This window comes from Oncorhynchus gorbuscha, linkage group LG04 (genome assembly GCF_021184085.1).
Source record: "Oncorhynchus gorbuscha isolate QuinsamMale2020 ecotype Even-year linkage group LG04, OgorEven_v1.0, whole genome shotgun sequence".
Taxonomy (NCBI): Eukaryota; Metazoa; Chordata; class Actinopteri; order Salmoniformes; family Salmonidae; genus Oncorhynchus; species Oncorhynchus gorbuscha.
Window position 1 is genome coordinate 72,905,372 of NC_060176.1, and position 117,500 is coordinate 73,022,871.

The following is a 117,500-nucleotide window of genomic DNA, read 5'->3' on the forward strand; positions in this document are numbered from 1 at the left end:
ACATTAGATAGTTAATCCAGAGATTATTATTCTTAACTGACTTGCATAGCAAAATAAAGGTGAAAACATATTTTTTTAATTGTTCAACTTTATTTGCCACTAGTCTGTGAATCTGTCCGTGACATATCAAAAATGAGGGTTTAAGGTCATGAAAAGTCATGGAAACTTGTTTCATAATTTGTATCAATTTAATTAAATGGAGGCACACATATCAATCATTTCAAAATCTACATATTCATGTCGAGTTATATACCTTGATTTGAAGTAGCTCACTTTATCCATTTGATCTCTTAATCATTGAATAATGTAAAATTATGTATTTTTAAAAGTTTTTGGTTGTAATGGTGCAATATTTTATATCAAGGGTGGCAATCATCCTCCAGGAGAGCTACTGGGTGTGCAGGCTTTTGTTCAAGCCCTAGTCTAACCACACTGTAGCCTAAACATCAGTTGCTCAACAGTTCCTTGATAAGCGGACTTGGATGTTTCAGGGTTGGATCAAAAGCCAAGCCTGAATACCCAGGAGGTCTCCAGATGGAGGGTTGACAACATGTTGACAATATGTGACTAACAGTGCAGTTCTACTTTGTGGGGTTAGGTTTCGATACACCCACTTGTGTTGATCCTCCCACTTGTTTCGCAACATCCACTATCAGACACACTCCATATACGCAGTTACCTCTATAACTCATGAGAAAAGCATTGCGGTGGTGGTGCACATAATGGTCTCCATTGTGTTTATGTAGTTTGTGTTTATCTTGTTGTGACACGTCAGGTGTCATTCAGACTTTTTGAAAGACAAATATTACATAACAGCGTGAGACAAGCCCATTTCAGTATTATTGTCTATGACATTGTTGAATTAGGTGAGGCTTATTTGATCAAATGGACGTTTTATAATGTTTAGGTTGTTACAAATGTTCTGATATAAATATATACCCTTGGCATTCTGGAAACTTTGAGAAAAACAACTTTGTGCTGTTGTGCACACGCGTATCTGCCCTCTCATTGGCTAGAATGGTCCCGCCTGATCTGACCTGCCAGAAAATCCTGTCCTGGATGGCCAGATTGCTAACAAGACTGACAAGAAACTGCCATGTGGGGAATCTTAAGGGGCCTGTTTGTTCTTCATACCATGTTTTGTTTTAAGTGATTTAATGTTAATACTAATATAGATCAAATGTGCTAGCTAGCTAACCAACAATTGTATTGATGTACAGTATTTGAGAGAAACTTTTCTCTCAAATACTGTACATCAATACAATTGTTGGTTAGCTAGCTAGCACATTGTGCAAATGTATTTATGCTTTCAATAAACATTGGAGACGAAATATTGCTTACATGTTGTCACCAATCTAAGTCAACCCTGTCAGTTTTTCCCCATTGTTGCGCACGAGTCCAGTTTGTTGCTAAAAAAACATGATTATATGGAAGCTGATTAAATTTCCACAATGGGGCTTGATTAGGGATAACATATTGCCTCTCCTTAGAATTTCCTCAGTATGTAAACATCTTTTGTGAACATTCATGTTCTCTATATTTTTTTTTCAGAACTTTTTTTCTCCCCAATTTCATGGTATCCATTTGGTAGTGGTTACAGTCCTGTCTCATCGCTGCAACTCTCGTACGGACTTGGGAGAGGCGAAGGTCAAGAGCCACGCGTCCATGCGTCCTTGAAACATTACCCAACCAAGCTGCATTGCTTCTTGACACAATACACATCCAACCCAGAAGCCAGCCAATGTGTCGGCGGAAACACTGTACACCTGGCGACCTGGTCAGCGTGCACTGCACCCGGCCCGCCACAGGAGTCGCTAGTGCGCGATGAGACAAGGATACCCCTGCCAGTCAAACCCTTCCTAACCCGGACGACTCTGGGCCAATTGTGCGCCGCCCCATGGGCCTCCCGGTCGCGGCCGGCTGCGACAGAGCCTGGGCTCGAACCCAGAATCTCTGGTGACACAGCTAGCACTGCGATGCAGCTTGCACTGTGATGCTAACACCAATTGCACAAAATTTAGTGGTATTCTTGAGCATGACAGACTACCCAGCAAACCTAAATTTGGTTCTGTGAAGTTCCCACAACATTCGTAAGGTCGCGGCAAATGTTCTCAAAACACAATGTAGAGTTTGGGTTTCGCCAGGCATAATGGGACTCATGTCATCCAAAAAGATGACTGAAGTTTGCCAAAAAGCACCTGGATGATCATCAAGTCTTGGAAGAATGTTCTATAGACAGATTATTCAAAATTATAACTTTTTGGGCAACATGGTCCCATTATGCCTGGTGAAAACCAAACACTGCATTCCACAGTATGAACCTCATAAAAACGGACCTGGACAACTTGCCTTAATAGAAGGAATCATGAATTCTGCTCTGTATCAGATAAATGTACAGGATACTGTCAGGCCATCCATCTGTGAGTTAAAGCTGAAGCACAGCTGGGTCATGCAGAAGGATAATGATCCAAAACGCACAATCAAGTCTACATGAAAATTGCTGATAAGCAACCAATTTGAGGTTTTGGAATGGCCTAATCAAAGTCCAGACCTAATCCCAATGTAGATGTTGTGTCAGGACTTGAAACGAGCAGTTCAAGCTTGAAAACCCACAAATGTCACGGAGTTACAGCAGTTCTGCATGGAAGAGTGGGCCAGAATCCCCCCAGACTGATCAACAACTACAGGAAGATTTTGGATGGAGTGATTACAGCTAAAAAGGTGGCACAACCAGTTATTGAGAGTGGGGGCAATTACGTTTTCACACAAGGGCATTGGGTACTGCATAACTTTGTTTATGAAATAAGTACAGTATGTAATTGTTGTGCTATGTGTTCACTCAGGCTCCCTTTATTGAATATCAGGTTTTGGTTGAACATTCAGTATCAAAAATATGCAAAAGTAGAGAACATTTTAAAAGAGGCAAATACTTTTTCACGGCACTGTAGGTTACAATGATCATTTCCACATTTTCCAAATATGACAGTTTTTCTGACGTTCATAGAGTATTTGTTTTAGGTTTAACCTCTACGGGATCTGTGTCCCTAAACTGGGAAGGTTGTTGCTAACGTGCGCTATTGTGACTAGAATGACGTATTATACAACAGCCAACTTTCCGGGACATAGACATGTCTTATATGGGCAGAAAGCATAGATTCTTGTTAATCTAACTGCCGTGTCCGATTAACAGTTCCAATTACATTGAAAAAATACCAACAAAAAACTTTTATCACGGCAACTGGTTTGATACATTCACCTCTGAAGGTATATGATGTACTTACATTCAGTAATCTTGTTCTGAATTGTCATCCTGAGTGTCCCAGAGATCAAATGTAGCATCGTTTTGTTTGATAGAATCAATTCTTATGATCAAATGTAGGAACTGGGGTCTACAGTTCAACCCCACTGCTGTCTCTGGCTCCACACCCACCCCGCCCGGCCATCTAATTGTATGAAAGTAAGTGTATAAGCTAATGATCAATCATGTATGACATTCCTTTTATTACCATAGTATTTAAAATAAAATAGTATTTGTCACATGCGCTGAATACTACTTACAAGTAAAATAAGTGTTGAGTAAAAAATAGATAAGTTAAAATAACAAATAATTAAAGAGCAGCAGTAAAAAAAACAATAGCGAAGCTATATACAGGGGCTACCGGTACAAAGTCAATGTGTGGGGCACCGGTTAGTCAAGGTAATTGAGGTAATATGTACATGTAGATAGAGTTAAAGTGACTATGCATAGATAATAAACAGAGAGTAGCAGCAGTGTAAAAGAGGGGGGTAGGGGGCAATTTTCTCTATAGTTATGTACTTGAAAATGTATCAATTGGCCAATTCAGCACATTTTGGGCAAACTCCTGGCAGACTTGATAAAAAAATATTGTGCAGTAATGTAATTCTTCACTGGATCAGTCTAAAACTTTGCACACACACTGCTGTCATCTGGTGGCCAAAATCTAAATTACACCTAGACTCCGATCTGAAGGTATGGCATTTTGGCATTAATACGTCATATATCAGGTAGCCTAGAGGTTAGAGTGTTGTTGTAACCAAAAGGGTGCAAGATTGAATCCCTGAGCTCCTGCTCCTGAACAAGGCAGTTAACCCACTGTTCCTAGGCCATCATTGAAAATAAGCATTTGTTCTTAACTGCCTTGCCTAGTAAAATAAAGGTAGAAAATAAAATATCAGTTTGCAAAAAATGTTTAACAAAAAGATATCATTGATCTTTATTTTTGTTAAGGAATCTCCAAAATGAAGGTGTTTCAGCCTAGATCGATGCTTTCTGTGGTGGTGGGGCAAGTCAGCCGAATATAGGGAGCATTTCGCCGTGACTGGCTCAGTGTTCTGTCACTCATGGGGACACTACGTCACTGCCAAGTGTAAAGGTGGACATCGAAAATTCAAGCCCTTTGGGTGCTGCCATAGAGTTACATTAGAAGTGCCCTTCCAAGAAGGCTTAAGGTCATTGGCCACAGATAAAATTGCATCAAATCACAGTATATGTAAAGTAGCTTTGATTGGACTGATCATGTCAACACCATACTTTCAAAATCTTAGCTAGCAGTCATCATCATGAATCAAGTCGACAAATCTACTGGCAAATCCTTTTTAATCCTCGTCATATGAAGAGAAATAATGAAGAGAAATTATACGTAAAACGAGAATACTGTGCTCATCGGCCATTGCACATAAAAATTACACAACAAGTTGGAAATGGAAAATTCCACAATGAGTCGTTTGGAAGGAATCGTGACTGTGGCTAACTGCAAGCAAAGCATCTGGGAAGTCGGGAATAAAGGAGCTCCGACTGGGAAAATACGTTTTGAACGGTCATCTAACTCGTAATTGTAAATCCGGCCTCTCTCTTTCTTTGACAACAAAATGTGCCCATAAAGGACTGCCTGTTCAAGTAAGCATAGCACAACAATGAGTCCAAAAATGTATTGTATAAAGCTGCATAAATTATGTAATATGCCAAGGAGATATGTATACTGTAGCTAAGAAAGTAATACTAAGTTTGTTGTGTAGTAAGATGTTAGTAGTGCCTCACCCTAATAATTTGGTATTTTTACCACTCTTAATTTCACCTACTGTTCTGACTTGGTGGTGCGCATGTAACCTGTTTTAGGGAAATGTAATCTTTGAATATTGTCTGCTTATATGCTTCCTTTATTTATCCTACGGTTCTGACTTGGTGTATAGGGAAATACTGTAAGAACATCCCATGTTGAATTCTGTTGCTGTACATGTCAAGTGCTGAACAAATATTTATATTGACTATGTCTATTCTAGCTCGCTCATCGAAATTACGGATTGCCTCATCCACTCGTTGTCCTCTTATGTCATAGTTCGTACATCTCAATTGTCAGTAGAAACCACATTTGTTTAAGCAAGTCAGCCATATCAGCTATGTTTTTTTAAAAGGCAGTTAACGAGACTGAATGACCTGTTTCGCTGCCAGACAAGGCTCTGTTGATTGCCAGGTGTAGTAGTGGTAAGATGTTGGGACTGATTTTGGGACAGTTTTATGTCGGCCTAATAGTTTGTGGGAACCGTTTGTCACCGTTGTAGTGCAATTCATCTATTGTAGCTTTGCTGGTATACATCAAAAACATTTTTTTAAATTAGATTTACATGTTCAAATCACCACTGATCTGGGCCCATATTTAGGTATCCAAGACTATGAGACCTGATCTGATTTAATCTGCGGTGAAAAGTGACGGAGATAGAGCAGTGTTTGTCAGACCATGAGACATCCCGAAAATCAGGCTTCTCACAAAATCGTCTGAAGCGTCGTAATGCCTCGATCACAATAACAGTGTCATTGCATTTTGGTGTAGCATAGCATTACATTAACATAGCATAACATTCATTTCCAATTAAACACTGTGTTTGCGTCACACAGGCAGTTGCAGTGTTCCGTGTGGTGCATATTTAAGTGACAATGCCATAGAAGCCGGTGTTTGGAGGATATATTGGCACAGGCAATATCAAATCAAATTTTATTGGTCACATACACATGGTGTTATTGTGAGTGTAGTGAAGTGTAGTGAAATGCTTGTGCTTCTAGTTCCGACAGTGCAGCAATATCTAGCAATTCCACAACAGATACCTAATACACACATATCTAAGTAAAGGAATGGAATAAGCATATATAAATATGTGGATGAGCAATGACAGAGCGGCATAGGCTAAGATTCTATAGATAGTATAGAACACAATATATCCTCCAAACACCGGCTTTGAGGGCATTATCACTTTTACACAACGGGTAACCAACATATTCAAGTAACGATTGACATATTTTCATAAAAAACGTTATTTTGATTAATTTATTTCAACCATTTCATCCGCCCACAAGATATAGTCACGACACAAATCTAGGGTTTGCTACCCAAGGTCGTTTACTCATGGTCTTTGTTCTGTATCTATAGACGTTGTTCGTCCTAAATGTTCCACAGCCATACTGGCTGGCCAAGTTCTTATCCCTTGTTTGCTATCTAGCCAACTACGGCTAATATACAGTAAAGACAAACAGGATGGGATGGATTTCAGAGATATGGCCGCCAACATCAAATGGAAGTATACATGACCAGTCAAAAGTTTTAGAACATCTACTCATTCCAGAATTTTTCTTTATTTTTTACTATTTTCTACATTGTAGAATAATAGTGAAGACATCAACTATGAAATAACACTTATTGAATCATGTAGTAACCAAAAAGGTGTTAAACATTTTCAAAATATATGTTATTTTGTTATTATTCAAAATAGCCACCCTTTGCCTTGATGACAGCTTTGCACACTCTTGGCATTCTCTCAACTAGCTTCACCTGGAATGCTTTTCCAACAATCTTGAATGAGTTCCCACATATACAGTGGGGCAAAAAAGTATTTAGTCAGCCACCAATTGTGCAAGTTCTCCCACTTAAAAACATGATAGAGAAATATCTTACATCTATAGACTCGTTTCTGAGAAAGGAGGCTCCTCCTTTACTCCTTTGAAAATAATTTGGGAAAAGGACCTTGGTCTGACTATCAGTGATGAGTTATGGGCGGAGGTTTGCAACAGGGTATACTGCACCTCTACTAATGTAAAAATGAAAGAATCTAACTACACATTTTTGTACAAATTTTATTATACTCCTTTGAGACTCCATAGAAAGAAAACAGATATGTCTCCTAACTGTAAAAGATGTACCTCTGAAAGTGGAACCTATATGCATGTATTTTGGAGCTGTAGAGAGATTGCCAGATTCTGCACAGAAAATGCTAGAGGTACAGTTTGATATGACCCCGTGTATCTATCTTCTTAATGCCCAGCAGGACTTTGTTCTTGATCCTGACAGAGAAAATTTGCTTATGACTATTACATACTTTGCTAAGAAATGTATTCTTCTATTGTGGGCCTCTAATACCCCTCCTACATTTAAAATGTGGATTGACTTTCTCCCTCTTGAAAAGCTCACTAATGACCTCCACAAGAGACAACCCAAGTTTGATAGACTCTGGTCTCCACTATTCAACGGGGTGACTAGGGAAATGTGCAGATACATGTGGAAGGTGCTGTAAAACCTAAAAATGAATTATTGGCCCGTCGTCTCAGTGAAGGATAGAAATAGCTCATGAGAAACTTGATAGTGCCGCTGCAAGTGTTATGTTTTTTTGTGTGTTTTTATTTAAATTATATTTTTGAGTACGCGTGCGTGCATATGTATGTATGTATATATATATATATATGCACCAAGGAAAATAAATAAATAAAATAAAAACACTTTATTTTTCTTAATCTTTCATTTTAATTGTATTTTTTTTCCAAATGTATTATATTTTTTTAAACTTTTTTTTTAAGCCTGTCACATCTGTGAATGTGGAATGTGTTTTGTTGGTTGATTGAAAAACAAGAAAACTTTAAACTTTAAACTGCCATAGTTGAAGTGTACCTATGATGAAAATTACAGGCCTCTCTCATCTTTTTAAGTGCGAGAACATGCACAATTGGTGGCTGACTAAATACTTTTTTGCCCCACTGTACTTGCGTACTATTGTTTGTACAGATGAACGTGGTACATTCAGACATTTGGAAATTACTCCCAAGGATGAACCAGACTTGTGGAGGTCTACAATTATTTTTCTGAGGTCTTGGCTGATGTCTTCTGATTTTCCCATGATTTCAAGCAAAGAGGCACTGAGATTGAACGTAGGTCTTGAAATACATCCACAGGTACACCTCCAATTGACTCAAATGATGTCAATTAGCCCATCAGAAGCTTCTAAAGCCATGACATCTTTTTCTGGAATTTTCCAAGTTGTTTAAAAGGCACAGTCAACTTAGTGTACGTAAACTTTCGACCCACTGGAATTGTGATACAGTGAATTATAAGTGAAATAATCTGTCTGTAAACAATTGTTGGAAAAATTACTTGTCATGCACAAAGTAGATGGCCTAACTGACTTGCCAAAACTGTAGTTTGTTAACAAGACATTTGTGGAGTGGTTGAAAAACTAGTTGTAATGACTTCAACCTAAGTGTACGTAAACCTCCGACTTCAACTGTAGGTCCAGAAAGATACATCAGTTGTTTTGTCATTATTTTACTCTGCCTGCAAACACGCTGGATGATTCAGAATCCATGGTAGAGCTTGAATGATTCACTGACGAAAGGTACTGACAATCTCAAAGAAATATGTCACTGGTTTCAAGCACTGTTAAGGACAACAAACCCATTCAACAACACAAACCAAATCCAAGTTGGCAAAGCCGTATCAACAATGGCATCAAACCATCCCCAAACAAGCGGGTGTGCGTGGAGAGTGGTTTACGGATATGGATGTTGACTTGTTGAAATCTATCAATGAAAGACTTGCCAACCTTGATATCTTGGATATACTACAAGACGACATCTAGAATTCAGCCAATGTCCGATTGTCGATCTAAGGAAAGAGAACACAGTGTTGAAAGGTACTGTAGACTCTATTGCTGGCAAGGTGGAGATGATGCAAAGGGAGAGAAACTACTTAAAGAAACCATGGGGACAATCAATGCGGGACAATCTAATGTTTTCAGGGATACCAGAGAATGACAACAGCAGAAGCTGTGAGGACACTTTCCACGACTATGTCACCTCAACTGAAACTGCCCACAGATGGGCGTAAATGTCACTTTCTCCAGTCCATAGAATGGGTAAGGCCTCTGGGAATAGTCCACAGGCTATTATTACATGTTTTGAACATTTTAAGCAGAAGGAAATGGCAAAGAGCAGGGGCAGAGAACTCAAACACTGATTTTGGAATGAATGATCACTTCCCCACAGAGATCAATGAAAGGAGAAAAAAAACTATCCCATTATGAAAGAAAAGCGTTGCCTGAAACAACAAATATCCTTGGTGATGAATAAACTTTACATCAACGGGCAACTGTATCGGGACTCTAGAGTACCTCCCTGGCTATTTTAATCCAACTGTATCGGGACTCTAGAGTACCTCCCTGGCTATTTTAATCCAACTGTATCGGGACTCTAGAGTAACTCCCTGGCTATTTTAATCCAACTGTATCGGGACTCTAGAGTACCTCCCTGGCTATTTTAATCCAACTGTATCGGGACTCTAGAGTACCTCCCTGGCTATTTTAATCCAACTGTATCGGGACTCTAGAGTAACTCTCTGGCTATTTTAATCCAACTGTATCGGGACTCTAGAGTACCTCCCTGGCTATTTTAATCCAACTGTATCGGGACTCTAGAGTAACTCTCTGGCTATTTTAATCCAACTCGGGACTCTAGAGTACCTCCTGGCTATTTTAATCCAACTGTATCGGGACTCTAGAGACTCTGGCTATTTTAATCCAACTGTATCGGGACTCTAGAGTACCTCCTGGCTATTTTAATCCAACTGCTATTTTAATCGGGACTCTAGAGTACCTCCTGGCTATTTTAATCCAACTGTATCGGGACTCTAGAGTAACTCTCTGGCTATTTTAATCCAACTGTATCGGGACTCTAGAGTACCTCCCTGGCTATTTTAATCCAACTGTATCGGGACTCTAGAGTAACTCTCTGGCTATTTTAATCCAACTGTATCGCGACTCTAGAGTACCTCCCTGGCTATTTTAATCCAACTGTATCGGGACTCTAGAGTAACTCCCTGGCTATTTTAATCCAACTGTATCGCGACTCTAGAGTACCTCCCTGGCTATTTTAATCCAACTGTATCGGGACTCTAGAGTAACTCCCTGGCTATTTTAATCCAACTGTATCGGGACTTGTGGTGGCATATTTCTGCTTTACCAAATGAGGAGAGTTAAACTTCACACACCAGTCAGAGTTATACTTAAACAACATCTTTAATAATAAGAGCTTTGCAATAGCCTTTGACTTTCAATGATGCACTCTCTCTAATGAACCATTGAAAGTGACTACAGAATATTACAAATATCTTTTATAGCCAAGATACACCGCTCTCAACCTACATGACGAACCACAGATCTCAGGAACAGTTCACAAAGAAAGACTTTTACTTGAGAGGATTATCCCATAGCCAGATAGCATTCGCTATAAATTACCGTTCAGTTTGGTCCCTAAAACGAGGTTCTAATCTCATTCCTGGTACTTCACAGCACAGAACCATTACCTCGTCCAATGACATAACTCAATTGTCAACTCTAGATACTCCCATCTAAAGTAAAACCCCTTCTTGACCCCTCTCCTGGACAAACTCACTGAGGGGAGTGACTTGCGCACAGACATTGTGGAGAAAGTAATTGGTTCCCCCTTAATCACGCCATCCCTTCACATGGTTAAACAGATACATTCACATATGAAGACAATGTTCCATCCTGTCCTCTTCCCTTTCTGATATTCTGCATAGAGCGTCTGCTAAATGACTTAAATGTAAATGTAATAGCACCAGAGACATGTAAAAGACAAGCCTGACCTCAAGTGACTGAGCCCCAGCTGAGGGAAGAAATTACTTTAGTGTTGGCAGTTGCAATTAGAATTACATTCTAATAAAAAGTATATCACATAAGAATATTATGCAGATATTACATCTTAATTACTTAAATTACCCAACTAATTCTGATTCATCCACCACACTCTAGAGTAACTCCCTGGCTATTTTAATCCAATGTTCAAATCTGAGTTTGTGTTGTAGTGTATCATGACAACTTCAACTATACATGAATACATGCTCTATTGATCTCCACTATAATGAATACATGCTCTATTGATCTCCACTTGACAAGGAAAGAGTTGCACATAGCTAAGGTTAATGTATATAGCCTTCCTAACAAAATACACAAGGTTAACTTAGTAAACATCAGTAATATTCATATTTTAGCTTTGACCGAAAGACATTTAGATGCATCTGTAAATGATGAGTCTACATCGAAGGGACAGAAATCATTGATAGTCTACATCGAAGGGACAGGAATAGGAATGGTGGGGGTGTAGCTCTGTACATTCAGAATCATATACCTTTTAAGAGAAGGGGTGACCTTAATGTATGTCAAGTAGAGGCACTATGGGCTCAGGTACATCTGCCTCACCAGGCACCTATATTGGTAGGATGTGTGTATAGACCTAGCTCTAAGGTGTCCTATCTGGATGATTTATGCACTGGGTTTGACAAGGTCACAGACAGTAACAGATGTATTGAACTTGGGTGATTTTAATATAAATTGGAATTCAAATATAACTAAATGAATAAGATATGCTGAGAGCTGTGGTTAGAAAAAATATGGTTAATGATAGAACTAGATCATCAACTAAGTTAGGTCACCGATCAGACACGTGCATTGAACTGATCTTCTGTAATGTACAATTGCTTTGCTTACAAACCAGATCAATGCCAGTGGGCTGGATAGACCATAATCATGAACACCAAGGTTCCAAAGAAACCCCCAAGGATTGTGGTCAAGAGAAATGTTTACACATTTAAGCTATTTCTAAATGATTTGGCTGCTGTACCCTGGGAGCTGATTTATCTAGAGGATGATTTAAATCACGCTACAGAATGTTTTATTGATTTGCTCACTGAGGTAATGGCCAGTCATGCCCCAGTCAGAAAGAGGACAGTTGGGGATCATCCATCTCCAAATATGGTAAAAGTCTTAGCAGCCAAATCTGAACTAGAAAATGATGAACAGAATTATAGAACATTATGTAATTATGCAGTTAAATTAAATGCTTAAAAAAAAACATTTGACAAAAATGCTTTTATTGATTGTAAAATTGATTTAAAAAAAGAAGCTATGGAATACAGTTCAGGGCTGACTTGGTACATCTATTTCATCATACCCATCTAGTGTGGAGGTTGACGGGAGAACAATAAAACCAGCTGATATTTCCAATCATTCTGCAGATTGTTTTACAAAGAAAATTGATTTACTGAGCGATAATGTAATCACCCATTCTTCCAAACAAGCTATAGTCCGATGAATTGATGATCATATTATGAGCAACAACAAAACAAATGCTCTTTTAATCTACAAATAGTGTCAGTTGAGGTGTTAAACCTGTTGAAGTCACTATCTAATGGTAAATCTACAGGTCATGATCTTATGGACAATTTTTCACTTCGCTATGCTGCTCCCCAGAATGCAACTCCACTGAAATACATATTTATTTGGTCACTGGAAAAGGGGATATAGCCAAATGTATGGAAGCTAAACTGTGTCCAATCCCAAAAGACAGCAAAGAACCCATTACTCCTGCCAGTAGCGGACCAATTAGTCTACCCCCTTCACTCAGTAAGACATTGGAGGGTATTGTGAGTAGACAAATATGGGAGTATATGGAAAAGAATGATCTGATCACAGCCAATCAGCCTTCTTACAGCAAAAACCATTCCACTGCCAGTGCATTGGTTGACATGACTGACCACAGGCTCAATACTATGGATAATGGCAGGTTGTGGTGGTACTATTTTTAGATTTTAGTGCAGTATTTGATTTAGTGGATCATTAAATAATTGACAAAATTATTGCATTATGGGCTTGAGGCGGCAGCATTGTATTGCATACAGTCATATCTAACTGACAGGAAACAGTCCACCTATATCAATGGGTAGTTTTCTTCCCCTCATGCTTTAAACAGTGGAATACCGCATGGCAGCTGCCTTGGGCCACATCTTTATTTAATATATACTGTAATAGGAATTTTAATGTTTGTGCTTATAACTCATTGCTGTCTTCAATTAATGTGCTGTTCTAATAAACAATCGGTGTTCATTCAAGTGGCTGACTGTACAAATCTTCACTCACTATCAGTAGCTGCAATTCGGCAGTACACCCAGACCGCATTTTGAGAACTAATTATCAATCTCAGTTTCAAGGTCTCCGCTTAGAAAGAAAGAAGCCTCATGAGATATTGGTCTGGAACCTCTCCAGAGCGCTAACAATAAACAAGGATTCATGTAAGATTGACTGAGTGTCCCTGTGTAAGAATTTCCACGACAAAACCAACGGCCTTCTTTTAGCCTTATCTGAAACTCAAGCTACTATATCTGCAGATGAAACTACAATTTATACAGCAAGACAAATCGGTTCAATGGGTACAGCAAGCTCTACAAATAGATGTAGTGGGTTTGCCGGAACAACCTGGTTTTGGACACTTAGAAAACCAAAGTTATGTTGGTCTGTTCCACCAGGAAAAGGCCAACACAACATGGGATAAAATTAATTATTAAATTATTAAAAACAGCATGCATGATCAGGATAGCTAAATATTTACAAGGAAAGATTAAGCAAACAACTCAAGCATTAAATTGGGAGTCAGGTGAAATAGTGTTCTGTGGCCTGGGGAAATGCGTCAGCAGGCTGCAGATTGAACAGAACAAAGCAGCAAGGATTGATTTAAGGTGGAGATATGGTTCTTCTGTTGTAGTCATGCACAATGCTCTTGGTTGGTCATCAATCAACAAGAAAATTGAGAAAAAAAACATGCTTATTTAATTTCGCAATGTACACCATTTAAAGAGGACTAACTCCATTCATAATAGTATTCAGTTGGTAAGAGACAAACATTCAGTAAGTACTAGGAATAGATTGGATAACACAGATGGTGGACAGACAGAAAAGAGAAATAGGCAAAATAAAATTTCAATTTAGAGCAATAAAGAAATGGAAAAATGTATCTGAGCAATCTAGAAACCGTTCAATATATACATTCAAACAATACTTCAGGACCATTTAAATATAATCAATTGGAAGGTTGTGCAGGAATATGGTAGATGAAGGAATCAATCTATAATTTCAGACTGTTAGAGTATTTATCTGGTCCATATGTCAGTGTATTATGTCTGTAATAGTGTGTTAAATGTCAAAATGTGATCGTATTATAAATTGTATTTTAATGTTGAAGGACTCTTGGAAGATTACTCCAAATGGAGTAAAAGAGATCCTAAAACTCATCTGCAGCAGAGATAACTCTGGGTCATCCTTTCCTGTGGCCGTCCTCATGAGAGCCAGTTTCATCATAGCACTCGATAGACACAATAGATTACCTCAAACGCATCAATTCCACAAATTAACTTTAAACATGGCACACCTGTTGAAATTGAAATGCATTCCACATGACTACCTCATGAAGCTGGTTGAGTGTATGCCAAGTGTGCAAAGCTATCTTCAAGGTGGCTACTTTGAAGAAACTCAAAATAAAATAAATTGATTTGTTTAACACTTTTTTGGTAACTACATGATTCCATGTGTGTATTTCACGTTTTGATGTCTTCACTATTATTCTACAATGTAGAAAATAGTAAAAATACATTTAAATCCTGAATGAGTAGGTGTGTCCAAACTTTGGACTGGTATTGGACTGGTACTGTACACAGACTGTTTAGGGACAAAAATAAGTGGTTAAATACATGAAAGAAAAACAATTGTGTTTCCTGATATTTCTTATATATCTCTCAGATATAAGACACTTCAGAACAAACTTCCTTTTAAAAAAAATTGGTGGGAGGGGGCTATCTGTTGTTCCGTAGTTTTCATCAAATTATTTTGTAATTTAAAAACATATATACATCAAGGGGTCTTAAAATCCAAACAGCAAAATTATCCTTGGTACGACTTTCTTAAAACAATTTAATATAGATTAATAGACCCCGACCCCACCGCATACACATTTCACAGTTGTGAAAGTAGCGCTCAAATTTGATTCTATGATTCTGAAACCAGTGAGAACTTACTTCTACGGTATTCGTTACACCCAAGCAGCCACAGTCATGACACTTCATGATACTGCTGCGTCCCCAGGTTTCTTACATTTACATTGACATTTAAGTCATTTAGCAGACGCTCTTATCCAGAGCGACTTACAAATTGGTGCATTCACCTTGACATCCAGTGGAACAGTCACTTTACAATGGTGCATCTAAATCTTAAAGGGGGGGGGGGGTGAGAGGGATTACTTATCCTATCCTAGGTATTCCTTAAAGAGGTGGGGTTTCAGGTGTCTCCGGAAGGTGGTGATTGACTCCGCTGTCCTGGCGTCGTGAGGGAGTTTGTTCCACCATTGGGGGGCCAGAGCAGCGAACAGTTTTGACTGGGCTGAGCGGGAGCTGTACTTCCTCAGTGGTAGGGAGGCGAGCAGGCCAGAGGTGGATGAACGCAGTGCCCTTGTTTGGGTGTAGGGCCTGATCAGAGCCTAGGAGCAGGGGAGGATGTAGCCTAGTCTGTCATGCTGAGGCATGCCTGCCTGTACTCTTAAGAGCCAACTTCTGCTTGATCTGAAAATGTGGCCGGAGTTGCCTGGATGTTGTGATGCATTTGCCGCCATAGGGGTCATTGAAGAACAGAGCCAGGTCTCCAAATGCATCCTGGGAAAGATGGGCAGACACAGGTTCAAAACAGATGGCCATTAACCCAAGAACCAACGTGACAAGAACTACAGTGGCTTGCGAAATTATTCACCCCCTTGGCATTTTTCCTATTTTGCCTTACAACCTGGAATTAAAATGGATTTTGGGGGATTTGTATCCTTTGATTTACACAACACGCCTACCACTTTGAAGATGCATTTTTTTTATCGTGAAACAAACAAGACAAAAAAAAATTGAACTTGAGTGCAAAGCTATTCACCCCCCAAATCAATACTTTGTAGAGACACCTTTTACAGCAATTACAGGTGCAAGTCTCTTGGGGTATGTCTCTATAAGATCGGCACATCTAGCCACTGGGATTTTTGCCCATTCTTCAAGGCAAAACTGCTCCAGCTCCTTCAAGTTGGATGGGTTCCACTGGTGTACAGCAGGTGTACAGCAGTTGGTGCACATAGCATTTTCTTTGAAGGCCAAAAAGCTCAATTTTAGTCTCATCTGACCAGAGTACCTTTTTCCATATGTTTGGAGACTCCCACATGCCTTTTGGTGAACACCAAACATGTTTTATTTTTTTATTTTCTTTAAGCAGTGGTTTTTTTCTGGCCACTCTTCCGTAAAGCCCAGCTCTGTAGTGTACGGTTTAAAGTGGTCCTATGGACAGGTACACCAATCTCCTCTGTGGATCTTTGCAGCTCCTTCAGGGTTATCTTTGGTCTCTTTGTTGCCTCTGATTAATGCCCTCCTTGCCTGGTCTGTGAGTCTAGGTGGGCAGCCCTCTCTTGGCAGGTTTGTTGTGGTGCAATATTCGTTCCATTTTTTAATAATGGATTTAATGGTACTCTGTGGGATGTCCTAAGTTTCTGATATGTTTTTATAACCCAACCCTGATCTGTATTTCTCCACAACTTTGTCCCCGACCTGTTTGGAGAGCTCCGTTTGTTGTTATGGTGCCACTTGCTTGGTGGTGCCCCTTGCTTAGTGGTGTTGCAGACTCTGGGGCCTTTCACAACTGGTGTAGATATTATGAGATCATGTGACACTTAAAATCTACCTGTGTGCAATCAGATCTGATTTAGGGGCTTCAAGGCATTTGGGGGTGAATACATACGCACGTACCACTTTCCTGGTTTTATTCTTTGAAACAAGTCATTTTTTCATTTCACTTCACAAATTGGGATTGTTTTGTGTAAATCCAATAAAAATCCATTTAAATCAAATCAAATTTTATTTGTCACATACACATGGTTAGCAGATGTTAATGCGAGTGTAGCGAAATGCTTGTGCTTCTAGTTCCGACAATGCAGTGATAACCAACAAGTAATCTAACTAACAATTCCAAAACTACCGTCTTATACACAGTGTAAGGGGATAAGGAACATGTACATAAGGATATATGAATGAGTGACGGTACAGAGCAGCATACAGTAGATGGTATCGAGTACAGTATATACATATGAGATGAGTGTGTAGACAAAGTAAACAAAGTGGCATAGTTAAAGTGGCTAGTGATACATGTGTTACATAAGGATGCAGTCGATGATGTAGAGTACAGTATGTACATATGCATATGAGATGAATAATGTAGGGTAAGTAACATTATATAAGGTAGCATTGTTTAAAGTGGCTAGTGATATATTTACATCATTTCCCATCAATTCCCATTATTAAAATGGCTGGAGTTGGGTCAGTGTCAATGACAGTATGTTGGCAGCAGCCACTCAGTGTTAGTGGTGGCTGTTTAACAGTCTGATGGCCTTGAGATAGAAGCTGTTTTTCAGTCTCTCGGTCCCAGCTTTGATGCACCTGTACTGACCTCGCCTTCTGGATGATAGCGGGGTGAACAGGCAGTGGTTCGGGTGGTTGATGTCCTTGATGATCTTTATGGCCTTCCTGTAACAACGGGTGGTGTAGGTGTCCTGGAGGGCAGGTAGTTTGCCCCGGTGATGCGTTGTGCAGTCCTCACTACCCTCTGGAGAGCCTTACGGTTGAGGGCGGAGCAGTTGCCGTACCAGGCGGTGATACAGCCCGCCAGGATGCTCTCGATTGTGCATCTTAGAAGTTTGTGAGTGCTTTTGGTGACAAGCCGAATTTCTTCAGCCTCCTGAGGTTGAATAGGCGCTGCTGCGCTTACGCTGTCAGTGTGAGTGGACCAATTCAGTTTGTCTGTGATGTGTATGCCGAGGAACTTAAAATAGCTACCCTCTCCACTACTGTTCCATCGATGTGGATATGCTGTTTCCTGAAGTCCACAATCATCTCCTTAGTTTTGTTGACGTTGAGTGTGAGGTTATTTTCCTGACACCACACTCAGAGGGCCCTCACCTCCTCCCTTAGGCCGTCTCGTCGTTGTTGGTAATCAAGCCTACCACTGTTGTGTCATCCGCAAACTTGATGATTGAGTTTTGTGGCCACGCAGTCGTGGGTGAACAGGGAGTACAGGAGAGGGCTCAGAACGCACCTTGTGGGGCCCCCGTGTTGAGGATCAGCGGGGAGGAGATGTTGTTGCCTACCCTCACCACCTGGGGGCGGCCCATCAGGAAGTCCAGTACCCAGTTGCACAGGGGCGGGGTCGAGACCCAGGGTCTCGAGCTTGATTGAGCTTGGAGGGTACTATGGTGTTGAATGCCGAGCTGTAGTCGATGAACAGCATTCTCACATAGGTATTCCTCTTGTCCAGGTGGGTTAGGGCAGTGTGCAGTGTGGTTGAGATTGCATCGTCTGTGGACCTATTTGGGTGGTAAGCAAATTGGAGTGGGTCTAGGGTGTCAGGTAGGGTGGAGGTGATATGGTCCTTGACTAGTCTCTCAAAGCACTTCATGATGACGGAAGTGAGTGCTACGGGCGGTAGTCGTTTAGCTCAGTTACCTTAGCTTTCTTGGGAACAGGAACAATGGTGGCCCTCTTGAAGCATGTGGGAACAGCAGACTGGTATAGGGATTGATTGAATATGTCCGTAAACACACCGGCCAGCTGGTCTGCGCATGCTCTGAGGGCGCGGCTGGGGATGCCGTCTGGGCCTGCAGCCTTGCGAGGGTTAACACGTTTAAATGTCTTACTTCGGCTGCAGTGAAGGAGAGACCGCATGTTTCCGTTGCAGGCCGTGTCAATTGTCCTCAAAGCGGGCAAAAAAGTTATTTAGTCTGCCTGGGAGCAAGACATCCTGGTCCGTGACTGGGCTGGATTTCATCTTGTAGTCCGTGATTGACTGTAGACCCTGCCACATGCCTCTTGTGTCTGAGCCATTGAATTGAGATTCCACTTTGTCTCTGTACTGACGCTTAGCTTGTTTAATAGCCTTACGGAGGAATAGCTGCACTGTTGTATTCAGTCATGTTGCCAGACACCTTGCCCTGATTAAAAGCAGTGGTTCGTCGCTTTCAGTTTCACGCGAAATCAATCCACGGTTTCTGGTTAGGGAATGTTTTTATCGTTGCTATGGGAACGACATCTTCGACGCACGTTCTAATGAACTCGCACACCGAATCAGCGTATTCGTCAAATTCCCAACGCAAGAAACATGTCCCAGGCGTGATGGAAGCAGTCTTGGAGTGTAGAGTCAGCTTGGTCTGACCAGCGTTGGACAGACCTCAGCGTGGGAGCCTCTTGTTTTAATTTCTGCCTGTAGGCAGGGATCAGCAAAATGGAGTCGTGGTCAGCTTTTCCGAAAGGGGGCGGGGCAGGGCCACGCGGAAGTTAGAGTAACAATGATCCAAGGTTTTACCACCCCTGGTTGCGCAATCGATATGCTGATAAAATTTAGGGAGTCTTGTTTTCAGATTGGCTTTGTTAAAATCCCCAGCTACAATGAATGCAGCCTCCGGATAAATGTTTTCCAGTTTGCAAAGAGTTAAATAAAGTTCGTTCAGAGCCATCGATGTGTCTGCTTGGGGGGGGGATATATACGGCTGTGATTATAATCGAAGACGGTCTACATTTGATTGTGAGGAATTCTAAATCAGGTGAACAGAAGGATTTGAGTTCCTGTATGTTTCCTTCATCACACCATGTCCCGTTAGTCATGAGGCATACGCCCGCCACTCTTCTTACCAGATAGATGTTTGTTTCTGTCGGCGCGATGCGTGGAGAAACCCGTTGGCTGCACCGCCCTGGATAGCGTTTTCCCAGTAAGCCATGTCTCCGTAAAGCAAAGAACGTTGCAGTCTCTGATGTCCCTCTGGAATGCCACCCTTGCTCGGATTTCATCAACCTTGTTGTCGAGAGACTGGACATTGGCAAGAAGAATACTGGGAAGTGGTGCGCGATGTGCCCTTTTTCGGAGTCTGACCAGAACACCGCCGCGTTTCCCTCTTTTTCGGAGTCGTTTCCTTGGGTCGCTGCATGCGATCCATTCCGTTGTCCTGTTTGTAAGGCAGAACACAGGATCCGCGTCGCGGAAAACATATTCTTGGTCGTACTGATGGTGAGTTGACGCTGATCTTATATTCAGTAGTTCTTCTCGACTGTATGTAATGAAACCTAAGATGACCTGGGGTACTAATGTAAGAAATAACACGTAAAAAAAACAAAAAACTGCATAGTTTCCTAGGAACTCGAAGCGAGGCGGCCATCTCAGTCGGCGCCGGAAGTTTCTTCTTAAATTACAGGCTGTAATGAAACAAAATAGGAAAAACAGAAAGGGGGATAAAAACTTGTGCAAGGCACTGGCAATAGCCCTGGCTGCACGAGGCCACGAGAAATAAATGGCAAACTGCAGGTCAGGAAAAACCCAGACGGTGTCTTTTTGCTTCTATAGAATATTGCGTATTATTTTGCAACTGTAAAATAGGTAAGAGGTTCATAAAAATAAACAAACACTTGTGTTATTTATGCTTTATTTACACTCACTATGATGTGTAAATAAGGTAAAGCAAGCAGGGCGTTCAATTTTTGGAATTATTTGATTTTTAACTCGTACCCATTTTGCAGTTGTGAAAGAATATGCAAGCCCTTTGGAATTTAACGCCGAGGCGATATTGGGCAGCTCTGCAATTATGAAACCAGTGAGAACGTACTTCTACGCTACATCAAATGGTAATCGTTACACCCAAACGGCCAGAGTAATGACACTTCATGTTACTTATGAGTCCCCAGGTTTCTTCCCAGGAGCAGGGGAGGGTGTAGCCTAGTCAGTCATGCTCAGGCATGCCTGGCTGTACTCTAAGAGAAAACGTATGCTTAATACGAAAATGTGGCCCAAGGTGCATGAACGGTGTGAGCATTTGCGGAGCCGCCGTAGGCACACAGAGGCCAAATTGAGCTCCATACCGCACTTCCACGGAGCCTCTCAAATTTTTTATAACAACTCATAGGGCTCCATAAAGCTCTGCATTGACATGACTAGTTGACAGTAGGTCCTATATGAGCACAAACTCACTTCCTTCACAACAGCTCTGCAAAGCACACGTATGAATGCCCTGACCTCTGCAAACATCGTATCACCGTAAATGCTGCATGGCGGATGCAGATGCGGATTGACCATGCCGAGCCTTTAAGTTTATGTTCTACTTTCATAGATAGGGTGAAGCACCCCCTGTTGGTCAGGATACATCATCTCAACTAGACTGCTTTTACACTATGGGGAATACCATAGGGACAGTTCACTGCTACTGCATCATGCTGTCAGTATTTACCCTCCCAGATGAAACAGTAACACAGACCAGCTTGAGAATACTCGTTTTTTTTATAAGACTGGGTGAAGAACCAGCAAAAACAAAGACATGGTTAGTTTCTTACAACATTTCTCCTACCCAATAAATCTCCTAGACTTGTTTTGATAACAGACTTCGATAGAAAATTAAATGTGTTCAAGCTGTACTCAGGGGTAAACATAGCATAGTAAAAGTAAATTCACTTTTCATATGGTATTATTCATTTGTTGAAGTCCATCCATTTCATGTTACGAATTATGATTCCTACAATATGTTACAAATTTGCAATACGTATGATATGTGACCAATTCCAATTTGTTACGGCTAACGTTAGCTAGATTGCTAGGTGGCTAATGTTAGCTAGGTTAGGAGTTAGGTTAAACGGTTAAGGTTAGCTAACATACCAAGTAGTTGCAAAGTTAGCTAAAATGCTAAAGTTGTCCGTGATGAGATCTGAACATGCAACCTTTGCACTAAGAAAGTTGCTGGCTATGGCGAATTAATTTAAAGTCAAACTTGATTGTGCAAGTTAAAATATGATCATGGTACATGTATGAGTGGGGGTGTGTGTGACCTCATTCTACACTACACCACCCATCTCTCCGTCCTTGGCTCCACCGACTTCACCAGGCCCTGGCCCATGACCCTGAAATCCTCCAGGATGGCCTCCACGTTGGGGACAGTGTGAGCCTCCTCCCCACTCACCTCCACACGACGAGCCACCATCTGGGAGGTCTGTTCCAGAGGGACACACATAAAGAAATGAATAAGAAAATAGAGAGGGAAAATAAGACACGTTCTGTGACTTCCGGTCTTTACCTTGAACGGCAGTGTGGTGAAGGCTTTGGGTTTCCATAACACCGCGATCACAGTGCCGCCATAGGGGTCATAGAAGAACAGAGCCAGGTCTCCAAATGCATCCTGGGAAAGATAAGCAGACAGGTTTAAAATGGAAGGCCTTTAGCCCACTTGAGTAAATATGACAAGAACTACATGGTCTGAAACCTACATACACAAGGCAGTAGATCTGGCTGCACGAGGCCACTAGAAATAAATGGCAAACTGCATGTCAGGAAAAACCTAGACGTTGTCTTTCTGCTTCTAAAGAAAACCAGCAAGCCAGAGCCCATTGAGCACCACACAGGTACTTACCCTGAGCTCTGCCAGGTAGTGGGTGACGGGGTTGAAGTCGATGACGGGTAGTGCCCCTCCACTGTTGGCCACTTTGCCAGCCAGGATGCCCCTGCTGAAGGTGGCATGAGGCGGGTCCACTGCCTGGCTCAGTAAGGGCACCTGCTTGGGGCTCAGGTGGATCAGGACATCATAGGGATCCAATGGAGGCCGCATGACCACCTGCGTGTGTACAGAAACACAGAGAGAAGGAATGGTAATGATGGAATGTACATTACAGTAGGTTTGACAATGGAATAATTTTGGGGAAATGAAGAAAAACATTATACAATTATGCATGAGAGTGGTAGTTTTAAGAGCGACTGAATGACTGACCCTGACGTCCTGTATCTGGCTGGTGTCCATCAGCTGAGGTTCTAGGATCTTCAGGCTCTCTGCAGCCACCATCACCACACGCTGCAACATCTGAGCACACAGAGACAAACCCCTCAATAACCCACACCTGATACTGGCCAGCATAGTGAGAGTGATCCTACCAAACCATTGTCAGTTGTCCGTAAAGAGATATGTTTGAAACTCCTCATTCAGAAATATCCTCACCTGTGGTTTAAACAGCTCTAGGGTCAATACTGTGAATGAGTCAGCTAAGGACAGTTTGAGTTCTATCGAATAGCTAGGTTTACTCTGTCGAAACACCAGACTCCATCACACAGATCTGGTACATTGTCAAGGATGGGCATCTTAGTGAGAACATCGGGCTGTAAAAACATGTGCACAGAGCTCCATTATAAGCTGTTCTGTCAAAAAGTGCTCAGCCTCTCGATCAATCGTTTGATTACGCAAGTGAAAAGTGCAGTGTCCTTGGGCATATTCCAATCATTCCACCAGCTACCCCGCAGCCTTTGTACATTCACAGTTGGAACACTGCAGACATTCAAAATGAAGTGGACCTTTGCCATCATTGAGAAAGTGACCTGACAGATGCCGCAAACACACAGGTTAGTTGGTCTGCACATCGTGCATTAGGCCTATTGAATTCAATATTATCTGACAGACACAAAAACATGGCAGGTCTAGAGAGCAGCTACTTGGAGCATTGGAATCCAGTGGGTTAGGTGGAGCAGGAAAGCAACATGAAAAGGATGGGAAGCTGCCAGCTCCATCTCCTCCCCATGTTGCTGTGTGCTGCTATATTTCTCAGCACACTCGGTCAAACAGAGGACATGAAAACAAGATCTTCAACTGCTTTCCTACTGGAAGTGGACAGTGAAAAACAACTGGTGAGCATTACATGCACATCTTGATCATGTTGTCCCTGATAATATTGAAGCCATATCCATTGTATTCGTCTAGATAGAACACCATGAATGAAAACGGAAGCATTCAGGTAAATATTTTGCCATTTTGAATTCATGTAATATAATTATTGTATTAATTTCATAACATGACAAACTGAATGTGTATGGCATTACATGAGTGATTTACAAGGTGCTTGAAAGGTTAAAAAGCAAGAGGTCTTGCTTTCTAGGGAGTTTTTCCTAGCCACCGTGCTTCTACACCTGCATTGCTTGCTGTTTGGGGTTTTAGGCTGGGTTTCTGTACAGCACTTTGAGACATCAGCTGATGTACGAAGGGCTCAAGGAAAGAAACAGTCAGCTGCCTATGGTGAGAGATCCGACACAAGTCATTTCAACAGGCATTTAGACTTTTAAAAAAGTTTGACTAATCAGTAATATTGATAACGGTATGAGAGTATCTGTCACCAGTGTGATGTAGGACAGCAGTATGCTCTGAGGATGAGTCCAAGGATTGGGACACTGTGTGACTGCCGACTAACAAGAACGTGCAATTCATTTCTACTCCGCTGTTTATGATGTCACATCTACCATCTACCATTATATTCTGTTAGGTTCTAATTCTGAGTAAAAACTTGGACACTATGAAAGCTTAAACCAAGTTTATTCTTCCCAGAGGGTCAATACGACTGCATGAGACATCACACACCAGCACTGATATGTAACCCTTTCTCCTAGGCCGAGTCTCCTCCTACACTGAACAAATCAAATCAAATTTTATTTGTCACATACACATGGTTAGCAGATGTTAATGCGAGTGTAGCGAAATGCTTGTGCTTCTAGTTCCGACAATGCAGTGATAACCAAAAAGTAATCTAACTAACAATTCCAGAACTACTGTCTTATACACAGTGTAAGGGGATAAAGAATATGTACATAAAGATATATGAATGAGTGATGGTACAGAGCAGCATAGGCAAGATACAGTAGATGGTATCGAGTACAGTATATACATATGAGTTAAGTATGTAAACAAAGTGGCATAGTTAAAGTGGCTAGTGATACATGTGTTACGTAAGGATGCAGTAGATGATAGAGTACAGTATATACATATGCATATGAGATGAATAATGTAGGGTATGTAACATTATATTAGGTAGCATTGTTTAAAGTGGCTAGTGATATATTTCACATAATTTCCCATCAATTCCCATTATTAAAGTGGCTGGAGTTGAGTCAGTGTCAGTGTGTTGGCAGCAGCCACTCAATGTTATTGGTGGCTGTTTAACAGTCTGATGGCCTTGAGATAGAAGCTGTTTTTCAGTCTCTCGGTCCCAGCTTTGATGCACCTGTACTGACCTCTCCTTCTGGATGATAGAGGGGTGAACAGGCAGTGGCTCGGGTGGTTGATGTCCTTGATGATCTTTATGGCCTTCCTGTGACATCGGGTGGTCTAGGTGTCCTGGAGGGCAGGTAGTTTGCCCCCGGTGATGCGTTGTGCAGACCTCACTACCCTCTGGAGAGCCTTACGGTTGTGTGCGGAGCAGTTGCCGTACCAGGCGGTGATACAGCCCGCCAGGATGCTCTCGATTGTGCATCTGTAGAAGTTTGTGTGTGCTTTTGGTTACAAGCCGAATTTCTTCAGCCTCCTGAGGTTGAAGAGGCGCTGCTGCGCCTTCTTCACGATGCTGACTGTGTGAGTGGACCAATTCAGTTTGTCTGTGATGTGTATGCCGAGGAACTTAAAACTTACTACCCTCTCCACTACTGTTCCATAGGGGGGTGTTCCCTCTGCTGTTTCCTGAAGTCCACAATCATCTCCTTAGTTTTGTTGACGTTGAGTGTGAGGTTATTTTCCTGACACCACACTCCGAGGGCCCTCACCTCCTCCCTGTAGGCCGTCTCGTCGTTGTTGGTAATCAAGCCTACACTGTTGTGTCGTCCGCAAACTTGATGATTGAGTTGGAGGCGTGCGTGGCCACGCAGTCGTGGGTGAACAGGGAGTACAGGAGAGGGCTCAGAACGCACCCTTGTGGGGCCCCAGTGTTGAGGATCAGCGGGGTGGAGATGTTGTTGCCTACCCTCACCACCTGGGGGCGGCCCGTCAGGAAGTCCAGTTCCCAGTTGCACAGGGCGGGGTCGAGACCCAGGATCTCGAGCTTGATGACGAGCTTGGAGGGTACTATGGTGTTAAATGTAATGTAAGCTCGGCATTCAAGTCATTTAGCAGACGCTCTTATCCAGAGCGACTTACAAATTGGTGCATTCACCTTATGTTGTCGATGAACAGCATTCTCACATAGGTATTCACATAGCTATTCCTCTTGTCCAGATGGGTTAGGGCAGTGTGCAGTGTGGTTGAGATTGCATCGTCTGTGGACCTATTGGGGTGGTAAGCAAATTGGAGTGGGTCTAGGGTGTCAGGTAGGGTGGAGGTGATATGGTCCTTGACTCGTCTCTCAAAGCACTTCATGATGACGGAAGTGAGTGCTACGGGCGGTAGTCGTTTAGCTCAGTTACCTTAGCTTTCTTGGGAACAGGAACAATGGTGGCCCTCTTGAAGCATGTGGGGACAGCAGACTGGTATAGGGATTGACTGAATATGTCCGTAAACACACCGGCCAGCTGGTCTGCGCATGCTCTGAGGACACGGCTGGGGATGCCGTCTGGCCTGCAGCCTTGCGAGGGTTAACACGTTTAAATGGCTTACTCACCTCGGCTGCAGTGAAGGAGAGTCCGCATGTTTTCGTTGCAGGCTGTGTCAGTGGCAATGTATTGTCCTCAAAGCGGGCAAAAAAGTTATTTCGTCTGCCTCGGAGCAAGACATCCTGGTCCGTGACTGGGCTGGTTTTCTTCTTGTAGTCCGTGATTGACTGTAGACCCTGCCACATACCTCTTGTGTCTGAGCCGTTGAATTGAGATTCTACTTTGTCTCTATAGTGACGCTTAGCTTGTTTGATAGCCTTGCAGAGGGAATAGTTACACTGTTTGTATACGGTCATGTTACCAGTCACCTTGCCCTGATTAAAAGCAGTGGTTCGCACTTTCAGTTTCACACGAATGCTGCCATCAATCCACGGTTTCTGGTTAGGGTATGTTTTAATCGTTGCTATGGGAACGACATCTTCAACGCACGTTCTAATGAATTCGCACACCGAATCAGCGTATTCGGCAATGTTGTTATCTGACGCAATACGAAACATATCCCAGTACACGTGATGGAAGCAGTCTTGGAGTGTGGAGTCAGCTTGGTCGGACCAGCGGTGGACAGACCTCAGCGTGTGAGCCTCTTGTTTTAGTTTCTGTCTGTAGGCAGGGATCAACAAAATAGAGTCGTGGTCAGCTTTTCCGAAAGGAGGGCGGGGCAGGGCCTTATATGCGTCGCGGAAGTTAAGAGTAACAATGATCCAAGGTTTTTCCACCCCTGGTTGCGCAATCGATATGCTGATAAAATTTAAGGAGTCTTGTTTTCAGATTAGCCTTGTTAAAATCCCCAGCTACAATGAATGCAGCCTCTGGATAAATGGATTCCAGTTTGCAAAGAGTCAAATAAAGTTTGTTCAGAGCCATCGATGTGTCTGCTTGGGGGGGAATATATACGGCTGTGATTATAATCGAAGAGAATTCTCTTGGTAGATAATGCGGTCGACATTTGATTGTGAGGAATTCTATAATCAGGTGAACAGAAGGATTTGAGTTCCTGTATGTTTCTTTCATCACACCATGTCTCATTAGCCATAAGGCATACGCCCCCGCCAATGCATCTCTGTTGCTAGACAGACATTTTGTGATATCTGTTCTTCCTCACTTCATCTGACCTCTACCCCAAAGTGCTCACTCCTCCCCAACTCAAGGCTGTCATGGTGATTGGTACTAGACTGTGTCTCTTCTCCTCCCAGAGGATCCCTCCCATAAGATCCCTGATGGCTAACAATAACATATTCTGCCATATTGTAAATGTTATACATTACCCTCTCTCCGTCAGTGACGTAAGTATATTTCATACTCTCAGAAGCCAACAATTGACTATGCTGTTTAATATAGAGACTGGCAAGAACATGGCCTGTCCTAGACAGTGTGAGAGTCAATTGAAAAGTTTGAATTCCTTTTTCTTATTTTTCCCTCCGTTTCTGTGTATGCCTCTTCTGTTACTATGCTGTGTACAATGTGCTGCACAAATAAGATATTGGAAGTGACATACTGGTGAATGTACTGCATGTGTGTGTTCTGACCTGCACAGTGGGAGCCTGCTTGGTCCAAATGGAGACCTTCTTGTCGTTGGGTGTGGCCATGAACATAACAGGCAGAGACTCTCTGGAGGCTATGAAGTCATTCTTGATCTCAGTGTAGTCAGCAGCTACAGCAAAGAACAGGACAGAGCGGAGGAGAGAGCGTGGACAAGACAGAGGGAAGGACAAAGAGGGGTAGGATAAGGGAGAACAGGACAGAGTGGACAGGACAGACGGGAGGAGAGAGCGTGGACAAGACAGAGGGAAGGAGAAAGAGGGGTAGGATAAGGGAGAACAGGACAGAGTGGACAGGACAGACGGGAGGAGAGAGCATGGACAAGACAGAGGGAAGGACAAAGAGGGGTAGGACAGGGAGAACAGGACAGAGTGGAAGGACAGACGGGAGGAGGGTAGGATAAGAGTGGGTAGGATAAGGGAGGACAGGACAGAGTGGACAAGACAGAGGGAAGGACAAAGAGGGGTAGGATAAGGGAGGACAGGACAGAGTGGACAAGACAGAGGGAAGGACAAAGAGGGGTAGGATAAGGGAGGACAGGACAGAGTGGAGACAGAGGGAAGGACAGAGGGGTGGACAGGACAGACGGGAGGAGAAAGAGGGGTAGGATAAGGGAGAACAGGACAGAGTGGACAGGACAGAGGGAAGGAGAAAGAGGGGTAGGATAAGGGAGAACAGGACAGAGTGGACAGGACAGAGGGAAGGAGAAAGAGGGGTAGGATAAGGGAGGACAGGACAGAGTGGACAGGACAGTAGGAAGGAGAACGAGGGGTAGGATAAGGGAGGACAGGACAGAAGGAAGGAGAAAGAGGGGTAGGATAAGGGAGGACAGGACAGTAGGAAGGAGAAAGAGGGGTAGGATAAGGGAGGACAGGACAGTAGGAAGGAGAAAGAGGGGTAGGATAAGGGAGGACAGGACAGAAGGAAGGAGAAAGAGGGGTAGGATAAGGGAGAACAGGACAGAGTGGACAGGACAGACGGGAGGAGAAAGAGGGGTAGGATAAGGGAGAACAGGACAGAGTGGACAGGACATTAGGAAGGAGAAAGAGGGGTAGGATAAGGGAGAACAGGACAGAGTGGACAGGACAGACGGGAGGAGAACGAGGGGTAGGATAAGGGAGGACAGGACAGAAGGAAGGAGAAAGAGGGGTAGGATAAGGGAGGACAGGACAGTAGGAAGGAGAAAGAGGGGTAGGATAAGGGAGGACAGGACAGTAGGAAGGAGAAAGAGGGGTAGGATAAGGGAGGACAGGACAGTAGGAAGGAGAAAGAGGGGTAGGATAAGGGAGGACAGGACAGTAGGAAGGAGAAAGAGGGGTAGGATAAGGGAGGACAGGACAGTAGGAAGGAGAAAGAGGGGTAGGATAAGGGAGGACAGGACAGTAGGAAGGAGAAAGAGGGGTAGGATAAGGGAGGACAGGACAGAAGGAAGGAGAAAGAGGGGTAGGATAAGGGAGAACAGGACAGAGTGGACAGGACAGACGGGAGGAGAAAGAGGGGTAGGATAAGGGAGGACAGGACAGAAGGAAGGAGAAAGAGGGGTAGGATAAGGGAGAACAGGACAGAGTGGACAGGACAGACGGGAGGAGAAAGAGGGGTAGGATAAGGGAGGACAGGACAGAAGGAAGGAGAAAGAGGGGTAGGATAAGGGAGAACAGGACAGAGTGGACAGGACAGTAGGAAGGAGAAAGAGGGGTAGGATAAGGGAGAACAGGACAGAGTGGACAGGACAGTAGGAAGGAGAAAGAGGGGTAGGATAAGGGAGAACAGGACAGAGTGGACAGGACAGAAGGAAGGAGAGAGATGTTATGGGGTCTTTATATACTGCTGCATGAGTATGATTTGATGCACATTGTTGTGTAAGATACATTATAATCCACATTGTGTGTGTGCTCACCGGTGAGCTGGCTGTTGAGGTTGACAACCAGGGGGTTATTTCTCCAATCGAAGGAGGAGAGTAGGTGGAGAAACCGAAGGAAACCGACCTGAGGAGACCTGAGAGAGGGGAGAGAAAGTGAGAGGAAGAGAGAGAGACAGAGGAGAGCGAGCACAAGAAACAGATGGATAAACCACTTCTCCAATTTTTTAAATCAAAGAACAAACAGCAAAAACATATGACCAATTACAAACGTTAGAATATGCTATTAGAAGTCCTATTGGCATGGGACTAGTGTTACGTTGGTTATGTATTTACTACCCCAGAGGACGATTCAGACAGGATACGTTTTTTCCAAAATATCCTCGGTGTCTTTTTTTAAATAAAAAAAGCCTGGATGGTTTTTTTTCAAGGCGTGAAGATATTTCAACAAGTCCAGGCAGAAACAGGCTACACTGATATATTGAGCTTGGTTCCAAGTTTCTGAACCATACCAAACCATCTTTTAGGTCTTGTGTCGATATATTTGAATTAAGGAAGAGTAATCATTAGGATACTTTAGCGATCTACAGTAGAAGGCAAACTAAATGCACCCAGCCTTCAGATGGGAGCTGAACAGTATGCTGCTTGTGATCTTTCTTTTTTTGATGTTGCAACAACAACAATCTACAAATCTGTCATTATGGGGTATTGTGTGTAGAACAATTGTTTTTCATTTAATCCATTTTAGAATAAGGCTGTAACTGAATGAAAGATGGAAAAAGTCAAGGGGTCACTGGCCTACACACAATACCCTATAATGTCAAAGTGAAATTGTTTAGACATTTTTACAAATTTATCAAAATTGAAAAGCTGAAATGTTGCATGAATAAGTGTTCAACATGGTTTCTAAAATGCCTACCTCATCTTGGTACCCCACACATACAGATAAATGTAAAATCCCTCAGTCGAGCAATGAATTTCAAACACAAAGACCAGAGAGGTTTTCCAATGCCTCGCAAAAGGCACCTATTGGTAGATGTGTAAAATAAAAACACTGACATTGAATATCCCTTTGAGCATGGTGAAGTTATTAAATTACACTTTGGATGGTGTATCAATACACCCAGTCACGACAAAGATACTGGCGGAAAACTGTTCAGGAATTTCACAATGAGGCTAATGGTGACGAAAACAGTTAGAGTTTAATGGCTGTGATAGACAAGACGAGTATCATAACATATGGGCAATTATCTTGACACGATTATGATCAGAGTACTTTTTGTAATTATCCGTGATTTTTTAAAAAATATACATTTTCAGGTGCCAGGAAAAATCTCTCATGTAAGTCAGTCAGACTTTATAAACCTTCTCCCCAGTCAGAGGTCCTGAGCGCTCGGAAGCAGGTTTTCATCAAGGATCTCTCTATAACTTTGCTCAGTTCATCCTGACTGGTCTCCTAGTCCCTGCAAAACATCGCAACAGGATGATGCTGCAGCCACCACACTTCACCGTAGGGATGGTGGTAAGTTTCCTCCAGACAAACTCCAAGCAGGCTGTCATGTGAGGAGAGATCCTTGATGAACAGAGGCTTCCGTCTAGCCACTACCATAAAGGCCTGATTGGTGGAGTGCTGCAGAGATGGTTGTACTTCTGGAAGGTTCTCCCATCTCCACAGAGGAACTCTAGAGCTCTGTCAGAGTGACCATCGGGTTCTTGGTCACCTCCCTGACCAAGGCCCTTCTCCTCTGATTGCTCAGTTTGGCCGGGCGGCCAGCTCTAGGAAGAGTCTTGGTGGTTCCAAACTTCTTCCATTGAAGAATGATGGAGGCCACTGTGTTCTTGGGGACCTTAAATGCTGCAGACAATTTTTGGTACCCTTCCTCAGATCTGTGCCTCAACACAATCCTGTCTCGGAGGTCTACAATTCCTTCAACTTCATGGCTTGGTTTTTGCTCTGACATGCACTGTCAACTGTAGGACCTGATATAGACAGGTGTGTGCTTTTCCAAATCATGTCAATACAATTTAAATATCCACAGGTGGACTCCAATCAAGTTGTAGTAATATCAAGGATGATCTACAGAAACAGGATGCACCTGAGCTCAATTTACAAGTCTCACAGCAAAGGGTCTGAATACTTTGATACTTTACGTTTCACTTTTATAAACCAGGTGAAACATCTGGCTCATTGTTCATTGTGTTCCTGCTCACAAAATAAAAAATAAAGCTATTTTACCTGTAATACCCTTGTTAAAACCAAGTAGAGTCTACTTGTTATAATTAATTGGTATTAGATTTAAAATATGATCGAGTTTCTCCTGTATTTGTATTTATCATGGATTCCCATGAAAAATACATATTTTCCACCATAATTTGCAAATAAATTCATAAAAAATCCTACAATGTGATTTTCTGGATTTTTTTCTCTCATTTTGTCTGTCTAGTTGAAGTGTACCTATGATGACAATTACAGGCCTCTCATCTTTTTAAGTGGGAGAACTTACACAATTGGTGGCTGACTAAATACTTTTTTGCCCCACTGTGTACATGTGTCTATGCCTATGTTTGTGTTGCTTCACAGTCCCCGCAGTTCCATAAGGTGTTTTTTAAATCTACATTTTACTGCTTGCGTCAGTTACTTGATGAGAGTTCCATGTAGTACTGTGTGCCTCCCATAGTCTGTTCTGGAAGAGACCTCTTGTGGCATGTCTTGTGGGGTATGCATGGGTGTCTGAGCTGTGTGCCTCCCATAGTCTGTTCTGGACTTGGGGACTGTGAGAAGACCTCTTGTGGAATGTCTTGTGGGGTATGCATGGGTGTCTGAGCTGTGTGCCTCCCATAGTCTGTTCTGGACTTGGGGACTGTGAGAAGACCTCTTGTGGAATGTCTTGTGGGGTATGCATGGGTGTCTGAGCTGTGTGCCTCCTATAGTCTGTTCTGGACTGGGGACTGTGAGAAGACCTCTTGTGGCATGCCTTGTGGGGTATGCATGGGTGTCTGAGCTGTGTGCCTCCCATAGTCTGTTCTGGAAGAGACCTCTTGTGGCATGTCTTGTGGGGTATGCATGGGTGTCTGAGCTGTGTGCCTCCCATAGTCTGTTCTGGAAGAGACCTCTTGTGGCATGTCTTGTGGGGTATGCATGGGTGTCTGAGCTGTGTGCCTCCCATAGTCTGTTCTGGAAGAGACCTCTTGTGGCATGTCTTGTGGGGTATGCATGGGTGTCTGAGCTGTGTGCCTCCCATAGTCTGTTCTGGAAGAGACCTCTTGTGGAATGTCTTGTGGGGTATGCGTGGGTGTCTGAGCTGTGTGCCAGTAGTTTAAACAGACAGCTCGTGCATTCAACATGTCAATACCTCTCATAAATAAAAGTAGTGAAGAAGCCAATCTCTCCTCTACTTTCAGCCAGGAGAGATTAACATGTATATTATTAATATTAGCTCTGTGTACATCCATGGGCCAGCCGTGCTGCCCTGTTCTGAGCCAATTTCAATTTTCCTAAGTCCTTTTTTGTGGCACCTGACCACACGACTGAACAGTAGTCCAGGTGTGACAAAACTAGGGCCTGTAGGACCTGCCTTGTTGATAGTGTTGTTAAGAAGGTAGAAACTAGGGCCTGTAGGACCTGCCTTGTTGATAGTGTTGTTAAGAAGGTAGAAACTAGGGCCTGTAGGACCTGCCTTGTTGATAGTGTTGTTAAGAAGGTAGAAACTACGGCCTGTAGGACCTGCCTTGTTGATAGTGTTGTTAAGAAGGTAGAAACTAGGGCCTGTAGGACCTGCCTTGTTGATAGTGTTGTTAAGAAGGTAGAGCAGCGCTTTATTATGGACAGACTTCTCCCCATCTTCGCTACTGTTCTATCAATATGTTTTGACCATGACAGTTTATAATCCAGGGTTACTCCAGTTCTTAACTTGCTCAATTTCCACATTATTATTTACAATATTTAGTTGAGGTTTAGTGAGTGTTTTGTTCCAAATACAATATTTAGGACTAACTTATTCCTTGACACCCACTCTGAAACTAACTGCAGCTCTTTGTTGAGTGTTGCAAACATTTCAGTCGCTGTAGTAGCTGACGTGTTGAGTGTTGAGTCATCTGCATACATAGACACACTGGCTTTACTCAGTCAGTGGTATGTCGTTAGTTAAAAATTAAAAAAGCTACCCCGGAGAACTCCTGTATTATAATGTCGTTAATGCATTTGTTTTGAAGAAATATTTAATGTACAAGTGAATAGGTTGGTTTACTTTTAAGTTTAAGTTTTGACCAATAAGGTAGCTTTTGTTAAGCTGTGGCCAATGGGAGAATTGACCTGGTAAACAGGAGGAGGCCTGAGGGAGAAAGACGTTGAAAAAAGGAAGGAGAGACATTATCGGTGTTGGTGAAGAAAACCGATAAAAGACGATAAAAGTAGAACAAAACCAAAACCGACTGAGTTTTTAATTTCATCTTATAACGGAGTTATTATTTTGTTAACAAAGACTTCGTAGAGACTGAAGCTACCGTCTCATCGTGGAGGTATTTGACAGCCTAGAAGTTAGCCTGGCATCGTGCAAATTAGGGAGCAAAATGAACAGCGCTCTCACCGACGCAATTTGGTAGGCTACACTGACTGATGAGACCAGAGTCAGTGGCCTATGCGCCCAGGACAGGAAACCTGGGAACCTTGTCCCGGGACAGGAAACCTGGGAACCTTGTCCCGGGACACGAAACCTGGGAACCTTGTCCCGGGACACGAAACCTGGGAACCTTGTCCCGGGACACGAAACCTGGGAACCTTGTCCCGGGACACGAAACCTGGGAACCTTGTCCCGGGACACGAAACCTGGGAACCTTGTCCCGGGACACGAAACCTGGGAACCTTGTCCCGGGACACGAAACCTGGGAACCTTGTCCCGGGACACGAAACCTGGGAACCTTGTCCCGGGACACGAAACCTGGGAACCTTGTCCCGGGACACGAAACCTGGGAACCTTGTCCCGGGACAGGAAACCTGGGAACCTTGTCCCGGGACAGGAAACCTGGGAACCTTGTCCCGGGACAGGAAACCTAGGAACCTTGTCCCGGGACAGGAAACCTGGAAACCTTGTCCCGGGACAGGAAACCTGGGAACCTTGTCCCGGGACAGGAAACCTGGGAACCTTGTCCCGGGACAGGAAACCTGGGAACCTTGTCCCGGGACAGGAAACCTGGGAACCTTGTCCCGGGACAGGAAACCTGGGAACCTTGTCCCGGGACAGGAAACCTGGGAACCTTGTCCCGGGACAGGAAACCTGGGAACCTTGTCCCGGGACAGGAAACCTGGGAACCTTGTCCCGGGACAGGAAACCTGGGAACCTTGTCCCGGGACAGGAAACCTGGGAACCTTGTCCCGGGACAGGAAACCTGGGAACCTTGTCCCGGGACAGGAAACCTGGGAACCTTGTCCCGGGACAGGAAACCTGGGAACCTTGTCCCGGGATAGGAAACCTGGGAACCTTGTCCCGGGATAGGAAACCTGGGAACCTTGTCCCGGGATAGGAAACCTGGGAACCTTGTCCCGGGATAGGAAACCTGGGAACCTTGTCCCGGGATAGGAAACCTGGGAACCTTGTCCCGGGATAGGAAACCTTGTCCCAGGATAGGAAACCTAGGAACCTTGTCCCGGGATAGGAAACCTGGGAACCTTGTCCCAGGATAGGAAACCTGGGAACCTTGTCCCAGGATAGGAAACCTGGGAACCTTGTCCCAGGATAGGAAACCTGGGAACCTTGTCCCAGGATAGGAAACCTGGGAACCTTGTCCCAGGATAGGAAACCTGGGAACCTTGTCCCAGGATAGGAAACCTGGGAACCTTGTCCCAGGATAGGAAACCTGGGAACCTTGTCCCAGGATAGGAAACCTGGGAACCTTGTCCCAGGATAGGAAACCTGGGAACCTTGTCCCAGGATAGGAAACCTGGGAACCTTGGACATACAGTAGAACCACGCTGCATTATTTATGAATGGCAAAGGGATATAGGAGGTTACTTTATTCAGTCAGTTCTACACCTTTTATAAACTAGTCAACACTTGCTGTTCAGTTGTCAAAGCACAATAAGTGGCCTATATAGCACCACAACTCTGCGTGGCTGGCTATAGGAAAGATGTGAAAAACAATAAATGACTGTGGCAGAGAACAATAATTTGACTCATCGTTACCACTTACATTACATGTGACGTGCAAATTCACAAGCATCGTACTCTCCCTTCTTGAAAAACAAATTTGACAGCAACCAATCACAGAGCACACAAACTGTACCAGGAGGCCGGACAGACAGACCGCGTTTCCCCGTCATCGCTCGATTTGACTGTCAGGCACCTGTCCTATCAATAGATCACTAGAAGATGCATATCAAATTAAAACTTCTAAATGAAAAGTAGCCAAGATAATATGAAGTATTAATCTGTGACCGGATGATTCGCCGACGACTGCAAAACACTAATGGAAAACACTGGCAAAAAAATACTGGAATCAGTTATAAAAACCCATAACCCTTTATGGTTGTGAGGTCTGGGGTCCGTTCACCAAACAAGAATTCACAAATTCTGCTAAAATATCCTTGTGTACAAAAACACAAATAATGCATGCAGAGCAGAATTAGGCCGATATCCCCTAATTATCCAAATCCAGAAAATAGCCATTAAATTCTTCAACCACCTAAAAGGAAGTGATTCCCAAACCTTAACCATAACCTACAGAGAGATGAACCTGGAGAAGAGTCCCCTCAGCAACACAATTAGACCCAACCAACTCATGAGAAAAACAAAAGATAATTACTTGACACATTGAAAATAATTAAACGATTTGGCCCTAAACCAAGAGTACACAGTGGCAGAACACCTGACCACTGTGACTGACACAAAATTAAAGGAATGCTTTGACTATGTAAAGACTCAGTGAGCATAGCCTTTGTATTGGGAAAGGCCGCCATAGCCGGTCTTCTCTTGAGAGCCAGATCTGTCTATGCGCCCACCGCATACACAATTGAACTGCACTTCCTAACCTCCTGACAAAATGTATGACCATATTAGAGACACATACATCCCTCAGATTACACAGACCAACAAAGAATTTGAGAGAAAGAGTTTGTGGTACAGGAAGGTGACGATAGAACAAGTGAGAGAAAAATTAGCAGAGAGGGATTGATACTTCAAGTAGGTAACTAGTTACCCTGGAGGAGTGAAGGGGGCCGGCTGCAGGAAGAGGGACGCCACCAGCAGGTCAGCAGTGTCCTCTGTGATGTCATCGCTAAAGAGCTGTGCTCCCAGCCAGCGCTTGGCCAGGCGACACACCGCACCGAAGCACGGGTGGAGCTGCTGGAGCCTAGAACACACAACCACAGAGACATTAGATATGTGTGTCTGTTTGAGAGAAAAGGTGTAAAGTTATAGTGTTAGCTGACAGAGAGAGCCTGACCCGTGCAGGGTGCTGGTAAGTAGGGGCCGCTGCATGGTGGCCATCTCCAGGGCCTGAGCCTCCGCATTGTCCCTGACGATGAGCAGGCCCTCTGGACTAACACTCTCCCTCAGGACCTGAGGCTCCCGGTGGTACGCTACCTGGATCCTGAACACCAAGCCATCCTGGACACACACACAGTTAGTCAAGATGTCTGAGAACAGTGCTTCCCTATATCAGTCAAATTAAAATCAAATCTATGTTACAAAGCTCAATTGTGCCAACTGTAGATGTCAGTGTGTGTCATTAATAATCATAATCACTACCTTCCTAACCGCACAGAGAGAGAGAGAGAGAGAGAGCGGTGCCCATACCTTCCACACATCCAGGTGTGTGGGACTGGGCTGGCAGGTGTAGTGGTGGTGTTGGGTTAACAGTTCTCCCAGGCTGATGTGGAAGGCTGCTTTAATGTGGCGGATGGCCACTCTGTCATGAGGCCACTTCCCACTGCCCTCCATGTGGCAGATCACTACAACAGGAGAAGGCAAGCGAGAAGGGTTCATAGTAGAACACAAATAGCATACCTTCTCTGGCTCCACAACAAAACACTTCAATTAGGTCTGTACAGTAACCACTAGGCTTGGGCAGTATGCCGTATAGATCATAAACCGGGATATTTGACGGCACCATTGGTCAGATTTTTCAGTTAGTTGGTACTCTTAACGTTCTAAAAGTTGTTTTTTGCGCTGTTTGCTAAATCACATCAATGTGAGTGAGGTGAGGGGATAAAATTACACCTCTCGACAGAGTGGAAGGGGTCATAGAGCCTACTAACGTTTGGGGTCACGTGACCTCGTCTACCTTTAGTAGGATAAGAGAGAGGAAGAGTGAAAATGGCAGATCTGGTGTCAGTGAAAATGGCAGATCTGGTGTGTGAAAATGGCAGATCTGGTGTCTGAAAAAAACGCCACCACCCCTTTTGGGATATATTTTCGCTTTAGAACCAACGAGAAAGAATTTAACAGAGTTCATTTGCTAGATTTCCCAGAGGCAATAACAGCAAAAGGCAATACATACAATGTGCCCTCCTACCTCAGGGTACACCAGGCTCTGAACTACGCAGGCCTCAGGGACCACAGCGCTGGGGACAACCCAGTCTCCATCACAGCTGACAATTATTAGGTCTTTTTCAAAACTATCCAAACACAAAAAGCAAAGCACCCAGTGGCACAGACGGCGGTAGAGGTGCACAGACGGCGGTAGAGGTGCGCAGACGGCGGTAGAGGTGCACAGACGGCGGTAGGTAGAGGTGCGCAGACGGCGGTAGGTAGAGGTGCGCAGACGGTAGGTAGAGGTGCGCAGACGGCGGTAGAGGTGCACAGACGGCGGTAGAGGTGCACAGACGCTTTTACCAAATACATAGCGGAATAAATGGTTTCCTTCCACAGGGTGGAAAAGAAGAAATCAAGGACATGATTAACAGACTCCCAGTAGACTACGAGCTGCCTGGGAGGAAATACTCTTCAAACCTCAGAATCAAGCCTCCCAGGTGGCGCAGTGGTTAAGGGCTCTGTACTGTAGTGCAAGGTGTGCCATCAGAGACTCTGGGTTCGCGTCCGTGAGGTCCGGGGGCGACGCACAATTGGCCTAGCGTCGTCTGGGTTAGGGAGGGCTTGGCCGGTAGGGATGTCCTTGTCTCATCACGCACCAGCGACTCCTGTGGCGGGCCGGGCGCGCGCTAACCTAGGTTGCCAGGTGCACAGTGTTTCCTCCGACACATTGGTGCGGCTGGCTTCCGGGTTGGATGTGCACTGTGTTAAGAAGCAGTGCGGCTTGGTTGGGTTGTGTATCAGACGCATGACTTTCAACCTTCGTCTCTCCCGAGCCCATACGGGAGTTGTAGCGATGAGACAAGATAGTAGCTACTAAAACAATTGGATACCACTAAATTGGGGAGAAAAGGGGGCAAAACAAAAACTCAGAGTCCGCATCTAATATCTAATTAGATGCTAAACAATTCATTGTTGTCATTAAGTATTTTCATTATTTTGATGGTGTTTTGTTGCTATTGTTACTGTCCTATTTTGATATGGCAGCTACTGGCCATTTCAAAAGGCTGCTTATATATTGTGTTGCTCAATTATGCGCAATATTCTATGCTTAACAAATCTTGTTGTAATTTACAGTGAGCTACAAAAGTATTGGGCCAGTGACAATTATACACTACCGTTCAAAAGTTTGGGGTCACTTTGAAATGTCCTTGTTTTTAAAAGAAAAGCACATTTAACATCAAAATTGGTCAGAAATACAGGGTAGACATTGAGAAACAGACGCCTCCAAGTCCTCAACTGGCAGCTTCATTAAATAGTACCCACAAAACACCAGTCTCAACATCAACAGTGAAGAGGCAACTCTGGGATGCTGGCCCTCTAGGCAGAGTTGCAAAGAAAAAGCCATATCTCAGACTGGCCAATAAAAAGAAAAGACTAAGATGGACAAAAGAACACAGACACTGGACAGAGGAACTCTGCCTAGAAGGCCAGCATCCCGGAGTCACTTCTTCACGGTTGATGTTGAGACTGGTGTTCTGCGGATACTATTTAATGAAGCTGCCAGTTGTGAGGCGTCTGTTTCTCACACTAGACACTAATGTACGGGTCTTCTTGCGCAGTTGTGCACTGGGGCCTCCCACTCCTCTTTCTATTCTGGTTAGAGACAGTTTGCTCTGTTCTGTGAAGGGAGTAGTACACAGTGCTGTACGAGATCTTCAGTTTCTTGGCAATTTCTCGCATGGAATAGCCTTAGTTTCTCAAAACAAGAATAGACTGACGAGTTTCAGGAGAGCTCTTTGTTTCTGGCCATTTTGAGCCTGTAATCACACCCACAAATGCTGACGCTCCAGACAGAACTAGTCTAAAGAAGGCCAGTTTAATTTGCTTCTTTAATTAGCACAACAGTTTTCAGCTGTGCTAACATATTTACAAAAGGGTTTTCTAGTGATCAATTAGCCTTTTAAAATTATAAACTTGGATGAGCTAACACAACGTGCCATTGGAACACAGGAGTGATGGTTGCTGATAATGGGCCTCTGTACACCTAGGTAGATATTCCATAAAATAAATCTGCCGTCTCCAGCTACAATAGACATTTACAACATTAACGATGTCTACACTGTATTTCTGATCAATTTGGACAAAAAATGTGCTCGACTTTCAAAAACAAGGACATTTCTAAGTGACCCCAAACTTTAGAACGTTAGTGTATATTTTTGTCTCCGTACTCCAGCACTTTGGATTTTAAACGATACAATGACTATGAGGTTAAAGTGCAGACCGGGGGTATTTTCATCCATACCATTTAGAAATGACAGCACTACATGTCCCCCCCTATTTTAGGGGACCAAAAGTGTTGGGCCAAATTCACTTGTGTATTGTAGCAGTCAAAAGTATTTGGTCCCATATTAACAGCACAATGTCTTCATCAAGCTTGTGAATACACATTTGTTTGGATGCATTTGCTGTTTGTTTTGGTTGTGTTCCAGATACATTTGTGCCAATAGAAACACTAAATACTTCTCCATTAATGTGGATGCTACCATGATTACAGATAGTCCTGAATGAATTGTGAATAATGCACTGGAGTGCAGAGCCAAAGTAAAGCACTGGAGTACTGAGCCAAAACAATAAAAGTGTGTCAGTATGTCAATTCACTGTGTGTTCTTATAAACTGGATGGTTCGAGCACTGAATGCTGATGGGCTGAAAGCCAATACTACGGGTATGACAAAACAAGTATTTTTACTGCTCTAATTACGTTGGTAACCAGTTTATAATAGCAATAAGGCACCTCAGGAGCCTAAATGGTAGGCTACAAGCAACAGGCATATTGAGTTGGATTATAAGCCTAAATGGTAGGCGACAACCAACAGGCATATTGAGTTGGATTATAAGCCTAAATGGTAGGCTACAAGCAACAGGCATATTGAGTTGGATTATAAGCCTAAATGGTAGGCTACAAGTAACAGGCATTGATGTGGTTGATGAGAAAGTGAACCATAATAGAATAATTAGTATTCTATCCAAATTACAAATACATTGCTGCCTCACTGTGGCGAGATTGTTGTTGCACATTGTGTTGAAGAGAATGTATGAACCCTAATTTACCTAACAACTAGGCCTAGAAAATTTCAGTCCCGCCACAGTTTTGGCACGTACATGAAGGCAGGCAGCATTGTAAGCGCAATACATGAACGCAAGGCACTGATGAACACATGCACCCCCCATACACACACGTAAGAAACGGTGTGCCGTACCTTGGATAGGGGTGATGTACACAGGGCAAGGTTTGACCTCATGGGGTACCAGTGACCGGGACAACTTCTCTCTGTCAAAGAATGAGTAGTCCAGCTTCAGGGGCACTGGGGGAACACCTGTGTGATGGAGGAAGCACAAATCAAACATTGAAATTATGAACCATCTCCAACTCGCTAGTTAACGTCTGCTGCATGGAGGAGCTGGAGTGGATTAGGAGCCAAATTGAAATAAACAGGCCTTAACGGGAAGTGACCTAACTGAAACTCATGTTGCCAAACCCTTTTGTTAGGTTTTGCACCAATGAATACACTCCTGTTGAGATGTGTCAATGGGGAAGGGGGGGGGGGGGTCTAGGTAGGGTACAGTAGCTAGGGGGGTTACCTGGGTGTAGCGGAGGGCTGGGTGGGCCCCCTGCACTGACGTTATGGACAAGGGAAGCCCCTCCAGCGTCCACAGCTTCCTGCTTAGATCATCATATGACTGAACCACCTTCAGACTCTCCTCCTCACCAGTACTGCACACCTGGCGAACACACACACACAGCTTTAACAGGTTTCAGATGTCAAAGTTTGTATGGAGGGGATCATCAACCCAGAGTAAGATGCACTACTACAGAAAACTCAGAACTACCTCACGTCCCACTTTGATGACATCATCCAGCATCCCTCCAATGTATCTCACACAGGATTCTGGTATATCTGCATGACTGAGGAGAAGAGAAGACACACAATTAATCTTCTCCTTTCCCCCTTCTGATGACCAGGTGGCGAATCGCATCTCTGCATGTCTGGCAGACATATCCGGATCACCACCTCAAGCTGAACTCGGCAAGACGGAGCTGCTCTTCCTCCCGGGGAAGGACTGCCCGTTCCATGATCTCGCCATCACGGTTGACAACTCCATTGTGTCCTCCTCCCAGAGCGCTAAGAACCTTGGCGTGATCCTGGACAACAAACTGTCGTTCTCAACTAACATCAAGGCGGTGGCCCGTTCCTGTAGGTTCATGCTCTACAACATCCGCAGAGACGACCCTGCCTCGGCGCAGGTCCTAATCCAGGCACTTGTCATCTCCCGTCTGGATTACTGCAACTCGCTGTTGGCTGGGCTCCCTGCCTGTGCCATTAAACCCTACAACTCATCCAGAACGCCGAGCCCGTCTAGTGTTCAACCTTCCCAAGTTCTCTCACGTCACCCCGCTCCTCCGCTCTCTCCACTGGCTTCCAGTTGAAGCTCGCATCCGCTACAAGACCATGGTGCTTGCCTACGGAGCTGTGAGGGGAACGGCACCTCAGTACCTCCAGGCTCTGATCAGGCCCTACACCCAAATAAGGGCACTGCGTTCATCCACCTCTGGCCTGCTCGCCTCCCTACCACAGTTCCCGCTCAGCTCAGTCAAAACTGTTCGCTGCTCTGGCTCCCCAATGGTGGAACAAACTCCCTCATGACGCCAGGACAGCGGAGTCAATCACCACCTTCCGGAGACACCTGAAACCCCACCTCTTTAAGGAATACCTAGGATAGGATAAAGTAATCCTTCTCACCCCCCTCCCCCCTTAAAATATTTAGATGCACTATTGTAAAGTGGTTGTTCCACTGGATGTCATAAGGTGAATGCACCAATTTGTAAGTCGCTCTGGATAAGAGCGTCTGCTAAATGACTTAAATGTAAATGTAAATGTAAGAGAAAGGAGCCTCTCTTAAACCCGCTTCTAACAGAACTTCCCATACAACCAACACAACATCATACAAGGAAAAGATGGTGGAGAGTTGTCAAAGAGGCTTTGTGTGGATGCAAGAGCATGTTGATGAACAGCTCAGCCTACTCCTTCCTTCTAGTATAGGAGAGGGTTTATTTATTTCACCTTCATTTAACCAGGTAGGCCAGCTGAGAACAAGTTCTCATTTGCAACCGCGACTTGATCAAGATAAAGCAAACCAGTGCGACAAAAACAACACAGAGTTATACATGGGATAAACAAACGTACAGTCAATGACACAATAGAAAAATCTATATATAGTGTCTGCAAATATAGTAAGATTGAGGAGGTAAGGCAATAAATAGGCCAGAGGCAAAATAATTGCTAAATTGTAATTAAACACTGGAGTGATTGATGTGCAAGTAGAGATACTGGGGTGCAAAGGAGCAAAAAAAAAAATAACAATATGGGGATGAGGTAGTTGGGTGCGCTATTTATAGATGGGCTGTGTAGAGGTGCAATGATCGGTAAGCTGCTCTGACAGCTGATGCTTAAGGTTAGTGAGGGAGAAGTAAATCTCCAGCTTCAGTGATTCTTGCAATTTGTTCCAGTCATTGGCAGCAGAGAACTGGAAGAAAAGGCGGCCAAAGGGGGGGGGGGGGGCTTTTGAGCGCGTACTATGGGTGAGTGCTGCTATGGTGACCAGTGAGCTGAGACAAGGCGTCGCTTTACCATGCAAAGACTTGTATATGACCTGGAGCCAGTGGATTTGGCAACGAATATGAAGCAAGGGCCAGCCAACGAGCGCATACAGGTAGCAGTGGTGGGTTGTATATGGGGCTTTGGTGACAAAACGGATGGCACTGTGATAGACTGCATCCAATTTGCTGAGTGTTGCAGGCTATTTTGTAAATGACATTGCCGAAGTCAAGGATCGGTAGGATAGTCACTTTTACGAGGGTGTTAGGCAGCATGAGTGAAGGATGCTTTGTTGCGAAATAGGAAGCTGATTCTAGATTTAACTTTGGATTGGAGATGCTTAATGTGAGTCTGGAAGGAGAGTTTACAGTCTAACCAGACACCTAGGTATTTGTAGTTGTCCACATATTCTAAGTCAGAACCGTCCAGGGTAGTGATTCTAGATGGGCGGGCAGGGGCAGCGATAGGTTGAAGAGCATGAATTTAGTTTTACTTGTATTTAAGAGCAATTGGAGGCCACGGAAGGAGAGCTGTATGGCATTAAAGCTTGTCTGGAGGTTTCTAAACACAGTCTCCAAAGAAGGGCCAGATGTATACAGAACGGTGTCGTCTGCGTAGAGGTGGATTAAAGAATCACCCGCAGCAAGAGCGACATCAAAGTTTACAGAGAAAAGAGCCGGCCCGAGAACTGAACCCTGTGGCACCCCAATGGAGACTGCCAAAGGTCCGGACAACAGGCCCTCCGATTTGACACACTGAACTCCGAGAAGTAGTTGGTGAACCAGGCGAGGCAGTCATTTGAGAAACCAAGGATGTCGAGTCTGCCGATCAGAATGGGGTGATTGACAGAGTCGAAAGCCTTGGCCAGGTCAATGAAGACGGCTGCACAGTACTGTCTTTTATCGATGGCGGTTAATGATATCGTTTAGGACCTTGAGCGTGGCAGAGGTGCAGCCATGACCAGCTCGGAAACCAGATTGCATAGCAGAGAAGGTATGGTGGGATTCAAAATGGTTGGTGATCTGTTTGTTAACTTGGCTTTCGAAGAAAGATGGATATAAGTCTGTAACAGTTTGGGTCTAGAGTGTCTCCCCCTTTGAAGAGGGGGATGACCGCAGCAGCTTTCCAATCTTTAGAGATCTCAGAAAGAGAGATTGAACAGACTCATAATAAGGGTTGCAACAATTGTGGTGAATAATTTTAGAAAGAGGGTCCAGATTGTCTAACGCAGCTGATTTGTAGGGATCCAGATTTTGCAGCTCTTTCAGAACATCAGCTATCTGGACTTGGGTGAAGGAGAAATGGAGGAGGCTTGGGCAAGTTGCTGTGGGGGGTGCAGAGCTGTTTACTGGGGTAGGGGTAGCCAGGTGGAAGAATGGCCAGCCGTACAAAAATGCGTATCGAAATTCTCGATTATTGTAGATTTATCGGTGGTGACAGTGTTTCCTAGCCTCAGTGCAGTGGGCAGCTGGGAGGAGGTGCTCTTATTCTCCATGGACTTTAGTGTCCCAGAACTTTTGTAGTTTGTGCTAGGATGCCAATTTCTTTTTGAAAAAGCTAGCCTTTGCTTTCCTAACTGTCTGTGTATATTGGTTCCTAACTTCCCTGAAAATGTGCATATCGCGGGGGCTATTTGATGCTAATGCAGTACGCCACAGGATGTTTTTAAGCTGGTCAAGGGCAGTCAGGCCTGGAGTGAACCAAGGGCTATATCTGTTCTTAGTTCTAAATTTTTTGAAAGGGACATGCTTATTTACGATGGTGAGGAAAGCACTTTTAAAGAATAACCAGGCATCCTCTACTGACGGAATGAGGTCATTATCCTTCCAGGATACCCGTTCCAGGCGGATTAGAAAGGCCTACTCACTGAAGTGTTTTAGGGAGCATTTGACAGTGATGAAGGGTGGTCGTTTGACCACGGACCCATAACGCACACAGGCAATGAGTCAGTGGTCGCTGAGATCCTGGTTGAAGACAGCGGAGGTGTATTTAGAGGGCAGGTTGGTCAGGATGATATCTATGAGGTTGCCCATGTTTACGGATTTAGGGCTGTACCTGGTAAATTCCTTGATAATTTGTGTGAGATTGAGGGCATCTAGCTTAGATTGTAGAACGGCTGGGGTGTTAAGCATATCCCAGTTTAGGTCACCTAACAGTACAAACTCTGAAGATGGATGGGGGGGGCAATTATTCACATATGGTGTCCAGGGCACAGCTGGGGGAGGTCTATAAAAAGCGGCAACAGTGAGAGACTTGTTTCTGGAAAGGTGGATTTTTAAAAGTAGATGCTCGAACTGTTTGGGCACAGACCTGGATAGCATCACAGAACTCTGCAGGCTAACTCCACCCCCTTTGGCAGTTCCACCTTGACAGAAATGTTGTAGTTGGTGATAGAAATTTCAGAATTTTTTATCTTCTTTAAGCCAGGATTCAGGCATGGCTAGGACATCAGGGTTGGCAGAGTGTGCTAAAGCAGTGAATAAAACTTAGGGAGGAGGCTTCTAATGTTAACATGCATGAAACCAAGGCTTTTACGGTTACAGAAATCAACAAATGATAGCACCTGGGGAATAGGAGTGGAACTGGAGGCTCCCGGGCCTGGTTTAACCTCTACATCACCAGAGGAGGAGTAGGATAAGGGTATGGCTAAAGGCTAGAATAACTGGTTGTCTAGTGTGTTTGGAACAGAGAATAAAAGGAGTAGATTTCTGGGCGTGGTAGAACAGATTCAGGGCATAATGTACAGACATTGGTATGGTAGGATGTAAGTACAGTGGAGGTAAAACCTAGGCATTGAGTGACGATGAGGTTTCATTTCTGGAGGCAGCAATTAAGCCAGGTGAGGTCTCCGGATGTGTGTAGGGTGGGACAAAAGAGCTATCTAAGGCATTTTGAGTGGGACTGAGGACTCTACAGTGAAATAAAACAATAAGAACTAGATGAGACGGCAGCAGGCAAGGCATATTGACATTGGAGAGGCATAAACCAATCGCAGGTGTTGATCAGGAGACCTAAGACAATAACGGGTAAATGGCGATTAAATGGGTAGAGCGGGTCAGTTAGGTACATACAGGACCTGTGTTCGGGGCTGGGGCCGACAGGTAAACAAAAGGGTAGTGATCCCAAACTGGATGCAGTCTATCACAGTGCCATCCGCTTTGTCACCAAAGACCCATATACTACCCACACTGCAACCTGTACGCTCTCGTCGGCTGGCCCTCACTACATATTCGACGCCAGACCCACTGGCTCCAGGTCATATATAAGTCTTTGCTAGGTAAAGCGACGCCTTGTCTCAACTCACTGGTCACCATAATTACCAACCCGTAGCACGCGCTCCAGCAGGTGTATCTCACTGGTCATCCCCAAAGCCACCACCTACTTTGGCCGCCTTTCCTTCCAGTTCTTTGCTTCCAATGACTGGAACGAATTGCAAGTTGGAGACTTATAGCTCCCTCACTAACTTTAAGCATCAGCTGTCTGAGCAGCTAACTGATCGCTGCAGCTGTACACAGAACACTTGTAAAAAGCCCATCCAATATACCTACTTAATCCCCATATTGTTTTTATTTACTTTTTTGCACACCAGTATTTCTACTTGCATATCATCCTCTGCACATCTATCACTCCAATGTTAATTTGCTAAGTTGTAAATACTTCGCTACCGTGGTCTATTTATTGCCTTACCTCCTCACACCATTTGCACACACTGTATATATACTTTATATTGTGTTATTGACTGTATGTTTGTTTATTCCATGTGTAACTCTGTGTTTGTGTCGCACTGCTTTGCTTTATCTTGGCCAGGTTGCAGTTGTAAATGAGAACTTGTTCTCAACTGGTCAACCTGGTTAAATAAAAGGTGGAATAAAATAAAAATTATTAATTAAACCGACTGATACAGGGTCAGATCTTCATCCATCCCCAAAATGGTTATGGTTAGGATTGGAGGTAGGATGATCTGATTCTAGATCTGTGCTTAGGAGTGGTGAGGTACGTACAGCTGCAGCAGGTGGGTGATGAGCTGGCGTGGGACCAGTCTCTTCTGACAGGTGGTCTCTCCTTCCCACACCACAGCCTCCGTGATGTCACCGTCCTGGAACCGACGCAGCTCAGAGCGAGAACCCCACAGCTGCCTGAACTCCTCAGCCTGCACAAACACACACAGCAGTACAAATGACACACACAACTGGATGACACATTTGAAAGCATGGTATTAATTGTTAACACAGAAACACAAAGAGAGAAATAGACACAGACCTTGGGACTATCAGCTGGGGGTCCTCTCTCCAGTACAGAGGCCGCCTGTTCTGGGTTGAGCAGCAGGCCAAAGGACAGGGGTGGCTGGGCGTTGTGCTTCGGAGCATCACGCTCCACCGGCCACTGCCATAGCAAACACACACCAACCAGACTACCCATTAGGAACGTTATCAAGTAAACAGTTCTCTCTAAAACGTACTGGACCAGTCCGTCCCTGTCAACAGACCTGAATTACACACACATTTTACAAAGTGAAACACAGGAACACAAACCATTCAGTACTATTTAACATACGGAAATCAAAGAAAGCAGGAGAATGCTCACCTCGGGGTCAGGGGTCAGTGAGTGGGTGAGGAGGCGGACTCTTTGGCCCAGTCCTCGTTGCAGGAGGGAGAGGATGAAGGGGAGTGCGGTGAGGACGTAGTTTCCACTGTGGTCCATGAGTTCACTGAGGAGGTTGAGTTTCTTACAGCAGCACTGTAGCTTGACCAGCTCACACAGCCTGATGACAGAGACACACAGGAGAGGAGAACAAACAGAATATGGGGGAGGGAGGGGTCAAAGTTAACACAAGAGGAGAGAACAATAAGTGTGTGTGTGCTAGCGTGTGTTCCTAACAAGGCCTTACTGGAAGACATGGTCACTGGTCCTGATCATGGGCTTGGGGGTCATGAGTAGGGCATGGAATCCATCCACGGTGGGGTCGTCCCAAAACTGCAGCGACAGAGAAGCCTCGTGCTGCACCTGAGAGCCAAACAAGCTACAGTCAACCAATCAGAGGGCATGTTACTGCCATCCAGCCAATCTCAAGGCACCTTGCCACGGGGCACTCACCTGTTTGTAGGTGCAGGCTGTCATGTCAGCACACATGTTGAGGTGTCCAGAGGGGTCGACAAAAACAACCTGGAAAGCAGTGTGGAACTCTGCGAGAGAGGGCTGAGGGAGGAAACGAAAGAAAACAAGGGGGAGAAGAACATGTGATTTTGATCCATAATGGAGAAAATAGAAAAGCACTCCTATTAGTAAAGAAAAATTCCCCCCAAAAAACTATCTTCTTGTATTTGTTTCATTAGTCCATTGTTGATATTGTCCCAAAATGTTTTGCATGTCAGAAATCGAGTTTAAGAGATACAATTCAAAATACAGAAATACAGAAATACAGCCGGTATGATGCATTTTGCATCACATGATGATCATACCAGCTGTACTTCGAAAGTTATTCAACTTGAAAACTTGATTGCTGACAGGAAAAACATTTTAGGGACTATATCAACAAAGGACTAATGGAAAACAAATGCCAAAAGACAGTTTTTGGGTGGCATTTGGACTAGTCCTGCCTCACCGCTGTTGAATCTGGGCCTTTGGCTAGGGTAATTCCATTCTCGGTCAGGTCGTTGAAAGCTGAGATTGAGAAGAAAGCGATGACAATGAGACCGGCTCTAAACAGAGTAGTGATGAGATCAACACCAAACACTTTGCAATAACACCAGGTATGGTATTTATGGTACATGCAATGTTACTCCAACAGTAGGAGTAGACAGACAGGTAGGAGATGAGACCTCATGCATCTTACCCAGAAAATGCAGGCTGTTGCGGAGCAGCTGGTAGGCTGTCATGGTGTTGCTGACTCTGTGGCAGGAGAGGAGGTATGCCAGCAGCATGGAGCCCAGGAATCCACTGAAACACCCTACGCCCTGGGGGAAGAAAGAGATTAGTTTAAGCACTGGGTTCATTCAGCCCAGTACAACTCTTGATAGAGAGGGAACAGGTGGTGGTGCAGGGGCCCATACCTGGTCCAGCTCCCTCTGTCTGAGCCACACTTTGAGCAGTGCCACTCCCTCTGCAAAGGCGGCACACTGGGAGCTCACAGCAGTCAGGAACTGCAGGTGGGCCCTGGGTAGCATGTCCCCAAGAACAGAGCTGTTGTAGTGGGGAGTGGGCGGCTCACTTGTCGCTGCCCAAAAATACAGACAGAAAAGGAATGGATGAGAACGTGGACTTAAGTCTGATTTAAAGGTGAAGAATCTATCCAATGCACAGCTGTAATTCGGGTTAGTGTACCATCTCCCTCAACAAGGAACACTCATCTCATGTAACAATCAGTTTCCATTAACATCCTAAATCAGAAGAGACCTGTATTTTTGGAAACAATATATCGAAGCTGCTTGGTTTGAGTTGAGGACCTCACCTGGCTGAGAGCTCCCCAGGCCAGTATACCAGTCGGTGCGGATGTTGTTCCTCTGGGGGTGGAAGCGGCTGGGCTTGAAGAAGCCCGGTGGAGGGCAGGCGTGGAGTCGCAAGGTGAAACTGGAGGAGTCTTTGCCTGGAAAACGGGCCATTTCATTTAATCATTACTGACACACACAAACCAACATTGTGAATAGGTACATGAACAGGTAGTGAATAGGTGCTTGCCGACAACCATATGAATTGCATGCTAAATCAAACCAAGCTAGGCTTTGAGTTAAGGAACACTGTGAAAAAAGGTTTAAGCTCTACAAGACTTGGCCTTAGAGTGAACCAACTGTTCAATCAAGAAATGTATTCATGAAGCCCTTTGAACATCAGCCGATGTCACACAGTGCTATACAGAAACCCAGCCTAAAACCCCAAGCTATGCAGATGTAGAAGCACTGTTGCTATCCCACCCCTCTGTGACAGATGCTAGGTACCTGGAGGGGAAAGCAACAGGATAGGACGGAGGCGGTTGCCATGGAGACATGAGTACCGCATGGCACCGATGGCGGGAGAGGCAGCCAGATGTTGTGCCAGTCCTGCCAGGTAAATCGCCCTCTTTCGTGGGTACCTCTGGTTTAAGGCATCTTTAGGGTGCAGGACATCCTGAAGATAAAACATGAATAGACGTATGTTGTTATTTCTGTTGTACGACCAAACGTTGCCTCTTATTGTTCAGAGTGAACAGTGTGGCGTTACGTACAGCAGGAATAGCGACTGCCAGATCAACTGAGATGCCTGGTTTGGTGCAGGTGCCCAGTGGGTAGCTGCCTATGATGGTAACAGATATGGGCGGTGCCATGTGAAACTTGCCCTTGGCTGCCTTTGGCACCAAGACAAAGGGGACCTTCACCCCTCCTGACAACCATGACAAGTCACTTAGCTGGGGAAAAAGCAAGAGAGAGATCAATGGCAAACATTTTGGAGATCATTGAGGTCAGACCAAATACAACAAGTACCCACTATTTCTAATCCCCTGGAACCACCGTATCACTGACATACCTCCATGTCAGAAGTCTGTGGTACAGTCTGGAGCTGCTCAGTGACACTCTGGACAAAAGAGTCAATCAGCTGCTTCCTGCGCTCACTCAGGGAAACCTCCTTCAGCAGCTCCTCCATCTGTTGGCATTGGCAGGGAGACAGAGGGAGATTAACAAATATATATGTATATGCAGGCATGGGACCATTGAGACTGCTGTCATGTTGCTAAGTGACCGTGTGGTCCCCACTTCATCAGAAATACTGGAATGTAGGCATGTGTGTACACACACACACACACACACACACAAACAAACAATGTCAATGTTCTTGAAAACGATTAATTTGTGAATGAACCACCGACCTCCACCCATACCTAACCCCTGTCTCACCTGCATCTTGAGCAGGCTGCAGTGGAACAGGCTCTCGGCCTCCTTGAGCTGGTTTAGTTCATCTGCGGTGGGAGGTTTGTAGAGGTCACCGCGCGACATCTTCACGGGACGGAGGAGCCCGTTCTGGACTACCTCGGGCTTACCCCTTTTGGCCCTGGTCGGGCCCTCATCTTCCTCATCGTGCGAAGACTCTGATTGCTCCATCTTTGAAACGTGAGAATCATGTGTAACGTTATATCATATCAGAATATATATATATATATATATATATCATAATATGGTGTAGTGCGAGATCTAGCTAGTAAACTAACTAGCATCAAATTGGCTGCATGGTGGATATAAAGGCATGGGCTAGATAAATTGGACTAGCTACAGAAACTAGTCATAACTCAAATTCCGACAACCTTTCAAATACTAACGTTATCTGTAATACTAAGCGAATAGATATAGTCTCCGCTAGCTAATGTTACCGTTACGTTAGCCACACATGAAGAGTTACAGTACACTGTAATGTGCGATGCTAACGTTAGCTGGCAGCTAATTACTAGTACTAGTCGTCATTGCCTCATGCTAAAATGAAAAAGTTCACACTATATAATGTAAGTTACCTGCTCCTTGGCTGTTGCTTTCATCTTTTATTTATTCACTGGTTGTTCAATAGGCAATCGTTTTATTTTCCATGCATATGAAAACTTTTAGTTCTCGGCACAATTCTCACGTGTGGACAGGATCAGTCAGACCCTAGTGCATTACGACACACAACTGTGTGTTACGATTGGGTAATTTCCGTTTAACTCCGCCCATCTAACTCAAGATGCGTTGCATGAGCATACACGGAAGGATGCAGAGGAAGAGAGGCCCAATTTGGGTGGTAAAACCTTTCTCCCTCCAGCAGGTGGCGTTTTTTCCCCGTTGTTTCGCCAACCAAGCAGGGAGTTTTTGTATGGAGGTTGATGAGGGTCAAATTTGGTCAACAAAAAATGTATGGCGTATCTGCTACGTGAGGTTTATTTAATCGAAAATAAGTTTCGTAATGCTTAAATTATGAGTGTACTGATATAAGTAATTACAAGTGACATCCCTGCAACTTTGAGAAAAAAAACACTATATTGTAGTTGTCTCTAGATCAAATTGTATTTGTCACATGCGCCGAATACAACAGGTTAAATGCTTACTTTTACAAGCCCTCAACCAACAATGCAGTTAAGAAAAATAACTACAAAAATAAGAGATAAAAGTAACAAATAATTAAAGAGCAACAGTAAAATAACAAAAGCGAGGCTATATACAGGGTGTACCGATACAGTCTTATGGCTTGGGGGTAGAAGCTGTTTAGAAGCCTCTTGGACCCAGACTTGGCGCTCCGGTACCGCTTGCGTGCGTTAGCAGTGAGAACAGTCTTTTGACTAGGGTGGCTGGAGTCTTTGAATTTTTTTAGGGCTTTCCTCAGACAACGCCTGGTATAGAGGTCCTGGATGGCAGGAAACTTGGCCCCGGTGATGTACTGGGCTGTACGCACTACCCTCTGTAATGCCTTGCGGTCAGAGGCCGAGCAATTGCCATACCAGGCAGTGATGCAATGCTCTCAATGGTGCAGCTGTAGAACCTTTTGAAGATCAGATGGCGATGTATATTCATGTCATGAGGCTAGTGGCATAGCATCTCTCTCCATTGAACATAGGAATTTGATGTCAATAACCCTCATTGAATATTCAAAAGGGGATTACAATAACAAGATGTATCCAATCCAAAGAAAGGATAGGCGGGAGCAAGACAGCCCGCCTTGCCTGTGTGGACAAGGACTCCCATTGTTAGGGCGGAGAAACGTATCTTGTCAGTATATCCATAATCTTTGGTTGATGCGGCCCAATATTTACAAGAGCTTTACTGCTGGGCTGTAACAAAAGCCAACAACTCTCCAGGACCAGAAGTGAATTTAATATAGAACAATAAAATCTACCAGACATACAATATATTTATTTTATGTTTCATTGTCACATACACCCTGGATAGGTGCAGTGAAATGTATTGTTTTACAGGGTCATCCAATAGTAGTATCGTGCCACTGGAGCACTGACATAAGTAAGTTAAGTATCTTGCTTAAGGGCATATCGAAGGATTTGTCACCACGTCACCTCGGGTATTCAAACCAGCGACCTTTCGGTTCCTTGCCCAACACGACTATACCTGCCGCCCACAATCTTACCAGAGTAAAAAAACAAAGAAACAAGTGAATTATAATTACGCTTTAACTACAGGGGTGTGTGTTCTCACATTTTGACCAGAATTATCATTTCAATTTGCAGCACTGTTGTGGATTGTGCAGTTATTGGTAGTCATGTTTGGCATGACATCTTTATTTTGGTGCTTTTCTAATACAGCAGGCCAGTTAAAACATAGATACTTTGAGCTTTTCAGAAGAGAACCCAGATGTCATGAGCCACTCATCGATGGCTTTCTCATTGTTCTCCACATCCTCTTGCCAGTCCACATGCCAACGCAGGTTTGCAATGACTTGGGTATAATTGTCACCAAGACTCTTTCGCCATGCAGCAAAATGTTGCTTATTGTAGAGACAGATTGCCTGAGAGACTTGGGGGTAGTCTACTGCGCTGCGCAGCAGCTTGTCCAGGTGACGACACACATCAGGGAATTTGGACGCCACATTGTGAAGCTCCTCTTTGTCCACCGTTAGGTCTGTCAGGGGAGAGAGATTTTACATTTACATTACATTAGATTTTAAGTGTTACAAGAGGAAAGGTTGCAGAGATTTGATCTACGTAGACCCTGCGGCTGAGGGAGGGCTGCACTGAGGGAACATTCTGACAAAGGTTTTAGTGGGGAATGACATGACATATTTATTTAACCTTTATTTAACTAGGGAAGTCAGTTGACAGATAAATAATGCCAAAAGATATGTGGTTATGCTTAAAAATCACATACCAAGTACACACAGTAGTGGTACTGTTCCAAATCATCTTTATCCACTAAATACAAGGATTAGATATATTGGACCATGTGTAATTTACATGCTGATAAGTAATGATGGGGGATAAAAACAAACCCTAAACCCTCTTTCCTCCAGTGGGGGGGGGGGCACTCACCGAATAGCTGCGGGGGGACACTCACACCATCTGCGTAGGTAATGTACTTCCACCGGCCCTCCCTCAACATATAGGTGGAGGCGTTGGCATTGCAACCGTGGTATTCACTCAATACCCAGTCTGGGCGAGGCCGTGCGGGCCGGGCAGCAGACTGAGACAGCAAAGGCAGGAGTGAATGACCACTAAGGCCACCTGGCACTGCTACGCCTGCCATCTCTGCAAACATGTATGTGGAATGGAATCAGTTTACTGACCAGGATGTGTAACAACCCTTTGAATCCCTCCACATCATCGAGCCCTGTGCTTCTGACCCACATATACTCCTGTACTTACCCAGCACAGTGGGATAGATGTCCACCAAGGACACTAGCTGACTCAGCCGCAGGCCAGACTTCACCCCAGGCCCCATGATGAGCAGGGGGACATGGGAGCTGCCCTCAAACATGGACATCTTGTAGAACTGTCGGTGCTCCATGGCCAGGTCGCCGTGGTCAGACGTGAAGAGCAGCACTGTGGTGTCCAGCAAGCCTGTGTCCCGCAAAGCTGAGATCACCTGGCCTAGAAGGACCACAGAGAGTAGCGCAGCCACAGAATGGTTAGTACTCTCCGGATCCTTCGAACATCCCTACCCTGAACCCTTACCTAACTTTAACTATTTTAAAATATCAACATTAAATGGAGTAGGGACATTGCAAGGATCCCAGATAGCACGGACCGCCACAGAATGAGTGTCTGTTGGGATTACATTCAAGGGGTAGTAGAAGTGTGTAATGTAAGGGACTACTTATTCAACTTCCAAACTACATTTGAAAACAGTTTTTTTTTGCCAAGAATGTTTTAGACCTAATCAATGTATGACCGAATACAAACAGTGTAGATATTCCCTCCGCAAGGCAATCAAACAAGCTAAGCGTCAGTATAGAGACAAAGTAGTCGCAATTCAACTGCTCAGACACAAGAGGTATGTGGCAGGGTCTACAGTCAATCACAGATTACAAAAAGAAAACCAGCCCCGTCGCGGACCAGGATGTCTTGCTCCCAGACAGACTAATTCACTTTTTTGCCCGCTTTGAGGACAATACAGTGCCACTGACAAGGCCCGCAACCAAAACCTGCGGACTCTCCTTCACTGCAGCCGACGTGAGTAAAAGATTTAAACGTGTAAACCCTCACAAGGCTGCAGGCCAGACGGCATCCCCAGCCGTGTCCTCAGAGCATGCGCAGACCAGCTAGCTGGTGTGTTTACGGACATATTCAATCCATCCCAGTCTGCTGTTCCCACATGCTTCAAGAGGGCCACCATTGTTCCTGTTCCCAAGAAAGCTAAAGTAACTGAGCTAAACGACTACCGCCACGTAGCACTCACTTCCGTCATCATGAAGTGCTTTGAGAGACGAGTCAAGGACCATATCACCTCCACCCTACCTGACACCCTAGACCCACTCCAATTTGCTTACCGCCCCAATAGATCCACAGGTGACGCAATCGCAACCACACTGCAAACTGCCCTAACCCATCTGAACAAGAGGAATACCTATGTGAGAATGCTGTTCATCGACTACAGCTCAGCATTTGACACCATAGTACCCTCCAAACTCGTCATCAAGCTCGAGACCCTGGGTCTCGACCCCACCCTGTGCAACTGGGTACTGGACTTCCTGACGGGCCGCCCCCAGGTGGTGAGGGTAGGTAACAACATCTCCACCCCGCTGATCCTCAACACTGGGGCCCCACAAGGGTGCGTTCTGAGCCCTCTCCTGTACTCCCTGTTCACCCACGACTGCGTGGCCACGCACGCCTCCAACTCAATCATCAAGTCTGCAGATGACACTACAGTGGTAGGCTTGATTACCAACGACGAGACGGCCTACAGGGAGGAGGTGAGGGCCCTCGGAGTGTGGTGTCAGGAAAATAACCTCACACTCAACGTCAACAAAACAAAGGAGATGATTGTGGACTTCAGGAAACAGCAGAGGGAGCATCCCCGCTATCCACATCGACGGGACAGTAGTGGAGAGGGTAGTAAGTTTTAAGTTCCTCGGCGTACACATCACGGACAAACTGAATTGGTCCACCCACACAGACAGCGTTGTGAAGAAGGCGCAGCAGCGCCTCTTCAACCTCAGGAGGCCGAAGAAATTTGGCTTGTCACCAAAAGCACACAAACTTCTACAGATGCACAATCGAGAGCATCCTGTCGGGCTGTATCACCGCCTGGTACGGCAACTGCTCCGCCCACAACCGTAAAGCTCTCCAGAGGGTAGTGAGGTCTGCACAACGCATCACCGGGGGCAAACTACCTGCCCTCCAGGACACCTACACCACCCGATGTCACAGGAAGGCCATAAAGATCATCAAGGACAACAACCACCTGAGTCACTGCCTGTTCACCCCGCTATCATCCAGAAGGCGAACTCAGTACAGGTGCATCAAAGCAGGGACCGAGAGACTGAAAAACAGCTTCTATCTCAAGGCCATCAGACTGTTAAACAACCACCACTAACATTGAGTGGCTGCTGCCATACATGTAAAAAATGTATCACGAGCCACTTTAAACAATGCCACTTAATATAATGTTTACATTACTCATCTCATACGTATATGTATATACTGTAATCTATATCATCTACTGCATCTTTATGTAATACATGTATCACTAGCCACTTTAAACTATGCCACTTTGTTTACATACCCTACATTACTCATCTCATATGTATATACTGTACTCGATACCATCTTGCCTATGCTGTTCTGTACCATCACTCATTCATATATCTTTATGTACATATTCTTTATCCCTTTACACTTGTGTCTATAAGGTAGTAGTTTTGGAATTGTTAGGTTAGATTACTCATTGGTTATTACTGCATTATCGGAAATAGAAGCGCAAGCATTTCGCTACACTCGCATTAACATCTGCTAACCATGTGTATGTGACAAATAACATTAGATTTGATTTGTATGAAAACTGATTGAGTTGCACAAGGTTGCAGAACATCCTATGGTTTGTGGCTGCCTGGCTGGCACGTGGCTAGATGTTTTACAACCAACAGCAATACATCTGCAATAAACCAGTATAACACCAGTAGCTGCTAAACTGTCCATTGCTGAACACCACATTCTGCAACACTGTAAAACATTGTATGGATGTACACATTTGGCCAAATGAAATTCCAGACAAAAACAATTAAGTCACCACTAACCCAGCATGGCATCTGTTTCGGCACACATAGCGTAGTAGAAGGCCCGTATCTTTCTGACCTCCTGCTCTGTGAAGTTCCCACTGCAGTTCTTGGTGAAGGTGGAGTAGTAGTCCACAGGGTGCATGTCGGACAACGGCAGCCATTTTGGAATAGAGATTAATTCAGGCATCACCTGTGTGTGGACAGCAGCTCCTTATTACACATGCTGCGAAATGGAACACAAGCGCAGACTGCAGATGGGAATCAATCAACATGGTTTGACATTCTAGAGTAAAGTCGAATGCTTCTGAAGATGTATCAACATTTGGTTAGCACAGTTAAAACAAAGCTAGACTGCTAACATGACACATGACTGCTATACAATTGTAAATAGGAACTAGTAGTAATTCTTGAAGTGAACGTGCCTTTTCGAGCCAGTAAGGAGAGGTGCGGAAGGTGGACCCCCCAGCGTTGGGCCCCAAGGAGTCTGTGATGTAGGGGTGTGGCAGGTTCAGGCCCAGGTAGAGGGCGAAAGGCTTGGAGAGAGCTGCAGCTTTGTGGCGGATCCACTGGGTGGCAATGTCCGTGGTTCTCCAGTCCTTGGACATGACTCTCGTTGTGGACGCGTCCCCAACCAGGTCTGTCACCGGCCGGCCCTCTTGCCGCAGAAGGAAAGGCACATCTCGCGTCCATGCCTCCACACGATTACTGGAGTGGAAATACACACATCATAAAAATGTGACATCACCAAACTTGACACGAGGAAAAAAACATAGTCCTAAACAAAGACATGAGTCAGAAATCAAGGGACTATTCACATTTGGGGAAAATGAGACTGAATAAAACATTTCCATGCACAAGCCTATCTATCTACACATAAAGTCTCTGCATGTCTTAGCATTACAAGACTGGCTACTTTAAGTGAGCTCACTGTTTCCTGTAAAATGTTGCTGTCAGTTCTGTTATAAATTATTATTATTTATTTAAATTTATTTCACTTTTATTTAACCAGGTAGGCCAGTTGAGAACAAGTTCTCATTTACAACTGCGACCTGGCCAAGATAAAGCAAAGCAGTGCGACAAAAACAACAACACAGAGTTACACATGCGATAAACAAATGTACAGTCAATAACACAATAGAAAAGGCTAAGTACAGTGTGTGCAATTGTAGTAAGGTTAGGGAGGTAAGGCAATAAATAGGCCATGGTGGCAAAATAACTACAATTTAGCGTTAACACTGGATTGATAGATGTGCAAGTAGAGATACTGGGGAGCAAAAGAGCAAAAAATTAATAACAATATGGGGATGAGGTAGTTGGGTGGGCTATTTACAGATGGGCTGTGTACAGGTACAGTAAGCTGCTCTGACAGAAATGCTTAAAGTTAGTGAGGGAGTTGTAAATCTCCAGCTTCAGTGATTTTTGCAATTCGTTCCAGTCATTGGCAGCAGAGAACTGGAAGGAAAGGCTGCCAAAGGAGGTGTTGGCTTTGGGGATGACCAGTGAAATATACCTGCTGGAGCGCTATTTTGGAGGCTATTTTGTAAAAGACTTCGCCGAAGTCAAGGATCGGTAGGATAATCAGTTTTACGAGGGTATGTTTGACATTCATGACTCACTGCAGTGCCCACCCACCTGACAGAGTGACCTCCTGAAGTATAGTCCAGCTTCCCAACACTCAAGGTGTTATAGCCATTCTGTTGGAGCAGGTCCATCCACGTTGTGGCATTGGGGTCCAGGCACTTATAATTATTCCAGGACTCAGTTAAATGGACAAAGCGACCACTCCACATAGCTGAGAAAAAGAATCAACATAAAACAGACCGTGAAATGTTTCCTTCCATGGACCTATGGTGGCCACTGGATTGAAATGCAGTTGTAGTATTGTTTGACTTTGAATACAATTTGAGCTGGTTACATTCCATTCCTTTGTACTGAACATGTCTGTTACTCACAAACTATCGGATTCAGAGTCATCCACCAGCATTATGCAATTCAACTTCTTGTTCTGTATGTTGTGAATGGATCGTAACATAGCCCACATTATTGACCAATGATCTGCTGTTGCCTTGAGGTCTTCCATACAAATGCACATCAACATCTTACCTGCTCTTGAGGGGCAACAGATTGGAGAATTGGTGTAGGCATTGATGAAGACAGTGCCTAGCTCCCGGAGATAGTTTAAGTATGGTAACTGGACCACCCTACTCCCAGGGTCAAAGGTCAGCCGCCCATCCTTCAGCAAGAGGGAAATAAAGAGTTTGAATACCTTTAAAAAAACATCCTTCCTAATTCTTTCTCCCTTCTTTGAGGTAGTAACAGAGCATCTACTATGTCTCTATTGATAATAGCTGATCCATGACCACCCTCCAACCTTATCAGAGCAGTGATAAATTAACTAGGGATATTACTACTCCACGGGATGGTTGAGCTAACGTAGGCTAATGCGATTAGCATGAGGTTGTAAGTAATAAAAACATTTCACAGGATATAGACATATCTGATAATGGCAGAAAGCTTACATTCTTGTTAAAACTCACTGGTGGAAACAACTTATAAATCATCAGGAAAGTTACATTTAAATATAATCCACACAAAATCTCATGAGAATGTTGTGTAAAACGAATCTAAAATATTTACAAAATGTCAAAGTGGCAGTACTTACAAATGCATCGGACATCACCATCACAATGTTGGGTCTGAAGTTTGTGGTACGATTTTGGCACAAACAACGTCCATGCGTTTGGGAAAGTATAAGGAGAACTAACCATGTTCCATACATCGCGTACATCAATATAAAAATTATAATTATTACGACATTAACTGCTGGTGCTGACGAGAGGCATTTATTCAGGGAAGTGACTGTCGTCCATCAAGGGCTTCTTGACTGCAACAAATTCAATTTTCACGTCTGTTGTTGTTCCGCATTTGTCACGTGGTGTCGCCATTGCAGTACTAGGTTTCTAGCAGCAAAGAGCGCACACGAAGATAAACTTGATTTGCAAAAAATACTGTCAATTTATGACAATTCGAGCAATATATATGACACCGTGCCATCTTGTTAAATTTACTCATAGCATTGAAAAAAAAAATACATTTCTGCCTCATATGGCCTACTGCTCCACCATGGAGCATCAAATATCAGATTAGTTGGGAATAGTGAAGATAACTCAAATGTCTACTTTCATTGTGGAAATCACTGAAAAATTACACATTTAAAAATAAATATATCTATTTTTTAACGTTATTTAATCTCAACAATTTGTACATTTCTTTCATTCTTTCAGTTATTGTCATGAAATGGATCCCATTATTTTGTCTTCAGTAATTGACCTTCCCAAAGTTCTTGAGTAATGGCCCAGTTGGTGTCAAATCAGTGTGTTGACCTGAGGGTCTGGTCCGGCCGTCAGCTGCTCCAGGGAAAACAGTGGCACAGGCAGATTGTTCCGTATGGGCCTCAGCTCTGCACTGTGCTCTAGCTGGGCTGGGCATCCTTTGAGGGGGCTGAAACGGGTCCCCTGGGGGCCTTTGAGAGTGACCCCAGGGGCCAGCTCCATGCTATCAAGCATCAGGGTGCCAGAGAAGGGTACAATCCCCTCACTGTTGCCCCCATGCGGAATACTCCTCCTTTTAATGGTCAGAGAGACTGCCCCAGTCAGGGCACTTCTCCTCTGGGCCATGGATGGGCCTTTGTCGTTGGTCAAGGGTTTCATTGCCTTTGTCTGTGTGGTGTGTTGTTTCTCAAGATTCTGACCTGCTGCCAGTGGACCTCCGGTTCTCAATGGATGGCGCTTTGAGGGACTGGCATCCAGCACTTCATATTGGGGCCAGACACGATGGCGTGGAAGACGGGCAAGATCCAGTCTCCGCAAAGAAGGAAGGCCTCCACGCTGAGGGCAGAGCTTAGCACTTTGGACAGAAATGTTTGGGCATGTCTCTACATACTCTTCTTCCTCAGTCACTGAGCTGTTCAGAGAATGCCTTGGAGACTGCAGGTAGTCCTCTGTAGGAGTGGTGGGTGATGTGTGATGCTGCCTCCAGGTCCCTCCCTCAGTTATGGGTGGGGGAGCAGGGGATAGTTTGAAACCCCTAAAACCTGGTGGCTCTCTGGCTTTTCTGTCTTTTCTGGAATGCTTGGGAGAGGAACTAAGCTGGCTCACTGTGTGAGTCTTGTGATTGGCCCTATGACCTGTCTGTCCAGCCGCCTCACCAACCGGACTGGACATCTGGAGGAAAACACCAGAGATGTGTTAGATTACATTATTATGATTAAATGATTAGCTTTCAGGTATTAGCATTACACCGGCCACTCACCGGTAAGCAAGCAACTAGCTTCAAACAATATACTTCATGGAGTTATCTACTTCCTTTACTACTACATATTTACTGCTAGATATATCCTTGACATTTTGGCTTATTTCCAGGTAGACTTGTTAGAGTGGAAACACAATGCAGCTCGATGGAGTATTGTTCAGAGCTACCTGTAGGGGAGAAGGGTATTTTGTTGGCTTGACTTGCAGAACCTGCACACAGCCTTGTGCCCAGGAGTCTGTAGTTGATGGCAGGGGCTCTGAATCTTCTTCCCAGGAGGGGGCACTGTCTGGTCCTTCCCCCTCATCCTGAACCAGGAACTGCCACTCCAGAATCTGCACCAAAGAATCTCGGGCCCAAGACGTTGTGAATAACTCTGGCTAGAGAGGAGACATTTCATTGTCAGTCCCGCAAAGAATTAGCAGCATTATTGGTGAGAGGATAGTAAAGGGAAATTGGTCACCAGCCAGATTGAAACAGTGCATTTGATCCTCTGAGCAAAGGAAGGCACTTATTGTAAAGTGAATTGATTAAATCAATAGTATATACAGTGCATTCGGAAAGTATTCAGGCCCCTTGACATTTTCCACACTTTGTTACATTACAGCCTATTTTCAAATGGATTAAATTGTGTTGTTCCCTCATCAAACTACACACAATACCCCATAATGACAAAGCAAAAACAGGTTTTAGAAAATAAAAATAAAATATCACATTTACATAAGTATTCAGACCCTTTACTCAGTACTTTGTTGAAGCACCTTGAGCAGCGATTACAGCCTCGAGTCTTAGGTATGATGCTACAAGCTTGGCAAACCTGTATTTGGGGAATTTCTCCCGTTTCTTCTCTGCAGATCCTCTCAAGCTTTGTCAGGTTGGATGGGGAGAGTGGCTGCACAACTATTTTCAGGTCTCTCCAGAGATGTTCGATCAGGTTCAAGTCCAGACTCTGGCTGGGCCACTCAAGCCCATTCAGAGACTTGTCCCGAAGCCACTCCTGCATTATCTTGGCTGTGTGCTTAGAGTTGTTGTCCTGTTGGAAGGTGAACCTTCACCCCAGTCTGAGTTCCTGAGTGCTCTGGAGCAGGTTTTCATCAAGGATCTCTCTGTACTTTGCGCCTTTCAACTTTTCCTTGATCCTGACTAGTCTCCCAGTCCCTGCCACTGAAAAACATCCCCACAGCAAGTCCCTCGACTTCTTGGCACTGACGGAAACATGGATCACCACAGACAACACTGCTACTCCTACTGCTCTCTCTTCGTCCGCCCACGTGTTCTCGCACACCCCGAGAGCTTCTGGTCAGCGGGGTGGTGGCACCGGGATCCTCATCTCTCCCAAGTGGTCATTCTCTCTTTCTCCCTTTACCCATCTGTCTATCGCCTCCTTTGAATTCCATGCTGTCACAGTTACCAGCCCTTTCAAGCTTAACATCTTTATCATTTATCGCCCTCCAGGTTCCCTCGGAGAGTTCATCAATGAGCTTGATGCCTTTATACGCTCCTTTCCTGAGGACGGCTCACCTCTCACAGTTCTGGGCGACTTTAACCTCCCCACGTCTACCTTTGACTCATTCCTCTCTGCCTCCTTCTTTCCACTCCTCTCCTCTTTTGACCTCACCCTCTCACCTTCCCCCCCTACTCACAAGGCAGGCAATACGCTCGACCTCATCTTTACTAGATGCTGTTCTTCCACTAACCTCATTGCAACTCCCCTCCAAGTCTCCGACCACTACCTTGTATCCTTTTCCCTCTCGCTCTCATCCAACACCTCCCACACTGCCCCTACTCGGATGGTATCGCGCCGTCCCAACCTTCGCTCTCTCTCCCCCGCTACTCTCTCCTCTTCCATCCTATCATCTCTTCCCTCTGCTCAAACCTTCTCCAACCTATCTCCTGATTCTGCCTCCTCAACCCTCCTCTCCTCCCTCTCTGCATCCTTTGACTCTCTATGTCCCCTATCCTCCAGGCCGGCTCGGTCCTCCCCTCCCGCTCCGTGGTTCGATGACTCATTGCGAGCTCACAGAACAGGGCTCCGGGCAGCCGAGCGGAAATGGAGGAAAACTTCGCCTCCCTGCGGACCTGGCATCCTTTCACTCCCTCCTCTCTACATTTTCCTCCTCGGTCTCTGCTGCTAAAGCCACTTTCTACCACTCTAAATTCCAAGCATCTGCCTCTAACCCTAGGAAGCTCTTTGCCACCTTCTCCTCCCTCCTGAATCCTCCTCCCCCTCCCCCTCCTCCCTCTCTACAGATGACTTCGTCAACCATTTTGAAAAGAAGGTCGACGACATCCGATCCTCGTTTGCTAAGTCAAACGACACCGCTGGTTCTGCTCACACTGCCCTACCCTGTGCTCTGACCTCTTTCTCCCTCTCTCTCCAGATGAAATCTCGCATCTTGTGACGGCCGGCCGCCCAACAACCTGCCCGCTTGACCCTATCCCCTCCTCTCTTCTCCAGACCATTTCCGGAGACCTTCTCCCTTACCTCACCTCGCTCATCAACTCATCCCTGACCGCTGGCTACGTCCCTTCCGTCTTCAAGAGAGCGAGAGTTGCACCCCTTCTGAAAAAACCTACACTCGATCCCTCCGATGTCAACAACTACAGACCAGTATCCCTTCTTTCTTTTCTCTCCAAAACTCTTGAACGTGCCGTCCTTGGCCAGCTCTCCCGCTATCTCTCTCAGAATGACCTTCTTGATCCAAATCAGTCAGGTTTCAAGACTAGTCATTCAACTGAGACTGCTCTCCTCTGTATCACGGAGGCGCTCCGCACTGCTAAAGCTAACTCTCTCTCCTCTGCTCTCATCCTTCTAGATCTATCGGCTGCCTTCGATACTGTGAACCATCAGATCCTCCTCTCCACCCTCTCCGAGTTGGGCATCTCCGGCGCGGCCCACGCTTGGATTCCGTCCTACCTGAAAGGTCGCTCCTACCAGGTGGCGTGGCGAGAATCTGTCTCCTCACCACGCGCTCTCACCACTGGTGTCCCCCAGGGCTCTGTTCTAGGCCCTCTCCTATTCTCGCTATACACCAAGTCACTTGGCTCTGTCATAACCTCACATGATCTCTCCTATCATTGCTATGCAGACGACACACAATTAATCTTCTCCTTTCCCCTTCTGATGACCAGGTGGCGAATCGCATCTCTGCATGTCTGGCAGACATATCAGTGTGGATGACGGATCACCACCTCAAGCTGAACCTCGGCAAGACGGAGCTGCTCTTCCTCCCGGGAAGGACTGCCCGTTCCATGATCTCGCCATCACGGTTGACAACTCCATTGTGTCCTCCTCCCAGAGCGCTAAGAACCTTGGCGTGATCCTGGACAACACCCTGTCGTTCTCAACCAACATCAAGGCGGTGGCCCGTTCCTGTAGGTTCATGCTCTACAACATCCGCAGAGTACGACCCTGCCTCACACAGGAAGCGGCACAGGTCCTAATCCAGGCACTTGTCATCTCCCGTCTGGATTACTGCAACTCGCTGTTGGCTGGGCTCCCTGCCTGTGCCATTAAACCCCTTCAACTCATCCAGAACGCCGCAGCCCGTCTGGTGTTCAACCTTCCCAAGTTCTCTCACATCACCCCGCTCCTCCGTTCTCTCCACTGGCTTCCAGTTGAAGCTCGCATCCGCTACAAGACCATGGTGCTTGCCTACGGAGCTGTGAGGGGAACGGCACCTCAGTACCTCCAGGCTCTGATCAGGCCCTACACCCAAACAAGGGCACTGCGTTCATCCACCTCTGGCCTGCTCGCCTTCCTACCACTGAGGAAGTACAGCTCCCGCTCAGCCCAGTCAAAACTGTTCGCTGCTCTGGCCCCCCAATGGTGGAACAAACTCCCTCACGACGCCAGGACAGCGGAGTCAATCACCACCTTCCGGAGACACCTGAAACCCCACCTCTTTAAGGAATACCTAGGATAGGATAAGTAATCCCTCTCACCCCCCTTTAACATTTAGATGCACTATTGTAAAGTGACTCTTCCACTCGATGTCATAAGGTGAATGCACCAATTTGTAAGTCGCTCTGGATAAGAGCGTCTGCTAAATGACTTAAATGTAAATGTAAATGTAATGCTGCCACCACCATGCTTCACCATAGGGATGATGCCAGGTTTCCTCCAGACGTGACGCTTGGTATTCAGGCCAAAAAGTTCAATCTTGGTTTCAGCAGACCAGAGAATCTTGTTTCGCATGGTCTCAGAGTCTTTTGGCAAACTCCAAGTGGGATGTCATGTGCCTTTTACTGAGGAGTGGCTTCCGTCTGGCCACTCTACCATAACGGCCTGATTGGTGGAGTGATGCAGTATTGGTTGTCCTTCTGGAAGGTTCTCCCATCTTCACAGAGGAACTCTGGGGCTCTGTCAGAGTGAACATCGGGTTCTTGGTCACCTCCCTGACCAAGGCCCTTTTCCTCTGATTGCTCAGTTTGGCCGGCCGGGCGGCCAGCTCTAGGAAGAGTCTTGGTGGTTCCAAACTTCTTCCATTTAAGAATCATGAAGGTTACTGTGTTCTTGGGGACCTTAAATGCTGCAGACATTTTTTGGTACCCTTCCCCACATCTGTGCCTCGACACAATCCTGTCTCTGAGCTCTATGGAGTATTACTTCGACCTCATGGCTTGGTTTTTTCTCTGACATGCACTGTCAACTGTGGGACCTTATATAGACAGGTGTGTGCTTTTCCAAATCATGTCCAAACAATTTAATTTACCACAGGTGGACTCCCGTCAAGTTATAGAAACATCTCAATGGAAACAGGATGCGCCTGAGCTCAATTTCGAGTCGCATAGCAAAGGGTCTGAATACTTATGTAAATAAGGTATCTGTTTTAATACATTTGTAAACATTTCTAAAAACCTGTTTTCGCTTTGTCATTATGGGGTATGGTGTGTAGATTGATGAACATTTATTTTTATTTAATCCATTTTAGAATAAGGCTGTAACATGACATAATGTGGACAAATGGAAGGTGTCTGAATATTTTCCGAATGCACTGTATACTGCCCACATTAAACTGATAAGCCACATAAACTGAAGGATTCTTCATTGGCTACAGTACATTTATTAATATTTGTTTGAAACAAAATCAGAATGTCATCTCTGCACTGTGAATGTATCAGACTACTGTCTGACACAGGTAGTGTCCACCTGTGAACGTAAGGCCTCACCTGTCTCTGGAGGTACACAGTGTAACATTTCTCCATGATATGGTTCATGAATTCATACAGGACCTCCACCACCACCTCCTCTCCTTCCTCCTGCACTAGCATGGACACCCAGTTAGACTCTGTCAGGCGGCCCGGGACAATGTCCACCACATCTGGACTCTGGGAAGGAGGAGGGGGGGGTGCAGGAGCAGAGTTGGTGCGCCCCTTCTCAGCACGGGACTTTGATGCAGCGCGGGACATCTTTGCCGGGAGCCTGAGTAAGCACATAAGCCACAAAAAGAAAAGTCCTCTTACTGTCAACTGCGTTTATTTTCAGCAAACTTAACATGTATAAATATTTGTATGAACATAACAAGATTCAACAACTGAGACATAAACTGAACAAGTTCCACAGACATGTGACTAACCAGAAATGGTCCCTGAACAAAGGGAGGGTCTAAATCTAAAGTAACAGTCAGTATCTGGTGTGGCCACCAGCTGCATTAAGTACTGCAGTGCATCTCCTCCTCATGGACTGCACCAGATTTGCCAGTTCCTGCTGTGAGATGTTATCCCACTCTACCACCAAGGCACCTGCAAGTTCTCTGACATTTCTGGGGGGAATGGCCCTAGCCCTCACCCTCCGGTCCAACCGGTCCCAGAGCGTACTCAATGGGCTCTTCGCTGGCCATGGTAGAACACTGACATTCCTGTCTTGCAGGAAATCACGCACAGAACGAACAGTATGGCTGGTGGCATTGTCATGCTGGAGGGTCAGGATGAGCTTGTAGGAAGGGTACCACATGAGGGAGGAGGATGTCTTACCTGTAACGCACAGCGTTGAGATTGCCTGCAATGACAACAAGCTCAGTCCGATGATGCTGTGACACATCGCCCCAGACTATGATGGACCCTCCACCTCCAAATCGATCCCGCTCCACAGTACAGGCCTCGGTATAATGCTCATTCCTTCGACGATAAACGTGAATCCGACCATCACCCCTGGTGAGACAAAACCTAGACTCTTCAGTGAAGAGCACTTTTTGCCGGTCCTGTCCGGTCCAGTGACGGTGGGTTTGTGCCCATAGGCAACGTTATTGCCGGTGATGTCTGGTGAGGATCTGCCTTACAACAGGCCTACAAGCCCTCAGTCCAGCCTCTGTCAGCCTATTGCGGACAGTCTGAGCACCGATGGAGGGATTGTGCGTTCCTGGTGTAACACAGGCAGTTGTTGTTGCCATCCTGTACCTGTCCCGCAGGTGTGATGTTCAGATGTACCGATCCTGTGCAGGTGTTGTTACACATGGTCTGCCACTGCGAAAATGATCAGCTGTTCGTCCTGTCTCCCTGTAGTGCTGTCTTAGGCGTCCCACAGTACGGACATTGCAATTTATTGCCCTGGCCACATCTGCAGTCCTTACATTTACATTTACATTTAAGTCATTTAGCAGACGCTCTTATCCAGAGCGACTTACAAATTGGTGCATTCACCTTATGACATCCAGTGGGACAGTCACTTAACAATAGTGCATCTAAAACTTAGGGGGGTGGGGTGAGAGGGATTACTTAACCTATCCTAGGTATTCCTTAAAGAGGTGGGGTTTCAGGTGTCTCCGGAAGGTGGTGATTGACTCCGCTGTCCTGGCGTCGTGAGGAGTTTGTTCCACCATTGGGGGCCAGGGCAGCGAACAGTTTTGACTGGGCTGAGCGGGAGCTGTACTTCCTCAGTGGTAGGGAGGCGAGCAGGCCAGAGGTGGATGAACGCAGTGCCCTTGTTTGGGTGTAGGGCCTGATCAGAGCCTGGAGGTACTGAGGTGCCGTTCCCCTCACAGCTCCGTAGGCAAGCACCATGGTCTTGTAGCGGATGCGAGCTTCAACTGGAAGCCAGTGGAGAGAACGGAGGAGCGGGGTGACGTGAGAGAACTTGGGAAGGTTGAACACCAGACGGGCTGCGGCGTTCTGGATGAGTTGAAGGGGTTTAATGGCACAGGCAGGGAGCCCAGCCAACAGCGAGTTGCAGTAATCCAGACGGGAGATGACAAGTGCCTGGATTAGGACCTGCGCCGCTTCCTGTGTGAGGCAGGGTCGTACTCTGCGGATGTTGTAGAGCATGAACCTACAGGAACGGGCCACCGCCTTGATGTTAGTTGAGAACGACAGGGTGTTGTCCAGGATCACGCCAAGGTTCTTGGCGCTCTGGGAGGAGGACACAATGGAGTTGTCGACCGTGATGGCGAGATCATGGAACGGGCAGTCCTTCCCCGGGAGGAAGAGCAGCTCCGTCTTGCCGAGGTTCAGCTTGAGGTGGTGATCCGTCATCCACACTGATATGTCTGCCAGACATGCAGAGATGCGATTCGCCACCTGGTCATCAGAAGGGGGAAAGGAGAAGATTAATTGTGTGTCGTCTGCATAGCAATGATAAGAGAGACCATGTGAGGTTATGACAGAGCCAAGTGACTTGGTGTATAGCGAGAATAGGAGAGGGCCAAGAACAGAGCCCTGGGGGACACCAGTGGTGAGAGCGCGTGGTGAGGAGACAGATTCTCGCCACGCCACCTGGTAGGAGCGACCTGTCAGGTAGGACGCAATCCAAGCGTGGGCCGCGCCGGAGATGCCCAACTCGGAGAGGGTGGAGAGGAGGATCTGATGGTTCACAGTATCGAAGGCAGCCGATAGATCTAGAAGGATGAGAGCAGAGGAGAGAGAGTTAGCTTTAGCAGTGCGGAGCGCCTCCGTGATACAGAGGAGAGCAGTCTCAGTTGAATGACTAGTCTTGAAACCTGACTGATTTGGATCAAGAAGGTCATTCAGAGAGAGATAGCGGGAGAGCTGGCCAAGGACGGCACGTTCAAGAGTTTTGGAGAGAAAAGAAAGAAGGGATACTGGTCTGTAATTGTTGACATCGGAGGGATCGAGTGTAGGTTTTTTCAGAAGGGGTGCAACTCTCGCTCTCTTGAAGACGGAAGGGACGTAGCCAACGGTCAGGGATGAGTTGATGAGCGAGGTGAGGTAAGGGAGAAGGTCTCCGGAAATGGTCTGGAGAAGAGAGGAGGGGATAGGGTCAAGCGGGCAGGTTGTTGGGCGGCCGGCCGTCACAAGACGCGAGATTTCATCTGGAGAGAGAGGGGAGAAAGAGGTCAGAGCACAGGGTAGGGCAGTGTGAGCAGAACCAGCGGTGTCGTTTGACTTAGCAAACGAGGATCGGATGTCGTCGACCTTCTTTTCAAAATGGTTGACGAAGTCATCTGCAGAGAGGGAGGAGGGGGAGGGGGCGGAGGATTCAGGAGGGAGGAGAAGGTGGCAAAGAGCTTCCTAGGGTTAGAGGCAGATGCTTGGAATTTAGCGTGGTAGAAAGTGGCTTTAGCAGCAGAGACAGAGGAGGAAAATGTAGAGAGGAGGGAGTGAAAGGATGCCAGGTCCGCAGGGAGGCGAGTTTTCCTCCATTTCCGCTCGGCTGCCCGGAGCCCTGTTCTGTGAGCTCGCAATGAGTCATCGAGCCACGGAGCGGGAGGGGAGGACCGAGGCGGCCTGGAGGATAGGGGACATAGAGAGTCAAGGGATGCAGAGAGGGAGGAGAGGAGGGTTGAGGAGGCAGAATCAGGAGATAGGTGGGAGAAGGTTTGAGCGGAGGGAAGAGATGATAGGATGGAAGAGGAGAGAGTAGCGGGGAGAGAGAGCGAAGGTTGGGACGGCGCGATACCATCCGAGTAGGGGCAGTGTGGGAGGTGTTGGATGAGAGCGAGAGGGAAAAGGATACAAGGCAGTGGTCGGAGACTTGGAGGGGAGTTGCAGTGAGGTTAGTGGAAGAACAGCATCTAGTAAAGATGAGGTCGAGCGTATTGCCTGCCTTGTGAGTAGGGGGGAAGGTGAGAGGGTGAGGTCAAAAGAGGAGAGGAGTGGAAAGAAGGAGGCAGAGAGGAAAGAGTCAAAGGTAGACGTGGGGAGGTTAAAGTCGCCCAGAACTGTGAGAGGTGAGCCGTCCTCAGGAAAGGAGCTTATCAAGGCATCAAGCTCATTGATGAACTCTCCGAGGGGACCTGGAGGGCGATAAATGATAAGGATGTTAAGCTTGAAAGGGCTAGTAACTGTGACAGCATGGAATTCAAAGGAGGCGATAGACAGATGGGTAAGGGGAGAAAGAGAGAATGACCACTTGGGAGAGATGAGGATCCCGGTGCCACCACCCCGCTGACCAGATGCTCTCGGGTGTGCGAGAACACGTGGGCGGACGAAGAGAGAGCAGTAGGAGTAGCAGTGTTGTCTGTGGTGATCCATGTTTCCGTCAGTGCCAAGAAGTCGAGGGACTGGAGGGAGGCATAGGCTGAGATGAACTCTGCCTTGTTGACCGCAGATTGGCAGTTCCAGAGGCTACCGGAGACCTGGAACTCCACGTGGGTCGTGCGCTCTGGGACCACCAGAGTAGGGTGGCCGCGGCCACGCGGTGAGGAGCGTTTGTATGGTCTGTGCAGAGAGGAGAGAACAGGGATAAACAGACACATAGTTGACAGGCTACAGAAGAGGCTACGCTAATGCAAGGAGATTGGAATGACAAGTGGACTACACGTCTCGAATGTTCAGAAAGTTAAGCTACGTAGCAAGAATCTTATTGACTAAAATGATTAAAATGATACAGTACTGCTGAAGTAGGCCAGCAGTCCTCATGCCTCCTTGCAGCATGCCTAAGGCACGTTCACGCAGATGAGCAGGGACCCTGGGCATCTTTCTTTTGGTGTTTTTCAGAGTCAGTAGAAAGGCCTCTTTAGTGTCCTAAGTTTTCATAAACTGTGATTGTTAATTACCTACCGTCTGTAAGCTGTTAATGTCTTAACGGCCGTTCCACAGGTGCATGTTCATTAATTGTTTATTGTTCATTGAACAAGCATGGGAAACAGTGTTTAAACCCTTTACAATGAAGATCTGTGAAGTTATTTAGATTTTTACGGATTATCTTTGAAAGACAGGGTCCTGAAAAAGGGACGTTTCTTATTTTGCTGAGGTTAGATTAGAATTGCGTGAGTGAAAAAAAGATGTAGGATACTATTAAATGTGCAGCCATTCAAAGCAATACATTTTAGTTATAGTTCTGGTTCAGAATCTTGTCCTTTTCTACTCTCACTCCCTTCAAAAGTACTAGATTAATTTGTACATTTATATTTTATGGATGGAGTTACAATAGGCCTTCTTGGTGGGTTTTCTACTTGGAGAGAGTTGTCACTTTCTTGAAACACACCAGACTGTCTGCTGAGTGCAACAATAACACAGCCCTCGCCACCTTGTATTGGACAAGAAGTGAAAAATCTTTGAAGCTGTCTGCAGTGATTGAACAACCTAGCCAAGTGAAGCAATGCATCAACAAACATAACAAGGTTGCTTTCTAATCTAGATAACAATATTTAGGTACCTTAAACAAAGAGCAGGCTGAAAATCTTTGTCTTCAATCTGATGGGAGAAGAACAAGAACACTTCTCTCGTCGCCCTACTTTTTTTCCAACCCAAAAAGACAGGATTGCCTGGCAACTGAAAACGCCACTACCTTTTTTTTGTGTACACAAAACGTATGACGTTTCACGCAAAGGTGGAGCTGTCACTATGGCTGCAAAGGACGCGCAATGGTAATCTCCTCCTCGCTAAATGAAATGCAATCTATTTAGCACTTGTTGATGAATGAATAATGTAACATAGAATATTGCTAACTGTATTTGTCTAGCAGAATATATGATAGAAGCTAACGTTAGTTCACAATACGGTATTCTGTTCGACAATACTTGCCTCCAAGCTTAGGCTTTGCTTGCAGTAGCTAGCCAACGTTAGCTAGCTAGCGTAAGAAAGATGAATAGACTTAAAGGCGAATTTAGCTAACTATTTATGTTTGCTGAATTGCATTACATTAGCTAACTAACTACATTTTGCTTAATTGCATTACATTAGCTAACTAACTACATTTTGCTGAATTGCATTACATTAGCTAACTAACTTAGTTCCTAATTGATGTAACGTATCAGTTAGGTAATTTAGCCGGCAATGGCGAGACTGAACTAGATGGCTTCTAACGTCTTCCAATTCATAGGAGTGCATGTCAAGCTGATTAGCTATACAGCTAGCTTGATTCAAGGGCCCAGTGTGGCATGGTCAAAAATCATTTGGATGACTAACGTTAGCTGGCTAGTAGGTCAGCATGTTTGCTGAACTTGCTCAATGAGAATGATCTTCACGTTGGGCAACATTATTCTAGCTGCCATTGTGTTTTTTGGTATGACATATTTTACGCTACCTCTTCCCACATCTCACCCAACTCGGAGACACAGCGACATACTGACACACACAGCAATACTAACCAGCTTTATTTCTCATTGTTCCCCAGAATTGTCGTCATTAAGTACACTATTTGCACTCTCCCTTTTTACCCAATTGAATTGATAAGATTGAAAGATGTACCACAAAGAGAAAAGCATTCAGATGAAAAGCAGTGCGTCTGCGCTATACAACAACCTGAGCGTGCTGCGCATAGCCCCGCGGAGCCTGACCTATTTCACAGTGGTACACGCCAACATGGTCAATATGGTCAGTGCTTCTTGGGACGGACTCAACTACTCCCACCGCCAGCTGCAGTCCAAAGAGGCCAACGTAGCTACCAGCTCCTCCCTCATCATGCAGGTAGACTGTTATTAGCGCTGACCAAGAGGGTGTCAGTGGATCATGAATGATATGGGTCTACTTCCTTCTTTAATGTCCATGTTAGATGGACATGAGTTGGTGCAGTATTTGATCTTTTGTTGAAGGGGAAACTTGCTGTCTCCTTTCAGGCAGCCTGGTGTGTCCTCCCATCTCGTGACATCCTGGTGCTCACCTCTCAGAAAGGCATCCAGGTGAGTGGATTGTGTGTGCGTGCGTGTCACAGGAGGTTGGTGTTAACTACATTTGGAAGGATGGCTTGTGTTAATGGCTGGAGTGGAATGGTATCAAACACATGGTTTCTATGTGTTTGATATCATTCCATTCGCGCCGTTCCAGATATTATTATGAGCCGTCCTCCCCTCTGCAGCCTCCTGTAACATGTGTGTGGCCTTGTACAATGCTGTCCGCCTGTTGGTCAGGACTTGACAGGTGTGTCTGTGTTCCAGATGTATGAGTCGGATGGATCCATAATGGTATACTGGCATGCACTGGACACGCCTGAAACCCAAACAGGTAACTTCTGCCCCATATACAAATACTGAGTCTCCTCTAACCCTTACCAGTGCACACAAACCCAAGAGAGACTCTTCCTTAGGATATGAATGAGCTGCTCCTTTATCTCTACCCAGTAACAGCTACAGAAGCTCTCCTACAGGAGTCCTTTTCTCTCTCTGCTGTGTGATTGTCTGGTGGCCAGCTTTACCATGGATGGGTGTCTTTGCCATGGAGGGGTGTCTTTGCCATGGAGGGGTGTCTTTGCCATGGAGGGGTGTCTTTGCCATGGAGGGGTGTCTTTGCCATGGAGGGGTGTCTTTGCCATGGAGAGGATTTTGGTGTACTGAGTGTGTGAGCTCAGAGGACCGTGCTGATGATATATCCTGATCTGTACCCACAGCTCAGGCAGTGTTTGCTCGAGGGATTGCAGCAGTGCGGGAAAAATACATCTGTGTGGGTAAGTACAGAATGAGCACAGCAAGCTAGGCCTCTCCCCCTCTCTCTCCTGCAATCACTTCAGACCTGACAGGATGTTGACCAAAACCCAGCCAATTTCATCTCTCTCTCTCTCTGCAGGCATCTCGTCTGGCTCTATGCTGGTGTTTGACGTCCCAATTAAAGGCAGTAACATCACCCTCTCGGAGGTGCTGGATGAGCACAAGGAGTCCATCACGGATTTGGCCTCAGAATGTTCCGGTAGCCTGGTACTATGCACAAACACCATGTGTATGTGTCTGTTGTTAATCTCGGAAAAGCATTATCCATCTGGGGCCAAGTGTTATGTTCGATAATAACCGTAACCATGTAGAACCGACAGACAGATGAAGGTGTAGTTTGTCTGTTAATATGCATCAATCACAGCTTTAGATATTGACCCTGTCGTTGATGCTCTCCCTCCCCCAGGAGTGCATTGCAGACATGGTGAGTGCTGACGACTCTGGCAATCTCTGTGTGTGGAAGTCAGGAGAGGACTTCCAGCTGCTCAACAAGATCCCTGGTTTCGAGTAAGTGAGTTACTGACAGTAGGATCTTATAACCACATTTGAACTCCCTTCTTCAGATAAGGCCATAGAGGCCTTGTAGTTATGAGTTCCTCTTGCCATTGGCCTGGCATCTGTGGAAATGCCACCACTAACCTCAACACCTCTGCCCTCTTCTTGTACCAGTATGAGCTGCTCCTCAGTGAAGCTGTGGAAGGGAACCGTGGTGGCAGGCTATGGCACAGGGCAGATCCGTCTCTACGAGGCCGTGACAGGGATCGTCCACGCAGAGGTCAACGCCCACGCACGCTGGATCTACTCCTTGGACATCGCCCCCTTCTCTGGCCTGGTGAGGTCAACACCAGATGCTGTCAGGATGGGGGAGTGGGAGGGATTGGCAATTTCCATATGACTATCTATCTCCAGACAATGGACTGTGTTTATCACCAGTTGTATGCAAACTGATTTTAAAGCAAGCTACTAGAGACCCATGTAGAAAGGCAAAACATCTTAATGTAAGGGAGTGAATTCTGATGCTAATGGATCATTTTCCCTGTCTGTCTGTCTGTCTGTCTGTGTGTTTGTGCTCCAAGCTTCTTTCTGCTGCTGAGGACTCTCTGGTTAGAGTGTGGCATCTGACCATGACCCCAGAGACTAACAGTGTGGAGGTAACCTCTCAAACCATACCAGGGAGGAACCTCACGACACCACGCACACACAGACATTGACTGCCTCCCTCCCTCTCTCTCCCTCCAGATCGTTCACATGTATAACGAATGTGTGACAGACACCCAGATCTGCGGGGCTAAGTTCTGCGATGGGGACGGCTACGCCTTCGCTGTGACGGGCTACGACCTGAGTGAGATCATCCGCTACACACAGGTCTAACAGCAGTAGATGTGTGTGAGTGTGTGTGAGGTTGACATGAGACCGGAGTGTGTCAGCTCAGCAGTATCTCTGTTGGGGAGTGTGTGACAAAAGAGAAGCCTACAGCAGGAAACATCTGCCTGATAGACCATGCAGCATCGAATTCCACCAGATCAATGGTCTACAGAGAGACTGAAAGCCTATGAAGGTTAACTCAGAAGCAAACGAGGGCTGTGACCCCATCTCCATTTACTATGACCTAACTAGAGGACATGATACAGTATGTATGTCTACAGCGTCTCTCCCATGGATATAATAACTTTGGTCCAGAGGTCAGATAGAAGAATGTTGTCTCTATCAAGTAGTTTCCTACATATCAATGCACGAAAGGAAAAGTGATACATCTTACGATATATGAGGAGAAAGATGATTTGTAGTGCGATGTGACCTTGTATATTTTGACTGATCACATACTGGCTTATGCTGACACGTTTCCTCTGTGTTGAGTATTGGGGTGTGTGTGTGTGCGTGTGTGAGTAACGGACCATGAAACTACAGATGAGTGTGTATAAATCTGTTTTACAGGTTTAAAATGAAGGGAGCAGGCTATACTGTAACGACGTAGGGTTGCTGACAGCAGCACTAGTCCTCAGGTGTCTCAGTATATCATTGTTGCAAGTATTTACAACGTGTATGGTAATGTAGGTCGTTCAGCATTCAGTTTGGAAATGTAACATTCCTTTGACTTAGTAAGTCTTGAATATTATTATTGTACAGCATCACTGTATAAATGTACTGTAACTATGAATGAACTTGACAATAAATATTTATTGTAGACAACTGTCTTTATCCTCTTTAATTTCTTTGTGCTTTGTGTTTCTTAGTTGTTGTGTGCTTGCAGCGAACTGCGCTTCTAGCAAGCTGTCGCGAATGGCGGGGCAGGGAAGAGAACCTGGGTCGCTGGCACAATGGCAAACACTCTACTCATCGCGCCAATAGGGTTAACCCACTTGATGGTGAATTATTTTATTAATACAATTTTTTTATTATGCCTTTTTCTACCTAATTTTGTGGTATCCAATCGGTAGTTACAGTCTTGTCCCATTGCTGCAACTCACGTACGGACTCGGGAGAGGCAAAGGTCGAGAGCTGTGCGTCCAGCCAAGCTGCACTGCTTCTTGACAATGCCGCTTAACCCGGAAGCCAGCCGCACCAACGTGTTGGAGGAAACACTGTATACCTGGCGACTGTGTCAGCGAGCATGCGCTGGCCCGCCACAGGAGTCGCTAGAGTGCGATGGGACAAGGACATCCCTGCCAACGTGATGGGACAAGGACATCCCTGCCAACGTGATGGGACAAGGACTTCCCGACTCTCCCCTAACCCGGACGACGCTGGGCCAATTGTGCGCCACCCCATGGGTCTCCTGGTCACGGCGACAGAGCCGTGATCTCTAGTGTCTATAGATTGTACTTTTTGGAGAAATGTCCTCTGGTATGATGAAACAAAAATAGAACTGTTTGGCCATAATGACCATCGTTATGTTTGGAGGAAAAAGGGGGAGGCTTGCAAGCTGAAGAACACCATCTCAACCGTGAAGCATGGGGGTGGCAGCATCATGTTATGGGGGTGCTTTGCTGCAGGAGGGACTCCTACACGTCACAAAATAGATGGCATCATGAGGGAGGAAAATTATGTGGATATATTGAAGCAGCATCTCAAGACATCAGTCAGGAAGTTAAAGCTTGGCTTCCAAATGGACAATGACCCCAGGCATACTTCCAAAGTTGAGGCAAAATGGCTTAAGGAAAACAAACAAAGACTCTCTTTCTTTCAGCAGCTGAACAACACACACACACACACTTATTTCACTACACATTCCTTCAGAAATATCTTCTGGAAATTCAGTTTCTAGTTTTGTGACATTTGCCTTCAATAGAACAGCTGAAAGTAGAAACTGTGAAGTTGTGATCTATTTCAGAGCACCACAGACTCCTCTGGTCAGTTTAACCACAGACTCCTCTGGCCAGTTTAACCACAGACTCCTCTGGCCAGTTTAACCACAGACTCCTCTGGTCTGTCTAACCACAGACTCCTCTGGTCTGTCTAACCACAGACTCTTCTGGTCTGTCTAACCACAGACTCTTCTGGCCAGTCTAACCACAGACACTTCTGGCCAGTCTAACCACAGACTCATCTGGCCAGTCTAACCACAGACTCTTCTGGCCAGTCTAACCACAGACTCATCTGGCCAGTCTAACCACAGACACTTCTGGCCAGTCTAACCACAGACTCATCTGGCCAGTCTAACCACAGACTCTTCTGGCCAGTCTAACCACAGACTCATCTGGCCAGTCTAACCACAGACTCATCTGGCCAGTCTAACCACAGACTCATCTGGCCAGTCTAACCACAGACACTTCTGGCCAGTCTAACCACAGACACTTCTGGCCAGTCTAACCACAGACACTTCTGACCAGTCTAACCACAGACACTTCTGGCCAGTCTAACCACAGACACTTCTGGCCAGTCTAACCACAGACACTTCTGACCAGTCTAACCACAGACACTTCTGGCCAGTCTAACCACAGACACTTCTGGCCAGTCTAACCACAGACTCCTCTGGCCAGTATTTGATTAAACGTTGTTCACGTTTTATATGGTGGGTTGCAGTTCACCAATATGCCAGTAGATGGTGCTCTGCATCAGTATTCTCGGCCAACATCGTGGGAATGAGTTGGTTCCTTTTTTGTGTAATGGAGAAAAAAACTTTAGCACTTTCAGGGGCTTAGAGTTCACTCGTTGCTCATTCTCTCACCAAGTGTGCTCAGGGTGCTGTAGAGAGGTTTGGGTGGACAGTATTCTTTCAAACTAACATCAAATATGTCTAGAGGAGAAGAAAAACGTTTTTTCAAGTAACCTTTGAAAATATTTTGCAATCTGAGAAGTGGTGTTGTGGAGACAACTTAGATCTATTGATTGTTCCTAATTAACCCACTCATTAACAACTGTATATGTAAGGAACCATGTGGTATAAATTCCTATAGTTAACATCAGTTATGGAAGCCTCTATGGCATGTAATGACAGTGTGTTAACTTACATTGATGATGATAGGGTCAAATGACTAACAGAGAATCAGTGGTAGCTAGACTGTCCAGAGGAGTCTGTGGTTATACTGTCCAGAGAAGTCTGTGGTTAGACTGGCCAGAGGAGTCTGTGGTTAAACTGGCCAGAGGAGTCTGTGGTTAAACTGGCCAGAGTAGTCTGTGATTAGAATGTCCAGAGGAGTCTGTGGTTATACTATCCAGAGAAGTCTGTGGTTAGACTGGCCAGAGGAGTCTGTGGTTATACTGTCCAGAGGAGTCTGTGGTTAAACTGGCCAGAGGAGTCTGTGGTTAAACTGGCCAGAGGAGGCTGTGGTTAAACTGGCCAGAGGAGTCTGTGGTTAAACTGGCCAGAGGAGTCTGTGGTTAAATTGGCCAGAGGAGTCTGTGATTAGACTGGCCAGAGGAGTCTGTGATTAGAATGTCCAGAGGAGTCTGTGATTAGAATGTCCAGAGGAGTCTGTGGTTAGAATGTCCAGAGGAGTCTGTGGTTAGAATGTCCAGAGGAGTCTGTGGTTAGAATGTCCAGAGGAGTCTGTGGTTAGAATGTCCAGAGGAGTCTGTGGTTAGATCCCCAATCACACTGGTGCTATTATTATTGCACAATTCTACTGGAGGAGTGAGGAGGGGGGAAGGGAAAGAAAGGGGGAAAGAGAGAGAAGCAACAGGTTGCATGAGTGAGAGAGACAGAGGGGGTAATTAAGAGCATATAAAATCTCACTGCAGTAGGAATAGAGAGAGAGAGAGGTTATGGGGAACTGGAATAGAGAGAGGTTATGGGGAACTGGAATAGAGAGAAGTTATGGGGAACTGGAATAGAGAGAGGTTATGGGGAACTGGAATAGAGAGAGGTTATGGGGAACTGGAATAGAGAGAGGTTATGGGGAATAGGAATACAGAGAGGTTATGGGGAATTGGAATAGAGAGTGGGTTTGAGAAGTAGGAATAGAGAGTGTGTATGGGAAATAGGAATAGAGAGAGGGTATGGGGAATAGTGATAGAGAGAGGTTATGGGGAATTGGAATAGAGAGTGGGTTTGAGAAGTAGGAATAGAGAGAGGTTATGGGGAATAGGAATATAGAGGGGTTATGACAAAAAGGGATAGAGAGAGGGCCTGGGGAATTGGAATGAGAAATAGGAATAGAGAGAGGTTATGGCCAATAGGAATAGAGAGGGGGTATGGGGAATAGGAGTAGAGAGAGGGTATTGGAAATAGGAATAGAGAGAGGGTATGGGGATAGCAATAGACAGTGTATGGGGAATTGGGATAAAGAGAGGTTATGGGAAATAGGAATAGAGAGAGGTTATGGCCACTAGGACTAGAGAGGGGGTATGGCCAATAGGAATAGAGAGAGGGGTTTGGAGAATAGTAATAGAGAGAGGGTATGGAGAATAGTAATAGAGAGAGGGTATGGAGAATAGTAATAGAGAGAGGGTTTGGAGAATAGTAATATAGAGAGGGTTTGGAGAATAGTAATAGAGAGAGGGTTTGGAGAATAGTAATATAGAGAGGGTTTGGAGAATAGTAATAGAGAGAGGGTTTGGAGAATAGTAATATAGAGAGGGTTTGGAGAATAGTAATAGAGAGAGGGTTTGGAGAATAGTAATAGAGAGAGGGTTTGGAGAATAGTAATATAGAGAGGGTTTGGAGAATAGTAATAGAGAGAGGGTTTGGAGAATAGTAATATAGAGAGGGTTTGGAGAATAGTAATAGAGAGAGGGTTTGGAGAATAGTAATATAGAGAGGGTTTGGAGAATAGTAATAGAGAGAGGGTTTGGAGAATAGTAATAGAGAGAGGGTTTGGAGAATAGTAATATAGAGAGGGTTTGGAGAATAGTAATAGAGAGAGGGTTTGGAGAATAGTAATATAGAGAGGGTTTGGAGAATAGTAATATAGAGAGGGTTTGGAGAATAGTAATAGAGAGAGGGTTTGGAGAATAGTAATAGAGAGAGGGTTTGGAGAATAGTAATAGAGAGAGGGTTTGGAGAATAGTAATATAGAGAGGGTTTGGAGAATAGTAATATAGAGAGGGTTTGGAGAATAGTAATAGAGAGAGGGTTTGGAGAATAGTAATATAGAGAGGGTTTGGAGAATAGTAATATAGAGAGGGTTTGGAGAATAGTAATATAGAGAGGGTTTGGAGAATAGTAATATAGAGAGGGTTTGGAGAATAGTAATAGAGAGAGGGTTTGGAGAATAGTAATATAGAGAGGGTTTGGAGAATAGTAATATAGAGAGGGTATGGGGAGTAGGAATAGAGTGAGGGTAGGGGGAGTAGGAATAGAGCTAGGTTATGGGGAGTAGGAATAGAGCGAGGGTATGGGGAGTAGGAATAGAGCGAGGGTAGGGGGAGTATGAATAGAGCGAGGGTATGGGGAATACGAATAGAGCGAGGGTATGGGGAATACTAATAGAGCGAGGGTATGGGGAATACTAATAGAGCGAGGGTATGGGGAATACTAATAGAGCGAGGGTATGGGGAATACTAATAGAGCTAGGATATGGGGATTAGGAAAAGAGTGTGGGTATGGGGAATACTAATAGAGCGAGGGTATGGGGAGTAGGAATAGAGTGAGGGTATGGGGAGTAGGAATAGAGTTAGAACATGGGGAATACTAATAGAGCAAGGGTATGGGGAGTAGGATTAGAGTTAGAGCATGGGGAATACTAATAGAGCTAGAGCATGGGGAGTAGGATTAGAGTTAGAGCATGGGGAATACTAATAGAGTTAGAGCATGGGGAATACTAATAGAGCTAGAGCATGGGGAATAGGAATAGAGTTAGAGCATGAGGAATACTAATAGAGCTAGGGTATGGGGATTAGGAAAAGAGCGAGGGTATGGAGAATACTAATAGAGCGAGGGTATGGGGAATACTAATGGAGCGAGGGTATGGGGAATACTAATAGAGCTAGGGTATGGGAAATAGGAATAGAGTTAGAGCATGGGGAATACTAATAGAGCTAGGGTATGGGAAATAGGAATAGAGTTAGAGCATGGGGAATACTAATAGAGCTAGGGTATGGGGATTAGGAAAAGAGCGAGGGTATGGAGAATACTAATAGAGCGAGGGTATGGGGAATACTAATGGAGCGAGGGTATGGGGAATACTAATAGAGCTAGGGTATGGGAAATAGGAATAGAGTTAGAGCATGGGGAATACTAATAGAGCTAGGGTATGGGAAATAGGAATAGAGTTAGAGCATGGGGAATACTAATAGAGCTAGGGTATGGGGATTAGGAAAAGAGCGAGGGTATGGAGAATACTAATAGAGCGAGGGTATGGGGAATACTAATGGAGCGAGGGTATGGGGAATACTAATAGAGCGAGGGTATGGGGAATACTAATAGAGCGAGGGTATGGGGAATACTAATAGAGCTAGGGTATGGGGAATACTAATAGAGCTAGGGTATGGGGAATACTAATGGAGCGAGGGTATGGGGAATACTAATGGAGCGAGGGTATGGGGAATACTAATAGAGCGAGGGTATGGGGAATACTAATAGAGCTAGGGTATGGGGAATACTAATAGAGCTAGGGTATGGGGAATACTAATAGAGCGAGGGTATGGGGAATACTAATGGAGCGAGGGTATGGGGAATACTAATAGAGCGAGGGTATGGGGAATACTAATAGAGCTAGGGTATGGGGAATACTAATAGAGCTAGGGTATGGGGAGTAGGAATAGAGCGAGGGTATGGGGAATACTAATAGAGCGAGGGTATGGGGAATACTAATAGAGCGAGGGTATGGGGAATACTAATAGAGTGAGGGTATGGGGAGTAGGAATAGAGTTAGAGCATGGGGAATACTAATAGAGCAAGGGTATGGGGAGTAGGATTAGAGTTAGAGCATGGGGAGTAGGAATAGAGAGAGGGCATGGGGAGTAGGAATAGAGTGAGGGCATGGGGAGTAGGAATAGAGTTAGAGCATGGGGAATACTAATAGAGCAAGGGTATGGGGAGTAGGATTAGAGTTAGAGCATGGGGAATACTAATAGAGCTAGAGCATGGGGAATACTAATAGAGTTAGAGCATGGGGAATACTAATAGAGTTAGAGCATGGGGAATACTAATAGAGCTAGAGCATGGGGAATACTAATAGAGCGAGGGTATGGGGAATAGGAATAGAGTTAGAGCATGGGGAATACTAATAGAGCTAGAGCATGGGGAATACTAATAGAGTTAGAGCATGGGGAATACTAATAGAGTTAGAGCATGGGGAATACTAATAGAGCTAGAGCATGGGGAATACTAATAGAGCGAGGGTATGGGGAATAGGAATAGAGTTAGAGCATGGGGAATACTAATAGAGCAAGGTTATGGGGAGTAGGAATAGAGTTAGAGCATGGGGAATACTAATAGAGCAAGGTTATGGGGAGTAGGAATAGAGTTAGTTAGAGCATGGGGAGTAGGAATAGAGAGGTTGTGAGAGAGAGGGGATATAAGGTCACTATGTTTTTTGAGGGATGTGAAGCAACAGAAAGCATCGGGCCACAGTGACATGCTCAGCAGGATAAGGTCGATAGTGCTCTGTACTATTCTGTCCCCAGACTTACTGTAGCCCCAGGCCCCCATATACTGAGTACTGCAATCCACTTCAGCACAATACAATATACGAGTCAATACGGTGCACTTATGGGTTTCACCGCTGAGCTCACAATGTGTGTGTAGATTGCATCATCTAATCCTTTGTCATGGTTTGCAATGTTTTGGTTGACAGAAATGGGACAAAATATGAGCTATGTACAGACTGACATTTCATTAAGTGTGTGTGTGTTTGTGTGTTTGTGCGTAGTAGAGGTGGGATTTAAATAATGACTAAATTCCCTATACCCAGTCGACACACAGACATATTTTATTCATGAGTGACAAAAATAGAAAAATATCTCATATGAATCAGTCATTCACCTTTTGCACTAGCGTTATCACAGAACCTGCAAACACCTTGGAACGGTATGTGGGTGTCACTTTAATTATCTAATCAAAGGACAATAAAACAAGGGTGTTTGGAGTCCACCCTTGTTTTGCAGAGGTATCGACCGAACCCTATGATACAATGACAACGCAAACAGCCACTGGGTGTGAAATGTGGATGGTACAGCACGCACAATCCCTGCCCATCTCCTCCAGCCCACTGGCAGCTGCCTGGGCCACTACAGCAAAGCCTGTTGAGACAGAAGCACACTAAGGGGATGAACAGTCTAAAGCTCCTCCAAGCTGGACAGCAGAGAAACACACATGAGGAAATGAGGAAACAGACAGAAGCCACGCTGTATAAATAGACAGAGAGAGAGAGAGATGAGAGAGAGAAATGAGAGAGAGAGAAATGAGAGAGAGAGAAATTAGAGTGAGAGAAATGAGAGAGAGAGAAATGAGTGAGAGAAATGAGAGAGAGAGAGAGAGAAATGAGAGTGAGAGAAATGAGAGAGAGAGAAATGAGAGAGAGAGAAATTAGAGTGAGGGAAATGAGAGAGAGAGAAATGAGAGAGAGAGAAATTAGAGTGAGGGAAATGAGCGAGAGAGAAATGAGAGAGAGAGAGAGAGAAATGAGAGTGAGAGAAATGAGAGAGAGAGAGAGAGAAATGAGAGTGAGAGAAATGAGAGAGAGAGAGAGAGAAATGAGAGTGAGAGAAATGAGAGAGAGAAATGAGAGAGAGAGAAATGAGAGAGAGAGAGAGAGAGAGAAATGAGAGTGAGAGAAATGAGAGAGAGAGAAATTAGAGTGAGGGAAATGAGCGAGAGAGAAATGAGTGAGAGAAATGAGAGAGAGAGAAATGAGAGAGAGAGAAATGAGAGAGAGAGAGAAATGAGAGTGAGTGAACGAGAGAGAGAGAGAAATGAGAGTGAAAGAAATGAGAGAGAGAGAAATGAGAGATGAGACAGAAGCAGTTTGGGGAGTTTTGAAATAAATGAAATGTTTTCCATTCAACTCGCTGGTGATTCATTAGGTGGTTGTATTCGTCTAAGTGGGGGATCCTGTCTTTCAGAAACTGGGTCTGCCTCTGTTGTGTCTCTGACTAAGTCATTCCTCAGAATGAGATGAGTGGCAGACAGAAAGGGAAAGGGAGAGAAAATCAGTCCTCTGATGTGAGAAAAATCTCTTCGAGGCTCTTTGAGGGGAGAGATTCTTAATGTTGTCAGTCCTCTTTTCAAGACTTCGCTGCTCTCAACCAATCAGAGGGATGCTTTGGATTGTTCAACCCCCCCATTGAAATAAACCAGAAGTTCAAAATAATATTGATGTTGGCGAGCCAGTAAACAGGTCGATGACGTACAGAAATGTGCACTTCAAGGACCTGTGGGTAATAGCATTGTATTAAGAGACTGAACTGAGCAGACTGTTTCAGCACAACATGATGCAAACTTTATGGGGATTCACTCAGGTGGATGGTTGGCAAACCTCCTCACTGCCTGGCAGTCCTGTTGTGAAAGCTTTAGTCAACCCTGCCTACTACACTTGTCTTAGTTCACTGCTGTACCCTGATGGGACACACCCAAAGTGAGCCTAGGCTTCTCATTAAGGGGAAATGCCTTCTCCCACAGATCTGACTCACCAGACGGCTCCTGAACTATAACCCACAGGACAGGGCAAGAGAAGACGGCTCCTGAACTATAACCCACAGGACAGGGCAAGAGAAGACGGCTCCTGAACTATAACCCACAGGACAGGGCAAGAGAAGACGGCTCCTGAACTATAACCCACAGGACAGGGCAAGAGAAGACGGCTCCTGAACTATAACCCACAGGACAGGGCAAGAGAAGACGGCTCCTGAACTATAACCCACAGGACAGGGCAAGAGAAGACGGCTCCTGAACTATAACCCACAGGACAGGGCAAGAGAAGACGGCTCCTGAACTATAACCCACAGGACAGGGCAAGAGAAGACGGCTCCTGAACTATAACCCACAGGACAGGGCAAGAGAAGACGGCTCCTGAACTATAACCCACAGGACAGGGCAAGAGAAGACGGCTCCTGAACTATAACCCACAGGACAGGGCAAGAGAAGACGGCTCCTGAACTATAACCCACAGGACAGGGCAAGAGAAGACGGCTCCTGAACTATAACCCACAGGACAGGGCAAGAGAAGATGGCTCCTGAACTATAACCCACAGGACAGGGCAAGAGAAGACGGCTCCTGAACTATAACCCACAGGACAGGGCAAGAGAAGACGGCTCCTCCAGGGAGACTCCCTCAGTAAAGAGAAGAGCCCAAGACTGAGATTGGATCCCAATGTCCTTACATTGCATCATCTACTTGTCTCGAATCATCCTAAAGTATCTCAAATGTGATTGTCTAACTCAATTAAGTTACTTATAGATGATTTGGACATGAAGCGCAAAAAAATGCTAATATAGGTACAATTGACTTGCATTGGATTTGTGCCACAGATGCTAAAAAGTTAGCATTTGAAACAGTGGCCAAGTAAACAAAACCAAAGCATGGACTGCTGTCATACCATGTTCATAGACTGCTGTCATACCATGTCCATAGACTGCTGTCATACCATGTCCATAGCCCGCTGTCATACCATGTCCATAGACTGCTGTCATACCATGTCCATAGACTGCTGTCATACCATGTCCATAGACTGCTGTCATACCATGTCCATAGACTGCTGTCATACCATGTTCATAGACTGCTGTCATACCATGTCCATAGACTGCTGTCATACCATGTCCATAGACTGCTGTCATACCATGTCCATAGACTGCTGTCATACCATGTCCATAGACTGCTGTCATACCATGTCCATAGACTGCTGTCATACCATGTTCATAGACTGCTGTCATACCATGTCCATAGACTGCTGTCATACCATGTCCATAGACTGCTGTCATACCATGTCCATAGACTGCTGTCATACCATGTCCATAGACTGCTGTCATACCATGTCCATAGACTGCTGTCATACCATGTCCATAGACTGCTGTCATACCATGTTCATAGACTGCTGTCATACCATGTCCATAGACTGCTTACAGGGAACCAATACATTGTTTTGTAACTTGGGTGAACTATCCCGAACCAAAGTCTGAGAGCCCTTGATCGGTTATGGGAAATATGGTGAAAACCTAACCTGTTACCACACCTATCAACCTAACCTGTTACCACACCTATCAACCTAACCTGTTACCACACCTATCGACCTAACCTGTTACCTAACCTGTTACCACACCTATCAACCTAACCTGTTACCACACCTATCAACCTAACCTGTTACCACACCTATCAACCTAACCTGTTACCACACCTATCAACCTAACCTGTTACCACACCTATCAACCTAACCTGTTACCACACCTATCAACCTAACCTGTTACCACACCTATCAACATATCCTGTTACCACACCTATCAACCTAACCTGTTACCACACCTATCAACATATCCTGTTACCACACCTATCAACCTAACCTGTTACCACACCTATCAACATATCCTGTTACCACACCTATCAACCTAACCTGTTACTACACCTATCAACATATCCTGTTACCACACCTATCAACATATCCTGTTACCACACCTATCAACCTAACCTGTTACCACACCTATCAACCTAACCTGTTACCACACCTATCAACCTAACCTGTTACCACACCTATCAACATATCCTGTTACCACACCTATCAACCTAACCTGTTACCACACCTATCAACATATCCTGTTACCACACCTATCAACATATCCTGTTACCACACCTATCAACATATCCTGTTACCACACCTATCAACCTAACCTGTTACCACACCTATCAACATATCCTGTTACCACACCTATCAACCTAACCTGTTACCACACCTATCAACATATCCTGTTACCACACCTATCAACATATCCTGTTACCACACCTATCAACATATCCTGTTACCACACCTATCAACATATCCTGTTACCACACCTATCAACATATCCTGTTACCACACCTATCAACATATCCTGTTACCACACCTATCAACATATCCTGTTACCACACCTATCAACAATCAAGAGGGAATGGAGAGAAGACGAGGAAGATTAACAAGGAATAAAGTCAAAGATGACCACTGTCCCTTTCAAGTTAACCTTTTAAAGTAAACGTTAAGGACCAACCCTAAAAACAACTTCGAATTTCATGCCTGTCCACATTGACTACACACAAGTATTTGCTAAGAGTCATCAACGTCAGGGCATTTCGTCTTTCTTTTCACCTAACATTTAACCTAAACCCAATGACATGGTGATTCATTTTGGGGGTTTTAACGTTGAATTCACGTTAGTTGACAACTCAACCAAATGTAAATCAAAACTAGACGTTGAACTGATGTCTGTTCCCAGTGGGACACACACTTAGTGTTGGTAGGATGGGACTGGAATTATATGGCTGAAGGTCACAGTGCCATTGACTCTTCCCTTGACGTCACAGACAGTCCACATTAGCGTACCGGCGCCCCCATACGGACCCCCTACTGATGTAAATGAGCAGACATGGGGAGGCATCTGCGCTTAAGTACATTAGAGTAAAATAAACATGATCAGCCATCTGCGCTGGGATGGCATGGTTGCCTAGTGCCGTGTCCTGTTTGGATAGTCTGACGTGGGTGTACTGAGGATAGTGTGTGTGTGTGTGTGTGTGTGTGTGTGTGTGTGTGTGTGTGTGTGTGTGTGTGTGTGTGTGTGTGTGTGTGTGTGTGTGTGTGTGTGTGTGTGTGTGTGTGTGTGTGTGTGTGTGTGTGTGTGTGTGTGTGTGTGTGTGTGTGTGTGTGTGTGTGTGTGTGTGTGTGTGTGTGTGTGTGTGGCAGCACTCATGATGATGGATTCATTTTCCAGACTAAGGCTCCAGAGTACTGTGCTGGTGTGTGTGTGTGTGTGTGTGTGTGTGTGTGTGCGTGCGTGCGTGCGTGCGTGTCTGTGTGTTTGCGTGTACGTGTATGTACCTGTGTGTTTGTCCTTCCTATAAGGGTTTCAGAAAGGTCTCCTCATTCCCTGGTATGATCAAGTGTGCTGTGTGAACCATCGAGTCCCAAAATAGTCTGACTCTGAACCACAGCAACAACCTCAACTACAGTATATCATGGGATCCTTCACCATTGTATTCTATCAAAGAGCCCATTAAAAGGGTTCATATGAGATGAGACCTGAGCCTCTTCAGAGGTGTGGCTGCAATTACACTACATGTTCAACCCAGTACAGAGGGCTGGGTTCAAACAATTCCAAAAGGCTCTCAGTACAGAGGGCTGGGTTCAAACAGGGTGTGTGTATGAGTGACCAGCTAGTGCAGGGATGAGGTCCATACAGTACACCAGGACACCATGTTGGCAGGGATGAGGTCCATACAGTACACCAGGACACCATGTTGGCAGGGATGAGCTCCATACAGTACACCAGGACACCATGTTGGCAGGGATGAGCTCCATACAGTACACCAGGACACCATGTTGGCAGGGATGAGGTCCATACAGTACACCAGGACACCATGTTGGCAGGGATGAGCTCCATACAGTACACCAGGTCACCATGTTGGCAGGGATGAGGTCCATACAGTACACCAGGACCCTGGCACACAGGCGCCAGGGCGGCATGGTGGCCAGCGTTAGTACGTTAGTTGGTTAGCCACATAGAGCCATTCTTTGTCATAGAAGAAGGATTCAATCAAATTCAATGTCCATAAAGGTCCCACTTCATTTATCGACCAGAGATACTCAATCAATCATATTTGGGTTAACAAGATGGAGGAAAATCTAGAGAGAGGGGTGTCCAACACATTTTGCCCGAGGCAGCGAATTCGGTCTTCAATGAAGTCCGGAGGGCCGCACTGAAAGTGTGTTATATTTCGTTGGCGTCACAATTTGCAGACAATTGTCCTCGATCCATAGTTTTTGGTTGTTAGCGAGCTGGACAGTCAAGAACAGTCCGTTTCCAATTGGTTTTAGTCATTTTAAAGTATATTGAGTTAGTTTCCCCCCACAAAATGTTTAACACCACCAAAATATAAATATTGTTATTGTTATGACTCAAATCACTGTATGTTTGACACCCCGGGTCTACTCTATTCCGTGAAGAGCAATCTTTCTATCAGGATATGGAATGAATCTATCACTCGTAGAAAAAAAGCTACTATCTAGAACCAAAAAGGGCTCTTTGGCTGTCCCCATAGGAGAACCCTTTGACAAACCGTTTTTGGTTCCAGGTAGAACCCTTTTGGGCTCTACATGGTACCCAAAAGGGTTCTACCTGGAACCAAATAGGGTTCTCCTATGGGGACAGCCGAATAACCTTTTTGGAACCCTTTTTTCTAAGAGTGTATATCAAATTCTTATAAACGTTACCAGGCATGATTCACTGGGGCTTTCACCTAATATTCCCAGAGAAGCTGAACTCAAATGGCTAATATTTATCTAGATAAGAACAGAGCAAACTGCAGAACATTTTATACAAATGCATTAACTGTAGGCAGACAGAATTGATCCTGCAGAACTGGTTTCACTTAATAGACTGGCAGGTCGGACAATTCAAACACTGTCTAAAAATAAATCATGTCCTATATAACGATGGGCTAAACCCTGGTATACTTTCCAAGGTAGGACATTTAGGACAACAGTACATTTGCTGCTTCCCAATGGAATTTATCATGAACTAGAAAGAATAAATGAATATCCTCTTTACAATAGCAATATGGACAAGAGGCAGGGCAAAGATCCTAGATGGCTGAGGATGTACGCTCACCATTCATTTCAAGTTCACATGCTAAAGTATTTTATGAGCTCAATAATACTTTATTTTCACTGCTCAGATGAGTCACTGTCTGTTTGGCTTGTTTGAGGCTCCGATGCATATTACCATTGGTCCATGTGATTCAGCAGCACACAAGTCAGCCAGCATGGAGCCCAGGCCCCAAGTATTCAATAAGAACTCATTACACCAGACAGAGCAGAGCTGGGCAAGTGAGAGGCCCTGCTGCTCCCCCTTTAGATCAACCAGTCTCATGTCTCAACCAGCTGCACTGTCACTCACACCACAGATATGTACACAAACACATATACGTGCACAGACAGACACACACTACACACCACTGTCTCTGAGAGGCATAAACCAGAGGACCAATACCACTGACTCTCTTTCAGTTCAGGTCAGCGGTTATTTACTGGGTGCACTAAACAAAAGATCCTCTAAAAGTGAGACAGACCTCAACAACAGGCAGTGTGAACATCAATCTGTCTGTCCTGCAGACATCCTACACAGACACATCTGGCTCTGTCTGATGTGTTACTCCGTTCCCCCAGTAGGACTTTGACCAACTATCAGGCCAGAGTTAGGCAACCCACCGACCCACCACAATCACCCCGCTGAGACTACACACTGCACACTGCTCCAGCTGATTCAACACATGAGCTCATCTTCACTGTCCTGGTTTCAGTGGTTTTGTTGGAGGGAGGAAATGAATTATGTTCTGACTGAAAATTCTGAATCAACAGCCTGGCTGGCTGGAATGAGTGAAGGTGGACTCAATGGCAGCCCTCTCGGACTCACTTAAGTAGTGAACGATTAATCTAGTGACCAGCAACAACAACAACAAATCGATGTACTCACTTCCATTCTTCGTCTTATCTGATGTACAGTAGATCCAAAGCAAGTATCTTGTTAAGTTGTATTGCAGTTTTTACAAATGCACAAAGTCCTCAACATACTCCTTGCCCACTAAACCCTCAAAAGACCTAACCAGGGTGAGGGTGGAGAGGAAACCTCCTTGGTCCACAGAAACATTGAGAGGAACCAGACTACAGGATCATCCCATTCTCGGCTGCATGCATGCCGCCCTATCTGCTTGCATTCTTATATTCCTTCCTGTCTGTCTTCCTTCCTGTCTGTCTTCCTTCCCGTCTGTCTTCCTTCCTGCCTGTCTTCCTTCCTGTCTGTCTGCCTGTCTGGGTACACTAATTATATGACGGATCAAACACTGAGGGGTAAATGGATCCGGAACACAAACACCTAAATCTGGTCATTTATCCCTGTATTCAGCTCTCCCTGTGATATACTCTGACCACAGACAGAGCTGCTGGACATCACTAAAAGGCCAGAGCCTCAAACACACAAAGATGTCCATTAGTGGTATCACTCATACTCTGTGTGGTTGTTGAAGGAGGGGGAGGGAAGGAGGGGAGGAGAGAGAAAGAGAGAGACGTGGCAGTCAGATGGCAAGGAGTGCACATGGCCTCTAGTGTGTGCGCACACACACACACACACACACACACACACACACACACACACACACACACACACACACACACACACACACACACACACACACACACACACACACACACACACACACACACACACACACACACACACACACACACACACACACACACACACACACACAGACACAGACACACACACACACACACACGTTGCTCCACCTCCCTGTTGGGACTTGTACAATGCCCAGATCCATCTCTGTGAACTCATACATACAGACACATAAGATTTGTCAGGTGTGCTCCATTCTGTTTTACAGAAAGCACATCTTAACAATGCAGTTATGAACCCAGAAACACACAGTGACAGACACAATGAGTAGAGGGGAGAAACAAAACATGAAGAGTGGAGAGAAGAGAGGGGAGAGGGGAGAAAGAGGAGAAAGAGATGAGGTAGAGAAAGAGAAGAAGTAGAGAAAGAGAAGTCGAGAAAGAGAAGAGAGAGAGAAAAAGAAGAGAGAGAGAAGAGAGGGAGAGAAAGAGAAGAGAGAGAGAAAGACAAAGAGAAGACAGAAGAGAGGGGGAGAAAGAGAAGAGAGAGAGAGAGAAGAGAGACAAAGAGAAGACAGAAGAGAGGGGTAGAAAGAGAAGAAGCAGAGAAAGAAGAGAGGGAGGAGAAAGAGGAGAAGCAGAGGAGAAGGGGGAGAGAAAGAGGAGAACCAGAGGAGAAAGGGAGGAGAAAGAGGAGAAGCAGAGGAGAAAGAGGAGAAGCAGAGGAGAAAGGGGGAGAGAAAGAGGAGAACCAGAGGAGAAAGGGAGGAGAAAGAGGAGAGAGGGAGGAGAAAGAGGAGAAGCAGAGGAGAGAGGGAGGAGAAAGAGGAGAGAGGGAGGAGAAAGAGGAGAAGCAGAGGAGAAAGGGAGGAGAAAGAGGAGAGAGGGAGGAGAAAGAAGAGAGGCAGAGGAGAAAGGGAGGAGAAAGAGGAGAGAGGGGAGGAGAAAGAGGAGAAGCAGAGGAGAAAGGGAGGAGAAAGAGGAGAGAGGGAGGAGAAAGAAGAGAGGCAGAGGAGAAAGGGAGGAGAAAGAGGAGAGAGGGAGGAGAAAGAGGAGAGGCAGAGGAGAAAGGGAGGAGAGAAAGAGGAGAGAGGGAGGAGAAAGAGGAGAGGCAGAGGAGAAAGGGAGGTGAAAGAGGAGAGAGGGAGGAGAAAGAGAAGAGAGGGAGGAGAAAGAGGAAAGGCAGAGGAGAAAGTGAGGAGAAAGAGAAGAGAGGGAGGAGAAAGAGGAGAGAGGGAGGAGAAAGAGGAGAGGCAGAGGAGAAAGGGAGGAGAAAGAGAAGAGAGGGAGGAGAAAGAGGAGAGGCAGGGGAGAAATGGGGAGAGAAAGAGGAGAGAGGGAGGAGAAAGAGGAGAGGCAGAGGAGAAAGGGGGAGAGAAAGAGAAGAGGAGAGGAACAGAAGAGAGGGAGGAGAAAGAGAAGCGAGAGAGAAGGGAGGGAGAGGAAAGAGAGTCAAATTAAAATAGGAATCTTAAGACAGCTCATGTAACGATGTCAGGGTAGTGGCAGCTGCACTAGTCCTTGTATCCATGGCGACCCCAAAGTGCCGTCAGAGTGGTGACGCTACTGGGATCGCTGTGCTGAACTGAGCTGCATTGAGGCACGTGCCTAAACCTGGCTCCACTCAGCGTGACTATTCATAGCACTCAGTGTCGAGGCAGGACTATGGCAGAGGTGTGGCTATGGGCAGGTGTACGGAGGGACAAGGCATGGAGCTGCTGTTTTTCTCGCTCTGATCCTGCTCCAGACTCTGGAGGGTGACACCTGGTCTCCCTACTGCCTTACAGAGATGGACCGTATGTCTAGTCAATCACAACACAGAGCTTATGAGCTTTCCTCTGGGCTGCATTCAGGATCACACTGATCATGTAGATTGGAGAAGTAACAACAACCTCCATTAGTAATAGGACTGTTAGTCTTAAAGGAGTCGTGGATTCAGTCCTGATTCTTCATGTCCTGTTGAGCTGAGATTTCAATACGTCAAAACCATAGCAATACTTTACCTAAACCCGTGTCATAAGGTGTTAGTGGAATGCAAGATGGCAGGAGCATTAGGGAACTGTCATCCCCCCACCGTATCCATGTAATCTCCTAACGCCTAGCTGTGAGTCAGTTTTACTGTAGTGACTCAAGGCCTGGCTCTCTCTCACACACTGGCCTACTAACTTATCCATCTCCAATCAATAGCTGACATGCAGAATGATCTAATTCAGTTGAACAGTGAATAACGGCACCCAGTCTCCATAGCACACAGTGCTAGCTGGATGGCTGGCTGGCTACTGCCCAATGTGCTAGGGTACGTACCAGTGCCAGGGGGGTGGACCGAGTGAGCACCTCCCTTTGTGAGCGATTGTTCAAGCTCAATTGGCACTTCTGTAACATTGCTTTGTCGGAAGGATCAGCGGGGAGAATGAGCCAGGCTCTGAGGTGCAGAGAGAGCCCTATTGTGGCCGGGGCCGGGACAGTGTGAGGGACACAGAGTTGCTGAGTGAAATCGATCTGGGTGGGATTAGGACCACTCTTTCATGAGTGTGTGGCACGGGCCGGGCCAGCTTTGTTGAATTCAGCCGACACAGGCCTTTCCCACCCCTCGGATCAGCAGTCCCCCCCCCCCTCCACAGGACAGGGAGACAGTGGGGTGGGCTTTTTGGAGACCACCTTTGTGCTCCTATTGTGCCCAGGCACATCAATGGTGCTGGGCATAACCCTGGGCAATGGGAAAGTGCTGGAGAGGACACTTTAGGATAAAGCTTCTATGCACCTGGTGTGGCATGAAGGAGAGAGGTAACAAAGAAGATGATTAGCTTTGATGAGCATAGAGTTGGCCCAAAAAGACAAACGTTCACATGACCCACGTTTCATCATCACGCCAATGTTCATCACTGCAATAAAGATTGACTCCGCCCAATACATTTGGAAGGAATAGGCGCGACTCTCGTTCACAATAAAAATGTGATACTTGATTGATCTGATTAGAGCTGAAATCGGCTGTCAATGGCCTTCATCAGAAACATGTTTCCAATACATTCACTTTTTCCAGATACAGGACAATGATTTATCCCAATGATACCATTGCCATGGCCACAGCTACATGTCACACCTGCCAGAGTGTAAAAATAACTGTAGTACCAAGGGCCTATGGCTTGTAGTGTGTTGTTTAGGGCCCTCATTGCATAACAGCTGAGATGTGAGCAAGCCTGGACATGTTTCTCGTCCTCACATCCAGAATGCCTCAGCAAATGGTTGAGTGAACTGGAGAGGCAGAGACCAAAATGTTCAAAACATGGTCCTGTGTGTTCCTCCCAGTAAATCATTGTCCTATCCTGGCAAAGATCTTGGTAACACTTTAGTAATCCTACTTTAGTAATCCTGCTTAAATAATCCTACTTTAGTAATCCTACTTTAGTAATCCTAGTTTAGTAATCCATGTCAGCAGGTAGCCTGGCGAGTATGAGCATTAGGACAGTAAACGAAAGGTTGCTGGATCGAATCCCCGAGCTGACAAGGTATAAATCTGTAGTTCTGCCCCTGAGCAAGGCAGTTAACCCACTGTTCCCTGGGCGCTGAAGACGTGGATGTTGATTAAGTCAGCCCCCTGCACCTCTCTGATTCAGAGGGGTTGGGTTGAATGCAGAAGACACATTTCAGTTGAATGCATTCAGTTGTTACAACTGACTAGGTATCTCCCATTCCTTGACATAGGGTGTCATAGCAGAAATTGAAAGTGGTTCAAATGATTTGTTGTCATTCAAGTCAAGTGTCACTAAAACCTAAGAGAGATTTACATTTACCTCTGATGTTACTCCTACGTAGCTTCTAGATACAGGATGTGTCTGGGAGTGTGTGCATCCAAGCTGTCCAACACTGAATAGAGGTACAGGTCCTCCTAGGGTTGTAATCACTAGGAACCAAACACACCAAAACAGAGAGGGACCTATCTCAATTTATCCAATAAGAAACTACTGTTCTTGTTTTTCCGTTGAAAAACGTTTTGCTATGGTGTGCTCAAATGAATACAAACCTAAACTGTCTAGTAGACACACCTGATACACAACAGACCATGTGCAACAAAGTGACTACACAGACCTATATCAACTCCTCTGCACAGCACCTGTAGACAGGTCCCTGTGGCTGTGTGCCACCATTCTATTCAAAACCTGATGGTATTTTTACCTTGACATTTCCAACCAATTAATGTCATATCTAAGTGTAACCATAACAACAGGGGGCTTTGCGTTGGTTTGAAATAAACACACACACACAAAGACTACACAGAGATACACACACACACACACACACCAATGCGCGCGCACACACACACACACAAGAGGTGTTGTTCATTATCACTATAAGTGTGATTAGCAAGAGTAACGTGTCCTGAGCGATGCATTGAGCAAGACCAGGTATTAATAATACTCAGTATTCACGAGAAATGATGACAGATTTGGTGAATTTGATTGATAGGCTATTTGTCACGATTAAAAAATATGTCATGTCCTGCAGTAGGTATTGTCGGTAGGCTATATGTATTAAGCATTTATTTCAGATTTAATTATTCTCTCTCTCTTAAAAATACAACAGGATTTGAACGTATTACTACCATCCTCTGCCTATCCTCGGCGCCATGTGCCAGTGAAGGCATCCATTCAGTTTATGAATGGATGGGTGTGGCGGAGGCGGTGGATGAGTGACTGGCGCTAGGTTGTCGTCACTGCTCTCGTTGATAGGCACTGGCGTTTTGTCGCTGGCTGGACTGGATTAGAGCGCAATTTGGCTCCTCCACCGTATGTGACAATTGAGAGCGAGAGACAGACAGCGACACCACAGAGACTCAAGCCGAGGTGAACTTCGGGCGGATTTGGTGAGGCTATGGGGCAGTCTCGCACCGCATGCACTACACGCGTTGTAGGGGTGGAATTGGAGCAGGGTTACAGAGAAACAAACGATTTGAGATTCATTTTTTTGTCTCAAAATGTCCATACTGACAAAAAAACAGATAGTCTATAGCCTATATAAAAGCATCGCACGTTGTGAATACCACGTTTCCTTTTGTCTTATGCTTGCGCTCACATTTGTGTAGACCAGGTTTCGGCTATAGTTAGGTTTGGATGCAGGTATAGGCAACCAGTCACTGGTTAGATAATAATCTAATAAGAAAGATCAAGAAATGTACAAAAATATATATTGTTTTGGTAAAGGCGATAGAAGGAAACAGACAAAGAAATTCGCGCACATTGCCTTTCCTCCAATGGCCCCATTTAGGTGTGACAGAAATAACAAAGGACGTGGATAAACTCGCATCAGCACCAGTGAACACCCAGTCCCCTAAACAAGATTGTCTGCAGCTTTTGCAATATGCAATATGCTGCATATTTACATTCCTTCTGACGACAGTACATGGGAGTGTTTTAGAGCTGACTGGTCACAACAAAACCGGTCCAAAAGGCATCGGAAGACAGGCGTCAAGTCTCACCAAGAAAAAAACTTGCCAGTAAATATTAAGTGCACACTGTTCACAAATCTTTTTATCGGTAGCATGCAGGAATGTACTGAACATGGTTATTGTGTGTTGTTCCTTGCAGCTAAGAGGGAAGATAAATATACGAGCGCTGTGAAAATAACTAAGAAAGCTAAAAGTGGAGAGTGTGAAGTGGACTACGCAGAACACCGAAAAGATTCCAGAGGCGAATGACCATTGAAGGTAAGTTCCTAATTGACTGCAATAATCGGGCGAAATAATTTATGCTAATGTGTTATTATCATAAGAAATTACAAGCAACTGACCACACATGCACAGTGGTATACAGAAGTTTCGCGGGCCAGCAATGTCTGAGCCCACCGTATGAGCCATGGAAGGTCATTAGAGCACACCATAAACTAAACGTTTTGCAAAGGAAGAACAGGCGTTTCTTATTGGACAAATTCAGGTAGGTCCCTCTGTTTCGGGGTGTTTGCTTCCTTTTGGCAACCTCATAAACAATTCATGGTAATTCATGGTAACCTCATAAACAATTCATTTAGACTTGCCGTTTATTTGAGAGGTGTTTATTTATGGCGTGTACTTGCTGATATGTGTGCTGAGGGAGCATGTTGCTGTTTTAAAGCTAATTTCATGCAATTCAACACATTTTGACATGGGTCAGAGAAAACAATTTGCAGTTGTATAGCTAATCTCATGCTATTCTACACATTTTGCAATGACACTGAGAGAATTTAGAATTGTTAAAGCTAATTTCCTGCAATCGTAGCTCTGTTAAACCCGTATGCATATTAGGCCAAACGTTTCAACAACCTATAGGTAACCGAAATCTTATTAAAAATAAGAGTATTTAACATGGGTTTGTATAGTCTATCTCAATAAGATAGGTTACTTTCTTTCATAGCACCTGCTGTCAGTGGACCATGACAAAGAGAAAGCTACCACAACAATGTGTCTCCTGAGAAGTTACGTTACTAGAAAGACAGCAGGAACAGTTCATACCTACCCCTCTCTATAGACACCCACTGTAGCCTATAAAGTTCAAGTGTTTTGCCTCTGAAAATGACACCACCCTTCATATCTTTATCAACTTGACCAACAATCTACATAATTCCCCCATCTCTCTCTCTCTCTCTCTCTCTCTCTCTCTCTCTCTCTCTCTCTCTCTCTCTCTGTCTCTCTCTCTCTCTCTCTCTCTCTCTCTCTCTCTCTCTCTGTCTCTGTCTCTCTCTCTGTCTCTCTGTCTCTGTCTCTGTCCCTCTCTGTCTGTCTCTGTCTGTCTGTCTCTGTGTGTGTCTCTCTCTGTCTCTGTGTCTCTCTCTCTCTCTCTGTCTCTGTCTCTGTCTCTGTCTCTGTGTGTGTCTCTCTCTGTCTCTGTGTCTCTCTCTCTCTCTCTCTCTCTCTCTCTCTCTCTCTCTCTCTCTCTCTCTCTGTCTCTGTCTCTGTCCCTCTCTGTCTCTGTCTGTCTGTCTGTCTCTGTCTGTCTCTCCCTCTCTCTGTCTCTGTCTCTCTCTCTGTCTCTCTCTCTCTCTGTCTCTGTCTCTGTCTCTGTCTCTGTCTCTGTCTCTCTCTCTCTCTCTCTCTCTCTCTCTCTCTCTCTCTCTCTCTCTCTCTCTCTCTCTCTCTCTCTCTCTCTCTCTCTCTCTCTCTGTCTCTGTGTGTCTCTCTCTCTGTCTCTGTCTCTCTCTCTCTCTCTCTCTCTCTCTCTCTCTCTCTCTGGATGGTCAGATACAGTGTTGACAACGGTTCCTCTGCTCTGTTTTTGTACCAGCTGTAGAATTTGAGCCATTTTTCCTTGGGTGAGGCCTGTCCGGCTCTGTGGAACATGTTAGTATCCTGAGGGGGCTGGGAGTGTGTATTGGCAACTGGGGCTTTCCACTGGGGTTGATCACCAAACATTCCAGGCTGCTGGATGAAGGTTAGCGGGCCAGCTCTGCGCAGCTGGGAGCCATATAAGACGCTGTGTCTTTGTGTGTTGAGCAATATCACACACACACACACACACACACACACACCCTCCGACCCCCACCACTGTTCAACTCTGCATACCCCGATGAACGCATGGGGTGGGAGGCCGTGAGGGCTATGTGTGTGTGTGTGCATTCCACTCTCTACCAAGGGACAGAGAGCTGCTGAAACCATGTGATGCTTCATAACAGTCAGACGTAGTCTCAGTAAGATACATTGCAAGACAAAGGAACACACACAGACTGCACAGTGCGCACGTGAGCAAACTCTCACACACACAGCCATTGTCACCTTGGTAGTCATAAAACATTCACTGAGATACCCACAGAGATACACAGAGATACAAAAGTTAGTTATCCTCTCTAAACCACATGATGTTTGTCTCTCTGCTGAAGTAATGCTGTTTCAGGGAGAGGGAGAGAGTGAATAAAGGAGAGAAGGAGAGAGGGAGAGAAGGAGATAGGGAGAGGGGAATGTAGCAGGTGATTGAGAGAGGGATGGCAGTCATACAGTTCTTTCTTTTCTGGCTGCCACTGTGGTTGTTTTTTAAGCAGGGTGTCCGTGTGCAAAGAATGTGTGTCCGTGTGCGCATGCATGTGTTTGTATGGTAGTGGGGAGCAGAGAGGAGAGCTGGGGATGAGACAGTGGGCCTCCCCAGAGAGGAAAGGAGGAGCACAGACCCTGAGGAAGAGGGAAGTAGCCTGGAGAACAGCAGAGAGGAACACAGACAAGAGGGCTAGATATCACAAAGCCTTTGTTTTGCCAATACAGAGTTGGGAGTCAGGTACTAAGTCCGTTACAACAACTTGTGAAAAACATAAACAATCCAACATGGGCATAACAAAGGCAGACAGACAGACAGGCAGACAGGCAGGTAGGCAAGCAGACAGACAGACAGGCAGGCAGACAGGTAGGCAAGCAGACAGACAAGCAGCCAGACAGACAGGCAGACAGACAAGCAGACAGGCAGACAGACAGACAGGCAGACAGACAAGCAGACAGACAGACAAGCAGACAGACAGGCAGACAAACAAGCAGACAGACAAGCAGACAGACAAGCAGATAGACAAGTAGACAGACAGGCAGACAGACAGGCAGACAGACAGACAGACAGGCAGACAGACAAGCAGACAGACAAGCAGACAGACAGACAGACAAACAGACAAGCAGACAGACGGACAAGCAGACACGACAAGCAGACAGACAAGCAGACAGACAGGCTACTAGAGTCATCTACTTGCCATATCTTTTACAGTGGTTCTCCCTCACTTCCCCTGCTCCTCAGGTGAATCCTAACTTCCACTTGAAGTAAAATGTTCATTTAGTCTCCCATTGATATCAATGAATAAAAAGACATTAGTTAAGGTATAGATTAACTCCTTACAAAAGTAATTCCGCTTAGTTGAGTAATGTCCTTCTTCAGTGCACTCAGTTACTCTGTGTTACATAGGTCTGAGGCTCTGCAGCTGCTACTACACATAACCATGTGCATATTTATGTAATAACAGATCTAACAAACACTGCCTTTCAAAGACATTTATCTTTTTTTGATATTCATATTTTATTCTAGAAAAACAAAAAATACAGTTTGTAATATTATACATTTCTATACCTACATGTACACGCATTGTCACGATCGTTGGAAGCATACCCGGACCAACGTGCAGTGTGATCTGGGTTCCACATCTTTTATTAGAACTAAATGAACCACAAAGACTAAACAAATCGTGACGACAATAGAGTGCTAACATGCAACTACACATAAACAATATCCCACCAAAACACAGCTAGAAAAAGGCTACCTAAATATGATGCCCAATTAGAGACAACAATTACCAGCTGCCTCTAATTGGGAATCATACAAATCACCAACAAAGAAAATAAACTAACACTGAAACTAACTGACACTAACACTCCTATCACATTCACATACAGTACATGTATACATGGAAGTTTACGTTTAAGGTGATCACAGAAACATTTACAAGCCCTCTGTCCTCTCCCTCTGCCCACTCCCCCACTCTGAGTGCCCTAGGCTGGGGACAGGGCCTGAGTGGGTGTCCTGTTTGGGTCCCTAGTCCAGGGTGACGGTACAGATAAGCGTGTCTGTTGCACAACCCCCCATACTGACACACTTTGGGGTAAGAGCTCCGAGCTTCCAAGTCAAATGTTCAGCACAGCAAAGTGTGCCTTTCTTTGCATGCATTATTGCATTGTCATTTCTGGCAACTCAAAGGCACTCTTTATAAACTTTTCCAGTTGCTAATGACATTATTTGAAGCTCTCCCTCTGCATTATGTAATGATCTCACAGCGTAAACACAGATCCTAAGAAGTGGTGGAAAAAACAGCATTAGCACATTCTCGGAAGGACAGGGCTTCAAATGACAGCAGCAGACCTGAGGTAGGATAGGGTCAGGCTCTAGGTCAGCTCACATTCCATCTCAAATCAAAGTTGATTTGTCACGTGCGCCGAATACAACAGGTGTAGTAGACCTTACAGTGAAATGCTTACTTACAGGTTCTAGTCAATAGTGCAAAAAAGGTATTAGGTGATCAATAGGTAGGTAAAGAAATAAAACGACAGTAAAAAGACAGGCTATATACAGTTGTAACGACGTTCGTCTGTTGTAAGAAGAGAGTCAGACCGAAATGCAGCGTGTAGGTTACTCATGACTTTAATGAATGAAAACGGTACATGAAATAACTGAAATACGAAAACAACAAACGAAACGTGAAACTAATTACAGCCTATCTGGTGACTACTACACAGAGACAGGTACAAACACCCACAAAATACAAAGCGAACTCAGGCTACCTAAATACGGTTCCCAATCAGAGACAACGATAAGCACCTGACTCCAATTGAGAATCGCCTCAGGCAGCCAAGCCTATACAACACCCCTAATTATCCGCGATCCCAAATACTACAAACCCCAATACGAAAAACAACATATAAACCCATGTCACACCCCGGCCTACCCAAACATATAACAAAAACACAAAATACAATGACCAAGGCGTGACAGAACCTCCCCCCCTAAGGTGCGGACTCCCGGACGCACCTCAAGAGCATAGGGAGGGTCCGGGTGGGCGTCTGTCCATGGTGGCGGTTCTGGCTCGGGACGTGGACCCCACTCCATAAATGTCCTATTTCCTCCCCTTCGCGTCCTGGGATAATCCACCTTCTCCGCCGACCATGGCCTAATAGTCCTCACCCTGATCCCCACATAACTGAGGAGCAGCTCGTGACAGAGGGGCAGCTCGGGACAGAGGGGCAGCTCAGGACAGAGGGGCAGCTCAGGACAGAGGGTCAGCTCAGGACAGAGGGGCAGCTCAGGACAGAGGGGCAGCTCAGGACTGAGGGAGCCCAGGACTGAGGGGAAGCCCGGTACTGAGGGGAAGCCCGGTACTGAGGGGAAGCCCGGTACTGAGAGGAAGCCCGGTACTGAGAGGAAGCCCGGTACTGAGATGAAGCTCAGGCAGGTAGTAGGCTCCGGTAAATCCTGGTTGTCGGGCAGATCTAGAAGAGACTGGTTGTCGGGGAGATCTGGAAGAGATTGGTTGTCTGGCGGCACTGGGCTGACTGGTGGCGCTGGGCAGACTGGGAGCACTGGCGGCGCTGGGCAGACTGGGAGCACTGGGCAGACTGGGAGCACTGGCGGAGCTGGGCAGACTGGGAGCACTGGCGGAGCTGGGCAGACTGGGAGCACTGGCCGCGCTGGGCAGACTGGGAGCACTGGCCGCGCTGGGCAGACTGGGAGCACTGGCCGCGCTGGGCCGACTGGCGACTCCGGCAGCGCAGGAGAGGAGAAAGGCTCTGGCTGCGCTGAACAGGCGAGGCGCACTGGAGGCCTGATGCGTGGTGCTGGAACTGGTGGTACTGGATCGAGGACACGCACAGGAAGCCTGGTGCGGGGAGCTGCTACCGGAGGACTGGTGTGTAGAGGTGGCTCTGGATAGACCGGACCGTGTAGGCGCACTGGAGCTCTTGAGCACCGAGCCTGCCCAAGCTTACCTGGCTCGATGCCCACTCTAGCCCGTCCAATAGGAAGGGCTGGTATGTGCCGCACCTGGCTCTGCACCCGCACTGGAAACACCGTGCGCTCCATAGCATAACACGGTGCCTGCCCGGTCTCTCTAGCCCAACTGTGAGCACAGGGAGTATGCACAGGTCTCCTACCCGGCATAAATATTCTCCCTTCTAGCCTCCCCCCAATAATTTTTTTGGGCTGCTTTTCCGGCTTCCAACCGCGTCGCCGTGCTGCCTCCTCATACCTGCGCCTCTCCGCTTTATTCGCTTCTATTTCTTCCTTGGGACGACGATATTCTCCCGGCTGCGTCCAGGGTCCTTTTCCGTCTAATATCATCTCCCAAGACCAGAAGTCCTTATATTGCTGCTCCTCACAATTAACAGGGAGAGTAGGCTCAGGTCTGACTCCTGACTCAGCCACTCTCTCTCTGCGCTTTCCCCCAATAAATATATGGGGGTTACTTTCGTTTTTCGCTCTGCGTCGCCGTGTTCTCCTTTTCGACTCCATTCGTCTATAGCCCTCTTCGCATTGCTGTAGGGAATCCCAGGCGGACTCCTGCACTCGCTCTGGGTCGGCCGCCCACCTGTCGATTTCTTCCCACGTCGTATACTCCATGCTTCTACCGTCCATAACGTCCTCCTTTAGATCCTGCCAGTTTACACACTGCTCGGTCTGTGAGTGGTGGGTGTTTCTGTAACGGCGTTCGTCTGTTGAATGAAGAGAGTCAGAACGAAATTCAGCGTGTAGGTTACTCATGACTTTAATGAATGAAAACGGTACATGAAATAACTGAAATACGAAAACAACTAAACGAAACGTGAAACTAATTACAGCCTATCTGGTGACTACTACACAGAGACAGGTACAAACACCCACAAAATACAAAGCGAACTCAGGCTACCTAAATACGGTTCCCAATCAGAGACAACGATAAGCACCTGACTCCAATTGAGAATCGCCTCAGGCAGCCAAGCCTATACAACACCCCTAATTAGCCGCGATCCCAAATACTACAAACCCCAATACGAAAAACAACATATAAACCCATGTCACACCTTGGCCTAACCAAACATATAACAAAAACACAAAATACAATGACCAAGGCGTGACAACAGTAGCGAGGCTATAAAAGTAGCGAGGCTACATACAGACATCGGTTAGTCAGGCTGATTGAGGTAGTATGTACATGTAGATATATTTAAAGTGACTATGCATATATAATGAACAGAGAGTAGCAGTAGTGTAAGAAAAGAGGGGTTGGCGGGTGGTGGATGGGACACAATGCAGTTAGCCAATGTGCGGTAGCACTGGTTGGTCGGCCCAATTAAGGTAGTATGTACATCAATGTATAGTTAAAGGGACTATGCATATATGATAAACAGAGAGTAGCAGCAGCGTAAAAGAGGGGTTGGGCACACAATGCAGATAGTCCGGGTAGCCATTTGATTACCTATTCAGGAGTCTTATGGCTTGGGGGTAAAAACTGTTGAGAAGCCTATTTGTCCTAGACCTGGCACTCCGGTACCGCTTGCCGTGCGGTAGAAAAGAGAACAGTCTATGACTGGGGTGGCTGGGGTCTTTGACAATTTTTAGGGCCTTCCTCAACCCCGCCTGGTGTAGAGGTCCTGGATGGCAGGCAGCTTAGCCCCAGTGAAGTACTGGGCCGTACGCACTACCCTCTGTTGTGCCTTGCTGTCAGAGGCCGAGCAATTGTTGTAACAGGCAGTGATGCAACCACTCGATGTTGCAGCTGGGATTTCTGGAATAACAATGTTGATGTGAGCCATTACCAACCTTTCAAAGCACTTCATGTCTACAGACGTGAGTGCTACGGGTCTGTAGTCGTTTAGGCAGGTTGCCTTTGTGTTCTTGGGCACAGGGACTATGGTGGTCTGCTTGAAACATGTTGGCATTACAGACTCAATCAGGGACATGTTGAAAATGTCAGTGAAAACACCTGCCAGTTGGTCAGCACATGCCCGGAGCACACGTCCTGGTAATCTGTCTTGGCCCGCAGCCTTGTGTATGTTGACCTGTTTAAAGGTCTTACTCAAGTCGGCTATGGAGAGCGTGATCACACAGATGCCCGGAACAGCTGATGCTCTCATGCATGCCTCAGTGTTGCTTGCCTCGAAGCGAGCATAGAAGTGATTTAGCTTGTCTGGTAGGCTCGTGTCACTGGGCAGCTCGTGGCTCTGCTTCCCTTTGTAGTCTGTAATAGTTTGAATGCCCTGCCACATAAGACGAGCATCGGAGCCGGTGTAGTATGATTCAATCTTAGCCCTGTATGGACGCTTTGCCTCTGATGGTTCGCTTTGCATCTTTGATGGGCATAGTGTTATGCAGGTGAATGAGGACCCAAAAGCGACTTAGCGAAAACAGAGTCTTTATTCCAGTAAATGGCAAAAGTAATACTCCTGGACAATTTAAGAAGAAAACAAAACATGAAAAAACTTAAATCCACTCGTAGTGACGAGGACAGACTGGAGACTCGACCATTGACTGCAGGTTGCCTCGGGAAGGCACCGACCGTAGCAGACTAAGACACCTGCTCACACGCAGCATCTGAAGGAGACAAGACACGACAGGGCGAGACAATGACACAGCACAGCGAACATCATACAAGGATCCGACAAGGACAGAAGCGGAAAACAAGGGGAGAAATAGGGACTCTAATCAGAGGACAAAATAGGGGACAGGTGTGAAAAGACTAAATGAGTGAGTTAGGAGAATGAGGAACAGCTGGGAGCAGGAACGGAACGATAGCGAGAGGAGAGAGAGGGAGGGGGAGAGAGAGGGATAGAAAAAGGGAACGAACCTAATAAGACCAGCAGGGGGAAACGAACAGAAGGGAAAGCACAATGACAAGACAATATATGACAAAACATGACACATAGTAGAATTTCTTGTAAGCTTCCGGATTAGAGTCCCGCACCTTGAAATCGGCAGCACTACCCTTTAGCTCAGTGCGAATTTTGCCTGTAATCCATGGCTTCTGGTTGGGGTATGTACGTACAGTCACTGTGGGGACAACGTCCTCAATGTACTTATTAATAGTCAGTGACTGATCCCGGAACATGTTCCAGTCTCTGATAGCAAAACAGTCCTGTAGTTTAACATCTGACCACTTTTTTATAGCCCGAGTCACTGGGGCTTCCTGCTTTAATTTTTGCTTGTAAGCAGGAATCAGGAGGATAGAGTTGTGGTCAGGTTTACCAAATGGAGGTAATAAAATACATCTTCAAATGTATGGGAAACAACCAGCAGCATACCACCCTGCATACCACTGCTGGCTTGCTTCTGAAGCTAAGCAGGGTTGGTCCTGGTCAGTTCCTGGATGGGAGACCAGATTCTGCTGGAAGTGGTTTTGGAGGGCCACTCTTTTCTCTGCTCTAAAAAAATACATATATCCCAATGCCCCAGGGCAGTGATTGGGGACACTGCCCTGTGTAGGGTGCTGTCTTTTGGATGGGACGTTAAACTGGTGTCCTGACTCTCTGAGGTCATTAAAGATCCCATGGCACTTATCATAGGGGTTTTAACCCTGGTGTCCTGGCTAAATTCCCAATCTGGCCCTTAAACCATCACGCTCACCTCAAAATCCCCAGTTTACAATTGACTCATTCATCCCCCTCCTCTCCCCTGTAACTATTCCCCAGGTTGTTGCTGCAAATGAGAATGTCTTCTCAGTCAATTTACCTGGTAAAATAACAGATTAAATGTAAATAAAATAAAAACCCACCAAAAACACAACAGCTGATTTGGACTGTTTTCTCACAAATGTTCTCATACCCATGGCACATGCAACATTTTCTCACAGCCTTAATGACAAAATATGTAGAATAGCATTATGAGACTGCAAATTGAAATGTAGGATCTTAATTTGATCACCCTGTCACAGTATGCAGGAAATTCAAAACAGTTTATTTGAGGTTTTATAAAAAAGCTTCTGAAGTTAGTAAATTCCATAATTAGTATTTTCTCTTCCTGCAGGATATTTTTTGTTGTTGTAGCAAGCTGGCTCAAGTTAAGATATTATACCTACACAGTACGTCACTGTGACTATGTTTGTATTTTGTAGTGTGTGTCAGGGATTTGATCTGGAGGTGCCATTCTGTAGCGTCTGCTGCTGTTCTCATGTTTGTGTTGGAAAGCTGATCCCCCTGGGAGACATAGCAATATCACTTCAGTCATATGACTGTGTATGTGGGGGGCGGGGGGGGGGGTTGTGCATGTGCATGAGAGAGAGAGTGTGTTGTCACAATATATCACTACTGTGTGGGATGTGTCAGTGTTCATGTGTGCATGTTGCATAAGTGTGTGTTTGAGCGTGTGTACATGATTGTGTGTCTGTGTTTGCATTATTGATTTTATTTGACCAGGTTAGTCTCATTGAGAGACCTGGCCAAAAAAGCAGCACACAAAGTTTCTAAGATTTACAACATAAAGTACCTCCTACTAAGTATGTACCGATGACGATGTATTTTTTTGGTCCTGTCCGGACCAACCGTTTGTTTTGGTCCTATGCGGACCAACCATCTTTTTTTGGTGCAGTCCAGCCTTGATGTCAATGCCCACAGACGTCCGGTCCGGACTAGATTTAGCCCAAACATAGACATCTATATTTGGTTTAGATTTGGTCTGAATTTTGGTAGATTTGGTCTGAATGAATCATAGATGTCTATGGTGTCTATGGTTCACAAATTTGGACAGCACGGTATAGTACAGTAGAGCAGGGGTTCCAAAATATTAGAATAATACCCAGCATGCTTTGCAAGTATTTGTTTTTACATTTCCATTTTGGTCATTCAGCAGATACTCTTATCCAGAGCGACTTACAGTCAGTGCATTCAACTAAGGTAGATAAAGAACAACATATCAAATCAAATCAAATCCAATCAAATTTTATTTGTTACATACACATGGTTAGCAGATGTTAATGCGAGTGTAGCGAAATGCTTGTGCTTCTAGTTCCGACAATGCAGTAATAACCAACAAGTAATCTAGCTAACAATTCCAAAACTACTACCTTATAGACACAAGTGTAAGGGGATAAAGAATATGTACATAAAGATATATGAATGAGTGATGGTACAGAGCAGCATAGGCAAGATACAGTAGATGGTATCGAGCACAGTATATACATATGAGATGAGTATGTAAACAAAGTGGCATAGTTAAAGTGGCTAGTGATACATGTATTACATAAGGATGCAGTAGATGATATAGAGTACAGTATATACGTATGCATATGAGATGAATAATGTAGGGTATGTAACATTATATTAGGTAGCATTGTTTAAAGTGGCTAGTGATATATTTTACATAATTTCCCATCAATTCCCATTATTAAAGTGGCTGGAGTTGAGTCAGTGTCAGTGTGTTGGCAGAAGCCACTCAATGTTAGTGGTGGCTGTTTAACAGTCTGATGGCCTTGAGATAGAAGCTGTTTTTCAGTCTCTCGGTCCCAGCTTTGATGCACCTGTACTGACCTCGCCTTCTGGATGATAGCGGGGTGAACAGGCAGTGGCTCGGGTGGTTGTTGTCCTTGATGATCTTTATGGCCTTCCTGTAACATCGGGTGGTGTAGGTGTCCTGGAGGGCAGGTAGTTTGCCCCCGGTGATGCGTTGTGCAGACCTCACTACCCTCTGGAGAGCCTTGCGGTTGTGGGCGGAGCAGTTGCCATACCAGGCGGTGATACAGCCCGCCAGGATGCTCTCGATTGTGCATCTGTAGAAGTTTGTGAGTGCTTTTGGTGACAAGCCAAATTTCTTCAGCCTCCTGAGGTTGAAGAGGCGCTGCTGCGCCTTCTTCACGATGCTGTCTGTGTGAGTGGACCAATTCAGTTTGTCTGTGATGTGTATGCCGAGGAACTTAAAACTTACTACCCTCTCCACTACTGTTCCATCGATGTGGATAGGGGGGTGTTCCCTCTGCTGTTTCCTGAAGTCCACAATCATCTCCTTAGTTTTGTTGACGTTGAGTGTGAGGTTATTTTCCTGACACCACACTCCGAGGGCCCTCACCTCCTCCCTGTAGGCCGTCTCGTCATTGTTGGTAATCAAGCCTACCACTGTTGTGTCGTCCGCAAACTTGATGATTGAGTTGGAGGCGTGCGTGGCCACGCAGTCGTGGGTGAACAGGGAGTACAGGAGAGGGCTCAGAACGCACCCTTGTGGGGCCCCAGTGTTGAAGATCAGCGGGGTGGAGATGTTGTTGCCTACCCTCACCACCTAAGGGGCGGCCCGTCAGGAAGTCCAGTACCCAGTTGCACAGAGCGGGGTCGAGACCCAGGGTCTCGAGCTTGATGACGAGCTTGGAGGGTACTATGGTGTTGAATGCCGAGCTGTAGTCGATGAACAGCATTCTCACATAGTTATTCCTCTTGTCCAGATGGGTTAGGGCAGTGTGCAGTGTGGTTGAGATTGCATCGTCTGGACCTATTTGGGCGGTAAGCAAATTGGAGTGGGTGTCAGGCAGGGTGGAGGTGATATGGTCCTTGACTAGTCTCTCAAAGCACTTCATGATGATGGAAGTGAGTGCTACGGGGCGGTAGTCGTTTAGCTCAGTTACCTTAGCTTTCTTGGGAACAAGTCATAGCCAGAATTGTTTTTTTATGGAACCATTACTGAGAATGTTATTGTAGTTGAAGTGGTCTGTTGGTTTCTTCTTTTGATTTTGACTACTTTAAACATCGTTATTGACAGTTTTGAAGTTGGAAAGAAATCTAACATAAGTGCATGTGGCTGAGTGGAGCAATAAAAAATATTCTGCTGTGTTCTTCAGTTGACTCCTTTTTCCTATGTTAAGAGGCTTGAAATATTATTATTGTGATATAACTCTTACGTTACTGAGAGTGTATGTGTAGCTTAAATTTGGCTGTATAATCAATGACCGAAAAATACATCTTTTGGTCATTGCACCTGATGTGGACACCAGTTTTATTGCTTCTTTAATCAGACAACAGTTTTCAGTTGTGCTAACATAATTGCAAAAGGGTTTTCTAATGATCAATTAGCCTTTTAAAATGATAAACTTGGATTAGCTAACACAACGTGCCATTGGAACACAGGAGTGATGGTTGCTGATAATGGGCCTCTGTACCCATATGGAGATAACATATGGAATCATGTAGTAACCAAAAAAGTGTTAAACAAATCAAAATATATTTTATATTTGAGATTCTTCAAAGTTGCCACCCTTTGCCTTGAAAACAGCTTTGCACACTCTTGGCATTCTCTCAACCAGCTTCATGAGGTAGTCACCTGGAATGCATTTCAATTAACAGATGTGCCTTTCAGAATGTGAGACTGTGTGAATCAAGCCTTCATGGTCGAATTGCTGCGAAGAAACCACCACTAAAGGACACCAATAAGCAGAAGAGACTTGCTTTGGCTAAGAAACATGAGAAATGGACATTCGACCAGTGGAAATCTGTCCTTTGGTCTGATGAGTCCAAATTGGAGATTTTTGTTTCCAACCACCGTGTCTTTGTGAGACACAAGAGTAGGTGAACGGATGATCTCCACACGTGTAGGTTCCACCATGAAGCATGGAGGAGGAGGTGTGATGGTGTGGGGGTGCTTTGCTGGTGACACTGTCAGTGATTTATTTAGAATTCAAGGCACACTTAACCAGCATGGCTACCACAGCATTCTGCAGCGATACGCCATCCCATCTGGTTTGCGCTTAGTGGGACTATCATTTGTTTTTCAATAGGACAATGACACCTCCAGGTTGTGTAAGGTATATTTGACCAAGAAGGACTGTGATGGAGTGCTGCATCAGATGACCTGGCCACCACAATCACCCGACGTCAACCCAATAGAGATGGTTTGGGATGAGTTGGACTGCAGAGTGAAGAAAAAGCAGCCAACAAGTGCTCAGCATATATGGGAACTCCTTCAAGACAGTTGGAAAAGCATTCCAGATTAAACTGGTTTAGAGAATGCCAAGAGTTTGCAAAGCTGTCATCAAGGCAAAGTGGCTAATTTGAAGAATCTAAAATATAACATTTATTTAGATTTGTTTAACACTGTTTTGGTTACTACATGATTCCATATATATTATTTCATAGTGTTGATATTGTCACTATCATTGTACAATGTAGAAAATAAAGAAAAACCCTTGAATGTGTAAGGACAGACGCTTGGAGACGAGAAGCAAGTACAGGGAATGAACATTTAATGAATAGCGGACATGAAACAAAACACGAACAGCGTCTGGACAAGGGAAACATAACGGAGTGGTTCAACTTGGGTTCAAAACAGCAGCATAGCCTAGCGTAGCCTAGTGGTTAAAGCGTTGGACTAGTAACCAAAAGGTTGCAAGTTCAGGTCCCCGAGCTGACAAGGTACAAATCTGTTGTTCTTCCCACAAAGTGGGTACATGCTTATGTGTGTGTGTTTTTTATTTAGTTGTTTAGATGATACTATGCCTTTTTGGTCAGACACACATACTAGCCATGCCTGTTATGTTCAGACTCTCCAGTATTCTCTGGTGTCACCTTGCATCTCTCTGCTTCCTGCCTTCCTTTAATAACATCCCACATCACACTCCTCCAGTGGCTGTGGGTTTCATTAAATCTGAATTAAGAAACACCATTCTCCGTCGCCAGCGGTGTGTGTGTGTGTGTGTGTGTGTGTGTGTGTGTGTGTGTGTGTGTGTGTGTGTGTGTGTGTGTGTGTGTGTGTGTGTGTGTGTGTGTGTGTGTGTGTGTGTGTGTGTGTGTGTGTGTGTGTGTGTGTGTGTGTGTGTGTGTGTGTGTGTGTGTGTGTGTGTGTGTGTGAGAGAGAGAGAGAGACCGATTGAAAAGCAGTATTGAAAAGACAGTACCAGAAATTGAGGAGTGATTTGTTATGAATTCCTTCTACACTTTCTCTTTAGCTCTTATAGTTGTATGTCTGTTATTTCTATGTTAATGTTTTAAATATATGTCAATTATATAGTATTGTTGTTTGTAATATATTTTGTGTTACGTGTCGGACCCCAGGAAGACTATCTGTTGCCATTGGCGATCCTAATAAAATCATAAATAAAATCATAAAATTATAAGCTCTAATTTTCTATGTGTTTGACATTGATGCCTGTGCCAATAGGCTAGATAGTATTGTAGTTGCTAGTAGGCTCGATAGTACTGTACTGGGCAGTTTGTTAGATGGGGATATTTAACCGGAGGTCCAAGATACTGCAGGGGGCCGAGAAAAAATATAGAAAGAAATGTTTCATGTTTTTATTAATATCGTTAGCAACAACAGAATAAACAGCCTTTGAATTACATACCTACAGTAGAAAATAAGAGAATATCTTCTTTCTAATGATTTTTCAACTCCTAATATTGAGCTAATTACAGTATTTGGAGCCATGTCGTATTTGACATAGGCTTTCGAAAAGCATCCACCAATAGGCTAGCAGTGCAGCAAATGCCTCTGGCGGCTGGTATGTTAGAGTTTACACTTCATCTTCCAATTATAATGTCAAAATAATGGAAAACTATCTACCAAATCTATTCATTTAAAAATGTGGATTACTTCTCCTTGCCATTATCATTCACCTGATGATAAGACAAGAAACGTGAAAAATCTAAGTTTTGCTAATGCATGATAGGGGTACCTGAGTCTGCTAGATAATATTGTTGGTGCCAGTATGTTAAATTGTATGGTATTTGCCAGTAGGCTAGATAGTATATTATTGGCAAGTAGACTAGATAGTATTGTATTTGCCAGTAGACTAGATACGATTGTATTTGCCAGTAGACTAGATAATATTTTATTGGCCAGTAGGCTAGATAGTATTGTATTGGCCACCCCGTTCTTCACTAAGGAGGTTGGCAATTACCACAGGCAGCATCGAAAAGACATTGGCCATATTCAGCTGCCAGAGATAGAAACTAAACTGGATTTTAAATGGCACATACACGCCCACACACACACACACACACACACACAGACACACAGACACACACACAGCCTCACACCTCGTTTGACCTGGATGTTTTACAGAGACTAGAGGTCTACCGATTATGATTTTTCAACATCGATACCGTGTATTGGAGGACCAAAAAAAGCCGATACCGATTAATCGGACAATTTTTTATTTATTTATTTGTAATAATGACAATTACAACAATACTGAATGAACACTTATTATAACTTAATATAATACATCAATAAAATAAATGTAGCCTCAAATAAATAATGAAACCTGTTCAATAGGGTTTAAATAATGTAAAAACAAAGTGTTGGAGAAGAAAGTAAAAGTGCCATGTAAGAAAGATAACGTTTAAGTTCCTTGTTCAGAACATGAGAAAATATGAAAGCAGGTGGTTCCTTTAACATGAGTCTTCAATATTCCCAGGTAAGAAGTTTTAGGTTGTAGTTATTATAGGAATTATAGGACTATTTCTCTCTATACCATGTGTATTTCATTAACCTTTGACTATTGGATGTTCTTATAGGCACTTTAGTATTGCCAGTGTAACAGTTTAGCTTCCGTCCCTCTCCTCGCTCCTACCTGGGCTCGAACCAGGAACACATCGACAACAGCCAGCCTCAAAGCAGCGTTACCCATCGCTGCACAAAAGCCGCGGCCCTTGCAAAGCAAGGGGAACAACTACTCCAAGTCTCAGAGCGAGTGACGTTTGAAACACTATTAGCGTGCACCCTGCTAACTAGCTAGCCATTTCACATCGGTTACACCAGCCTAATCTCGGGAGTTGATAGGCTTGACGTCATAAACAGCTGCTGGCAAACGCACAAAAGTGCTGTTTGAATGAATGCTCTACGAGCCTGCTGGTGCCTACCATCGCTCAGACTGCTCTATCAAATCATAGACTTAGTTATAACATGATAACACACAGAAATACGAGCCTGCTGGTGCCTACCATCACTCAGTCTGACTGCTCTATCAAATAGACTTATTTATAACATGATAACACAGAAATACGAGCCGTAGGTCATTAATATGGTCAAATCCGGAAATTATCATCTCGAAAACAAGACGTTTATTCTTTCAGTGAAATACGGAACCGTTCCGTATTTTATCTAACGAGTGGCATCCATAAGTCTAAATATTCCTGTTACATTGCACATCCTTCAATGTTATGTCATAATTACGTAAAATTCTGGCAAATTATGCAGCCCAAACTGTTGCATATACCCTGACTCTCCGTACAATGAGCGCAAGAGAAGTGACACAATTTCACCTGGTTAATATTGCCTGCTAACCTGGATTTCTTTTAGCAAAATATGCAGGTTTAAAAATATATACTTCTGTGTACTGATTTTAAGAAAGGCATTGATGTTTATGGTTAGGTACACATTGGAGCAACGATACGCACCGCATCGATTATATGCAACGCAGGACACGCTAGATAAACTAGTAATATCATCAACCATGTGTAGTTAACTAGTGATTATGATTGATTGATTGATTGTTTTTTTATAAGATAAGTTTAATGCTAGCTAGCAACTTACCTTGGCTTACTGCATTCGCGTAACAGGCAGGCTCCTCGTGAGGCAGGTGGTTAGGGTTAGACTAGTTAACCGTAAGGTTGCAAGATTGAATCCCCCGAGCTGACAAGGTAAAAATCTGTTGTTCTTCACCTGAACGAGGCAGTTAACCCACCGTTCCTAGGCCGTCATTGAAAATACGAATGTGTTCTCAACTGACTTGCCTAGTTAAATAAAGATGAATTAAAGGTGTAAAATCGGTCAAATCGGTGTTCAAAAATACAGATTTCCGATTGTTATGAAAACTTGAAATCGGCCCTAATTAATCGGCCATTCTGATGAATCGGTCGACCTCTAACAGAGACATCTACTGTCATGGCGCTGTAGTTGCTGTTCAGGGTCAAACCAGTTTGCTTGTTTGCAAGCAATCCAGGAAGCCATTAGGATTGGCTGTCCTAATCAACCTTGTGAAAGAAGCCACTTGTTATAATGGGGAGAACTGATGTAACATAACTGCCATAGTGAATTAGTCAGCCACCCAAACCACAGGTTGGACGTGTTGCTGGGGGCGCTTTCATCCCACTGAGTGGGAGAGTCTCCCAGTCTCTGTCTGGCTTTGTGGTCGACTCCCAGCCCAGCCAATACTGGGAGGTCACTGTGGAACAACTATCATCTCTGCATTACAATGGATAAAAGCTAAGCGGGGCCCCTGGGTACAATAAAACACAATGTCATGTATCATGATGGGGAGGCCTTATTGTGCATGTCATACCAGGAAGGGATCAGGGCATAGCATGGTGATAGTGACAAATGTCACACCGTACTGTATATAGATAATTGCCTCTGTGTGAATTACAGTTATGACTGTGCTCATAAATCTTCAGAGCGCTGGAAATAGGCTCAGCCAGCTCTCTGGTCATTCAGGGTGACTCTTACTAGCTTGTCTTACTGTACATGAATAGCCAGCTCTCTGGTCATTCAGGGTGACTCTTACTAGCTTGTCTTACTGTACATGAATAGCCAGCTCTCTGGTCATTCAGGGTGACTCTTACTAGCTTGTCTTACTGTACATGAATAGCCAGCTCTCTGGTCATTCAGGGTGACTCTTACTAGCTTGTCTTACTGTACATGAATAGATGTGCATATAGTGTGCTCCTATTTCATCACACTCTAATGATTGCTTTGATTGGCACCTGTGTGACTACATGTACTGTAGATGCACAGAGCACACCCAACAGTGGAGGCTGCTGAGGGGAGGACGGCTCATAATAATGTCTGGAATGGAGTCAATGGGATGGTATCAAACACATCAAAGACGTGGTTTCCATGGTTTCCATGTGGTTGATACCACTCCATTGACTCCATTCCAGACATTATTATGAGCCTTCCTCCCTTCAGCAGCCTCCACTGGTATCCAACTAATCTCACCTAGATGTACTAATCATTTAACGAAGAGCAAAGTAA

The 117,500-nt window shown here is 45.1% G+C and overlaps 4 protein-coding genes across 7 annotated transcripts; 1 reads left to right on the forward strand and 3 right to left on the reverse strand.

Annotated features, from left to right (window-relative positions):
- Nucleotides 1–21,491: 21,491 nt before the first annotated feature.
- Nucleotides 21,492–52,763, reverse strand: nol6 (nucleolar protein 6 (RNA-associated)). The gene is made up of 26 exons (XM_046348016.1): nt 52,605–52,763; nt 51,997–52,200; nt 51,629–51,745; nt 51,330–51,509; nt 51,064–51,232; nt 50,580–50,714; nt 50,182–50,345; nt 49,965–50,085; nt 49,734–49,792; nt 49,226–49,327; nt 49,020–49,135; nt 48,716–48,893; nt 48,392–48,514; nt 48,133–48,281; nt 42,366–42,441; nt 42,113–42,257; nt 41,735–41,848; nt 37,798–37,952; nt 37,445–37,608; nt 37,199–37,351; nt 30,047–30,144; nt 28,137–28,261; nt 22,985–23,074; nt 22,631–22,831; nt 22,298–22,399; nt 21,492–22,213 (listed from the first exon to the last, which is right to left on the reverse strand). Exons 1-26 carry the CDS (start codon nt 52,626–52,628, stop codon nt 22,064–22,066), a joined length of 3,414 nt encoding a protein of 1,137 aa, XP_046203972.1. The 5' UTR covers nt 52,629–52,763; the 3' UTR covers nt 21,492–22,063.
- A 353-nt stretch (nt 52,764–53,116) lies between these two features.
- arsk (arylsulfatase family, member K) lies at nt 53,117–61,210 on the reverse strand. The gene is made up of 8 exons (XM_046348009.1): nt 60,948–61,210; nt 60,389–60,518; nt 59,918–60,077; nt 58,708–58,990; nt 58,304–58,475; nt 55,434–55,658; nt 55,101–55,316; nt 53,117–54,693 (listed from the first exon to the last, which is right to left on the reverse strand). Exons 1-8 carry the CDS (start codon nt 61,071–61,073, stop codon nt 54,386–54,388), a joined length of 1,620 nt encoding a protein of 539 aa, XP_046203965.1. The 5' UTR covers nt 61,074–61,210; the 3' UTR covers nt 53,117–54,385.
- A 282-nt stretch (nt 61,211–61,492) lies between these two features.
- LOC124034608 (uncharacterized protein C2orf81 homolog) lies at nt 61,493–73,269 on the reverse strand. The gene is made up of 4 exons (XM_046348010.1): nt 73,149–73,269; nt 67,766–68,018; nt 62,764–62,973; nt 61,493–62,508 (listed from the first exon to the last, which is right to left on the reverse strand). The coding sequence occupies exons 2-4, from the start codon at nt 68,003–68,005 to the stop codon at nt 61,651–61,653; spliced, it is 1,308 nt and encodes a 435-aa protein (XP_046203966.1). The 5' UTR covers nt 68,006–68,018; nt 73,149–73,269; the 3' UTR covers nt 61,493–61,650.
- A 9-nt stretch (nt 73,270–73,278) lies between these two features.
- wdr54 (WD repeat domain 54) lies at nt 73,279–77,601 on the forward strand. 4 transcript variants are annotated; one of them, XM_046348011.1, is made up of 10 exons: nt 73,280–73,359; nt 74,109–74,401; nt 74,551–74,613; nt 74,869–74,935; nt 75,318–75,374; nt 75,494–75,621; nt 75,821–75,921; nt 76,084–76,246; nt 76,491–76,565; nt 76,654–77,601. In XM_046348011.1, the coding sequence occupies exons 2-10, from the start codon at nt 74,177–74,179 to the stop codon at nt 76,783–76,785; spliced, it is 1,011 nt and encodes a 336-aa protein (XP_046203967.1). In that variant the 5' UTR covers nt 73,280–73,359; nt 74,109–74,176; the 3' UTR covers nt 76,786–77,601. The 4 variants fall into 4 exon arrangements, with proteins under 4 accessions (XP_046203971.1, XP_046203967.1, XP_046203970.1 ...); XM_046348014.1 differs by having other exon boundaries at nt 73,300–73,359; nt 74,169–74,401; XM_046348013.1 differs by lacking the exon at nt 73,280–73,359 and adding an exon at nt 73,369–73,997.
- Nucleotides 77,602–117,500: the final 39,899 nt, after the last annotated feature.

Excerpts from the sequence above, each read along its gene's own strand:
- nol6 (XM_046348016.1), bottom strand. The coding sequence starts at position 52,628 with ATGAAAGCAACAGCCAAGGAGCAG. Across the intron at positions 49,793-49,964 it reads CAACAGCCTGCATTTTCTGG|CTTTCAACGACCTGACCGAG; the intron begins GTAAGATGCATG and ends TCTCAATCTCAG. Across the intron at positions 48,282-48,391 it reads CCCCAGCTGATAGTCCCAAG|GCTGAGGAGTTCAGGCAGCT; the intron begins GTCTGTGTCTAT and ends GTGTTTGTGCAG.
- arsk (XM_046348009.1), bottom strand. The coding sequence starts at position 61,073 with ATGTACGCGATGTATGGAACATGGTTAGTTCTCCTTATACTTTCCCAA. Across the intron at positions 60,519-60,947 it reads TGGTGATGTCCGATGCATTT|GATGGGCGGCTGACCTTTGA; the intron begins GTAAGTACTGCC and ends CTCTTGCTGAAG. Across the intron at positions 58,476-58,707 it reads CTCCTTACTGGCTCGAAAAG|GTGATGCCTGAATTAATCTC; the intron begins GCACGTTCACTT and ends GTCCACACACAG.
- wdr54 (XM_046348011.1), top strand. The coding sequence starts at position 74,177 with ATGTACCACAAAGAGAAAAGCATTCAGATGAAAAGCAGTGCGTCTGCG. Across the intron at positions 74,402-74,550 it reads GCTCCTCCCTCATCATGCAG|GCAGCCTGGTGTGTCCTCCC; the intron begins GTAGACTGTTAT and ends GTCTCCTTTCAG. Across the intron at positions 75,375-75,493 it reads GGAAAAATACATCTGTGTGG|GCATCTCGTCTGGCTCTATG; the intron begins GTAAGTACAGAA and ends CTCTCTCTGCAG.
- LOC124034608 (XM_046348010.1), bottom strand. The coding sequence starts at position 68,005 with ATGTCCCGCGCTGCATCAAAGTCCCGTGCTGAGAAGGGGCGCACCAAC. Across the intron at positions 62,974-67,765 it reads CTGTGTACCTCCAGAGACAG|CCAGAGTTATTCACAACGTC; the intron begins GTGAGGCCTTAC and ends TCTCCTCTCTAG. Across the intron at positions 62,509-62,763 it reads AATACCCTTCTCCCCTACAG|ATGTCCAGTCCGGTTGGTGA; the intron begins GTAGCTCTGAAC and ends GTTTTCCTCCAG.